At 48.4% G+C, this 136619-nt stretch overlaps 11 protein-coding genes and 1 pseudogene across 16 annotated transcripts in view; 4 read left to right on the top strand and 8 right to left on the bottom strand.

Moving 5' to 3' along the window:
- Positions 1-1502, bottom strand: part of KRTCAP2 (keratinocyte associated protein 2) — a 5440-nt gene extending 3938 nt beyond the window's left edge. The window contains 3 exon segments of the mRNA XM_036755582.1: positions 1-146; positions 1107-1280; positions 1496-1502. The exon segment at positions 1-146 is cut by the window's left edge and continues 9 nt beyond it. Of these exon segments, the coding sequence (XP_036611477.1) occupies positions 1-146; positions 1107-1280; positions 1496-1502 (327 nt within the window).
- A 651-nt stretch (positions 1503-2153) lies between these two features.
- TRIM46 (tripartite motif containing 46) lies at positions 2154-11740 on the top strand. Its single transcript, XM_036756395.1, has 10 exons — positions 2154-2216; positions 3894-4155; positions 4465-4808; positions 5363-5506; positions 5674-5769; positions 6383-6636; positions 7016-7137; positions 8313-8615; positions 10118-10415; positions 10858-11740. Exons 1-10 carry the CDS (start codon positions 2154-2156, stop codon positions 11249-11251), a joined length of 2280 nt encoding a protein of 759 aa, XP_036612290.1. The 3' UTR covers positions 11252-11740.
- Positions 11741-14361: 2621 nt separating this feature from the next.
- Positions 14362-18714, bottom strand: MUC1 (mucin 1, cell surface associated). The gene is made up of 8 exons (XM_036757313.1): positions 18660-18714; positions 17381-18134; positions 16876-17212; positions 16708-16763; positions 16416-16555; positions 16014-16132; positions 15763-15912; positions 14362-14622 (listed from the first exon to the last, which is right to left on the bottom strand). Exons 1-8 carry the CDS (start codon positions 18712-18714, stop codon positions 14554-14556), a joined length of 1680 nt encoding a protein of 559 aa, XP_036613208.1. The 3' UTR covers positions 14362-14553.
- A 10946-nt stretch (positions 18715-29660) lies between these two features.
- On the bottom strand, positions 29661-41667 carry THBS3 (thrombospondin 3). Its single transcript, XM_036755242.1, has 23 exons — positions 41568-41667; positions 40360-40566; positions 39584-39840; positions 39392-39497; positions 38541-38567; positions 38206-38288; positions 38068-38119; positions 37705-37853; positions 37080-37220; positions 36790-36867; positions 35823-35975; positions 35316-35426; positions 34976-35083; positions 34254-34413; positions 33643-33761; positions 33433-33485; positions 32915-33108; positions 32510-32688; positions 32359-32407; positions 31871-32067; positions 31410-31582; positions 30297-30436; positions 29661-29977 (listed from the first exon to the last, which is right to left on the bottom strand). The coding sequence occupies exons 1-23, from the start codon at positions 41644-41646 to the stop codon at positions 29919-29921; spliced, it is 2874 nt and encodes a 957-aa protein (XP_036611137.1). The 5' UTR covers positions 41647-41667; the 3' UTR covers positions 29661-29918.
- Positions 41668-43345: 1678 nt separating this feature from the next.
- MTX1 (metaxin 1) lies at positions 43346-47970 on the top strand. 2 transcript variants are annotated; one of them, XM_036755961.1, is made up of 8 exons: positions 43346-43463; positions 44606-44675; positions 44914-44993; positions 45989-46081; positions 46275-46457; positions 46641-46717; positions 47368-47522; positions 47626-47970. In XM_036755961.1, exons 1-8 carry the CDS (start codon positions 43383-43385, stop codon positions 47838-47840), a joined length of 954 nt encoding a protein of 317 aa, XP_036611856.1. In that variant the 5' UTR covers positions 43346-43382; the 3' UTR covers positions 47841-47970. The 2 variants fall into 2 exon arrangements, with proteins under 2 accessions (XP_036611856.1, XP_036611857.1); XM_036755962.1 differs by lacking the exon at positions 43346-43463 and adding an exon at positions 43623-43701.
- A 467-nt stretch (positions 47971-48437) lies between these two features.
- GBA (glucosylceramidase beta) lies at positions 48438-53189 on the bottom strand. 2 transcript variants are annotated; one of them, XM_036757778.1, is made up of 11 exons: positions 53031-53189; positions 52440-52527; positions 52028-52219; positions 51729-51875; positions 51293-51426; positions 50900-51072; positions 50435-50672; positions 49915-50139; positions 49379-49542; positions 48708-48824; positions 48438-48604 (listed from the first exon to the last, which is right to left on the bottom strand). In XM_036757778.1, the coding sequence occupies exons 1-11, from the start codon at positions 53055-53057 to the stop codon at positions 48499-48501; spliced, it is 1611 nt and encodes a 536-aa protein (XP_036613673.1). In that variant the 5' UTR covers positions 53058-53189; the 3' UTR covers positions 48438-48498. The 2 variants fall into 2 exon arrangements, with proteins under 2 accessions (XP_036613673.1, XP_036613674.1); XM_036757779.1 differs by lacking the exon at positions 52028-52219.
- Positions 53190-68381: 15192 nt separating this feature from the next.
- Positions 68382-74332, bottom strand: FAM189B (family with sequence similarity 189 member B). 2 transcript variants are annotated; one of them, XM_036753532.1, is made up of 12 exons: positions 74028-74332; positions 73663-73719; positions 73294-73404; positions 73075-73194; positions 72698-72805; positions 72017-72186; positions 71794-71893; positions 71372-71441; positions 70201-70734; positions 69730-69798; positions 69373-69626; positions 68382-68924 (listed from the first exon to the last, which is right to left on the bottom strand). In XM_036753532.1, the coding sequence occupies exons 1-12, from the start codon at positions 74247-74249 to the stop codon at positions 68757-68759; spliced, it is 1983 nt and encodes a 660-aa protein (XP_036609427.1). In that variant the 5' UTR covers positions 74250-74332; the 3' UTR covers positions 68382-68756. The 2 variants fall into 2 exon arrangements, with proteins under 2 accessions (XP_036609427.1, XP_036609428.1); XM_036753533.1 differs by having other exon boundaries at positions 73294-73332.
- Positions 74333-75462: 1130 nt separating this feature from the next.
- Positions 75463-81021, bottom strand: SCAMP3 (secretory carrier membrane protein 3). Its single transcript, XM_036754468.1, has 9 exons — positions 80761-81021; positions 80308-80385; positions 79276-79395; positions 79047-79167; positions 78647-78775; positions 77706-77868; positions 77497-77598; positions 76703-76820; positions 75463-75958 (listed from the first exon to the last, which is right to left on the bottom strand). The coding sequence occupies exons 1-9, from the start codon at positions 80824-80826 to the stop codon at positions 75812-75814; spliced, it is 1044 nt and encodes a 347-aa protein (XP_036610363.1). The 5' UTR covers positions 80827-81021; the 3' UTR covers positions 75463-75811.
- Positions 81022-81632: 611 nt separating this feature from the next.
- On the bottom strand, positions 81633-91728 carry CLK2 (CDC like kinase 2). 3 transcript variants are annotated; one of them, XM_036754465.1, is made up of 13 exons: positions 91658-91728; positions 89341-89510; positions 88394-88613; positions 87589-87676; positions 87178-87244; positions 86887-87003; positions 85541-85707; positions 84585-84679; positions 83692-83821; positions 83500-83582; positions 83228-83307; positions 82652-82742; positions 81633-82180 (listed from the first exon to the last, which is right to left on the bottom strand). In XM_036754465.1, exons 2-13 carry the CDS (start codon positions 89508-89510, stop codon positions 81995-81997), a joined length of 1494 nt encoding a protein of 497 aa, XP_036610360.1. In that variant the 5' UTR covers positions 91658-91728; the 3' UTR covers positions 81633-81994. The 3 variants fall into 3 exon arrangements, with proteins under 3 accessions (XP_036610360.1, XP_036610361.1, XP_036610362.1); XM_036754466.1 differs by having other exon boundaries at positions 87589-87673; XM_036754467.1 differs by lacking the exons at positions 87589-87676; positions 89341-89510; positions 91658-91728 and having other exon boundaries at positions 88394-88412.
- Positions 91729-97327: 5599 nt separating this feature from the next.
- On the top strand, positions 97328-105959 carry HCN3 (hyperpolarization activated cyclic nucleotide gated potassium channel 3). The gene is made up of 8 exons (XM_036756245.1): positions 97328-97626; positions 99918-100347; positions 101064-101225; positions 101744-101962; positions 102675-102821; positions 103157-103397; positions 104225-104389; positions 104808-105959. Exons 1-8 carry the CDS (start codon positions 97328-97330, stop codon positions 105509-105511), a joined length of 2367 nt encoding a protein of 788 aa, XP_036612140.1. The 3' UTR covers positions 105512-105959.
- A 1494-nt stretch (positions 105960-107453) lies between these two features.
- PKLR (pyruvate kinase L/R) lies at positions 107454-120610 on the bottom strand. The gene is made up of 11 exons (XM_036756246.1): positions 120539-120610; positions 119949-120131; positions 111842-111933; positions 111546-111677; positions 110940-111126; positions 110429-110699; positions 110087-110237; positions 109673-109825; positions 109403-109569; positions 108817-108998; positions 107454-107846 (listed from the first exon to the last, which is right to left on the bottom strand). The coding sequence occupies exons 1-11, from the start codon at positions 120555-120557 to the stop codon at positions 107740-107742; spliced, it is 1644 nt and encodes a 547-aa protein (XP_036612141.1). The 5' UTR covers positions 120558-120610; the 3' UTR covers positions 107454-107739.
- A 14218-nt stretch (positions 120611-134828) lies between these two features.
- LOC118848780 lies at positions 134829-135275 on the top strand (annotated as a pseudogene).
- Positions 135276-136619: the final 1344 nt, after the last annotated feature.

Raw genomic sequence — 136619 nt, 5'->3', positions numbered from 1 at the left:
GAAGACAAAGAGTGCTGAGCCCAGCAATCCTCCCTGGATAGTAAGCCACTCTGTGGAGGCGAGCTGCCGGCTGTACATCTGCATCCCTGCAAAAAGCAGCAGGGACAGGAGAGAGGAGAGGGCCAAAGAAGTGCCCGTGCCCACCACTGAAAGGAGAAAGTGGGAAAGGAAGAAAGAATCGATTTATAATTTGCTCCCCCCAAACACTCCTGCCTCCCCACCACACCCATTATCTCCTAATATATCTGATCCCATGGCTGCCCCACCATCCCATGATTCACCAGCTCTCTCCCTGTAATTCACCAGTAACACCTCAAAATTGTGCCTTGTCATCTCAATAATATTCCAGGCCCCCTAGCGATTTCCCATAATGCCTGGTCTCCCACCAATGCCATGATGATGATGATGATGATGACAGCCTCCACTGACACAATCCTTTAAGGCAAAGAGCTCTTAACCTTTCCTGTGGTTATGAATCTCTTGGCAGGAGGGTGAAGCCTAGGGACCGCCCCTCTTCAGAATAACGAACATGCAGGATTACCAAGAAAGCTAAAGACGGTGAAGCGCGGTTATCCAAAATGCTTGTGAAACAAGGGACCCCGGGTGAAAAACAGGAACCCCGCTTTCAGGGATCTCACAACAACCCTGGGAGGTAGGTGCCATTGAGGAAACCAAAGCGCCCAACCAGTGCTCTCCAGTGCACATAAGTTGCGTCTAGCTCCTCAAATGACGGCCCATGCCCCTCAATAACGTGCCAGCGATGGCCAGGTGTCCCACGAACACCTACACTTCCTAGATCATGCCCCATTCAATCAATCAATCTATGAGAAGGCAGCGCTGAACTGTGGGTTCGAATCCTAAAACGCTCCGTGTGGCCTCGGGAGGGTCACGTCCGCTCTCTGAACCTCAGTTTCCCCGTCTGTAAAATGGGGGTGAATGTTCCCGGCCCCTCCCAGAGCTCAGTTTCCACTGAAGCCCTGCCCATGGAGGCTGGCCGGCCACGTCAGCGCCACCGAGGCCCCGGCCCAGCAGCGGTCCCACTCCCACCCCACCCCCGAGCCAGCCCTCTTGGGGGTCCCCAGACAGCTCCCGCTCGGTCCCGTTACCCATGATGCTCCACGTGCGGGTCGGCTCAGCACCTCCGGCCGGGAGAAAGGAAGAAGCCGAACCGGACTCGGAGAGATGTGCGCATGCGTCAAGACTCGGCCCTTTTCTCTTCCCTCCCACCCCACCGCCTCCTTCCTTCTACTCCTCCTCCTTGAGCCTGAGGGCATTGCCATCTGCCGGAGAGGAGGAGGAAGTGCAGGGAAGACGAGCCCCAGCCACCGCCCCTGCCCCGCCACTCCACTTGTCACAGAACACTCTGCCCTGTTCTAGTCCATCCCAGTCCGCGCTGCTACAGCCTCAGTGCCCGTTGTACTCATCTCTTCTCCACTGCTAGATCCAATGCCTCTAGTCCCCTCCACATTCCCCTGGCTGTGTGTGTCCAATTTACCCCACATCCTCCCCGTGCCCATATGTCCACCCCTACCCGTAATGCCCCCTCCCCGATGCTTGTTGCACAGCTAACTCCAAGTTCCAGGTCTCCCCTCCCTCCAGACCCCCATGTCCCCGACCTTCCCCCCCTTCCTGAATGGTGTCCACCTGCCTCTAGTCCGGTAATCCTGGATGGTGGGGGTTGGGGGATGGGGGCTATGTCCAGCTGCACACACACACCACGCAACGATTTGACAAGAGCAAAGGTGCTCCAAGGAGCAGGTGACAGCATAGGAAGAACAGTCTCCACAAATCTACGCCTCCCCTCTTTCTAGGTTACCCTCCCCCTCCCAGGGCACAACATTGGGGGAGAGTCCCATCCTTCCACTCCCTTTCCTCCACCCCCCACACCACCTTCCGCACCTTCTCTGCTCTCTGCGCCCCCCCGCCCCCGCTCAACCACAGGCGCCGTTCGAAGCAGGTCCCTGGAGCATGCGCAGTGGTGCCCCACCCCAAGCCCCCCCCCCCGTCAATACTCCCTCCCCCACCCCCCTACCCCACCCCGACTCCTGCATTAAGCTAGGGGGGCTCATAGGCGAAGCCGGGATCGGACACATCAGGCACTGGTGGAGGGGGGAAAAATTGGGGGTGGGTGGGCAGTGAGCACCCAGAGAGCCATGGCTGAGGGTGAGGATATGCAGACCTTCACTTCCATCATGGATGCGCTGGTCCGCATCAGCGTGAGTTGGGGATGGATGGGGGAAAGTGGGGAGCTGGCGGGGAGCGGGGGTGAAGTGGTCATGGGCTAGGGGCCAAGGGGCAAGAGTCAGGGGCCTCGAGTTGGCGATAGCCACCGAACAGGTGGAGGGGAGGATCTTTTGGAGGTGCGGATGCCGGACTGCAGCCCCGAGGCTAAGAGGAGAGAGGTGCTGGGGTGGGAAGCTGGGGGCAGGTGTGAAGGAGGATAGGGAAAAGAAGGTACGAGGAGGCACGCGGGGAGGGAAGCTGTTAACAGGGGGCTTTAGGTTGCAATGGGATAAAGCATCTAAGCGATGGGACTTGGGGAAGCTGTGAACAGCTGGTGGGGAGGCTCGCCAGATGTCGAGGTGGGGGAAAGGGGCGGCTTAAGGCATAAGTCTTATGGGGACTTGTCTAGGTCTTTCGGGTTTGGGGTAGCTATGGAGAGGGGCTTGGCAAGAGGGATGGAGGGATGTCAGAGGGGACTAGTGATGCTCTCAGGGGACTGTGTGCTTGGAGAACCGGAGAGGCTACTAGAAGTGATTCCCCTCGAGGTGTAAAGCTCCATTTCTACCTCTCCCCTGAGCCCACCGCATGTCACCCCCGCTGCCCCTCACCCCTACTCTCACCCCCACCCCCGTGTGCCTCCGAGCCCTGGGTTGTCATGGCAACCCCGTGCCCGGCGCTCCCAGGGGCGGTGCCAACCCGGCTCCCCCCCCCACCTCCTTCCCTCCCTCCTTTGTGTCAGCTGCGCCCCTGGCCGGGATGGCTGCTAGGAGAGGGAACAAGGTGAGGTTGGGGAGGGGAACGTGAGGGAGGGGACAGCTGGGGGGCCCCCACCACTACTGAAAAAGGGAGAGGCTACTTCCGGTGGGGAGGGGGAGGGGGCGGGGCACTCGTTACCCCCAGTTCCCTTGGGGGGCAGCTAGGGATGCTGTGCTGGAGAGGATGGGAGGCGGGGCAGAAAGCGGTATAGTGGGATGGCGACGATGGGAGGTGAATCGCATAGAGGGGCGATCGAAGCTAGCGGGCGGATTGGTTCGGAGGTCTGAAAACGCTGCAGGGTCAGGGAGGATGAAGACAGGAGATGGAGCCTTTTGAAGGGACGGGGACAGAGAGAGGGAGCAGCTGCTGGCGGAACGCTAGAGAGAAATGGGCCTGGAATCCGTGCAGTCTAAGGGACTGTGTCCTTGAACTAAATGTCCGTGCTTTGGCGAGGGGAGTGGGGGCGGCGGGCCAGGTGAGTGGGGGGTGGGGGGTAGAAATGCGGCTGGGTTGCAGCAGAACTAGGGAAGGGGAGGGCATGTGAATAGGGGAAAACCCTAGCACCGCCCACATGTCTCCCAATGCTGATCCATTGCTGGAGGGAAACTGAGGCAGGGGGAGACAGTATGTCAGGATGGGGAAGGAATGTCAGATCAGTTACTAGCTTGGGAGCCCAGAGGTAGGTGGTTGGATAAGAAGAGAGGGCTCTTTCCTTTCTTGCCTTTTTCTCTGGGAGACCCTGACCCAGCCATTCCAACCTCATCCAAAATTCCAATTATCTACGCCTTCATTTTTATCCAAAGGGTCCAAAATGAGGCAAAAAAAACCCCAATAAAAAAACCATAATAACATGTATCTGACAGCCCCTGACAGCCCTTCTTCCCTTTCTTCCCCCTCCTCCCTCATCCCTGCAGACAAGCATGAAGAACATGGAGAGGGAACTGCTGTGCCCTGTCTGCCAGGAGATGTACAAGCAGCCACTGGTGCTGCCCTGTGCCCACAATGTATGCCAGGCCTGTGCCAGGGAAGTGCTCGGTCAGCAGGGTTATGGGAGCCACACTGGGGATCCCAGCTCTGAGCCCACCTCACCTGCCTCCACCCCTTCCACCCGAAGTCCCCGCCTTGGCCGTAGGACCCTCCCCAAAGCAGACCGCCTGGACAGGCTGCTCAAGTCAGGTGGGGATACTGAATCCAGGTGGGAAAGGTTGGGGGCAGTGGTAATCACAGAAGACCATAGACCAAGAATTATGGGGGAGTGAAGGGGTTGTCTGCCTAGGAAATGGGGGGGTGGGAAAGGGAGGTAAGAGGAAGGTGCCTTTTCTGAGTCTCCTTGTCTAGTGAGATTTCTGTTTCTGCTGATGACATGGCACCTGTTTAGGGAATAAATCTGTGTCCCAGCTGTGGCACCAGCTGTGGTATGAGGACTGGAATTGACACACACCACCTTTCCCTTCTTTCTATCTCCCTCCTCATGCTCTCCTTCAGGTTTTGGAACATACCCTGGCCGGAAACGGGGAGCCTTGCACCCCCAGATTGTGATGTTCCCATGCCCAGCATGCCAGGGTGATGTGGAGCTGGGTGAGCGGGGCCTGAATGGCCTCTTCCGTAACTTGACCCTAGAGCGGGTTGTGGAGCGGTACCGTCAGAGTGTGAGTGTGGGTGGTGCCATCTTGTGCCAGCTTTGTAAACCCCCACCTCTGGAGGCCACCAAAGGCTGTACCGAGTGTCGTGCCACCTTCTGCAACGAGTGCTTCAAGCTCTACCACCCCTGGGGCACTCAGAAGGCCCAGCATGAACCCACTCTGCCCACCCTCACTTTCCGCCCCAAGGTGAGCAGGCCCTGCCAGCCAGACCTCTGGGTACCTCTGCAGAGGCTTAAGGAGCTGGGGGAGAGGGAAGTTCTGTATAGCATTATGTTAGCTCCAGTACAGTGCTTCCATGCTACCAGGGACCCTGAATATGTGGGCAGCCAGATCTTTTAGAACGCAGAGAATCATCACACAATCTGCAAGATGCTAGATATTTACCTTAAAATACATGCATGCGCACACAGAGACACACAGAATTGAATCTTTGCCACTGACAAAGTATTGGTGACATACTCATGCAAGAGACTGGACAAGCAATTTAGTAGTGCCCAGAATAATGTCCCTTACTTTAAGGGCACCAATTACTACCCAGAATAATGCTCCTTATTTTAGATGCCCCCTTGCACCTAAAAAAAACTGTCTCACTGTAGTGCTACCTAAGGCTGTTGTAATCTAGCAGTGTGGTGCAGCCCCACCCTTCCCCCCAGGACAAGATGTTACCTCTGCACCTAAATACCAGCATCCAGAAGATTAAGAAGGATTTCTTAATATCTTTGCCTTGATTTTCTCTGCAGGGTCTGATGTGCCCGGACCACAAAGAAGAAGTCTCTCACTACTGCAAGACATGCCAGCGGCTAGTGTGCCAGCTCTGCCGGGTTCGGCGCACCCACAGTGGGCATAAGATTACACCCGTGCTCAGTGCCTATCAAGCTCTAAAGGTGAGGAGCCTTTTTGTCCTGTCTTTATTCCTTGGCCTCCTCCTCTTCCCCTCTCTCTGCCCCACCCCATAATCACTCTGTGCCACACCAATCTGATCTTTCTTACCACCAGGGCAAAATCTCCTCCTGTGCCTGGGCATAATGCCCACTTCTCTCTTCCTTCTCAGGAGAAACTGACAAAGAGCCTGACATATATTTTGGGAAATCAGGACACTGTACAAACCCAGATCTGTGAGCTGGAGGAGACAGTGAGGCACACAGAGGTGAGGGAGGGCACGGAGCAGGCATGGTGCCAGGGCAGGGTGGGTAGGGCTGCCTGAAACGTTAGAGAGTTCTGATAGTTCTGAAAGAAGGTAACTTTGGGGTGCCTTGGAGATGTCTGAGGGGATAAGTAAGTGAAGGTTGTTGGGTACTTTGGTGCTTCTGGCAAGGTTGACATGAACTCTAGTGAGTGGAAAAGTGCAAATAGGGACAGTCATTGTAGGGAGAGCCCCAAAGGGAAGTAGCATAAATACCCCAAGGCTTAACATTCAGCCCCAAAAGGTTGGCGCAGATGCCCAGGAAGTTGGCATAACTACCAAGTAGCTGTAGCATTAATGCTTTCTGCCAAATTGTTTGTTTGGATGCCCAGGGGAATGGGCAGTGATGTGGGCATCCAGCAAGGTTGACACAAATACAAAGTGTTCAGCATGACTGAACAAGGGTCTACCACTAGGGTCATGAGTCTTGTCCCTTTACTTCTGAAGGTGGAGAGAGTATTAGTGGAGATACTTCAGGGATTAGCAGTGATGCTAGGCATCCAGAAAGTTGGTAAAGGGACCAGTGGAAGAAAAATGGAGAATCATGTTCCCTGTGCCCTTTTCTTCCCTTGGGCAGGTGAGTGGTCAGCAAGCAAAGGAGGAAGTGGCTCAGCTGGTGCGGGGGCTGGGTGCAGTGCTGGAGGAGAAGCGGGCAACACTGCTGCAGGCCATCGATGATTGCCAGCAGGAACGGCTAGCACGACTTGGGGCCCAGCTCCAGGAGCACCGGAGCCTGTTGGATGGCTCAGGACTAGTGGGCTATGCTCAAGAGGTCCTCAAAGAGACCGACCAGCCTTGCTTTGTACAGGCTGCCAAGCAGCTACACCACAGGTACCCACTGGGCACCATACTAGGAAACCCTTCCCCAGAAAAGGGCAGGGCTAAGAACAAGGTAGTAGTGTGGAGGCAATGGGAAAGGAGAAAGAAGGAAGAAATGCTCTAAATAGGTGAAGCTCTCGCGTAGACAAGTGGCAGAGCTGATGGCCATGTTCATGCCAAAGGGTGGAGCTGGTGATTTGAGCATCCAGGGATTATTTGGATGCTCCGAGGAATGTTATAAAGCAGGACCGAGGCTTGAGGGGGGGGATGGGCTCCCAAATACAGTGCTAGAACCAGAGTCAAATATGAGATCCCAGGGAGCCAGTTCCAGCACCAGGGTGCAGGATGAGTAATGTCTCTGCTGACCACCATCACCTACCCACTTCTCTAGGATCGCCCGGGCAACAGAGGCCCTTCAGAACTTCCGTCCAGCTACCAGCTCCTCCTTCCGCCATTGTCAGCTGGATGTGGGGCGCGAGATGAAGCTGCTGACTGAGCTCAGCTTCCTAAGAGGTAATGAGGTGGCCAGACCCTGTCCCCTCTCCCATCTCCCTCACCTTCTCCTCCCTCTTCCTGGCAGCGGGCCCGGGGGGCAGTGTCCACCTCAGAGAGCTCCCTCCCTGCCCTGCCCTCAGCCTCCCCAGCGCCCAGCCCCTGCTCAGCCCCCGACCCTGGCTCCATTGAGCTCCGCTCAGCGCTGCTTCTCCCTCTCTTTGTTTATAGGCTGTGGCCACGGCGGAGTCTGCTCCGGAGCACCCCAGGCAAGTCACTGGCCCCTGCCCCGGGGGCCCTGCCCCCCGCTGGGCCCTCTGTCCTACCCTGCCCCTTCACAGAGCTCTCCTCATTTCCCCACCTCTCTGGTTTTCCTAACATGACCTTTGGGTCGTCCCTCTTGTGTTCTGACCATTTGACTTTCCTACACTCTCTCCTCTGCCCTTGCCGTTGTATTTCCTTGTTCCTTGTCCTTTCCCTTTCACTCACCTCAGCTTTGTCCTCCTGACCTTCCCCCTGATTTTCACTCTCCTGTCTCTAGGCCTCTTTCCTTTCTCTACTTCTGCTCCCTACCTCCTCCCTTCTGGCATCTTTTTGTTTCCCATCCTTATTCCCCTATTGATTTGTGTTCTAGGGATCTGTGTCCTTCTTCCTCCTTTCTTCCTCTATTTCTTGTCTTCTTCCTTTCTCCCCGCCCCCACACCCAACTCATCACTTAGACTTGAGAGAGACCTTAGAGGTCAGTTATAGGCTTATAGGACCCCCTTCATTTTACCGATGAGGGATCCAAAGCCCATTGAGGTCACAGTGACTTGCCCAAGGTTATCCAGCTGGTTAGCAGCAAATCTGGAAAGAGCACCCAGGCTGCCCCTGACTCCCAGGCTAGTTAGCATCCTCCCTGCTATAATGTGCTTCCTCTATCCCCTTTTACCTTCCACTTATCTATCTCTCCCTGACCTCTTGCTCTTCCTGCCTATATTTTGTACCCCTCTCTACTCTAGTCTCCCAGATGCTTGCTCCCTGCTTGTCCCAGCCTGGGTACCAGTGTGTTTCCATTTCCCAGCTTCCTTCTTCAGGCATCCCCAACCCCTCACTTCCACTCACCCTCCGGGCTCCCGCTGCCCGCCCTCTCCTTCCCCTTTACCCCATCCCATCACAGGCCCTTGTGTGTCCTGACCTGCTATTTCTTCTCGCAGTGCCTGAGGCTCCTGTCATCGACACCCAGCGCACCTTTGCCTACGACCAGATTTTCCTTTGCTGGCGGCTGCCCCCACACTCCCCACCTGCTTGGCACTACACTGTGGAATTCCGACGCACAGATGTCCCTAATCCCCCAGGCCCCACCCGCTGGCAGAGGCGAGAAGAGGTGAGAGGGACCAGCGCGCTGCTGGAGAACCCTGACCCCGGTTCGGTCTATGTGCTTCGGGTCAGAGGCTGCAATAAGGCGGGCTATGGAGAGTACAGTGAGGACGTCCACCTACACACACCTCCTGCGCCAGGTGAGCTGCTGGGTAAGGGCTGGGACTGGGACAGATATAGGCACTAAGAGAACAAGTGCTTAGGGAGTAAAGTAAATCCTAGTGGAGAAGAATGCCAAGTAGTAATCAGGTACCTAAGTAACAACACTAGATGGCTTGGTCTGACACAAAGAGCTTTGAACTTAGAGACAGAAGAAAACTAGGTTTCAAGCCTTCCTCTGACACTTACTAGCTGTGTAATCTTGAGCAAATCACTTAACTTCTCTGTGCCTCAGTTTCCTCATCTGTTAAATGCCCTATCCAGCCTATCTCACATTGTCATGAGGAAACTATTTTGCAAACCTTAAAGCATTCTGTAAGTGTGAGTTACTTTTACAGGAAGCAATGAAGAGCCAGTCCGTGGGTGGGCATCCTAGACTACTCAGGTTCTAGTCCTAAATCTTACATTTCAATTGGATGGCCATGGGCAAGCCACTGAAACTATCTGAATCTCAGTTTTACCTTCTGCAAATTGGGGGCAATAACAGTGAGGTTGTGGTGGAGAAAGAGCCAAACTCAGGCCCAGGAAGAGGTGGGTCCCAGTTTTACCCCTGACACCTGCTGGCCGTGTGATCCTGGGTAATTTGTCACTTCCTGAAGAAGCTCTCAGACCATACGGCAGTCTGAGTCAGAACAATTGGCAACCTGGGTTGATAGGAGTGAAATTACAGATCTGAACACCTCACCCCATGTGACCACCAATAAACCCAACAAATTCCCGTCTTACCATATGCCACCTAATCTATCCTGCCACATTAAGGGCCCTAAAAGGACTCTGTAAATCTCAGAGGGTTCTTTAAAGGTAAGGCATTAGGGAGTGGACTTGTGGGTGTTGGCATAAGGAAAGAAATGGAGGTGGAAATGAATGAGAAACTAAGGGATGGACACAGGGACTCTAGCCATGGAGGAATATATGCAGAGAGAGAGAGGATACCAGTTATTGGGCTCAGAGAGCATATCCATTATGAAGGACAGCAGAGGTGGGGGTGGAGTCTGGGGCTCAGGGGTGGGGTAATGATTTTTGTACTCTTCCATAAAATTATTCCTGGGGTCCCATACCCATCCTTTGCCTTCTACCTTCATACCCACTCCCCATTCCTATTTCCCCTCATGGCCCACTGTCTGTCCTAGGAATTCATTCAACTGCCCCTTAAACCTCCAGGTTTCCTCTCCCTTCCTACCCTGCTTGAGCATCCCACCCAAATCATCCAGCTCAGGCATTGTGCCCGGTAGAACCTTGCCTACCACTCCATTATGGTCCCTTCCCTCCTCCACTTCCAGCAGTCTGGCTTGAAATGAGGAGACATCCAGGGGACATTCTCCCAGAGGAAACTCCTCTTCCTTCTGCTCCCCCTGAATTTGGACTGATGCCTTGCTAAAAGCCTGTACCCCTGGGCACTGACGATGCCCTGAGTCCCCTCCTTGTGCTTTCCTCCTGCTTTCCCCATCCTCCTGTTCTTCCGATCTTGCCCACTCTCCCCCAGTTCTGCACTTCTTCCTGGATGGTCGCTGGGGTTCTAGCAGAGAGCGGCTGGCCATCAGCAAGGACCAACGGGCAGTGCGCAGCATACCGGGGGTGCCTCTGCTCCTGGCAGCTGAGAGGCTGTTGACAGGCTGCCATCTGAGTGTGGACATCGTGCTGGGTGATGTGGCCGTGACCCAGGGCCGAAGCTACTGGGCCTGTGCTGTGGATCCAGCCTCCTACCTGGTCAAAGTGGGTGTTGGGCTAGAAAGCAAACTGCAGGAGAATTTCCAGGGTGCCCCGGATGTGGTCAGCCCCAGGTCAGGCCACAAAAGGGGATATGGGTGGTTGTGAGGTGGGAGAGAGCACAGGGGCCCAGAAGGGCTAGAGAGGAGCAAACAAGGGGACGAAGCAGTTTGGCACCATAGGAATGTAGAAACCCAGACCTTGGGGGTGGGGAGAGGGTACAAGGCAGAGGCAACAGGCTAAGGAATGTCTGGAATGGGACAAGTATAAAGGGAAGGGGCCCTGGGCTTAAATCTTGGCTCCCCTGAGGGAAGTTTCTTAAACTATAAAACAAGGGACTTGGGCTAGATGCTTTCTAAGGCCTCTTCCAATTATAAATCGTATGATCCTTTGGGAAGAGGGGGAGAGGGGACTTGAAGGAGGGGAACGTAGGAGGAGATAATGGGGGTGAAAAGGGGAGGAAGGATACTCCATCCCTGATACTGTCCTGAGCTTTTGCTTCGGATCCTCCTCTAGGTACGATCCAGACAGTGGGCATGACAGTGGAGCAGAAGATGCCACTGTAGAGGCATCTCCACCTTTCGCCTTTCTGACCATTGGCATGGGCAAGATCCTGCTGGGAGCTGGTGGTAGTGGTGGGGCAGGGCTGACAGGGCGAGATGGGCCTGGGGCTGGCTGCACGGTTCCCCTGCCTCCCCGCCTGGGCATCTGCCTGGACTATGAACGGGGTCGGGTCTCCTTCCTCGATGCGGTGTCTTTCCGTGGGCTGCTCGAGTGCCCACTGGACTGTTCAGGGCCTGTATGTCCAGCCTTTTGCTTTATTGGGGGTGGTGCGGTCCAACTTCAAGAGCCAGTGGGTATCAAGCCCGAGAGGAAAGTCACAATTGGGGGTTTCTCCAAGCTGGATTGAGCCCCACAGACATGGTGGATGCTGTGGGTCCTAGTCTTCTGGATTCCTGATCTAAGCCACACCATGAGCCCTAAGCCCTGACCAAGGCTCCCACAGAGCTGGGCATCTCCCCTGGCTCCCTTTCCATAGGATCTTTTCTTCCACGTCTTCTCTTAGTTTACCCTTGTCCCTTGACCAATTTCTGCCAGTTCCTCCCTGGTACCACCTCCTGTAACCCTTCCATCTAGGGCTTCATGTTGGTCCCTTCACTCTCCCTGGGTTGGGTATGTCCTCTCTCATTCCTAACTGGGGCTGCCCTCTACTTTTTTCTAGTTATCTCCTGGCCTAGGCATAGGATCTATCAAGTTTACACATTCCCAGAAAAACTCACGTTTTCTTGCCCATCCTGCCTGGGCGTCTTACTCAAATTACCCAGAATGGGCGCTGTGCCTACTATATCTCCTTCTCACTGCTGTACCCTGATTTTCTTAGTCTGGCTTAGAGTGAGGGGTATAGGTCTAGGGGAAACTTCCCAGTGAAGACTACCCACCCACCCACCTGCCCCCAATTTCTCACTGATGCCCTGATAACTTCCCTGCCCCTTGGACACTGTCCTCCCCACCATAAACTTGAGGTTGGTAAAACCTTCTCTAGCCTGGCAGGGCCCAGGTACTCTATCCCAGGGGGCCACAGGTAGGTGCCCACTGGGAAGGAGGAGCTGGGGGCCCTTCCTGTCATGCTTGTTTAATTGGGGCTCCCCAGCTGCATGTCTTCTCTCCTTTCCCTCTGCATGTTTTGCCCTCCCCATTCCCCAATGCCAGTGTACCAAGTCTTCCCAGGGGCCCTGATGGGCAGGGCCCAATATCCCATGGCAGGCTAGGCTGGGCAACATCTCTCATGCCTGTCCTTTGCTCCCTGTGGGTGGGCAATGTTCTGTTCTATGCCAACGGCTGTTATTTTCACAGTTTCTAACAATAAAGGGTGATGCCAGACACAACCCAGGTCTAGCCATTCCTTTCAAAACTCCATTTCCATAGTTCATAGTGATGGAAAAATGACTTTCACGTCAGAGTCATGGGAAGCTGGATAACCACTGGGCTTAGTGCCCAAGGGAAGGGTTTCACTCTACTAGAGTTCCCCAAGGTGGAGAAGGGAGACATATCTACAATATCTTGATACTTAGAAGCTAAGGGTGTAACAAATACACACAGCATCTATACTCATATAATCATCACTTATATACATGCACAGGTACACACAGCATGCACAGTGAGGACATGTAGCGGGTACTTGTGCTCATGCACACTCAATACATATATACACAATGCAAGCCCATCCTAACACACAGAGCGTTGAAATGCAAACCCATCCAACCCCTACATACAGTCTATATTTACCCACACATATAGAGCCATGCAACAGATGGGCCACCAGAGGGCGCCATCACTCCAAATGGAGACATCTCAGATGGGATGCCAGCAGAGGCCCTTACCCCAGCTACAGGACATCCGAGACTGGCCAGGGAATGGCACCCAGGCCTTATCCACCTATCAATTGGGGAATATAATCAAAGAGGCAGGGGCAGGGGGTAGTCCATCAACCAAGATGATATTAATGCACTGGAACCACTTCTCCATTCCTAGAAGAGTTGGGAGAAAGAGGGAGCGGGGAAAAGGATGGACCCCAAACCCCCACAAATGGGGGGAGGGGAGGGAAGAAGACCATGACAAGGCAAGGAGGGACTAATTAGGGGACTGGCCTTGAAAGAGGGAACTGGGACTGCGCCAGTGCCCGGATCTAACACAGCCCCTCTTATCGAAGGTCTGTTGACTCTGCTACTGTTATCAATGCTCTGGGATTTACTTAACACCAAGCCAGCTAAGAATAGAGCTGTCCCACTGGCACCGTGCCGGGGAGAAGGAGGGAACCAAGGGCTCCACCTGCCTCGGTGTGAGAAGAAACCCCTATCTGGGCTGAGCCAGCACGACCAAGCACGTCTGGTGCTGGGGGGAGGAGGGAAGAGGTGGAGGGAAGGGGTTAGGCAAGATTGGGCCTTCTGACACAGAGCTTTGGCTCTCAGTTTCGTTTCCTCCTTCCTTCTGGGAATCATCAAAAATGGGGTGAGAGGCAAGATTTCTGACAAACTGAGGCCTTTCACACCAGCAGGTAGTCTTAGGTGTTATTGCCAATCTTAAAAAGCATCCCGCTCGACCAACTCTTGACATCCCCCCACCCCCTGCCAGGGCTATCAGTGCCCTTGGAATAGAAAACACAGAAGGTCAGAACTGAAATGGACCTCAAGAGACTGTCTGGCCCAACTTGCTTATTTTATAGACGAGGTAATTAAGACACAAGGGAGGAGGTCAGTGACGCAGGTCAAGCAGCTAACCTAAGGCAGACCATGGAGCCACCCACCTTGACTCATGTCCTTTGCCAAACACTCACCCACACGAACATCTCTTTTCCCCCATTCCAAAGCCCCTGACTTCCTCCCCACAACACACCCTCCACATTCATCCCCTCTCTTTGGTCTCTTTAGCTTTATCTCTAAGTTCCTTATTGACCTTCAGGTAAGCCACTTCTGTCTTGTATTGTGCCCCTCCCCCTGCCAAGACATTTGTTTCCCTCCTAATACTGCCCCCAAATTCCCCAGCAGGCTCCTGCTCCCTCCCCTCAAACACTTCTACTCACTGTCAATGGTCCCAGTGTTACAACTGTGACCTAGCACAAATCATTCAAACATTTGTACCTTCACTTCCTTCGTCTGTAAAATGGAGGGGGATGGATGGAGCTAGCTGATCTAGTCTCCAGATTGCCCCTTCTCCACAGACATCAGCATGCTTACCTTGGTGCCCAACCTCCCACCATCAAGCCTTCTCCCTTCCCTTGCTAACTCTCCCTACCTCCCCAAAGCCCACTGGAGACTTTGAGGCTTAAGGATAGTTAGTGGGTGGGCTAGGTCAGAGGAAGGAAGGACAGATAAGAGGTTTGTGGGGGTCATCAGTTTTATTGAATCACATACAGATTCCTCTTCTCTCACCCCCAATCCACCGTGGTTTTCCATCTGCCAGAAGGCATCACTGTCCCTCAGGACAGGGCATGAGGGTGGGTTAGCAGCACGTAGTCTCAGCTTTATCTGGAGACGGATTGGGGGGCTGGGAGGCTCGAGGCTGTGTCTAAGGAGCCTTCAGAGGAGGAACCCTTGGGTCACCCCTCTCCAGCTCCTTGTTTTCCCTTCCAGGAGGGGAATGGGTGGAGGCCAAGAAATGGGCGAAGTGCCCTCAGCAGTGCTTGGCCCCCGGCACAAAGCTGGCACCATCCCTCTACAGGTTTGCAGAAGTGGCCACTGGGTTCACGTAAGAGAGGCTGTTGTTACCATTTCCTGGAGAGATCTGGACGGGGGAGGGAATATGGGTGTGTTAAATTTTTAGGGAGTGCAGGGAAGAGGTGTTGGGGAAGGGCATAATGCCCCCTGGATCCCCCTTGGTGGCAAAGTTCTGGAATGAGGGCTCTAGGGTCCCCTGCTGACTCCCCTACAGGGTTAACACAGAAGAAGCACCTGCCCGGGGCCCCACCAACAACCCCATGCGACTGTAAACAGCGTCTTTCCCTCCCCCTTCCCTCTGCTCAGCCCCCTCCTTAGCTCCTAGCCTTAGTCTTCCCACCCCCACCCTCATCTCTAGATCCCTTAATTCTCTCCACCCCAAAGAAAGGGACAGGACAATGAGCTGGAAGGCGAGGAGTGGGGCACATAACCAGAAGGGGATAGGGAAAGATTCTCCCTTCCCCCACCAAAAGTTTTAGCCCAAGGTAGAGAGTGGTAATTATTTACCCAGTGACTGGAGCCCAGAGTTGAAGAAGAAAAGGAAAAGGGGAGGGAGTGGGGAAAATCTGCCTCTGGGCTTTCTGGGAATTGCCCTCTCCCCCTCCATCTAACCCCTCTCTGGTTTTACTGCCTTCCCACCAAAAACAAACCAAAAATAAAAACAAAATGTTTGCCCCTCTCCCCTAAGAATTTGCCAATTCACTATTCACAGTACCATCCCTGTAGCCCTAGAGGGACTCGTACCCCACTCCAGGCACCAGGCACCACCCACTCTACCCTATGGGCACCCAGGCAGTTGCCTATATAGGTGCCAACTCTACTGAGCCGTGAAAGTGCTGGTGCAGGCACCATGGGCACCCACTGTCCCTGGCACCCTCCTGAGGGAATGAAGGGGAAGGGGGGTAGTCACTGGCTCCCTGAACTTCCTTCTTCCATGCTTCCCATCCCATCCACCCCCAAGGCTTCCCAAACCCCTTTTCTCAGCACTACCCTTCTGGCCCTCTACATCCAGCAGTGTCTGTGCTCCTGTGTCCTACAGTGCTCACTCCTCTGTGTCTCTTTGAAACCCTTCAGATCCTCTCAGTACACTATGATGTCTGTGCTCTGTCATGCCCACTCCACAGTGAATATTTTCCCATGTCCCATTTATCCTTTCTTAGGTCCCAGCCGCACTTGCCTTCCCAGTGCTCACTAGGCATAGCCTCACCTCTTCATAGGGGCTGCGTTTGGTGTTGCCTGGGGGCATATATCTTCCATGGGTATGATAAGGGGGGTATTCATTCATGGGATGGTAAGAATCCTGGGATGGGAAGATGTCCAGCTGTCCACAATGTTTCCGGCGGAACTGAGATAGCCCCTGGGAATGGTGGAGATGAAGGCAAAGGGGCACAGTAGGTAATGGTTAGAGAACCAAGATGGGGGGAGGACCTAAACATCTGGGCTGGACAAAGTACTTACCAGGAAAACAAGATAGAAAATTGCCAAAGCGAGCAGGATGGAGACTATCACGAGCAAAGCAATGGCATAGCCAGGCACAGCAGAATCAGTAGATGAGACTTCAGAATTCCACTGACGGACTAGAAGAGACAATTGGCATGTAAAAGAATCTCCCAAGATACCTTGTCCCAATCTTCTTTAAGACCCCTGCTCGCCTCCCACAAAAGGGGAATGTGTGCCTGGGAGACTGTGTACTTAGGTCCTAGGAGACCCATGTTGTGAGGCTATAGAACCTGGAAAAATGGATTCCTGGCTCTGGGGCAGACTATCTGGGGGAATGCTCCAAGTTCCCAGAGAGTGCCTGGGTAGTGACTCTGGCAGAGGTGTGTGTGTGTGTGTGTGTGTGTGGAGGGGGGACCTTACCAGTTATATCTGATGCTGAAATAGTCAGGTTGTATAAGTTACTGTTCTTCACATTTTCAACAAATAGAGTCTGTACTTCACTGGTTGTGATGCTGTCCTCTTGAAAGACCAAGATACAGTCTGTAATCACAGAGCCCATTCTGGGCACAGGGAGATTGGCACCTAAGTCCTGTAGGTTCCAGCTTCTGGTTCAGAATATTTTTCCCGCCTCCTCCTGGAATTGCTACTCTTTCCCATATCCAAGCTGGTGACCCACCCACCCCCACTAGCACCCATATCTGCAGACTGGTACCTGAATTGGAGCAGGTAAAAGGTCACTAATGCCTCATTTTTGTAGGTCTGCCACAACTGGGGAAAAAGAAGAAGGGAGAAATACAGCCAGAATGCCAGAGATAAAAATGGCCATTTGGGTATTAGGGGAACAGTCTTCCCAACCTATAGGGGAGAGGATGGTACCTACCAGATCATTAACAGAATTCTTCAAGTTTTGATAGTAGGAAGAGCTGGGATTTTCCAGGGAAGAGTTAAACTCCTTGTAGAGGATGCGGAATGAGAGGAAAAACACGGCTCTCTCATAAATGACAACTGGGAGGTGAGAGGTGCTTTGGCTGATAGTAACAGGTTGTGATATGGAGCTATGGTTATTGTTGGGGGTTGGGGTGGCTTTTTGGTAAAGGGTTGAAGAAATATTCGTGGGGTTACCAGTTGCTGCTATAGTGTTTGGAGTGCTTTTTGTAGCTATGGTGCTATGGTGACTAGTGGGTGTAGTGGAGGTGTGATGGTCAGTGGATGCAGATGTGGTGTGGTGACTAAGAGGTGTAGTGGAGCTGTGATGGTCAGTAGATGCAGATGTGGTGTTGTGGTGACTAAGAGGTGTAGTGGAGGTGTGATAGTTAGTGGATGCAGATGTGGGGCTGTGGTGACTAAGGGGTGTAGTGGAGGTATAATGATCCATGGGTTCAGATGTGGTGCTGTGGTGACTAAGGGGTGTAGTGGAGGTGTGATGGTCAGTAGGTTCAGATGTGGTGCTGTGGTGACTAAGGGGTGTAGTGGAGGTGTGATGGTCAGTGGGTGCAGATGTTGGGCTGTGGTAACTAAGGGGTGTAGTGGAGGTGTGATGGTCAGTAGGTTCAGATGTGGTGCTGTGGTGACTAAGGGGTGTAGTGGAGGTGTGATGGTCAGTAGGTTCAGATGTGGTGCTATGGCGACTAAGGGGTGTAGTGGAGGTGTGATGGTCAGTGGGTGCAGATGTTGGGCTGTGGTAACTAAGCGGTGTAGTGGAGGTGTAATGGTCAGTAGGTGTAGATGTGGTGCTGGAGTGACTAAGGGGTATGGTGGAGGTGTGATGGTCAGTGGGTGCAGATGTTGGGCTGTGGTAACTAAGGGGTATGGTGGAGGTGTGATGGTCAGTGGGTGCAGATGTTGGGCTGTGGTAACTAAGGAATGTAGTGGAGGTGTGATGGTCACTGGGTGTGGATGTGGTAGATATGCTGTTGTATGTTTGAGCTATGGTCATGGTACTGTGATGGTCATTGACTTCTGTTTCATCAACAACACTTGTGGGTCTGTGTGTGCTAGATGAAGCTGTGGCACTGAGGGCAATGGTTGTTATCCTGTCACTTTCTGTATCTCTGTTGCTGCTGTTTGTCTCTGGAGCTGTTGTTGTAGCTGCCTCACGGTCAGGGTGGGTAGTTGTGCCAAGGGTGCTGTTGCTGACAGCTATAAGAAGTTAGAGACACTAAGTTAGTCTGGAGCCCAGCCTAATCAGGGAGAAGCAACAGAGAGATTTAGGCAGAGAGTAAAGGAAAGAAATTTTAGGAACGGGATGGGTGGAGAAAGCCCAGAGACACCAGATACTCCACCTTCCTCGAATCCATTGTTGGCCCATAACTCCCTCCATGTTTCTGTTTCTAGTTTTCTTCCTTTGTTGCTCTGCTCCCCGCCCCACCCCCCACTTCCATATTTGACACACCTCTCCTTCCCCCTCACCCCAGGAAACATTCTAGGTAAACTAAGCAGGACTCCTCACTGCTCACTGCCTTATTCTTCCAGCAGGGCCTCCTTTCAGTCCCAGGTCCCTATGATCCCTTCTTCTCCTTCCTTCACTTTGGCCCCAGCTTTGAGTCCCCCCACCAGCTCTCCCTCTAACCAGGATTCCCTCCCCCTTTTAGCTCACTCTGCCAGAGGCCATAAAAAATATTAATCAAGCCACCCCTTCCCAATCTCTTTTTTCCCTGCCCTCACCTGTAGGTACCAGGAACAATACAAGGACCAGGGTGGGTTGGATGCCCGGGGTCATGGTGGTAACCAACGGAGGAGAGCACTGAGCAGGCTGGGCCAGGTTCTGCCCAAAAGGCTGGGTCGGGTTCAGGAGCCCGCTGCTTTATACCGGTCCTCCGACAGCCAGAGCAGGTGACAGGTGACACAACCCCACCCCACCCCCAATCCCTCCTCCCTTTTACTTTTCCTCCTCCTCCCCACACATTCTTGACCCCTCGGGTACACTGGGCTCCAGATCACTCAACCCTCTGACAACCTGTTTGTTCTCTACCTGGCGTCACCCCCATCTCCTCTCCCTCCCCTCCACATAGTGGGGAGCCAGGCTACCTGGAAACCCAGACCTTCTTTCTGGACCCTGGGAGCAGTGCCTGGGGTGGGAAAATGGAACGGAGGTGAAATGTGTTAGGTTAGTACCTCTGGGACCACAAGGGTCCAGGGCTGCAGACGCTACATCATCTTCTAGCTCCTATATACCCCGACTCCCGGGGATAGAGACTCATTTAGGACCCCTCTCTGGACCCCCACCCCAGCAGAAAAGAAAACTGAATCTGGAATAGTTACCCCCATCTCCCGCAACAGCCCCACCCAATGCCAGCCTCTCCCTGTTCGTTCTGCACTGTGAATCTGGCCTGAAACCCGACAGTCCCCGCCCCGGGGTGAGTTTTTCTGTATGCCTGGGTGCCTTCTGCGTTTTCTCACGGGTGCATGTGAGTGTTGGAGGGGGGTGGGGGAGATAAAAGAGTGGAAGGAAGGAGGAAGTAAAAAGAAGAAAGGAGGGTAAGATCTTTGGGGTCCTTCCACCCCCATCCTCCTACTCTGCACGCATCACAGGTAATAGGACTATTCTGCCCCCTGGTGGTCATCTGGAGCCCTTCAAGGATTAAAGAGGGAGGTTGACGCTAGCCAGGTGCAGGCAGGGAGGGTGGACACCTGATGAGTGAGGAGGGAAGAGCAACCCGGGGCATGGGAGAAGTACCTAAAGGAACACAAACCAACACTGGATTTAGAGGCTGGAGAGCCCTGAGTGTAGATCCGTGTATAGTCACCAACCATATGATCCTGAATAAATCACTTCATCTCTGAGATTCAATTTCCTTTTTTATAAAGTAGGGCATAACAATCCTTGTGGTACCTAATTTGTGAATTTGTTTTGAAAAGCAAATAAGATAATGTGTATGTAAGGGAGGTTTATCAGGGAAACCCTATAAATTGTGATATCAGGGTCAGCTATTGCTAGACAACACTCCTCTTCCTCCCTTGTAAAGGAAGAAGGAAAAAACACTGAATTTAGAGCAGGAAAGGATCTCAGAAGCTATCTAGGGGAGGAAATAAGCATTTCTATAGTACCTACAATATGCCAGGCACTGTGCTAAGTATTTTTTAAAAACAAATTTCTCATTTGATACAATCCTGCTAGATAAGTGCTATTATTATGTATTTCCACCCCTCATTTTACAGGAACTGAGACCCAGAAGAGAGAAATGAATTGTTCACACAGATAGAAATGTTGAGGGTGAAATTCAGGGATGGGAATCAAGAGACTAAAGTTCCCAGATTAAGGGTCAGGCCATCTGGAATGAATTCATGATCTCAAGCATTCTTTAAGTCAAGACAACAAAGATTTATTACACTTTTCAGCAGGCAAGAGCTCTTAGGGAACCTGCAACCTTGGAGGGGTACAAGTAAAGTTTGTATAGGCTATTCTACAGTAAAACATTGCCAAATATGTTAATTAAGTGATTCAGGATGGGATTAAGGAGTGGTTAAGGAGTGGTCAGTTCTTAAAGGAATATGGATTTTTTTGTATCTACTATGCAGGCATTTTACTCAGAGTTCACTGGGAAATAGCCCAAAGGTGGGGGTGGGGGCTACATGGAGGTGTGGTTTTAGGCCTGAAACATCACTAACTGTCAGGGCTGACTGGGAAATACCCAGGCTGTTCCCACCAGTGTCTTATTAGACAAGAGAAATGTAAAGGAGTATACATATATCTAAGTCTAAGATGCACATGATAGGTTTACGACCTATCTCTATGACCCAGTACACAGCCAGTTCAGCCAGTATACAGCTGGTTAAAACTAATAAATTCTATAGGTGCAGCTGGCCACTGTATCAGGAAGAGAGATAAATGTTTTGCTAGGGCATGCTGTCCTGTTTTGCTGGAGGTAAACTGCTACAGACAGTGTTTTGAGGCTAGGGAGAGATGTGATTTTGGAACTGGATGTGATTTTGGAGCTGGGGTCCAAGCACAAGCACCCAAGGGAGAAATGTGCTGTTAGAATTAGGATCCAAGCACAGGCACCCAAGCACCCCATCAGTAAGGAGCAGAACCAGGGCCGGTATGATGCTTCCACCCTTGTCTTATTCCCCTTGAGAGCATGTATGTTAAGACTTAATCAAACAGCGAGCAATTATTAAGGACCAACTCTGGGTTGGGTACTGTGCTAGATATTGGAGATATAGTGACAAAAGCAGACCTGACCTTGGAGAGCTTCCATTCTTATTCAGAAATTGACATATCACAGAATCACAGAATTTGAGAACTGGGAAAGCTTTTGGCAGCTATAAGTCCAACCAGTGTTCAAAAGGAATCTTAGCTGTCCAAGCCTCCACTTCCAGATGTCCTGGTGGAAGTGGGGGGAGCAACCCATCATCTCTTTAAGCTATTCATTCCCCTTTTGGACAGTTCTAATTGTTCAGAAGATTTTCCTGACCTCTAGCCTAAATTGTCTCTTTTACACATTGTATTCATTGGAATGACTGCCAATTCATCCCCTGGAGTCAATAATTTACAAGTCTAATCTTTATGGCATGAGACAGCCCTTTAAATATTTACATATATCCCAGTAAATGAATGGCCAAAGTATGTAAACAGACAGTTCTCAAGGAGAGAAACTATAACTATCGACCATCATATGGAAAAATCAGCCAAATCATAAGAGAAATGCAAATTAAAACACCTCAGAGATTTCACTTCACACCCATCAGATTGAAAAAGACAGAAAAATGAGGAAAATGATTGTTTATGGGAATGTAAGAAGACAGGCATACTAAATGGTGGAGCTGTAAATTGGTCCAGCCATTCTGGAAAACAACTTGGAACTATAACCCCTGAAGTCACTAAACTACGTTTACTCTTTGACCCACAATACCACTTCTGGGAATATACCCTAAAGACATCAAAGAAAGGAAATGAATCATATATACAAAAATATTTATAGCAATATTTTTTGTTACAGCCAAGAACTGGAAAGAAAGGGGGGTGTCTATCAACTGGGGAGTGACTAAACAAATTGTGGTATGTGAATGTAATTGAATATTACTATGCTATAAGAAATGACAAAAAGAATAGATCCAAAGAAACGCAGGAAAGAGTTTTATGGACTAATGGAGTAGCATGGAACAGTGGATGGATTATTGCTGGACATGTTGTTAGCAAGATCTGAGTTCAAAACCCACCTCAGACACTTCTAGCTATATGACTGTGGGCATGTAACTGAACTGATTTGTGCCTTGGTTTCCCCATATGTTAAAATGAGGGCATTGCACTGGATGACCTTATTTAAAGCCCCTTCCAGCTCTAAATCTATGATTCTATGAAGTGAGCAGAATCAAGAGAACTATTTATACAGTGACCAAAGCATTGTAAAGGAAAATAACCTTGAAAGACTTGCAGTCCTGACAGCTAGATGGTTCAGTGGATAGAGTGTCAGACCCGGAGTCAGGAAGACCTGAGTTCAAATCCCACCTCAGACACTTACTAGCTGTGTGACCCTGGGTGAGTCCCTCAACCTCTGCCTCAATTTCCTGAACTGTAAAATGGGGATAATAACTGATGTGAATGCAAACAGTGCCCTAAGAGTTAAAAATTAATAGCTAACTTTGTGAAGCCCCTAGTTTACTCTCTAACCTGAAGGCACCCTGGAATCTCTTCCGCTTATCTTGAGTTACCATAAAACTTCTCCTTACCTTGGATCATAAAATTCTTCATCTCCCCCCCATCCTGGGTCATAAAATTTCCTTTCTCCCTTACCTTGTGTCATCTATCTTCCTCATGCCTAAATCTCCAACCCCCATTAGAAACCCTAAAATTTACATCAACATTCCACAGGCTGTATAGCTTTTTGTCTATATAAGTTTGGTTCTTTTCTCATATCAGAGTCTTTTATTTAGCTCCTTGCTAAATCTCAGGTCCGTGTGCTTTTGTGTCAATAAAGCTCCCAATGGCTACAGGGAAGGTCTAAGTGAATTCTTTCACATTTGAACCAGCTCTCACAACTCTGACCTTGTCAATAACATTACCTATCTCCCAGTGTAATAACAGCACCCACCTCCCAGTGTTGGTTGTCAGGATTAAATAAGATATTTGTAAAGTGCTTAGCATTGTAGCGACATTACAACTACAATGAGGGATAGGCCAATGAGGGCCCAGTCCTGGGAGCATGCACAGGATACCTACAGGAAAGAGAGGAAAGAAAAGAGCTCCAGTGAATTTTTTTTTTAAATGCACCGAGGGACCAGAGGAGGACTCAAAAGCGGACATAGAGTAGCAGAGCAATGTTGGCGCTCCAACCTTAAGTTCAATATACAAGGTATTCTAAAAGTCTTTGTGTAGTTTTAAACTAGTAAAGCTAGCTTTGGGGGACACCCTGTATATTAGAAGGAATAAGCTGTATACAATGAATTGAGTTTCATTTACAATCTCCATTTTCTGTTCTCCTTTGTGTATGGAAATATATATGTTGATAATTTTTTTAGTTCATAATAAAATTTAAATAAAAAAAGAAAATCGAACAGGGGAGGGATTTTAAGACAGTGCACATCCCCCTCACCCCCACCCCCATCCCCACCCAAATCTTGTCTTGTTAGAACCACTGGTGTGCAGTAGATAAGAGTACTGTTCTACGGTCAAGAAAACCCGAGTTCAAATCTAGCCTTAGATACTTACTAGCTGTGTAACCCTAGGTGAGTGGCTTACCCTCTGCCTCAATTTCTTCAACTTTAAAATGGGGCTCATAATAGCACCTGCCTCTCAGAGTTTCTGTAAGGAGCAGATGAGATACTGTGTTTAGCACAGTGCCTGGCACATAGGAGGTACTATGTATATTCTCATCCGCTTCTTGCCCTCCCCTCTTTTCTCCAAGAACATGACCAGTTCCTTCAACCAGTCCTCATATGATAGGCACTCAAGGCCTTCCCCATTCCAGCTGGCCTCATCTGGACACTTTCCAGCTTGTCAGGGTCCTTCAGTGAGGTCTGATGCGGCAAAATACAGTGGGATTATCACTTTTTAACTTCGGGAAGCTATGTCCCTCTTAACGTAGTCCCAAGTCACATTAGCTTTTTAAATTACTTCATCACAATATTGGTATATATTGAGCTCAGAATAACTGAACCCTCCGTGTCTTTTTCAGAACCCCTGCTGCCTAACTACATCTCCCACTTCTTGCACTTGTGGAGGTGATTTTTTGTATCCAAGTATAATACTAGATTTATCCCTACTGAACAGCGTCTTGTTAGATTCGGCTCAATGCTCTAGCCTGTTGGGATCTGTCTGTTATTCAGTGTGTTAGTTATACCTCTCAATCTTGTATCATCTACAGATATGACAGGCATGTCATCTAAATTATTGTCCGAGTTATTGATAAAAATGTTAAACATCATAGGGCCAAGCATAGATCCCTGTGGTACTCCATTAGAGATCTTCTGTCAGGTTGACATGGCACCATTGAGAATTCCTCTTTTAGGCTGATCATTCGACTGGTCATTCATCTGATGGTGTTATGGTCTAGTCTACATCTCTCCACCTTCTTCACAAGTATACAATGAAACACGTTGTGGAGGGTTTTGCCAAAACCTAGGTAAATTCTATTTGTGACATGGCCCAGTTTAGTAACTGTCAAAAACGAAATGGCCCAGGGGCAGCTAGGTAGTGCATTGGATAGAGCACTGGCCCTGAGGTCAGGAAGACCTGAGTTCAAATCCAGCCTCGGACACTTACTAGCTGTGTGACCCTGGGCAAGTCACTTAAACCTGATTGCCTGAAAAGAGAGTAAGTACAAAATACATAGAAAGGGGTTGGGAGTGTTTGGCATGTTTCATTTTATTTTGGGGTCAGGAGGAAGGCACTAGCTCCTGGAGGCGGGAATCAGAAAAGACTTCCTACGCTGAATCTTTTATGGAAACTAGGAATTTGTAAGGAGGATGTCTAGTGCAAAGGCACAGTGATGGGAAATAGAGTGTCATATGAGGGAAAGTAAAGGAGCCAGATTGGATTGTAAAGTGCAAGAAAGGCAACCACGTGTGTGGAATAAGGTTGTTTATCTTAGAGGTAACAGGGAACCATTGGCATTTACCGAGTGTGCTGTCAGAACTGCATCTAAAGAAAATCTCCTTGAGAGGAATGTGTAGGAGGGATTAGAATAGGTTTAGGCTTGACACAGAATATTGCAATAATTCAGGTAACAGGTGATGAAGGACTGATGCTTATGTGGGTGGAGAGAAGAGCATGGTTTGAGATGTTAGGGAGGCAGTAACAGTAAGATGTGGCAATTGAATGGATATGTCAGGTGAGGAAGACGATGAAGTTGAAGATGACACTGAGATTGTGAACCTGGGTCCCTGGGCAGCGGAACACTTGACGGTAATAATACAGAAGCTCGGAAGAGAAGTGGAGCAGTTTTAGGGGTGGGGGGGGACAGAAATAATGAGCTCTGTTTGGGACATATTGTGCTTGAGAGGAGTATGAGACATTCAGTTCAAAATGTCCAGTGAAGAGTTTGTGATGCAGGAATGGAGTTCAGGAGAGAGACTGAGATCTGGATGTATTAGAACTGGAAACCATCTGCACAGAGAACACAATGAAACCCGTGGGCATTGATGAGATCACCAAGTGAAGAGAGTATAGAGAGAGAAGAAAAGGGTGTCCAGGAACAGAGTACTTGGGTACATCCAACAGTTAGGAGGAATGATATGGATGATAGTCCAGGAAAGGAAACTGTGAAGGAGCAGTTAGATAGGTAGAGTCTTCCCACCACCCCCACCCCCCACAGAAAAAGAGGAAAGTTATAGAAATCCAAAGAGGAGAGATTATCCAGGAGTACAGGGTGGTCACAAGTGTCAGTTGATACAGAGAGCTCAGGAAGGATGAAAACCAAGAAAGAGCAACTGAGAAAACCTTGGTAATTTTGGAATGATCAGTTATAGTACTCAGCACAGCGCCTGGTAGTGTGCTTAATAAACGTTTGTGGGCTTGACTTAAGAAGGGAGTCAAAGAAGAGGAAGCAAAGTGTAGATGATTTTGCTTTGTCTCCCCTCCCTTGTCACCCCACCCCCTAGTTTGGCTCAGAAAGGGAGAAGAGATATAGAGGATAGAGGACCTAGAGGATAGTAAAATCTAGTTGGACTTTTGTTTTTTGGTCTTTTTTTAAGGCTGGGGAAACTTCAAAGTGTTTGTAGGCAACAGGAAGGGAATCATGGTGGAGGGAGAAACCGAAGACTAGAATGAGAGAGGCGATGATGGTGGGGCAATCTATTAGAGAAAAAAAGTTTGCGTCCATGAAGAAGAATTGGCCATGCTGAGTTTGGGTTTTTTTTTAATTTCATTTTGGGGCAAGGGAGAAGACACCACCTCATTGTCAGAGACTAGAGTAAAACACAGAATGAAGGATGTTACTAATCGGTTGTGAGATACAGAAAAGGGCAGACAAGGGAGCTCATAGGAAATAACCTCTCTGCAGTGGAGAATGAGGTGAAATTCTACACTGAAAGGACAAGAGGAAGGTTGGTGTGGGAGATCTGAGAGAAAAGGTTTGGAACAATCACTGGGAGCAGTAAAAGAACTGACTGCCTTGCAGCAGCAAGGGCCCAGCTGAAATTGGATAACACAGATTTGTAGGGGATCCATTCAACACGATTGCATGTCTTCCTCCCACTATGTTAAGAGGCATGTGAACAGGAGAAGAGGTTGATTTTTGGAGTGATTCCATTGTCTGTATTTGGCAAGGCATGAACAGCAACAGGATGAGAGACCAAAATATTCAAGAATAGAGAATAATAAATTGTTGGACTGAATAATTAAAGGTTCAAGATTGGGAAGGGAGGAAAGTAAAGCTAGGGCAGGAAAGTCCTCAAGGATAGAGGGATTAGAGGTCACTATGGAAAGGAAGAGTTGGGTTCAGGAGGAGTAAAGCATAGAGATGAAATGATCAGATAACAGAAATTGGGTTCTTGAACACAATAGTGAAACACATGTTCATGAGAGCAAGGTCAATCATATACCTGAAATGGAGTCGAGGAATAATGGGAGTTCAACAGACTGAGGAGTTGGAGGGGTTAGAGTGTTTGAAGGACCATCCACACATACATTGGTCTACTAATATTAAGGGCATGAAAGGAAGACTGTGAGACAAGCACTGAATTCATTAAGAATGACTTGGGAAAAGAGAAAGGGGGGCAGTTACTAACAGTAGATAATAGACACTAGAATGTGCATTGGGAGATGTTTGGATTTTGTCAAAGTAGGAGAGTGTCCTCTTTGAAGAGAAACTGGGACCCATGTGTTCATGATGGCAAGGTCAATCGTATGGTAATCGTTGAAACAGAGTGGAAAAATAAGATTGTGGGAGTTAAGCACACTGAGGAATTGGGGGGTTAGGGTGTTTGAAGGACTGTCAACGAGAGGGTTAAATTCTACTCATGTATAAGGGCAGGAAAGAAAGATTGTGAGCCGGGTGCTGAACTCTTAAGAATGACTTGGGGGAAGAGGGAGGGGAGCAGCGGATGACAACAATAGGTAAGACACTAGAATGTGGGTGGGGTGACAAGCTCGTATTTTGTGAAGCTCAAGAGCTGAACAGAAGGCAGGACCAAGTTATTTGGGTCAAATAACTTGTCCAAGGTCACACAGGTTGTTAAGTGGTAGTGCCAGGGATCTCAAGAAATTCAGAGTTCTTTAAAAAAAAATTTTCAATCAGCAAAAAATGTATCTTTTATTCCCTCCCACTCTACTCCCTCTCCCTGAATTGGGAACAAAAGGAAAAATAAAACATCACAAACATGTATAGTCAAGGAAAACATTATTTTCCATCAGGATTCCTCAGAATTGTGGTTAGTTATTACACGGATCTGAGTTCCTAACTCTATCAAAGTCGCTTTTCTTTGCCATATTGCCATCATATAAATTGTTCTGCCGATTCTGGTCACTTTATTGCACAATAGTTCATGTGGGTTTTGTCACGTTTCTGGAGACCATCCTCCCGCGTTCCATCATCTCCTCATCAAGGGGAGCTAGGAGGCTGCAGTGGATGGAGTGCAGACCCACCTGAGTATGACCTCAGACACTTACTAGCTGTGTGACCCTGGGCAAGTCATTTAACCCGTTTGCCTCAGTTTCCTTCTGTGTAAAATGAGCACAACCTCCCAGGAGGAGCAAATGAATTACTAACTGTAAATCTCTGTTTAGCACACTGCCTGACGTGTAGTAAGCACTGCATAAAGACGAGCTACGATCATTTCTTACAGCACAATAGCATTCCGTCTTATTCGCGTACCGTAACTTCAGCCATGCCTCGGCTGATGGGCACCCTCTCGATTCCTTACCCCCCCGCACCCCCTAAAGAGCTACGCAAAGTTCTGTACAGCCTTGATTGAGTTTGTTTCATATAGGACTAACCCCTCTCGTACTCTGCCCCCGCCTCTACTTCCCCTGGCCGAGGGGCTCTTTCCAGGGCAGGGAGCGGCGAGGAAGGGCCGGACACCCCACCTCGGGCAGCGGGAGGGAGACTGGAGGCAAAGCCGGAGAGGGAAGAGAAAGGAGACTGGGGGGAAAGGCTGTGTAGGGCCGGGGACTGGAGGCTGTGGCCGGGGCAGATGGGGAATGGCGGGGGGCTGGAAGAGCTGTCCTACAAGGGGCCCCAAGGCGGGGAGGATCGTCTCCCAATAAGAAGGAGAGCGCAGAAAGGTTAGACAGCCATCCAGAGCGCGGTGACATCGCGAGACTTGGCGGGGGTGGGGGTGGGGGGGGACACCGACGAGATTTTGTGTGTGTGTGTGTGTGTGTGTGTGTGTGTGTGTGTGTGTGTGTGTGTGTGTGTGTGTGTGTGTGTGTGTGTGTGTGAGTGTGTGTGTGTGTTTGGGGGGGAGAGGCGATGTCAAACGTCGGAGGCTACAGGAAGCAGGAGATGCCCTTCCCCTCTCACGCTCCGTTCTTCCCCGCCCCCAATCGGGGGAGCTAGAACGCTGGGTGGGCGGCCCCGACCTAGGCCCCAACCTCCGACGTCTCCAAGCGACAGCCATTCAGCCCGGTTGCTGGGACACGCGTCACCATAGCTACGGCTCCGCGCCGCGCAGTCCGCGTATTTAAAGGGGAGGCGCGCAGAACGCCCGGGCGTCGGAGAGCCGCCGCCCTCGGTGCAGGGTGGCCCGGCTCCGGCTATTCCTCCCGGCCTCTGCGCGCACATAGTTGTCCTTCGACCTGGTCTAGGCAAGTCCAAGCTGGACATCTCTTCACCGCTGCGCCTCCCAGCCCGGCCCAGCTCCGGGGGAGCGGGGACCCCGGGCCCCGGGCGGGCGGGAGGGACGGGACGCGGTGCAGTGTTGTTCTTTCCCCGCCAATATTGCACTCGTCCCGGCCTCCGGCCCCCCCGGCCCCCCGGCCTCCCCCTCACCCCGAGCAGGGCAGCCTGGCCCCTGACCGCTGAACCGAGGAGACCTCGCCCGGACGGGCGCCGCCCGCAGTGAGTCCCACCGGCCTCCGTCCTCCCCGCTGCACCCCACGATCCAGCCTGTTCCCGTCCTGCCCCTTCCTCGTCCTCTGCCCAAGTTACGGTCTTTGTAGCCTTACCTCCATCCGACTCCCCACGTACCCCAGCTTACCAATTTCTTTTCCTCCCTCCTTCCCACTGGACTATCCACCCTTTCTTCTCCGGGGCCCGATTCCCTCCCAAAGAAGCAAATGCACTGGACTGGGTAGAAAACAAGAACTTTATAGAAATATTTTTCCTGGAAAGGGGTATGGGGGGTAGGGGGGAGGGATGGAACCCAAGAAACATCTCCAAACTTCTCACACACTGAGCAGTTGGATCCCCAACCCATCTGGAGTGGAAGGAAAGGGGTGGAAGAGATTCTCATGCTCAGCTGAGAGTTTGGAAAGACTCGTCCCCTGCACCTCCAATCCAGAACCAGGAGGTCTTGACTAGATCCTGGATCTTCCTGGAGCAACCCTCACACCCTTCCCTGAAGCAACTGCCTCCTGAATGGCTCAAAATCCTCAGGCACTGTGTCTGGAAGGGTTGAAAACAGGGGAGATAGCAGAAGTCAGAGAGACCACTGACCCATCTCTACTCAGGGATAGCCCTAAGACTGAGAGGTACCCCACAAAGAACCACCATTCCCTTCTCCAAAGGAAACACTGAAAGAAGCTGAGAATTGCATCCCCACCCTTTTCCAATTCCAGGGCCCCACTCTTGTTCTCTGCTCCCTTTTTGCTTTGGATCTGGGTAACAAGATTGAGAAGTACTAGGGGTATGGGTTGAAAGGCACCAGGGGCAGGGGGGGAAATCTTGAATCCCATTCCCCCTTTCCCAGCTCCAGGAACCTCACCATTGCACCGATACTGGAGATTAGACCAGATGATGTTTTCCTGGGAGAAGCAGAAGACACCCAGGCGACCCCCCCGCATAGATGTATCAATGATCACCCCGGAATCTGCCACCAGCTGGGGACCCTCATAGAGCTTCACCCTGCCCAGGGGAAGGAAATTCATGAGTTCTGGGGTGTCCTCTGAACATTGAATTGTTACCAAGCCAAACTTCTCACTCAGTCCCCTGCCAGTCCCTCATGATCTCATCAGGCTTGAGAGAGGAGTGGAGGGAGGGGGAAAAGAGGAAAGGGGGAGTTGTTCTCAGGCTTGGGGCCCCCAGCTCATTGTCCATCCCCCTTTGCATCTCAAAGCCTCAGCCGCATTCCAAGCAGGGATTGAGTTGCCATGGCGATGGGCACAATGGGCAGGGGGGTGAAGTCACCCGCTTCCCAGGCTCCAGTTAACCCCCCCCCACCCACACACAGCTCCCCTGCTCTGGCCCCCCACAGGCCCAGGCACCTTAAAGGAGAAAGGACCTGGGGTGGGGGTGGGAGAGAAGTACACACACAGCTAGCTACTTGGCTATGGTGAGTAATGTTTGTGTTCGGGCAAGTCTCATCTGCTTACTTTTCTGACTTCCAGGGTTTCCTAAGGTCAGCAGTTTCATCTCTCCTTCTTTTCCCTCCCTACCTCACTGAATCTAGGTATTTGTAATGGTAACAAATGCTGTCTGAACTGAACCTTGTGTGGAAGTTGTGTTATGTGGACGTGGCCACTGACTGAGTTTCCTAATAGGCTAGGGTTTACTGACTTTTAAGTGTGTGCTAAGGAAGTGTAAGTTAGAGAAGCCTTAGTCCTGGTATTAACATTTAGCATTGGATCGGAAATTAGTAAAACTGGAGTCTAGGCTCTGGCTCTGATTTCCTTATCTTTGAAAGGAGTATGATGAACTTAGATAACTAAAATCCCTTTCCTGTCTAAATTTCTAATTCCAGTTTGCCAAGGGCAGGCAGGGCCAACTGGCTAAGGAGGCATGACAAGTTGCCAGCTTGTGCCTAGCCTAGAAGAGGGGCTGTATGGTAGATGATAATGTAGGGTTCTCGGAGGAAGGACTCGGTCTCTTCTTCTCTCACCGGATATATCCAACTTGAGGTCTGTGAAGCAGCTGCCATCTGTAGGAAGTCTTGTCCCGCCAGCCCACATTTCGTGGATCCGTCCACAATAGGCGAACTTGCTCTGGTGTGTGGCCTGTATGCCACAGGGCATTTCGGAGGTGCTCACCTGGCCCAGACACCGACTTCACTGCCTGAGAGAGGGAGTAGAGTGAAGAACGATGGGTTCCATAAATTTGAAGGGCAAAGGAAGATGTGTCAGAAGAATCACTTGGGGAATAGAGTATTGATCATGGAAAGAAAATGGACTAGGAAGAATTGAGAAAACAGGACTAGCAGTTTCTGAGATTGATTCCCAATCCTATAGGGTGGGGCTGGAGAGGGAGGGGGGTAGGGAAGGGCAGGGAAGGGAAAGGTCATGGGTCAACTACAGGAAGGCCTAGACTGCCTGAGCCTGGGTTTGAAAGGACAGGTTGGAGGACCTTGAGCTGCAGGCCAGGTTGGGCTACAGCGCGGAAGGGTGTAGCCTGCCAGTAAGTTTGCTCTGTCTGCTTCCACATCACTACATAGAAGCGGCCACTATCTTGGTAGCTGAAGAGAAAACCAGCATAGTCATCATCTGTCACTGTGTTCACGTGGAAGGTGCCCTCGAAGTCCACTCCATTGAAGGCGGTGTACCCTGGGGTGGGGGGGGAGGAGAAGAGATACTTCCTCACTGTTGGTCACTTGCACCACTTGGTGGTGGCAGAAAGAGGTCACTAGGGACCATCGTGGAGTTGGGCCCAGAGATAGGCCACTTACTGCATTACCCTGACATTATCAGCCTAACTCCTCTGACTTTTTCCTTTGCCCTCTAATTCCCCTTCTTTCTCTTATCCATACCTCCCTTGTTTCTTTCCTGCCCCGCCCCACCTGCCCAACTTCATGACCACCCACTCCTAGGTTATTGAAAAGGATGGCCAGTACCTACCAACAGCCAGGCCAGGGTCACTGTTCATAGTCTGAACAATTTCCATACCCTGTGGAGAAGAAACAAGGTACTTAATCCTGGCGTTCCCCTTCTCTTCCCTTCCAGGCTTATGAGGCCTGAGGAACTCAGAAACCCCACCAGGGATGTGTACCTGGTTGAGTACAACCCAATTTGGGTCAATCTGGGCATCCCCCTCAGGATCCAGGACTACAGTCTGATAAGCCCGGAAGTCAGTGAGTGTCACTTCAGCACTCTCAGGACACACGTCAAGGGGATCAGCCACCGCATCATTGTCGAAGTCATCTTCACACACGTCCCCCACGCCATTGCCTAAGCACATATGATTCAGGGCATAATACTTCCTACTCTGAGCCATAGCACTGTGCCCTCCCCAAACCCTGCCTCTGGATCAGACCCAGGTTGGGCATGCGTTCCCCCAACTTCCCTCCATTTTCCCCCTCCCCATTCTCAAGCATAGGAGGGCTTGTATTTATCCATTCCTAATTTCCCAGGAAAGCTAACTTGTAATAGGATCTATACTGAACCAAGCCCTCACCATCTGAGTCCTTCTGGTTGGGGTTAGGCACCAGCCTACAGTTGTCAGGACCAGGGGGCACATAATCTGGGACCCCATCATTGTCATCGTCTCCATCACACTCATCACCCTGTCCATCATTGTCTGAATCAAGCTGGGAGCTGTTGGGTATCTGGGGGCAGTTGTCCTTGGTATCCTGGTGCCCATCACCATCACTGCCCGTTAGAGAGACGACACACAGTAGTACATCTTACATGCTTTCTACTCCTTTGGTTTGGATTTCTCTGAGCCCAGACCTTCCCTGGTTCATTTTCCATCCCTCCCACTGCAGTTAGAAATGAAGATGATGAAGTCCTATGGGAAGCAGCTGGTTTTAAGGGCAGCAACCGAAGCAGAAAGGATGAAGAACAGATTCCAGGAATTATCCTCAGCTCAGCAGTGTTAAGAAAGGATTAAAACTGCAGAATGAGAAAATTTGAAAGGATCCTGAAGAAGAGAGGAGAATCCCCAGGAGACCTATCTGTTGGCCAAGACCCTACCTGTCTTCGTTCGTGTCACAGACGTCCCCTACCAGGTCACTGTCTGCATCTGTCTGAGAGATAGGGGCCTGTTTTCACTTCTTGCCCTGGATAACCCCACTGAGTACTGGCTCCCTTCCTTGTTCCAGGCAAGAGGTTGACTCTGTTCTAGCTCCAGCCTCTGCTCTGCCCACATGCCCACATCCCTCTCCCTCTCCCTTTCTCCTGTACCTGGGTGGGATTACTCATTTCTGGGCAGCTGTCACAAGCATCCCCCACCCCATCCTCGTCCCGATCTGTCTGCAGGGGGTTAGGGACTTTTGGGCAATTGTCCAGCCCATTAGGGATTCCTAGAGGAGAGAGTCAAGAGAAATAAAAGTCACCTCAAGACTAAACACACTCCCTCCCCTGACAAAAGCCAATGCCTCCATGCTGTCTGTCACTCCAGAAGAACCATGTACCTGTCTCTGGCTAGTGAGGGAAGGGCTTTCCAAGGCTAGTTTCCACCCTGGCTCCAATCTCCTGTATCCTAGATACCCTCCCTCTACTCCCTTCTGTCCCCCTCCCCCAAATCCATCACTACCCCCTATTCAAGATCAATTATAAGACCAACCCAAACACACTCTCTCTCCACTCTACCAGTCCACAGCATTCCTATCACTATCATTCTCAGATATACCAGACCAGGCCTCTCCAAATTATCCCCATTGGAGCTGTCATCACAGGCCTCCTTCCCTCCCTCCAAGTTCTTCCCTTCTTCCTTCTCTTCCCCTCTCCCTTCCTGTCATTCCTGAACAAAGTGACACTTTCCACCCCCTTTTATTTCTGAACCTCCTCCGCACCATCCCCATCCACATCGTTGTCACAAGCGTCCCCTTCCCCGTTGCTGTCTGTGTCCTTCTGGTCATTGTTAGGTACATTGGGACAGTTGTCACAGGCATCACCAAATGAATCCGTGTCTGAGTTCTGCTGGTCTTTGTTGGGAAACAGCCGACAGTTATCCTGGGGGGGACAGGAGGAAGGGTTGAACCTTTGTTAGTCCAGGCAGTTACACCCATACACCCAACCAGGGCTTTGAGCACTATCACAGGAGAGATACCCTGGGGCTTGCTAGGCCTATTGCCTCTTGCTCCAGGGCCACTGCCCACAAACCCAACCCTCAGCACCCTCTTCTGACCCAGTCTTCTCAGTCCCTTCCTCACCAAGTTTGATGATGCCCCTTTTCTAGTTGGTCACAGCAAATCACAAGATCATAAAATTGAGAGCAAGAAGGAACCTGAGAGACCATTATATTCAACTTCTTTATCACCCAGATGAGAAACTCAGGCCCAGAGAAAGTTTGCTCATGGCCACAGAAGTATAATTGGAGGAACTGAGGTTTTTCAGCTTAAAGAAGAGAGAGGTCAAGAACAGTATTAGTGGAACAGAATGAGGAAATAGGATGTGTTTGGAGGAACAGAACATAAAGAGGGGGACAGAGGTGACAAAGGATAGGGCTATGAAAAGCCTGGAGGGACTAGAGGCTCAGGAAGTAGGGATCAAGAGATAAAGAGCCCAGAGGAACCTCCACATTCTTGATTCCGTCACCATCAGCATCATCATCACACTGGTCACCCACTCCATCATTGTCGGCATCCTCCTGCCCGGAATTGGGTGTCAAGAGGCAATTGTCCTGAACAGGAAGTAGAATTATGACTTTAGAGTTCACAAAGTGTTTTTACATCCATTGTCTCATGTGATTCAGGCAGGGCAGCCATTATGATCTCTATCTTAACCAATAAGAAAACTAGCCTAGAGAGGTACTGTGATTTGTCCAAGGGCACACAGCAGGTAATAGGGATGGTACCGGAACTCAGACCCCAGCCCCAACCCCGACTTCACTGTCCCATGCTCACCATACCCACCTGCTTACAGTGTTTGTTGTTATCCATGCAGGGCAGGGCCTGGTCTGGGTAGCCATCGATGTCAGTGTCTGGACCACAGACATTCCCATTCCCTGCCCACCCTATGTTGCACTAGGATGGGATGCAGAAAAATAGGGTTTCAGATGGAGATTTCCAGAAACAATAATTTGTATTTGAAATTTATAAAGAACAATAACAATATTTGTGATCGTGATCCTCATTTTACAAAATAGAAAGCGGGCTCAGAGAAGTGACTTTCCCAGGATCTCGCAGCTAGAGCTTGTCAGAACCGGATGTTGGAATCCAGAGCCCTCCTGGGTCACCGGGATCCTAAAACTCCCTCTTGCCCTCCAGACCCACCCCTCTCTCCATCTCGTGTCCAGGTCTTTCCCTCTCCCAGGCCTATCCTTACCACATGTCCTACCCCCTTTCCAGCTCCCACTCCTCAGTCCCCTCCATGTCCCCCAGAGTCTCACTCTCCTTTCTTTCTCCCTCTCTCTGGCTTACCGAACAAGACACAGCGCCATTGCGCTCGAACAGACAGTGAGCATGGACATGGCAGGGGTTGCGTGCTGGACTTTGACAGGCCCGGGCCGGGAGACAGCCCTGGCTCTGGTTACCCAGGAAACCTGAACGGCATGGACCACACTGGAAGGAACCCTGAGAGTAAAGGAGCGACGGGGGAGCGTCAGTCGGTAAGGAAGCGAACATTCACTGCCAGGCATTTTTGTGGCAGGGGAACATGGTGTTGCTTCATTAAGGAGGGATAAAAGGATATTATGCCATTCTGGCAGGAGCAGGAAATTGGAAAGATGGCCCTTCCCGTTGCCTCTATCAGTCCTAAAGTTCAGAAACAGAGAGAGCACCTTGGAAGCTCTCCTGAAGGGGCGGACGGGAACGATGGAAAATTAGTATTCTTTTCTTCTCTGCCCCCAGTAACGGTGACATTGCCTCTCCTTCTCTGCCCCTTTCTCTCCACCTGCCATTTGAAGGCTTACTACAGAGCACTTTTACATATCCCTAATAGCAATAATAACAACCAACATTTGTATACTATGTGCCTACTATGCGCCAGGGACTTTACAATATTATCTCGTCTTACAACAGCCCAGGGAAATTGGTGCTATTATTATCCCCATTTTACAGATGAGGCAAACAAAGGTTCAGTGACTTGCCCAGGGTCACATGGCTAGTTAAGTATTTGAAGGTGGATTTGAACTCAGATCCTGATTCCAGGCCCAGTGCTCTATTGACTGGCCGCCTAGCTGACCGTCATAAGAACCACATTACATAGGTACCACATGTGGTCTTATTCCCATTTTGCATATAGAGAAACTGAGGCTTAGAGAGGTTAGGTGCCTTGCCCCTGGTTACACAAGTAATATGCATCAGGAACAGGATTTGAAGCCAGGTCTCTCCCAACTACAAATCTGTCACCCTCTCTGTTACGTGGGGCTGCGTCTCACCAACTTACCACAGTATTTGTGCAGACAGAATTGGGGTCGCAGCCACCATTGTTGCCATCATTACATTCATCCACATCATTGCAGACCTGGAGGAACCAAGGGGGTTAGATTTAGTGAGACCCAACCAGCAGGGCTAAGGCACTGGGAGGCAAAGGCTGAGGAGCAGTCAAGAGAGATAGTTTCCCAATCATGCAAATAAGCCTATAAGTCACATCTAGGTGACTTCAGGAGGTCAGTGCTGTAACCCCTGGACAAGCCCCCCACCTTAGAGCTGAGCCACACGGCCCACCTTCCTAACCTGTTTGCTGGCACGAGCATAGTCAATGCCCACACCAGACACCTGGGTCCCTTTATACCCTTGAGGACAGGCCTCACAGTGAAATCCTGGCATGGTGTTGATACATTTGGAGCCTGGAAAGCAGGGATCTGCATGGGCACACTGAAGGAAAGGACAGGAGGAGGTGTCACCTTAGATAAGTTGCCCAAAGCCTCTAGACCTCTCCCAGCTCAATGCTCCGTATCCTCCCCTATTCCTCTGCCTCTTCATGCATCTGGCCTTTTTCCTGTATTCTTTTAATCCTGTCCTTTTAGCGCCTGCACCCTATAATCAGCCCCCTCCCAATTCTTCCAGTTTTCTGCTTATTGCACCCAAACCTTTTTCCTATTTCTCTGGTCTTTCTCACCCTATTCTTTCATTCTCTCCCCTGTGTCATTCAAGCGCCTGCCCTTTCCTGGTTTTCTTTATTGTTCCAGCTCCCTTTGTATCCCTTCAACATCTACCCCATCCCCTTCAGTCCCCCTTCTTTATCCCTTAACTCTTTAGCCCTCTTACCACCTAGTATTTGCCTTCCCTTTTTTCTTATGCCCTTCATCATTTATTTCCCTGCTTGTCCCTTTGCCATCCTTAACCTTCTCCCCCTCACCTCATTTATATCAGTACAGTGGGTGCCATTGCCCTGAAGACCAGGGGGGCAAGGCCCACACCGGTAGCCTGGGTACTCGTAGACCTCCATGCAGTCCACACCACGGAAGCAGGGACTTGGGCTACAGTGGGAACGTTGCTCGTGGAAGCCTGGGGGATGGGCATCATCAGGAGCCACCAAGAAGGGCACCATGGGGTAGGGGGAAGTTGAGAGGATTAGGGGTAACAAAGGGGACTAATGGGCAGAAAGCTGTGTGAGATAAATAGCAGGACTGGGACCACAGGAGTATGGAGGACAGGGGCAAATTTGCTGGAGGAGACAGAGCAGCCATACCTAAGTCCCTCCCCAGGCCCTCCCACTCACCGCACACCTGACACTCCATGATGGTGTTTCTGATCAAGGACATCTCCTTAACCTGGAAAAAAAAAAGGAGGACAGGAGGAGTGGTCAACACTGGCACATCCCCACTTCCTAACCCTCTGCCTGGCTCTGGCCTCTAACCTGGTCCCGGATGTCCTCTCGAAGCTCAACCAAGATCTGGTTGAAGAGGGTAAGCTGGGTGACTAGTGCCTTGGTCTGTTCACCTGTGGAGAAATGGGATGGTATCAAGTCTCAAAACTGTGTGCACTAGGCATATGGCTTGTTAGTCACTGAATCACCCAAGATACACCCAAGGATATAACTTGGACATTAATTTATCCATTATTTCTTAATCCATCATTTTTTAATCCATCATTAATCCATGGGCCCAACCACTGATTACACACACACACACACACACAATGATCTTGCCTCAGGCATCCCCAGTGCCCACATTGTCACCCTTCCTTGCTCACCTAGGATAGAGTGAAGTACTCCAGTCACTAGAGGAGAGAAGACAACATAGTAAGAAGAGAGAACCATCATGGGATAGCACATCTAGAAAGGGGATAGAGGAAGCAATAGAGAATGGATTGGGAAGATGGGCATGTGGACATAAAAGATACTGGGAAAGCTTGGGAAGATGGGCATGTGGACATAAAACAAACACTGGGAAAGCTTTGAGTTTGGATCATGACTTATGAGGGTCAGAAAGGACAGAACTGGGCCTAGGATACAGCATCTTACTTGGGATAACTGCCTAAGTCCCTATACTTTGGGGGGCTCCACCCATTGCAGGGTTTAGGCAGCTGGAAAGTTACTAAGGGAAGCAGATGTCTAGAGGAGGAGGAGGAGGAGGAGGAGGACGCAATAGCAGTATCTAACCAGCTGATGGTTTTTAAAAAGAGAGAGATGAATTTATGGTTACATACACTCATACTATCACCAAAATATCTCTTTTCCCATCTCCCTATTGGCTTTCACATTTCCCATATCAAGTTGGATGTTGCCCTTTCTTTTAAAATTCTTTTGTCCTTCTAAGCTTCCTTTGGTATTCATTATAACCTGATGCTGCTTGAATAAAAATATTGGAGAATAAGAACCACAGAGGATAATTTACCTTGGGCCCCACACCACTTAGATGTAGCCCTTTTGAGGTTATAAAGTCAGAAGTAACGAGATTACAGAGTCAGAAACCAAGAGAAAAGGAAAGCAGGAGAGGCTAAATATTAGGGGAGATGTGTGTCAAGGAAACTGGCAATCAAGAGATCCAGAATCCATGAGAGTCAAGGATCATGGGATCAAAGATCCAAAGGCAGTGTATCACCTGCATTATGAATCGACTCCTCATCCCCTTGGAATGGACATTCACTCAGTGCCCCGACTCGGGCCATTGATCCCCCCAGAATCATTTTCATGGACTCTATGAAGCCCTGGTGGGGCAGGAAGAGAGCAAGACTAGCCATCAGTTCTCATTTTGTTGCTTTCCCCCCCACACCAAAGTCCTCCCTCTACTCACCTGCATTCTCAGATAAGCCTTCTGGCCAGTCCGAACCTCTAGCCCTTCAACTTCAGCAGGAGGAATAGGAGCCAATGCGGGGAGCCCAGCATGCTGGTCACCTAGCTTACAGTCCACATAGAGCTGTAGAGCAGGGCTAGGCCGGGAAGGGCCACGGAGGCGCAATAGGGCAGTGTGGGTACGTCCATCTGCCAGGCCCACTTGCTGTAGGTTCACTGCATGTACTTTTCCATCCTCCCGCTGGTACCGAACCAACACTGCCCAGGAAGGATAGGGTCAGTATGTGCTACTGTTTTCCACTCCAATGGTGAACAGTGGTTAAGTGTTACTTGGATATCATCAGATTGCCTTTTAGAGCTGCCATCATTTGAAGGTTAGAAATTCCTCTTCCCCCGCCCCATCAGATTTCTGCTTCCAATAGGAAAGTGAGAATGAGGTTCTGTACCCACTGAACCCTACCCTTCACGCGCCTTCCGGGGATCATAATATATATCCCTCTGGGACATGAAAGCTCCCCAGCAAAAGAGGTCTTTCTCCTCTCAATCCCCAGTGTTCATCTTGCTATTTGAATACTCTCTCAGGCATTTGAAATGCCCCTGGATGACCTTGGGAACTTAACAAGAAGGTACTCAAGACTGATCCCTGGCCAGTCAGCTAAGGCTTTGTTCCCCAACAGGATATAAAAGTATAGAGGTTGGGTTGAAAATACTCAATGTTGATCAAACACTTCCACCACTGGTCACCCTGCTGTGGGAAAGATGGCGCCTATGGGTTACCTCTGTTGATCTTGCCCACAATGGAGGCTTCCAGCCAACGAGTATTGTCACGGCGAGAGTAGAGGCCAAAGAGAACACCACCCTGTTTGGGAGGCAGCCGGAAAGTAGACAGAAGGTAGATATCCCCAGCTGTCAGTAGGGCTGTCCGGATTTTCTCTGCCATGGCCACCATCTGCCGAGACTCACCCATAGTCAGCAGGTCAATCACTGCCAAGGTAGAACGCAGCAGAATCAGAGTCTGGCTCCAAGTGCAGAGGTACAGGTTCCATCTTTAGAGATCCTCAGCCTCCCCCTGGGCTCCTCTGAGTGCTGCTGGCAGTGGATCCAGAGGTTGGTGTCCTCTTAAAACACATTGCCCTCCTCTGTTAAGGGTTCTAATTGCAAATTGGAATACCAAACGCAGAGGTGAGGCAATCTAGAGATGTTCCCAGTAGGTGGCACCAAGGAGCCACTATCCCTAGACCAGGGAAAAGTGGGCACCTGGTGCCCACTGTGCCAAGTTATATTTTCTCCCCAAAGCACGCTTTCGGTTCATTTTGATCCTGTCCTACTCTCTGGAGTTCAATACAAGTATTTAGGATAAAGAATAGTTGCTCCATGATATCTCCTCCACCAAGCTATCTGGTCAGCTTCCCCCTCCCACTGGAGAGATCCAGGACCACAGCTCTTCCAGCTGCTATGTCCTGTGGCTAATCTGTGGTTTCTACTCAAACTGAGGAAAGAATCTGTATCTGTGTCGTCCTCCCCACCCCCCACCTCTCCCACACCCATGGGCACTCAGCCCATCCTACCACCAGACCTCCCGGAGAGTAGGGACCTCCACCCTCCCCTTTCTCAGGAGCAACCAGGACCACAGGGACAGAGTGGTGCAGTAGATGGACACCAGGACCAATCTCTGTCTGCACCAGAGTCTGCTTCCAAAATGCTCTCCTATCTCCTTGAGGGTATTCATAAATTAAAATGTCACCCTACAGGCAATCAATTCCTGGCATCCCCTGAGCTTCCTGCCCTGGCATCATACCTGGCCTTAGCTGATGCCCCTCTCCTACCCATCATTCTCTCAACTCTAGATAGTTTGTTCTCTCCTGTCCATCTCTGCCCCTGCTTCATGTCTCCGCCACTCACGCGTTCCCAGCTCCTCGAGTCAGGAGCATGAAGGGTGGGGAGACTGGCTGGGAAGGGGCAAAGGGATGTAGAGGCAGGCTTACCCTGAAGGTCCTGACTAGCAGAGGCAAAGGAGCAGAGGAGGAGAAGAGCCAGGGGCCCCCGAAGTTCCTGCGTCTCCATGCCGATGAGCCGGCTCACAACCCCAGGAGCTGGGAGGGGAAAGGCAAGGCGGAGGGAGGGGAGGGGAGGGGGGGCGGAGGAACGGAGCAGGGGGAGCCAGCAGGGCGAGGGAGGGGGGGCAGGAACAAAGAACTGCCAATCAACCTTGAAGCATCCCTAGCTCTATAACTCCAGGGGCTCGTAGGAAGAAAACCAGAGGCCTCTCAGCTACAAAGTTTTTGCTCACCTCTCCCGCCAACCCCTTGGCACTTTCTCCCAGAGTTTTCACTTTCTCCTTCACATATGTTCCTGGGGAATCCCACTCTCCCTAGTGTTCCTATCACTCGGGGGATGTTGATCTGTCTCTTAGACAGCCAGACTTTTTAGAAGGTTGTAGTAGCTAGCAGGGAGCAATGCTAAAGAAACTGTGGACATTATTCCACTCCTGGCATGAGAATATGCCAGGGCAATGGCAGTGACTAGCCAGTCTTAGGGATGCTCACAAACTGGAGGTTGTTAACTCACCATGTTAAGATGGGGAGACAGGGAGACAAGTTGGAGCCTGGAAGGGTCATAGGGGTGGTACAGAAGAAGAGGACTGGGGGGTGGGGTGGGGTGGGGTGGGGGACTTGTAAGCCAAAAGTCGAGAAGAGAGGGGAACTTCAAGGAAGGGGAAGACATCAGAGCCCGATGGAGGGGAACTGGAAATCTTTTGAATTTGGAAGGTGAGGGACATGGGGACCGGGAAACAAGGTGGAGGGTTGGGACTGGTGTGGGGGGAACCGGGGAGAAGCTTCTGTTTCCAAGGCAACAGTCCACGAGCCCTCCCCCTCTCCTACCCCCTCATCACGCCCAGCCTCCGGGCCAGGCCACCGCCCCTGTTTTGTTTCCATGGAGACAAGGAGCGCGGGCTGCTCCAAACATAACGCGCCACGGAAAGCATGCAGCTCGGGGGACCCCCCCGCGCCCCGCCTCGGGGGCAGCCTCCTCCGGGGGCCCGGGGCACCCGAGGCCACAGAAGCCCCTCCTTCCAACAGAAGAAGAGCTGGGGCTTATTCCTAGTGAAAGACGGCGAGCAACAACGCAGCCCCGGGGCCAAGGGAGGCCCCCCTCCAACTCAGACCAGGATCTCGGCCCGGAGCCCGGGCCATTCCTCACAGCGGACTCCCAGTCTCCATTTCCAAGGCCTTTCCCCCTCTCCTTCCCTCAGCTCCTCCCCGGACCGAGCCCCCCACTTCCTTGGACACCGAAGCCCCTCCCCCGCCCCATTTCGTAGCCCCTCCCCAAAGCGAGCCCACCACCACCAAGAACACAAGGGCCGCTCCCCGGCCCCTCCCCGTAGCCCCTCCCCGAAGCGAACCCCCCACCACCATGAACATCGAAGCCGCTCCCCCGCTCCGCCCTGTAGCCCCTCCCCGAAGCGAACCCCCCACCACCATGAACATCGAAGCCGCTCCCCCGCCCTGCCCCGTAGCCCCTCCCCGAAGCGAGCCCCCCACCACCATAAACATCGAAGCCGCTCCCCCGCCCCGCCCCGTAGCCCCTCCCCGAAGCGAGCCCCCCACCATCAGGGACACCGCAGCCCCTCCCCCGGGCGGCTTCTCTTCGCCTCGGCTCGTAGCCACGCCCCCCCCAAGGTTTCGGCCCAGCCTCCTGGGTGCCCCGCCCCCTTCTTCCACCGGGCCCCTGAGAAGGCCTACCCCGCCCACTGTAGCTCGGCGAGCTCGCAGCTGCTTCCGGGACAGAGGGCAGAAAAGATGGCGGCGCCCATGGAACTGTACTGCTGGGCTGGGGGCTGGGGCTTGCCGTCCGTGGACCTGGAGAGCCTCGTGGTGCTGGTGAGGGCGGGAACCCCGCTGGGCCGAAGAGCCGGGGCCGCTCTGGGGCTGGGGAGGTGAGCCTGAGGTCGGAAGCGAGAGACCCGGCGCGGGTGGCATGGGGGAAACTGAGGCAGGAGGTAAGCGTGCGGAGGCCGAGGTGGGCATCCGTGACTCCCGCCCCGCCGCGCGGTCCAGTGGAAGGGGAACCGGAGCAGTGAAATCCCGCCTCTGCCTTCTTACTCACTGCATGACCTTGGTAAAGGGGATTCCCCTTCCAGGGCCCCAGTTTCCGCATCTACAAAGTATTTGAACTAGAATCTAGTGCCCAGGTGATCATCCGGCTACTACCACGCGGTCTCTGAGAACCCTTACCCCACAGCCGGGTAGACCCCAGGGCTGGGAGTCTGCAGACCCAGGTTCAGATCCCGGCACTACCATTTGCCGGCCTCATGACCTTGCCTTTGCCTCTGTCGGCCTTGGTTTCTTCTGTAAAAGGAGGGGGTTCAGCCAATAAGATTCCCCGGGTCTGATAGAGAACGAACCACGTGTCTGGAGTTAGTACTAGAAGCCTTGTGTTTTAGTGCAAATAGCCAGTCTCGACTCTGCCAGTCACTAGGCGGGTGACTGTAGGGGGATGACGGGAATGCCCAGACCTGAGTTTCATCATATGTAGAATGAAGGAGTTGAGAGGCCGTGTGATAAGTAGGTGACTTCTGGAAGTAATCCTGCCTCCAACACATACCAGCCTCTGGTGATGATAAGCTGCAGTGGAGTTGCAGAACTGCACTGGTAGAGAGAATTTCCAGAACAAGAACGTGCTGCACCTATGAAATCATAGATCCATTAAGGACCCTCAAAATGGGGTTAGAACTAAGACGATCCATGAAGTCATTTCCGTCTGTAAATCCTCTCATACTTCAGAGCCCACACATGTTCTAACCCTGGGCCCAACCTCAGATATTATCATTCTTCACCAAAAAAAAGCATTCACATGTTGTCTATGAAGAGACACAGGCCCTGGCCTAGGTCCCAGACCATTGTCTCCCTTTCCCTGTCATGGCAGTGCCTTCCTTCTACCCCTCCTGGTACATCCTAAGTTATTCTGAGCCATCCCTCTTGATGGGCACTGCTTCACTGCCTCCTCCCTTCCTTCCCTGCAGACCTATGCCAGATTCACTGGGGCCCCTCTCAAGGTACACAAGATCACCAACCCCTGGAGGAGCCCCTCAGGTACCCACCGATACCAAATGGTTGGCTGGGAGGGTTGGGGTGGGATGTACTTCAGAGGAGAAGAGATGGAAGGGAATCAGAATGTGTTTGTAAAGAGAGCTTCTAGGTTGGGCTTCACTTCCCCCACCCCATCCAATCTCCTACAGGCCTTGGAATTTTGCAGACTTCACTTTAGTTTGCACTTATATTCTTTGTGCACAAATACTTCCATAACCCTGTCTTTCTCTTTCTATACCAGGAACCCTGCCTGCCCTCCGCACGAGTGACGCTGGGGTCATCTCACAGCCACATAAGATCATCACTCATCTAAGGAAACAGGTCGGGTGCAGGCGTTCTGAGCCAAAGGGATATTGGTGGTGGGTTGGACAGAATACTTGTCCTCCATTTTCAGTTTTGCTTTTTCTAAGAGTGGAGGGATTGAGGGAATAACAGAGGGTTTGTGAACTAAGGATGAAAGCAAATGAGAAGGAAATTGGGTCTTAAGATCTTTGGGAGCCAAAGATAAGACTTGGGTCCAGAACCAAAAGGATTGGAAAAGGGATCGTACAGGGTGAGTAGGAAAGGTTCAGACTTAGAGTAGATAAAGCCCTAGGGGAAGGTATGAAGAGGAAAGAGTCTTTGGCTTGGTGTGAGGTGGCTAAATTTTAGCAAAGAGTCAAGCATGATAGTCAGGGAAATCTAAAGCCACTCACTTGTTCTCTGGTATTAGGATGACTATGCAGATTTGTTACAAGGATTTTATTTTTTTCAGTGGGGGTAGGGGGAGGTTGAAGGGAGAAAAAATATATGTGTGGTAGTGGGGAAAAAATTAAAAACAAAGAAGATTGTGGCTTAAAGGGTGAAAGTATGGGTGGCGCTCCTTCCATTCTGCCACATTAGGGTCCCCTGGGCTCCTGAGGAGATATGGAGACAAACCTGTCCCTGGGTATTGCTCTGGCCTCTTTGTGGTATTTATATGAGTGTGAGGAGAGGCAGGCTGCTGTCAAAGAGGAGCCTCCAGTAGGCATAGTGCCAGCTTTCCGAGGAAACTCTGGGAGCCACTCCGAGTTTGTGGCTGGGCCTCCCCCCTCCAACAGGCGCAAGGCCCTGTCGGCTGGCAAGTTCTAAGGGGTGGGCACTCTGCCAACACCAACAGGCCACTGGCCAGGTCCAGACGTGGGGGCCATAGGGAAGGGGAAATGTCTTCGCTCCAAACCCAGAGCTATCCCAGGGTTTACCTTGTGGGATAACTGGGAGACGTTGTTAGGGGAAGTCTGGGGGAACTAGGCTTAGGTGCTCCCCTAATATCCACTTCATGACTGCTTCCTCCACAGAAATACAATGCAGACTATGATCTTTCAGCCCGGCAGGGGGCAGATACCTTGGCCTTCATGTCACTGCTTGAGGAGAAGTTGCTGCCTGTTTTGGTGAGAATGCCTGTACTTTTGAAGTACCCACTGGTCTGGCCCCCAATCCCATTTTCCCACTACCTCACAAAGACCTAAGGGACTAGATAGGCCAGAGAGATGCCAAGAACACAATGCAGATATCCTTGGAGATGGAACCACCTCGATGCCTGGACAATGATTGTCCCCTTCCTCCCTTCCTGTTCCTTTCTAGATCCACACTTTCTGGGCTGATGCCAAAAACTATGTGGAACTGACTCGAAAGTGGTACGCCGAAGCCATGCCCTTCCCCCTCAACCTGTTCTTACCAGGCCGAATGCAGAAGAAACACCTAGAGCGGCTCCAGCTTTTATGTGGGGAGCAGAGGCCCATGGAGGAGGAGGAAGTAGAGAAGGAGGTGCCTTTGGGGAAGGGGTTACAGGGAGGTAGGGAGGTCTCAAGTTTGGGGGGCCAGGGCTGGCTGGGTCGAGGATGCTGAGTGGAGATGTGGGGTTACATTGCCAAAGAGGTGAGACTACCTGTGCCTTTATTCCTGAGGCTGCCCCATTCTCTGTGCCGTTCCCTTCCCCCCTGCCCTTAGCTGTATCAAGAGGCCCGGGAATGCCTGACCCTGCTGTCTCAGCGCCTGGGCTCCCAGAAGTTCTTCTTTGGAGACTCGTGAGTCTGAGCCTAGAGAGGCATTTGGGGAAGGGGCAGAGGTGGGCAAGGACCTATGAGAAGGAGGTTTGGGAGGATCAAGGAGGGGGGTGGGCTAATTTGGAGACCACAAGGCTCTTTGCCTGGTCATGAGTGAGTAACAGAAGGATGCTTGTATGGGCAAAAGGAGGAAGGACTTTGGGGTGGGATGGGGCCAGAAGTGGATAAGCAGGGATTGTGGTGGGGTGTGGGAAAAGGATAAGACACCCTGTCTCCTTCCTGGGGGGCCAGGTTATTTGAGGTAAGCATAAGCTCTGGGTGACAGTGGGTCTGTATGTAGGACCAGGGAATCCGTTCTGGTGGGGAGAGGGTTGTGTAGCCAACCAGGACCATGGAGCCGTAATTTAACAGGGTTGTAGCCCTACTCAATGTGCCCTTTATGCAGTGTTGGGACAGAGCCCCATTCAGGGCTCACCCACCACCAGTACCTGGGCGACTGAACATGTATCTAAGATTTTGTGTGCATTCCTGTCTCCCTAAGTCTTGCTTCTGCCCCAGGTCTGGCCCTGACAGCTCACCCCAGGCTTACTTATGGCTTTATTCTCTCTCAACATCTCCATTTTCACCCAGTCTCTGTATTTCCCTGATTTTCTGTCTCACTTCTGCCCCAGTCCTGCCTCCCTGGATGCCTTTGTCTTTAGCTATGTGGCCCTGCTGCTTCAGGCTAAGCTGCCTAATGGAAAACTACAGGCCCATGTTCGAGGGCTGACCAACTTGTGTGCTTACTGCACCCACATCCTCAGTCTCTACTTTCCTTGGGATGGAGGTGAGATGGAAGGCCATTGGCAGAAGGGCACAGTATGCAAAACCTTTGTCTTCTGACCCCATTGTTCACTTGCCATTCTTCTCCTCCTCTTCCTCTCTCTCAGCTGAAGCACCACCGCCACGCCCAACACCTTCAGCTTCAGAGTCAGATGAAGAACCGTACCGGCGAAGAGAGCAAATTCTGTCAGTGTTGGCCGGCTTGGCAGCCATGGTGGGCTATGCCCTGCTCAGTGGCATTGTCTCTATACAGAGGGCAGCTCCTACTCGAACATCAGGCACCCGGGCCTTGGGTATTGCTGAGGAAGAGGAGGACGAATGACATCCTGATGTTCCTTGAACTGACTTTTCTACTGCTGTGCATTCCAAATGGCTGCTGTCTGTCCCCGTTTTGGGTACTTCCAGAGATGGGGTGGCCATCTCCCCGCCCTGGAATAAATTTGCTCACAGTGGCCTGGTGTCAGAGAGTCTCTCCCTTTAGTGCCCTGCATGGTCCTTGGTTATGAGCACCAGAGATTCCTCCTCCAGAGTACCCAGCTTCCTTAACCACCCTGTGTCTCTGGGAAAGCGCTCTTTTCCTCACTTCACTTGTCTGGTTTCCCTACCTTCCTGGTCTTTGCTGGTCTCAGCTCCATCTCTCATCTACCCTCTCCTCTGAATCCGCTGCTGTTTGTACAGACAGTGAGCTCACTCTGGGCACAGGGCCAGTTTCCATAGCCAGCACAGAGCACACACTCATACAGCATGCTGGAGGGGACTAGGGCTTCCCCCTCCCACTCCCCTAGAGGCCTCAAGCCCCTGGCACTGAGTAGAGGGGAGAGTGAGTCACCCAAACCACAGCTAAGCAGTTTAGAACTTCCCCTTACTTTCCTCCACCCCGCCCCCCCAACTTCAGGTCTCTCCAGTCAGAAGCAATGGGTGAGTTAGCTCCATCCTTTAATGCCCACTACCCAAGCACAGCTGCCCCTGTGCCCACTTCATTACTGGCGCTGCCAGAGGTATGTCTGAATGGAGTACGCAGGTGCCAAGGTCTGCATGAAGCCCACAGCAGGATCAGCGATGGTAAGAGGTTCGTCCTGGGAAGAGCTGGGGAAGAGAGGAACAAGTCAGAGAATGCTCCCCCTAGTGGGCACTGTTACCCTGGCTGCCCCGGAGCTCCACACAGTGCCCACCTTCTCCACCTACTCACCTATTGAGCACCACTAAGACAACAGCACCATCAGGGCGCAGTAAGGCCACTGTCTCCAGGCTGGTGTTCTGATTCGCATTCAGTCCTATCCTCTGGGAACCCTCAAGAATGAACTTGCTGGACACAAGACAGACAGCATCAGGGCTCCGACCCTCATCCATCTGGGCTGAGCTCCTAGCTGCTCTCTGAGAGGAAGTCCCCAACAGCTTCCTCCTCTGTGTCCAAGGAAACACAGCCCAGACAACAGACTGCTGGCCTTAGGGGCCAGAGGACCTGGCTTCAGATCCTGCTTCTTGATACTTATCTAGCTGTGTGGCCATGGGCAAGTCACCTAACTTCTCTGGGCCTATACAATGAGGAGGATAGACTAGAAGCTTCTCAAGTGCCTTCTAACTGTATGAACCCTTCCCTTCTGACTCTCAGAAGAACATGAATGGCCATTGGCCCAGCACCCTGAATATTCTGCTGAGACATACCCATCCATCCCAGGGCCTCTTTCCTGCATGGGCAGGCCAGGTACACAGCATGCCCACTCTTGATTGGATCCTGCTTCATAGAACCCTTCCACCACCAGCTCCTTCCTTTCCATCTCCTCCTCTCCCTCTCTCCCTCCCTCCTTCCCTCCTTCTCCCCCTCTCCCGTGCTCATCTACACACACCTTGCCAGCTCACCTGAAGTGTCCAAGATGGTAGAACATAGGCTGTTTGTAAAACTTGTCCTTGCCTATATCCACAATGATGGGGCTATCAACAAAGTTGCGCACCCAGTTGGGCCCCCCTTCAGGATTCAGGGCAAGGTTCCAGTCTGTCCATCCTACCACATGGTGGTTAAGATTCTATGCAGGGAGTGGGATGGAGACAAGGAAACAAAGACTCAGCCCTGAGACATATGAGAAGGCAATGAGGATCATGTCGGGGAGGCAAAAAGATAGCTGGTTCTGCCCTGAGTATCTGGGAAGAAGCCAGAAAATCATGGGGAAATTGAGATGAATGTAATTGCAGGGGCAAGAACAAAGATCTGGTGTTAAGATGGGGAACCTAGGTGTCCTAGAAATTACCATGGAAAATATAGTTGTGCAGAAGCAAAGAGAAAAATTTCTGTCCCAGGGCCCCCTGACTAACCAAGATTAGATATTAGGTATGAGGTTGTCAGTACTGGAGAAAAGAGAAATTGACTGTGAGATGAGCTAGACATAGGTGAGACTTACAGTGATGATGCTATGGCTGTATTGTGTCCCTCGGCTCCAGGAACCTAGCCGCACACTCTGTTCCCAAAACTTGGAACCCACGCAGGCCTCAGAAGCAAAGAGCATCACATCAGGGAACAACCGGTGTGTTTCCCCCAGTGTGACACTGGCTGGGGCCAAGAAATCCTGGTACCAGTGCACAGCTATCCCAGAGACATACTGAGCTGCCTTAGGGTCCTTCAGCACCTAGGAAAGGAAGAAGAAGGGGGCATAAAGAAGAGGGACTTTCTGAGAATAGAGATCCAGGAATATAATGAACAGAAGTGGGAAAACATGAATGTGTAGAATTGGGTGGGGGGACAAAGAGCAATCAATGATAGAACCCTAGGAAGGTCTGGCAACATCAAGATGACCAGCAAAAAGGTATCCTAAGGTTCTGGGACCTTAGGGACCAGAGAAGGGTACCCCAAAATCAAGGTATCTTGAGACGGGGGTCTTGGACTAAAAAGGACCCATATGATTTAGGTGGCTAAGGCCTTACCACCTGTGCCCAGTGGGGCAGTAGAAGGCGCTGGTCATCCAGTATTAGTAGTTTGGTGTCATGGTGAGCACTTTGAGCAAGGGCAGGGCCTAGATCAAGGGCAACAAAATCCCGCTGGAGTTCTGGAGTGAAGCCAAGGCATTGGAAGGGGTACCCACTTATCATTCCTGCTGAGGGTTCATTCTCTGCTGTCACTGCCCAAAACTTCAACTTATGTTCTGCATAGGCATCCAGGAACCTAAAGAGAGACACAGAACAAGAAAAATGGGGACCCCTACACTGGGATTTGAGAAGAAGTTCATGATGCATTGGAAAGGCTCAAAAAGTTAAATCTAGAAGATCTAGGAACTGGTAGGATAGGATAAGACATCACAGATTCAGAGATAAAAGAACCAGAGTGACAGGACAAATACGAAAGTATGCATGGGCTAACCTCTCCACTTCCCACCCCTGCCCAATACTTACTTGATAAAGTAGTTGGCCCAGGTCTGATGATACTTGTCCCCTGGTTTCCCCTTAAGTGACCCTTTCCCATTCACTGCCCCATTAGTCTTAAGCCAAGTAGGTGATGTCCAGGGGCTGGCAAAGAGCGAGGTAGGGCGTTGGGCCAGGGCCAGGGCTCGGTGAATAAGGGGAATCTGAAGGGACAGGCAGATAGTAAGGAACAGAGGTGAAGAAATTGACATAGTGACTGGCTTAACCAGTGTATCAGGCCCAGTCTTTGGTTCCTGCCCTCGTTCCTCCTTAACTACCTCGGGGTGGCGTAGGGTGGGGACCACGTAACTTCTAATAACTTCCTTAGCCTGATGCTTCTTTACCCTCAAGGAAGCAATGCCACTTTATGCCAACTATGCCCACCTTGAGCTTGGTGTCCTCCTCAGAGAGGCTGAAATTGTTCAACTGGAAGTCTTCAGGATGGTCAGCATAGGTATAGACACGGATGGAGAAGTCACAGCTGGCCATGGGCACTCGGATGATGTTATATTCAATGCCTGAGAAAGAGCAATGGCTCACATGGCCAGGTTGGGGGGAGGAGACCCCCAAAACCTGAACTGCAGCGCATGGAAGTCTAGTTTGGAAAACATGCATTTTGGATCAAGGCTTGTGGAACCCAAGTATACCTGGGAGAAAAGTAGGCCCAAGGACCCTCAGGAATTTATAGGATGAAGGAGAGGGTATGAATGTAGGGACATTGAGAAGGGAAGGAGGAATCCCCTGGGTCAAAGAAGCAGATAGATAGATAGAAGGATAGATATTTCCATAGAATCCCTTTCCCATACTCAAAATATCTCACCTTCTGAAGAAAAGTAAGACTTAAGGAGCAAGTCCTGGGCAGGAGGGGAAAGGGCTAGAATGTTGAGTGCAGTAGCATCAGTCATGGCCCCTCCAAAACCTTTTATCATCTGGAACTGTTGGTCCGGGCGAAGGGTTAGAAGCAACCCTGGAGAGTGAGAGAAAAGGTACTTGATGAAAGGATCTCATCTTAGTCCAGAACACTAGGGAGCTTGGCTGTGTCCCTGGGCGCAAAGGCCTTGAGTTTCTTGGTTCCACAAGAGGTGCTAGATCTACCTGAGCTGGAGGAAGAGTGATTACCTTTGCCTGTCCAGTTGCTCTGGATGGACCCAGTACTCAATTCTAACCTCCGGCCACTTCGGGTACTCTCATAGCGGCTAAAGGTACCAGATTCAGGAAGTGTTACAGGATCAAGTGAGTCACAGTAGGTGGCATTGCAGACACAGACGATAGAGCTATAGCCAAAGCTTTGGGGGATACAAGGATGGGCACCTAGACAGATGCACAGGAGGATGGGAAAGAGACAAGGAAAACATGGGCAAGGGCGGGGCAGAAGAGGAGTGGTTTCCTCTTGTCTGCGTCCCTCCTTCCACCCAAGTTTTCCCAAAATTAAACATTTTCTGGCACCTACTATTTACCAGTACTTCACCAAGGAAGTACTAAAAAAAGTATAAGTTGTGTGCTTTTTCACCTCCTTATTCTGACCACTCACTTGACGTGCAGGAAATCATCTGAAGCAAAAGCAATCCCAAGACACTTGCTGTAACGTTGCTCACTTTAATCAAATCCCTGGCATGTTCCTGAGATCAGAATAAAGATAACTTAAGATTGATCTAGGGGTGACAACAGTATGCATCCCTTGCCTAGGGTGTTTTTACCATCCCCAGCCCAAAGCGGAGCTCTTCCTATACATTCATCCTCTCCACCCGCTGGCTTCTCACTCCAGCTCCCCAGTAAACTATCTAGGATGGAGACGAGGATGAGGGTGGGAATGAGGACTTGAGGATAAGAGATGGGGATGAGGATGAAGACTAGGGCCCTGGAATGGCCAAGAGGCTGGACAGAGTCCACACCCATACCGGGTCTAGCAGGTACTTGGCTCCATGCCTCTTCCCTCACCCCACTCCCTGTCTCTGCGCTGTATTCTTCAACCCTCCCTCCCGGGATCAAGGGTCTCCAGGTGTCCACGTAGGGCGGACACCTCCAGTTTCCTTTCCCGGTTCCCGACCCGGAGGCTGGGGTCTCCAGCCGTGACGCTGCTAGGTAGGGAGTGTGGAGGGCTGGGCTAGGCTGGGCTCCTCACCTCTCTCCGCCGCTTCAGGGGTCCCATCTTCGGTGGGGGCTCAAGAGGACTGTCGGGCTCCCCAGCTCCGGGGAGGGACAGTACGCAAGCTGCCAGAGAGCACCCAGCGTTCGGCTAGTGCCGGAACACTGCGTCCCTGAACCCATAGGGTGGAGGTCATGTGACACTCTGTGTCTGTCACGCGACTGTCGCTGAAGCGCCCCCGGCCATCTTTGTGCGGGGCGCAGTGCTTCCTGTGGGGATTAGGAGTCATGAGCTGTTTCTGGAGCAACCCCACCCCGCATCCGGATGGGAGTAGAGGTTGGAGGGGGCAGTAGAGCAGGGCATGCACTCACTGTACGTCCAGTCTGGGATCGAAAAGGTCCCCAAACCTGCGGGGAACAGCGTCAGAAAACACGATCACGGCGTAGTTCGAGTCCTCAGGGTGTGCCCAGAGGCAGGACCCCGGGGGACTTCCCAGGCATTTATCCGCCATCTTTCGCTGCTCTTAGCCAGAAGCCGGGATTGGGCTGTTTAATAGGATCAGCTAAACGCGCTTTGGTTTATGGACAAATTTTTCGTAAGGCGAGATGAGAAGGGCGATGTGCCTCCATCAGCCTTGGAGTCTGATGTGCATCGTCGCTCCTCAGACGCCTCCAACCGAGTGTCATCTGCTGTTTGCGTTTATCTGCTTCGTCTCCTTATTTTGTTTAAGAAGTCAGTTTATAGGCCTTTAATTCGATAAACGTTTGTTAAATGTCTGCGCAGTTCACTGCTTTCGAGGCACTGAGACAGTTTTCACCCTCGTGACATTGACACATGGGAAGAGATAACTTGCAACATGAGTTACATGGAAGAGATACATAGCAACTGTAGCAGGACCGGCGTTATTAACATTTCCTCCAAAGTCTAAACAATCAACAAAACAATAAATTTGCTAATTTCCAAGGTGTAGATGCGTATAGTGAAAATGTAACTACTAGCCCAGTTTGATGTGTCTCCAATACAGCACACCCCTATCTGTAAGTCAGGGTAAGTGGGGAGCATCAGAGGCTTCCCGGATAAAGTGACGTTTAAAGTTTACCGGATGGGAAGAAGATGGGGAAATCAGGAGAAAACGCAAGGACATAGGAAAAGCACCAAGCATGTATGGGGAGCTGTGAGGAGTCCTGTTTGATGGAAGGGCAAGTATGAGCAGAAAAAAGTATTATATTAGGCCGGGGGGTGGGGCGGGGGGAAGGTGGTGCTAGATTGTGGAGGCCTTAAATACGAGGCTAAGAGTTTGAACTTTACTTGGTAGGCAGTTGGGAGCTACTGAAGATTTTTGAGAGGAGTAGCATGACCAAATCTATATATATATATGGCAGACTAGTTTTCATGCTGATGCTGTCATAAATATGAAAGATAGATGTGAGCAAGGGGAGAGAGTATTAGCAAATTAAAACTGTTAGGTTATCGAAATAAATGGTAATAAAGGTCTATGGCAGAGTGTTAGCACTGCATATAGGAAGGCACAGATAAGAAAACTATTAGATCACAAGGGAAAAAAGAGATGGGAGGAATGAAAAAAGAAGTAGGGACTAAAAAGACTTTTTCTGATTTCCCCAGTGGTTAATGCCCTGCCCCCCTCCATCACTGGGTATTCATTTAGATAGACAGATAGATACACACATATATATATACACATACACACACACACACACACACACGCGCGCGCGCGCGTGCGCGCACACACACACACACACATATTCTGTATTTATTTACCGTGAAAATGCTGTCCCTCCAGAAAAATGCAAACTTCTTGAGGGCAGGGAATATTTCACTGCTATATCTGCATGCCTAGCACCTAACCAGGTAGTAGACATGTAATAAATGTTTGTTGCTGCTGTTGGGTGATTTGATCAGTGATACTATAGACAGACATATTGAAGTCATAAGGAGGTTCAGATTTAAGCAGATAAGATCTGGAGTGATTAACAAAAGGGGCTGGCTCTCCTTGAACAATCAGGGGACCCTTGGCTCTAGTAGCCAACTCAAAAAACAGTGGAATTCTGAAGTAGGACCCTGGGCCCCCTCTGTGACAAGATTGAGGCTAAAGGGTTAAATGAGTTTCCCAGGCTCATACAAATAGTAGGGTCTGAGGCAAATTTATGCAAACAACATGGTGTAGTAAGTACAAAGCTTTCTACATTTAGAACCAGAGGACCTAGATTAGACCCAGTCTTACTACTTACTACCCGTGTGGTCTTTGCCAAATTTCTTAACCTTTTTAAGCAACTGTTTCATCATCTATGAAATTAGGGGATGAACTAGATGTTATCTAAGGCCCTTCCAACTCTAAATCCTATAATCCTATCTTGTATTTTTGTAGAAGACTGAATATCTTATTTTTGTCTGACTCGGGTTGAAATGAAAATGGATCTTCTCTTCTTGAGCTCACAGCACTGACCTCCTCACAGGATGGCAAGGGATTCAATACTTGTAGCCATATATTCATAAAACTTCAGGCCCAGAAGGATGGGTAGGGTCATAGAGGGGTGCAACTCTGTCGTCCAGTCTCTGGTGTTGGTAATTGGTAAAGGAGAAGGGGCTTGTGACTCGGTAATTTATCAGCATTAAATCAATGGCAGGTGTGGGAAGGCCCCAGAGGCCATCTAGTCTAACCCTCTAATGACCTTGTATATCATCCAACTTCTCCAACTCCATTATTTTTACAGATGAAGTAACTTGAAGAGAAGTCATAGACTCAGGATTTCAGAATGGGAAGGAACTTCAGAGGTCATCCAGTCTAACTTCATACCTAAAGTATGAATTCCTTTCATATCATCTCCAAGGGGAAGAATATAAGCTTCCTAAAGATAGGAAATATTTCATTTTGCAACTTCTATCCTTTGTTCCTATTTGTGTCAAGTAAAACTGGTTTAATCCTATGGCCAACCTCGCATGCCACTGATAATCTTAGAAATGGAAAATCAGAATGATTATTTGTTGTTAATTTATTATTAATTTAATCATTTTCAGTTGCATCTGACTCCTTGTGACCCCAAATGACTTTTCCTGGCAAGGTAGTTTGCTATTTCCTTTTCCAGCTCATTTTTACAGATGAGGAAACTGAGGCAAACAGGGTTAAGTGACTTGTTCAGGGTCACAGAGCTAGTAAGTGTCTGAGACCAGATTTGAACTCAGGAAGATGAGTCTTCTTGACTCTAGGCCCAGCACTCTATCTCCTATGCCATCTACCTAGCTATTATTATTAATAGGCAATGTAGATTGAAAGTGTTGTCTTCCACCTCAAATTTTCTTTAAGCACTTTGCCTCGATCACATTCCATGTTGGATTATATGTCTACCCTGGTATATATATCTCGGTAGACTGTGAGCTCTTTGAAGGCAGGGGCTGTGTGGCTTTCCATCTTTGTGTCTCCGGAAACTAGCTCAGTACTTTGCACATAGTAAGCACTTAATTCATGTTGTATTCAGCTGTATGCAGATATAGTGAGTTCAGTGTTTGTGTCTAGTTCCTCAGAAGCTTAAGAATGAAGGTGAATGGGGGTTGAGAAGGACCAACACTCTATCCACTGCCTAGCTTAGTAAATATTTGTTGAACATTCCCTATTTTCTCAGTTTGGTGAGAAAACATACCATGGAGGATAGAGAAAGGTAAAAGACACTGTCCCCTCAGGAGAAATGACAACCTATTTGTCAAGAAGTTATATCTTATCTTCCCATTATAAAACCACATAGAAAGTTCAACAATAATTCAAACCAGTATACCAACTTATGTGCCTTAGGAGGGTTACATTTTCTGTTTGTAACATCAGGCACTTTTCATAAACACAATGACTGTCTAGAAACACAAACACTTTCCTTGTTTTTGTTTTCACAGAGCAATACCCAGCTAAGTTGCCAAATAAAAGAAGTTATCCAGGTCTTGTACAAAATATGAAGGGGCATAATAAGAGAATCTTGGCTGAAGACACCACAACTTCAGGTTTTAACCTCGGCTGTGAAGCCAGCTAGCTGTGTGAACTTCAGCCAGGCAAGTTCCTTCTCTGGCCCCCATCTCCTTATCTGTAAATGGAGGAGGTGAGGCAAGATTAGGGGTTCTGACCCTTTTTTGTGTCATGGATGCCTTGGGCAGTCCTGTGGTTTGTTTGTTTGTTTGTTTGTTTTTGGAGGCAGTCAGGGTTAAGTGACTTGCCCAGGGTCACACAGCTAGTAAGCCTCTGAGGCCAAATTTGAACTCAGGTCCTCCTGACTTCAGGGCTGGTGCTCCATCCACTGTGTCACTTAGCTGCCCCAGAATCACGTTTTTAAATGCATAAAATAAAATACACAGTTTGACAAAGGAAACCAATTCTATTGAAATACAGCTATCAGGTTAGTGGCTGGGTGTGTTGTCAGATGTGATGTGTAGAGCTTTAATTAGCAATTATTTCCCTAGAGAAAAAAGTTGTAAAACTGGAGAAGTGTGGAAGATAGGCTGGCCATAGCTCCATTAAGGGTTGGGGGGGAAGGTGGGCCGTGAGGGAGGCATCATAGCACCCTGGAAAGTCCACGCTATATACAGAGTGTCCATAAAGTCCGTGTGCAATTTAAAATAGTTGTAACTTTGTAACTATATGTGATAGAAAGAATCTGTAAAAAGCAAAAGAAGGAAGAAACACCTAATTTTTTTTATTGTTCTTGTTAATTTTCAACATGTCCAGCATCATTACTAATACAAAGGTTAATTCAATTCTGTAGTTCGTGGAAAACATTTTCTTTTTTCTTTTTCTTTTTAGTTTGCAACATACGGTTCTACATAATTTTGAGTTCCAGATTTTCTTCCCTCCCTTCCCCCCTCCCTCCCCAAGATGGCATGGAATCCCATATAACTTCCATGTATAACTTTGCATTGAATTAATTTACACATTAGTCAAGTTGTGGAGAAGGAAAACATTTTCAAGCTGATTTTCAGTAATGCTAGCAATCACATCAGTTATCCTAGCTTGTCTGTCTTCTTTAGATTGAGATTTGGTTGAATAAACATTAGTTTTCACATGTCCCCATAAAAAGAAATCCAATGGAGTGAAATCTGGTGAACTTGGAGGCCAAGAAAATGGTAGACTTTGGACAGCAGTGGTAGATTTTAGTTCAGTCAACCAAAGAGCACAGTTTACTTTCTTTTCTAGTGAAGTCATGGGTCAACAGCAATCCTGAAAAATAAGTAATTTTTTTAACAGTTCTTTATTTTACCAGAACATAAATACAAAATAGAGAAAAGAAACAAAAACATATCATAACATATTGAAACAAATATAAAGTAAGAAAGAAAAAAAAGCATGTCGTGTGCATAGCAGAACATAGGAGAGGATTCAAAATATATAACAATAAATTTTCATTTCAAGAAAGCCTGTATGATTAATAATACACCTTGTGTTGAGAATTGTCCACCTTTTTTTTGCTTCCTTGTGTTTTCTTTTGTTCTCTGCTGTGCATTTTTTTACTTTGTTCTTTTTTCCCCTTCTCCCTCCCCCCAGAAGGTTACAAAATAATTTAGATATGTTTCTTGATATATACATAGACATACAGATATATATATACACTTATACGTATATACATGTGTATATAGGTATTTTCCCAAACATAATCTACTCCTGATCGTTGCTTTTTATGTTTGTACATATTTTTTGTTTCCTATCTTTCCTACCTCCTTCTACCTGCTATATCGCCTTCCTATTATTTGCCTAGCCCTCTCCTCCACCAACCACCCTGCCCTCCTTTTACTTGCCTTCCCCCCTCTAAGGATCCCTCTCCATCCTCCCATTCCCATTAATCTAAACTCCCTTTACCTATTCCCTCATTCTCCCCTCTAAAAATCCCTCCCTTGTCCTAATCCCTCCCTTGTCCTTTCCCCCCTCACTATACCCCTACCATTTTATTTCTTCTAAATTTAGAAGACTTTTATACCCTTCTAAATATATATGTATTATTCCCACTTAAACCCATTCCCAATGAAAGTCGGTTACCAGAACTACCAGCCCTCCTCCCCATCTAAATCCTCTGTATCCTTTCTTCTTTTTGCACCTCTTTTGTATAAAATAGTTACTGTTTTTAGTTGTTTCTAAATGGTTTTACTTTTTAAATTCATATCATAGTCAGGTTTATCCCCCTTTCTTATGAGTTTGACAACTATTAATAAGAATGTTAGACATACATTTTACATTTTATGTTATATAAAAGGTAAGCAATCTGTTCTTATGAATCCTTTATAGTCAGTCTTTAGCGTGTACCTTATGTTTCTCTTGGTTCTCGTATGTCAAATCTTCTATTAAGTTGAGGATTTTTTTTTAACAAAGTCTTGAAGTCTGAGGGTTTGTCAAACGTCCATTTTTTTCCATTCAATATAATACTGAAATTCAAAGGATATGGTATTTTCGGCCAGAGGCCCAGGTCTTTTGCTCTTCAATATATTGTGTTCCAAGACCTGCAGTCCTTTAATGTCTTTGCTGCCAGGTCTTGTGTAATTCTAATTGTGGTGCCAAAACAAGGAATTTTTAAGTTGAATTTCTAAAAATAAACATAAAATTTCTAAAGACAAAAATAAACTAGATACATCAAGCTTTCTAATCCTTGTTACAGATTCTTTCTATCACATACAGTTACAAAGTTACAACTATTTTAAATTGCACACAGACTTTGTGGATACCCTGAGTATGTGGACAGCACACTCAGTTGCCACTCGAACTGCCTTACCTGGCATATAGCCAGTACTTAATAAATACTTGTTGACTGACTGATATCCCTCATGCAGGCAGCATTTTAAACACATATTTGATATAGTCTGGCTTCTTATTTAGGTATATATCAAACAAAAGGTACCTTGGATTTATGGCTGTCTAGGTGGATACACTTTCTAGGTTGCACTCCTTACTCTCCCAGACTTTCTCTCCTATGCCCCCAGAAACCTCTCTGCCCAGGAGGTGCATTCCAGCCCTGGACTTCACACACTGGAAGTACCCTCTGACCTTGATCCTTCCATCCCTATCGGTGATTGCCTGATTCCTCTCAGAATCTCACTTTTAAGGAAGCTACCCTGGCTACCAATGTCTTTATTTCTTTCCAGGCTACAGTGACAGGTACACAGTAACCATGTAATAAATGTTTGTTAGGGCAGCTAGATGGTAGAATGAATGAAGCTCTGCCTGGGGTAAGGAGGACCTGAGTTCAAATGTGGCCCAAGACACTTACTAGTTGTGTAACCCTGGGAAGTCAAGTAACCCCACTGCTTCCCTTAAAAATAAATGTTTGCTGACTGAAGAGCCCAAGCATGAAAGATCTGGATTCCAGTTCTATGTTTGATACATACTGATTGTGTGTTTCCAGTCAAAGTACTCAGTGTTCTAGGTAACTTTCTTTCCAAAATAATGATTTATTTTTATTCTAAATTTAACATCTATCAAATAAAATAATTAATATGCACAGCAGAACAGAAAAAGAGATTTGGACACGAAAATGAATATCTTAATTATGTACAGTTTGCTTTTCTTTCAAAACAATAAATTTCAAAACTTTCAAACTTGTAGCTTTTAAAAATGTCTTCCTTGAATGTATTTTCTGGCCTTTCTTCTGTTTTCTTTTGTACACTTTAAAAAAAAAAGTTGCCTCAATTGCCTTCTTTTCTTTTTCTTTTTGCTCTCCTATTCCTATTTCGCCTCATCCTCCCATACCATCCCCAACTGGGAAAAAAATGAAACAAATCTAGGCAACTTTCTAAGACTTTAAGTTGCAGATATGCTGCAATATATATGCATTGGTAGAGGAGTTTCCTCATCCCTAAGTTCCCTATGCCAAGGACAACATAGATCCAATATTAGCTATTCTCTGATGAATCAAATATCTTTTTTATTGTAAATTAATTTTTTATTCTTGTTGTAAATTTTTATTGTAAAATATTTTTTAATTTACAGGGCTTTGTTTCACAATAAAATAATTGCTTGTTCCTGTTATTTACCTCTATATGGAGGTGACTTTGGGTTCTTGAGGATAAGCTAGCACCAAGGGAACAGGCTCTCGGGTGTTGTCCTAGGTTGGAAAGGCTTTGGTTATTGGCCTAGCGCAAGACTATGCTTTTGGAGAACCAGCTTACATTACTGTGGGGAGAAGTTTGGGCCCCAAATGATCCCATTTAATGCAACAAACATTTATTAAGCACCTGCTGCATACAAGTCACTGTGCTTAGGCTTGAGGGGGAGAGAACAACAGACAAAAAGGAAATACCATTATCCCTTCTATACCTCGACTTTCCCCATCTCAATTTCAATATATCGAGGGTTGGCATAAGTAATTAAATGGAAATTTTGGGGGAGTTTTCCAGAAGCCACAGATGACACAGAAAAAATTTAGAAACATAAGAAATGCATAAAATATATGTATAGTATTATATAATATCACCATATTTTATCTTTTTATACCATAATAATTCAAACTTGTTCTCTGGTAGGAAGGGAGGGCCAAAAAATTTTACATGTATTTTCCAGATGGGTGGGCACCAAGCCCCTAACACCCTTGCCTACCCACCCCCCACCCCCCAGATGTGGAAGGATAACAGTAGTCCCAGCTTTCAAGGAGCTAGAGGAAAGAAACATTCCAGGAACTTTATTTCTGCCTTTAGGATCACAGGCTATCAGACCTTAGATTATCTAGTCCACCTCCCTCCATTTATAGATGGGCAAAATGAGCCTTAGAAAGGTAAAATAATTTGACAAAAGTCACAAAGCTTGTTATTGGTAACTGTTGCCAAATCTACCTTGTTCTGTTGCAACATGCTTCTGTACACTTAAATGCTCAGGGCATCTGCCTGGTACGATGCTTCAGTGCCCGATACACAGTAGGTGCTTCATAAATGCTCTTTGGTGTTTGGTAATCTTTGAAGAAGAAGCTTTCTCTTCCCAAAAGCCCTCAGGGCTAATCATACTTCAAATAGCTCCTATTTCCAAATGGGTTGCTGCAGCTGTAACTCATTTCCAGGAGCTGAGTAGGAAAGAACAGTATTCTTGGAATCTAGAGACCTATGAACTCATTCCATACCAGTTACTAATTCCCTTCAAGGCTCATCTGTGTGAATTTAGACCAGTTTGCTCAATCTTCCTGGACCTCAGTATTCTCCAAGCTGTTTGACAAGATAATTTCTAAACATCCTTTCCAACTCTGATCATCTATGTGATTGTGTCATTGTGGAGCCTTCCTTCATGGACCAATTGACAGCTTTGGGATGAGGAGGAGTTGGATGAGGAGAAGGGTTGCTGAGTGGTCCATATTCGAAATTACACTGCCCTGGACCTAAGCCAATTGTTGGATTTAGGGAGGGTGGGGTTCTCTTCATGCATGCAGCTTCCTACCAGAAAGTGCATTGAGTGACATCAACATCAGGATATCAGTGTCAACCAGCCATGACCTCAAATTTCTCATCATGTGTGCTCCTTAGAGGCTGTTTTGGGAATGAGGGTAAGGATACCATTTAGCACTCAATTTTCCTCCAGAACCTGTTCATGCCTTCTTCTGGTGCTATGGTTTTAGCAGCTGAGAGAATATCAGAACTGAAAGAAGGTACCTCTATAGAATCTAGGACAGTGATCTGGACCCCTTCCTCTTCCTCTCCCTCCCTTCTGTTTGTAAGACCAACGTATATGTAGGTAGGAGGGAACTTCTTGGGGATGAGAACTCTGTTCTCCCCAATTTTTGTGATGCACCCGTCAAACCACATCTTTAATTCTTTAATTCTTTTAAGCTGGGTTATTTTGCCAATGTTTCCCATATGTGATGACAAGGTCCACTTTTAGCATTGTAACCTCTATATGTAGTTTTTTGGTTCACCTGTTCAATAAAGCTGGTGACTTGGATGGAGTGATGGCTTCATGGCAACCTTTCTAGATGTATGTTCCCCAGAAGCAGCCATTTTAGCTGGAGATGAGTTCCCTCATTCTTTTTTTTTTTTTGGAGGGGTGGAAGGCAGGGCAATTGGGGTTAAATGACTTGCCCAAGGTCACACAACTAGTAAGTGTGTCAGGTGTCTGAAGCCGGATTTGAACTCAGGTCTTCCTGACTCCATTGCCAGTGCTGTACTCACTGTGCCACTAGCTGCCCCCCTCATTCATTCTTTTTAAAAATATGTATTTCTTTTGTAAACTGTTTTTCAATTACATGTAAAAAATTTTTAAAAATATGTATTTCTTTTGTAAACTATTTTCCAATTACATGTAAAAAATTTTTAACATTCACTTTTTAAAACTTTGAGTTCCAAATTCTCTTTCTCCCTCCATCCCCTTTGAAAAGGCAAGTAATATGAAATGAATTATATGTGTGAAGTCACGCAAACCATATTTCCTATTAACTATGTTACAAAAAACCACACACAACAAGAAAAAGAAAGAAAGAAAGAAAGAAAGAAAGAAAGAAAGAAAGAAAGAAAGAAAGAAAGAAAGAAAGAAAGAAAGAAAAAAGCGTGCTTCCATCTTGACTCAAAGTTCATCAGTTTTCTCTCTGGAGGTGGAGAGTATTAGCGTTTTTCATCATCCCTTATTCATTCTCGTACTTGAGGATGACGCTCCTGGAGACAGAGAGTGTATATGGGCTCCGTCATTGTGTCTGCAAAGAGGGCATTGGTCTTGGAGTCAGAAGTGATGACTTCATCCTTCAGCTCTGATAATCACCAGCTTTGTAGCCCGGTGCATCACATCTCATCTGTGCATCTGGATTTCCTCATCTGTAAATGACAATCTACTGAAGTATATTTACTTCTATTTCTTTCTTTTTATTGCTTTTGGGGGTGGGAGGGGAAGAAGATGGCTAATACAGAAACTTGTTTTGCGTAACTATACATATTTGTAATGGGTTGTCTTTTCCTTCTCCATGGGTGGAGGAGGAGGCGGGAGGAGGGAGAGAATTTGGAACTGATAAAAAAGATAGAATTAAAAAGTAATAGTCTGCATTGTCTACCCCAAGGGTGAGGAACCAAAGCCTCAAGGCTACATGTGGCCTTCTAGGTCCTCGGGTATGGCCTTTTGACTGAGTCCAAGTTTTACAGAACAAATCCTTGTATTAAGGGGATTTATTCTGTAAAGTTTGGATTCGGTCAAAGGACTGCACTTGAAGACCTAGAGGGCCACATGTGGATTTGAGGCTTAAGGTTCCCCACCCCTGATCTGCCCTATAAATTTCTTCTCAGGATGAGTCTTTGTAAACCTTAAAGTTGTATTTGAAGGTGGTTTCTATTAGAAAGAGCACTAGGCTGGTATCAGGAGACTTCAGTTCATGACTCATTGCCATGTCAACATTTCAACACTTGGGCAAGTCATAGAATCATAGATTTAGAGTAGGAAGGTGCCTTCCAGGTCATCCAGTTCAGCCTTTCCTTACCGAGGAGGAAGCCAAGGTCTAGTGTAATGAAGTGATTTGCATAAGCCCTCATAGAGTCATATTCTGCTCTTATCTTTAGAGGAGGGCAGCCAGGATGGGGAAGAATGGAGAACGGCCTGGTGCTCATGATATAGGAGGATCGGTAGAAGGAATCGGACTTGGAGAAATATGAGAACCGTGTTTGAATCTTTAAAGTGTTGTCACATGCAAGAGAGATTAGATTTGTTCTGTTTGGTCCTAGAGGCAGACCTAGGAGCAGTGGGTGGAATTTGCAAAGAAACTAGCTTAGACTCAATAGCAGGAAAACTCGGTAACAACTAGAGTTGTCCAAAAGTGGACTTGGTTTGGTTGATTTTTTTTTTTGAGACAATTGGGGTTAAGTGACTTGCCTAGGGTCACACAGCTAGTCAGTGTCTGAGGCAGAATTTGAACTCAGGTCTTCCTGACTCAAAGTCCAGCACTCTATTCACTGTGCTACCTAGCTGGCTATTTATATCCTCCTGCCTCTTCTATTTGTATTATGTGTCATGGGGAACATCACTAAGATATGGTCCCTGGGCTCTGAAGGAGCTTATAGTCAAATTAGGGAGCTGGGATACATAAATGAAAAGAAAAATAATACAAGGAAGCTGTCAAAATGCTACTTAAATGTGTCACTGAGGCCTCCCTGGTTTATCACCTTACTCTGATCATTCAAACTTAGTTACAGCCTAATTACTTTGTATTTGTTCATGGGCAGCCTTGTTCTCTGGGTGGTGGCTTCGTGATGTCATGTATCCACCCAACTTGACTAAAAGAACAGGAACAGAGTAGTGGGTAGGGTATAAGACCTAGCCCAAATGTTTATCGTTGTTCAGTCATTTTAGTTGCGTCTGACTTCGGGATGATCTTTGGGGTTTTCTTGGCAGAGATCCTGGAGTGGTTTGCTATTTCCTTCTCCAGATCATTTTGCAGATGAGGAAGCTAAGGCATACAGGGTTAAGTGACTTGCGCAGGGTGCCACACAGCTACCAAAAGCCTGAGGCTGGATTTGAACTCAGGTCTTCCTGATTTCAGGCCCAGTGCTCTACCCACTACACCACCTAGCTGCCCTAGCTCAAATAGTAGCCTTTCTATAAAGTCTCTAACATTAGCCTCATCCCACACATATGCATATGTGATTTCCCTTCATTTGCTTCCTAGCCACCCTTACACCATGCCCCCTTCATCCTGGTCATCATTGCCATCTTCACTCCACCCCACTCCCAGCCTTGAGCTCTGTCTCTAGAACCCCTGGTTTTGAGAGATGAGTCTTTACCTTATTTTGCCTGGAACCTGGGAGCCACAATGTCCTGTCTCTACACCGGGTACTTCCCACAAACCCCACTCCCACTTTCCATGTTGTTCCCTCCCATGGGCAAGGATTGCTGGCTGGCACCCGTGTCCACAGTGCCTGGCACATAGAAAGGGCTTAATAAAAGTTCTTTTTATAGAGGATGTGCCAAGAAACTTTCTCTACCAATACAGATGCACATGGGTTCTTCATTTTATAGTCTTAGAGAGTTACCTGGCCCATTAAACTGGGAAGTAACTTGCCCACAGTCAAAACCAATGGCTCAAGACTCAAACCCAAATCTTGCTCACCCTGAGGGCAACCCTATCTATTGGGTCAGAGTGCCTCTCACCCAAGAGGCAGTTCATGGAAGTCTTCCAGTCTTTCTGACTGCATGGCCAGCCTTCTATCCAATCGCCTTGCTCTCTCTCCTCCTGGACATATCTGGTAAGTAGGTAATAAATGTTTCATAAGTAAAAGAACCATTTCTTCTCAGAGGCTGCACGGGGTAAATAACTCGGGGTAAATAAGTGATTGTTTATGGCCCCAGGTTCTAGTCCTGACTCAGGCGGTATTTGACTATATGAACTCAGTCAAGTCATTTAGTAACAACTAACATTTCTGAATTCCTGGGCATTTGGTTTTCTTATCTGAAAAATGAAAAATGTGGGAGTGGGGGTGGAGTAGATGACCTTAAACTCTCTTCGTGCGCTCTAGTTCTACTTCCTTTAAAATCCCAAGGCACCTAGTAGTTTTGGGCATTGGTCAATCACTGACCGAAACGATAAGTGTGACCGACCACACCCAGCTAACAGCACCAGCTGCAGCATCTCGGAAGCGCAGCTGTTTCTTCCCACCTGTGCTAAAACAAAACAAAACAAAACAAAAAGACCCGAAACAAAACTGTGTTCCTCTGGTCTGTGATGGCTTCAGCAACAGCTGAATGGAGAGGAAGGACGTGGCTGGCCACAGTGTGCATATGTCCAACTTTGCACCTCTGAAAGTGGTCATTAGTCAGAGAAACTCCACTTCTGAGAGCCTGGTTGCAGAACCAGGCGATCAGGGAGAGAGCAAAGGGATCCCAGCGGTATCACAAAAGAAATCTGCTCCACTCTTCCACCCCATCCCCACCCCCACTCCGGCTCAAGGCTGGATCCCAGAAGGTCAAGCCTGGAATCGACTTTAGTAACTTGGAATCTGTGCAAATCATTTACATTCCAGAGGATAGAGAGAGGGAAAGTGTATTGTCCAAGGTGAGCGGAGAGGAAAATCGTCCCCTGCCTCCCAATCCAAAGCCCTACGTCACACAGCCTCCCAAACCAAAAAATAAAATTCTGGGTTCTCAAAAGCGGAGGAAAACTTTATGAATCAAACACTCCACCGACAGCAGCTGAACCCAGACACTGCCCATAACAAAGCAGCAGCCCCACCAGGAGGGAGAAGGAAGGAAAACTCCTTTACAACACAAGAGAGTCTGACAAAGAAGGAGATGGGGTCCGCCCCGGCCTCTGACGGACAATCTACCCGAGAAACAAAGAGGCCGAAGACTGGACCAGGCGAAGTTCCCCGACTGAGAGGTGGGGGAAGGCCCCTGGGGAGGGGAAAACGGATGAAAAGGAGGGGAAGAAGGCTCTTTTACTTCCTCATTGGTCGTCTTGGATGACAGACAGATCTTGCTGGCCAGCTTCAGCCAGAGTGGCCTGTTGGGGCGCACGCGTATTCACATACCCACACCCTGGAGAGAATTCAGGAGTCCAGGGAGAGAGTTGAGCATGCTCCTGGTCTCTACTTCTCCCAGTTCCCCATGATCGCTGCAAGAACCCTGGAGAGCATTTATTAAGTTTTAGCTTTATTTTACAGGCGCGAAAACTCATATTCTCTCTCTGTCTCATCACAGCGATGCAGGTCCCCCACTAAATCCAGTTCGCTCCACTAGCCCCATTGTTTGTACCTCTGAAAGGGAAACAGGAAAACCGTATGTACCCAACTGAGAGGAGCGCTGCCTTTTCTCCTGTGAAAAAATCAATACCCTGAGCCTTTCCCGTCCATCTTTCCCATCCTGTGTTTGGAAATGTCTAATTCCTAGACTGTAGCCTGCTGAGCCTTTTTCCCACCTCCGCAGTCCTCCCTGTTCTCCTGAGACTCATAGCAACTGGGTTATTATGATCTTGAGTTATTCACGATGCCACAGAGAAGGCTGTTCCCAGCCCAAAGATGCGCCCTCCCACCGGACCCTGCCTCTGAGGACACCCTCTCAGGCACCTCGGCCAGCTTTCCAGGGTTTGGAGTTAGGAAGGCATATGTTCCAATCCAGCCTCAAGCACAACTTCCCAGCTGTAAAATGGAGATGATAATAATATTTGCACCTACCCAGGGTTGTTGTGAGGATAAAATATATTTGTAAAGAAAACGCAATAAAAATGCTATCATTATTGTGGGTATTCCACGTCCAGAAGGCAGTATCCTTAAGTCTCTTCTTCCAACCTGGGTCTGTGGCAGCCCGCTTGTTTCTCCTAAAACACTACTCCTGGACTTTGAATCAAAGAGGGGGCACCTTGCCTCTGCTCTTTATACCTAGCTCTACCAGTTACAAACTGAGTCTGTGAGAAGGAGAGACACAGTACTCAAAACCAGTCTTGGGGGAGGAGAGGAATTTATTGGTTCTTCCTCCATCCAACACACGCACATCGTGTATCAGCTGTAAGCGGGCACAGCCCCAGGCAGCCTCCCCCCAACGGCCCTGTAGCCCCATGCAATGCATGAGCAAAGCTCTCCTGGGTGGAGAGGAAGGGAAAGGATGAGCAGCAAGGAATGTTCCCCCCCACCCCACCCAGAGCCAGGAAGGAGAGGGACACTGGTCAAGGGGTATTCAGCAGATTTTTTTCTTGCCAACTGGAGCAAGGAGGTGGTGATGGAAGCTGGTCCAGTGTCAGCCAGTAGCTTGTAGCCCCAGTATTCACCTGGGCCTACATGGGTGTCAGGCTGGCACAGAACCCAGTTCAGAGCCAGGTGGTAGAGAGGGGGTGGTGTTAGGGCTCAGAGCCCGCTTTCTTGGCTGCCCCCATTGACACTGTGAGGGCGGGTAGCTCTTTCTAGCCTACGACCAGACAGAAGGCGGCGAAGGGATGAACCAGAACTGAGGTCTCCACAGCTTCGGAGGTGGAGGCTTTCACGTCCAGGCCGGCCCCAAGGGCTTCGTTGTACCTAAAAAGGGACAAGGAGGTTGGAGGATGGAATCAGACTATACAACAGTCCTGGACTGTGAAGTCAGCTCTGTGTTCTTTTAGAGGAGCAAGCTTAAGACAATGGTCTGATGGCACACAGGTTGGCATGGCTCTGTCCCTGGTATACTCAAAAGAACCAAGCCACATCTTAGTGTCTCAGAAGGCACTATGAGATCAAGTGTGAAAAGAGTAAGTACTCAGCACAGTGCCTGATACACAGGAGGTGTTTAATAAGTGCTTATTGATTGATTGATTAGAAGGTCCAAGGGGCTTGGCTTCAAAAGTTCCAGGATGCAAAGCCAGGAACAAGACATATAACAGAGCCATGGTCCCAGATAGTCAGGATGGAGTATGTGGGTAGGTGGACAGACCAGGGCCAGGTTGGCAGACGGTGATTTTTTGCTAGATGAACTCCTCCTTATTCCTACCTGCTTATGACCATGGACACCATGTCCATTGGACTCTTGTACCCTCCTGGACATCTGGAGGAAACGAGTTACTAAGCCACGACCAGGCCAGCTGCCCTTTAAATCCCCCAGAGAGTGGGCAGGTGCAGGCCCAGAAGGCAGGGGCACCTTTCGCCAGGTGGGAACTGGACGCCGCTTCTCAGCTGAGCGGGCACGCAGCAACTTGGGGGAAGGGCAAGGGGCAAGGCGGAAGAGGCAGGCTTCAGAGCAGAGCCCTGCAAAACAAGGAGGAGGATGAAGGACAGACAGTGGTCACCCCACCAGCGATGAGTACACTCTCCCTACCATGCCCACCCAGAGCCCAACTTGTGTCTTTACCTGTGTCTGCAGAGGAGAGAGAAGCAGCTTCCTCCTCAAGCACTTTGGTATAAAGGTCCCTGAAATCAGCTAGACCGGGGGAGAAGTAGAGAATTTAAGTTCTGACAGGGAATTCTCCCTATGACTGGCTACCAATGCCATTCACTCAGGTTTCCTGATCCTCTTGCCCATGTGGTATTCAGCCTCCATCATTCACAGCACTGGTACCTTCCCAGGGTCACCTTCTGCCTCCCCCTCACCTAGAAAAGACTTCCTCAATCAAAGTTCCTATGTGTACTTACATAGACACTATAACCTGGTCCTTACATGGAGAACCCTCCCCTGATGCTAATCTCACTTCTCTTAGTTATACATTCGCTCCATCCTGTATTTCCTTAAAACACCAAAACCAACCCTCTCCTGACACTTTGGCCTCAACCCTCCTCTGTTCCACTCAAGTCTGCCCCAATTTCCACCCACGAGATGCCTCACCAGTCTCGCTGGAGGTGGTGATGCCTGGGTCACTATGGGATCGAAGCAGCAGGGCAGGAGCCGACTGAGGAGGCCGGTGCCCAGGGGGGGTAAGGGAGCCTGAGCTGTCACTGAATCGGCGGGCAGGTGGCCGAGCCGGAGGCGCCTCTCCTCGACCACCTCCCCGAGGTCCCCGACGACGGATTTCTGGAAAGCATGGCCCAGCCCAGGGTGGCCAGCCTTCTAACCGGTGGCAACTTCGGGCTGCAGTGGGGGCACCCAGTGTGGGTGGGGCTTCTGGGGCAGAGCAGGAGTAGGATCGGGCAGCTCGGGGTGGTCTTGGGGGCAGGGGACTATCCTCAAAGGGGCCCCGGAGCCCACAGTCCAGGCTGAGGCAGTAGCCAGCCCGGCTACGCTGGATGGATCGGAAGAGGACGTAGTCCACAGAACGCACAGAACCTTGCAGCTCCAGCAGGCACGAGTCCTCGGATGGGCTAGAGCCGCCGGGGAGGTCTCCAATGGCCGACAGCACCAGGGACCCACTGTCCATGGACACTGTGGGCACCAGGCACCCAGGGGTGACACCGGGCACAGGAGCCACTCAGCCCTGTGGTCCCAGCCTCAGGACTTCTCCCTGCCTCCCATAATCATTAGGATCAAAGTATCCTAGCCCTGGGACCCTATTTTCACATACCCCACCCCTTCACCCTCCTGAACAATGGTGCCAAACTGAAATAGAAATGGGGGGTCGCTAAACCATATGTAAGGATCTTTATGGGCTGCATGATGACTTGATTTTTAAAATGTAATCTTATCTATATTTTACTGTATTTTTCATTGATTTTGTTAAATATCTCCCAAATGCATTTTAATCTGGTTCAGCCACATTCTGCAGTGTTATGGGCCACATTCAGGCCAAGGTATTTGACACTCTGCTCCGGAAGAAATACCCACAGATTCCTCAATCCCTGTCTTTCCTCTGGTCCCACGACTCCTAGGGTGGCTTCTTTCTCCAGCCCTGACCTCATGCCTGGCAGCTAAAATTCTGATTCTATGATTCTAACATTTTGCATCCTAAGGTCACTGACTCAAGCTTCACTCCCTAGCCTCCCACCCCTTAGGAGATAGCTTCAAAAACACCCATGTGGGGAGATGCTGCCTCTTGTGAGATACCCCAAAGCCATCCTCTCACCATCCACAATGGAAGCCACTCGATCACAGATACAGGAACTATCATGGAGCTGGGGGTCAAATAGTGTGGCCTGTGGGGAGGTAGAGGTATCAGGGGCTCGCTCCTCCTTTCATCCATCCACCAACTATTCATGGTGAAGTGGAAAGAGCTCTAGATTTGGAGGCAAAAGGTCGAGGTTCTAGTCCCAGCTTCTCTACTGACTAGATGTATGATTTTGGGCAGTGACCTTCCCGAGCTTCAGTTTGCTTAGAATGGGATGATAATAACACCCTGCCCTGCCTTCTGAGGTGGCTGTGAGGTTGAAATGGTGAACTACAAAGCACTATGGCGAATTTATTGTCACTATTACCACTCTGGCCCCAAGCCCCAGCCCTGCCCTGCCCTCCACCCTCGGCTCTGACCAAACCCCATCCATGATTCACCTGGCTATCTCCTCGGAGTCCCATGACAGCTTCATAGGATGGGGGGCAATCAGTGGGGTACAGGGGCACTGGGCTGTCCATGGATCCGTTATAGGTGATGCTGAGAGAATGTGGGATAATGTCAGCCTAGAATCACCCTCTCAAGTCCTTCCACAATTTTCTCCTCTTCCTCCCTCTCTCCCTTTCCCCTTCCAGGTGATCCTTGCCCCCAGCCCCTACCCACCTCTGGGCGTCAGTCTCTGAACTGCAGGTATACTCTGGGGGATAATACGGAGGTGGGGGCACCGGGGGCACAAATTCTTCCAGGTCCAGCATGGTGTGGAGCAGAGGAGCTGGGGGAGACACACAGCCCAAGGGCCCCAGAGTACCTGAGGCGGAGTGCTCAGGAGCCAGCTGGGAAGGGGAAAAGAACACGGTCATGCAGGGTCCCAATCCCTGCCCCCTCTTTCTCTTGGCCCTTTCCTCCTATCCATACCACCCCAACCTCTCTCCTTTTGTTCTCAACCTCTGGAACCTATTTAGATCAAACGAAATAATGTGTGTAAAGCAATTTGCAAATGTTAAAGTACTTTATAAATCTTATTTATTATTGTTGCTGTTACAATTAGCCCCACATGCTAACTCCTCTTCCCTCTTGACCCCCCAACTCTCCAGAACATGCCTCCTTTAGGTGAACACCACCCCATGCCCAAATTTCACTGTCTTAGCCATGTCTTCTATGCACATAGCCTCAATCTACCTGTTCTTCCTGACCTTCTACACCCTCCCCCGCTACCAGCACCAAACACACACTCCTGGCCTCTGACATCTCCCTCCTTGTCCTGGTCCTGCCTCCCACAAACAGCCCTCCCCACTCCACGGAATTCCCTCTGCTCTTCCTTTGCCCCGGTCCCCATCTTCTCACTGTATGCACAAGGTCGAGAGAGAAGATCTGGATGCAGCAAACGATGGCAGAGAGGGCACAGACGATGGCGGCACAGACGGTAAGGCCGCAGACACTGAAGAGAAGGTTCTGAAGAAATGGAGGAGGAAGGTGGGAGTGGGTGCCCAGGAAGGGCAGGGTGGGCGTGTGGGGGCAAGGCTGGAGTTCGATCAAACAGCACCTAGGCCCAGCTCCTACTTTGTTCTCTGAGCATGGGAGTGGTGCATCTGAGGAGAGGGGGCCGCATCCCTGTATGTGCCCATTTGAGAACAGAGAAGACAGGTGGGCACAGGGCCTGAGAGAATGGTACAGGGATGGGGCAGGGAGGGAGGCGTTCTCTCTCTGCAAGGGAAGCTCACCTTGAGAGCCCCTAGAGCATCAGCACAAGTTGTGCTGAGGGATATTTTCAGCTCCTGGCCGGAGTCCCTGCACGGTCTAGGCAAGTGAAAAGAGGGGCAGCAGACGCACACCTTTCCTTCCTGGGTTGGGGGGCAAAATTGGAGAGGGCTGAGTTAGAGGCAAAACCAGGTATCCAGCCCCCTGGACATTCCCGGTCTTTCCTTTTCTCCTCATCTTACCATTGAGCACTCTTGGAAATCCCGTGCCAACTGAGCATTCTTACAGGAAAGGACAGAGCCAGCCAGGCTGAGCATGACACACAGTACGGAGAGCAGGGAGAAAAAGGAGATCTAGGGGGCACGGAGGACACTGGGCTGAGAGCAGGGGCTAGAACCACAGGTGTTCCCAGGAGTTTACCTCCCTGTGGGTACCTCTGATCTAGATTATTCTCCACTCTTGATGGTTACCAGACAGTACATCCCACCCACCAGGCACCATGGAGGTTATTTCTTCTCTTAGAGGACACGAGTGGGCAATTCCCCCCATTGGGCATCACAGAATCCTGAGTATAAGTTGGTATGAGTGGGCACTGCTCCCCTTGTACTTACCACCAGAGTGAATGGTCTCTTCCATGATACGATGCCAACTACCCCTGAGAATGCCAGCTGGAGACAGTGGGCACAGGCTCAGGCTCAATCTGGTATGAGCGGGGCATTTCCAACCCCTTCCCCCCGCCTCCCCCTTCCTTCAATGCTGACCCAGCCAGAGACACAGACAGAAGGATCTTAGGCCTGGAGAGTTATAGGTCAACAGGGGTACCAGGGTGCCCCCTTCTCCAGTTGTCAGGCAATGCCATCAAATGGGAAAAGGTAGAACGAGGGAAGGAGGACATTAGGGATCTGGATTCTAAGCTGGGGGAGGGGACGGTGGGGAAAAAACAACAAAGGACTTCTCTTTATCCCTCAGTACTCACCGAGAAGCCAGCCCATGATGGGTAGGACCTCTTTATGTTTTCAGTGGAGGTGACTGAAGAAGCCACCATGCTGAAGGTGACCACCAGGACACCTAGTATCACCTGGGCCAGCCCCAGGGTGAGCAGAGCTTGGAGCCAAGGCCGGTGGAGTCGGAGATGGGTGAGGCCTCTGGTACTCGGCCGGCTGGTCAGTGAATGGCTTGAATCACTGGGTGAGGGCATTGTGCCCACCCCCCGTAGAGCCTGCCTCTATTGCAGTCCCCCCTGGTACCTGAGGGCATCTCAATTAAACCCAAGGGCCACTCCCTTCTTCTCTCCACTTGCCCCCACCCCCCACCCCTTAGCCACGGGAACCCCCCCCTGCCTGGGTCCCAGGGTGCATGGCCCAAATGTTCCAGCTGGAGGGAAGTCAGAGGGCACTTGAAGAGATTGGGGTGGGGTGGGGGGAATCTGCTTGTCCCCCAGGGACGGAGGTCACGTGGGGGCAGCAGGAGGCTCTCTCCCCACAGCAGGCAGGGGGTGGGCACAGTGCCCGGGGGCAGCTCGGAGGAAAGGGGGGCACCGGTTCATTTCATCGCCCTAGGGATGGGGGGTGGGGGAGGGGAGCAGGGAGGGGCCAGGTTCCCCCAGGGAGGTTGGAGGGTAGGCTCTAGGATGCTAGAAAAGTGTCAACAGGGACAGCGAACAGGGTGCAGAAAAGAGTCTGGGGGAATGGGGTGGGGATAGAGACGTGGGGAGGGTGGGGAGGGAGGGGTTGGGATAAGACTGGAGGTGCAGCTGCGTGCTGGAAGATGCCTGCAGGCGGGGGAGGGTGGTCGGACAGGTGGGGTCTCGAAGCCTTAGAGGTCCGGGGCTTCTGGCGGGGCTGGCTCCGCTGCAGTGCCGTGTTCCCGGTCGGCCAGCCCAGCTCGGCTCCCCGGGATCCTGGCTGCAGCAGGTCCAAGCGGGAGGAAATGGGGTTGGGGGGGGATGGGGGATGGAGAGGAGGGGCGGGGTGAAGAGGGCTAGCGCTGAGCAGTCTGGGAGCTGTAGTCGGGTCCTGGAACCACTAAGGTGGGGAGGAGGGGGCGGAGCTGGCTCGGCGCCCTCCCCATCCCCTCCCCCCTTCATTCTGGTTCTCTGGGGCCCATCCCAGCCAGAGCCATTCAAGCCAGACCTCCCACTTATCATGCCATTTATCTTCGGAGCCCATCCTGCCCCACCCTACTCCTGCCCTCCCCCAGGGAAAGAGCTGGTTCTGGGCAGCTGTGGCTTCTCCCAGCCGGCTAATGGAAGGTGGAGGGTGGGGAGGGCCCTCCCAGCCGCAAGGCTTTTATGCACCCATCCTGGGCCTGGCCCTAGCCTCTTGGCCTTAAACCCCATTTTTCCAGGTTCCTAGTCCTCATCCTCAGACCCCTTCCTTCCCCACGTCCCCACAAAGACACTGAGGCTTGGCTCCAAGTTCTACTTTCCTTTATTTAAATAACTGAAGCATTAGCCTTGGCACAGCAGAGGGAAGCAGGGGCTCCCAAGGTGGGGTGAGGCCTGGGACGGTGGGGCAGAGTCGGGCAGTGGCTGGGACTGGGATCGGTACCCCTGGGTTCCTCTCACCCTCTTGGGCAGGCCCATTCTCACTGCCACAAAGATTAAGGCAGAGAGACAACGAATAAAAACACTTGTCTCTCTCCACAATCAATCCTAGGGAGAGATGAAAGGGGAGTAGAGCCAGCTTTGTCCAGAGCCAAGGTTGGGGTGCACCGGCTAGGGGAGGAGATAAGTAGGTGAGGAGGAGGAGGAGGAGGACATTATGGGTTCCGAAAGGCATTGTTGGCAGCACCTGCAGCTGCATTGGCCGCAGCCGTTCGGACTGCAGGGTTAGAGAAGACACCGGCAGCAAACTCCTGCTGGGCCTTCTGGAAACTGGCACCTGTGCGGCGGTACAGGGAGTGGATCTGGGGATTGTCAAAGAGGGGAAAGGCCTTTAACATGGTGACAGTCATAGACTGGCTGCTCAGCCCACCATTACTAAGGACTAGCTTTCATTTGACTCTATCATCTCCTCTGTCATTCATCCCCACCATCCCCATCACTTGGAAGCCATAACTCTTAGGAACAAGGTAGCAAGGGGAATCCAAAGGTGAGCGGTGAGGAAGCATGTGGAAAAGGATGATGGATGAATGGCTGTTGAATTAAACTGAAATGTTCTCAGGTGCCCCAGGAGGCTGACCCTAAACTTTTACCACGTAATTCTAGCCCTCCAATGACCCAGGAACCCACTAACTACCCCCTCCAGATTGGCTCCAGGCCCTGCTCACAATGAGATTGGCCCAAATTAAACTGGTCACACTGATGGCCCTATCAGTGATGGGGTTTATGAGGAGTAGGGAAAGCATATTCACCAGCTTCTCTTCTTTTGGCTCCCTGTGGCCCCTTCTGTATCTAACAACTGGCTCTGCCTTCCCTTTCAATGTTCATCATATTCAAATCCATTCAACAAAAATTACACATCTACCACATACAAGGCATTGGGGAAGATACAAAGGTAGGTAAGACCCGGGCCCTGCTCTCCAGTCACTGTGCATCCAGCACCCCATAACCAGCCTGTACTTTAAATGCCCCAATCCCTCTTCCCTTCACAAAAGACCTCCACATTCCTCCAACTTCCCAGCCCTGCCCCAGTCCCTGACCCTCATTACCCGCTTCAGCATCACAATGCCCAGTACAGCAATGCCAGTGAAGAACAAGGCAACTAGCAGCATGAGCACGGCCACAACTGTGTTGATCTTCAGCACCATCAGGGCCGAGATCCAGCCACTGCCGTTGGATAGAGGGAGAGAAGGGAAGCATGTGTCACAGGCAGGTCCGCCACTGCTTCTCTTTGGGCCTCCTCACCTATTCTCTTTCCAGTTTCCCATCCATCTGGTTAGAAGTCCCTATGACCCAGACCCTACTAGCTCATATGGCCCCACAATTCCAAATCTGTTGTAGCTCTCTTTCTCTTCCTGCTCAGTCTCAATGTTCTTGGCGGTTTCTCCCCTACAACTCTACACGTCACAGCCCAACTTGGATTATTTACTTCAGTGCGTTCTATTCACTGTCACTGCTGGATCTCACGTAGTCCTCTCTCCATTCCTTTTCCTCTAACACTGTCCTTCCTGCTTACATTCCCTGTTCTAGACTCTCCTCTTCTGGGAACTCTTCCCAGGCTGACCAACTACAGATTTCCTCTTAATCCCGTCACTGAGGTCTAGGGCTCTTCAGTCAATTTTCTGACTTTTCTTAGGAATTCACTGTCTCCCTTCATCAAACTAGTAGCTGTCCAGACCTTAGCACAGTGCTTGGTATACAGTAGATGTTTAATAAATGTTTACTGACCAAACTAGGGAGCTCATTTTCTTTCTTTGGATCTTTTGCTACCTGAGAAGAGTTCTACCTATATGGAGCACTCATGACAAACGAGAAGGGACACAGGGAGAGTGGACAGGCTAACCTGAATCCTGATGATGGGATGCCAATAGCCGCCAGCACGTATATCACGTCCTGGACGAAGAAAATGAAGAAAAAAACGAAGAAATTGAATGAACTGTCACTCCTGCAAGGGAACAGAAAGAGATGGGAGGGAGAGATGTTAGACATGAGGGGCAGACATGGGGCACAATCAATAAGCTTCCTCTTTCCCACAGTCCCATTCTTGCTCACCTGAAAGCCTTGTACATGGGGCGGTACCAGCAGACAAAGGAGCAAGGCGTGAAGAGTAGGGCCCAGAGGATGGAGAGCCCAAAACTGGAGCCACTGGACATAGGGGTCACACAGAAAGAAGCTAGGCAGGCAAGGAAATTCAGGAGAAGGGCCAAGGTACTGCCTGAGGGAGTGGGAGGAAGGAAAGTGTCAACATGGATGAAAATAAAGTATGCTTCAGTACTAATTACCCAAATCCCCCCTCTCCACTGGAAAAAAAGTTGTTAAGGAGATATCCGTCAGCTAGCTCAGGCACTGTCTTTCCACAAGGCCTTCACAGCTCCAGCTAGCCGAAAATGTTCTTTGGCACTTCAACTTTCCCTGGAGGGTGGATTTCTTTTTTGTTCCACCCCACCCTACCTGGTATTTATGTATGTGTATGTTGTATTACTCCATTAGCTATATATTGATGAGAATGTAAGCTCTATGAGGGCAAGGGCTGTGTCATTTTTTTATATCTCCAGTGCCTAGCATATAGTAATCACTTAATAAATGTTTGTTAAATTTAAGTGAATAAATTAACAAATGTTTATCCAGCTTTCCTGTGGCAGAAATTCATAAAAAGGAAGAGTCTATCCTTCCTCCTCCAAATTAATGGCAGATACAGGTCAAGCAAGTAACAAATATGTGTGATCACCTGGGAAACTGCACTTAGAGGAAAGGAGAATGGGTTCTGGTGGTGGTAGTGGGATCAAGGAAGAAGGCTTCCTGAAGGAGATGTCCTTGAGATGTGATGGCACACTAGCAAGAGATACTATTACATGACAGGTAGAAAGAAGTTGTTTTAGATATATGAAGTGTCTCAGAAGCAAAAGAGGGAAGTATCAGGCTCTCTCTTCCTCCCTGAAAGATACTCTTTATTCTTCTACCTAAACAAAGCCCTGTGGTTCCCCACTACTTACACATCCAGAGGTAGTACATAGTAGACACTGTCTTCTGGAACTCCTGGGGAATTTCCATGGAGATGTCTTGGAAGAAGCAGGGTTGGACAGGGCAAAATGAGGGCAGTGGAGGCCAGTTGTTTTGTCGGGCTGCAAGGTATAGAGTGATCAGGTGAGGAGGATACTAGAAGTCTGTCAGAGGCCAAGAGGGTAAAACTCAACAGATGGCAACTCTCTTTTTTCCATCAGGAGATTCCTGAAGGTTCATGAAGGGCACCAGTGAGGGAATGGTAAAAATGGCATTAAATGGAAATAATCCCTCTCCCTTTCTTGCTCATTTCAGAATGTTAGAAGACTTTACTCCCTGCCTGCATCCCACAAGAGCTGGCATGGTGTTTGGTTGCCATCACCAAAGACCTACTGGCAGAACCCCCTAGGGCTGCCTGCCGCAACTCCCTCTCCCGCCGGTCCAGCTCCTCTGCCTTTCGATTGAGCTCCTCCTGCCTTTTCAGAAGTTCTGCGGTGGCTGCTGCAGCTGAAGCCTACCCAGGGAGAGAAAGGCAGAGGGTGAGTCGGTACTGGGACGGTGTACGCTAGGGATAGCTCTGAGGAGCATTGCTTAACCCTCGGTACCTCTTCACACACAATACCTGAGTGTTATAGGAGCCATAATTCTTGGGTTCCGTGGGGCTGAGTTTTCTGGAAGGTTGCTGGTGGGGCTGGGTTGTTGGTGGAGGCGGTGGGGCAGGTGGCTCATAGGAAGGTGGTGACTATTCGAAAATAGACAGAAAGAAAGAATCCTAGAGCTAACCTTAGATATGATACAGTGACTTGGACATAGCAAATTTTCAATAAATGAATGTGGAATGAAATTAAATATAGGATTCCCTTTCACAATATCCTTGACGGAGAGCCCCCCATCGCTAGCTGAACACTTCCAATAATGGGAGGGGAATGGGGGCAGTGGAAGAAAGGTCTAATTGTTACTTCTTTCATGCTTTGATGAAAAACAGGAAAATACTAAGTCACCTGCTCTAATTGATTCTCACACCCCATATGAGCCATTAGGCATGAGCCCACGGCTTCTTCTATCCAACCTTTTCTATCTTAGCCTACTCATTTCCCGAGATCTGATTTCTAGTAAGACAAACAGGCTTCCTATCACCTGTTTATTCACTGCTTTCTCCCATCTCTGAGCCTAAGTACAATTTGTTTTCCTCTTATCTTCATTCACTATTTTCCCAGTCCTCCTCTTTATCCTCCTCCATATTACCATTCTTCCAGGAAGCCTCCCTAAACTGACACCATTAGCTCTATCTGTTCATTCTCTCCAGAGCTGATTTCAGCCTCAACTCCCTTTGGTCTTTGTGTCAAGCCATGGGATGATGCTAAAATAAAATGAATAGCTGCCCCTTACTTCACTGAATATACAACCTGATAGATCGATATCTAAGGTAGGATTTTTTCTAAGGTTCCTTCCAACTCTTAATGCTACAGAGGTGCTAGTGTTTCTATATCTCTCTTGTCATTTCTTAGGTCACATGTCAGACTCGATGAGAAAAGAGACAGTGTTTCTTCCCAGGGCTTTGCCGCTGGAGGACTTAGGAAGATGAAAAGAAGTCTATATGTTTACTCCCATCCTAGGGTTAGACCATATCTACCCATCCCAGGCACAGACTCACCTCACGGTTCTCAAAGGGGTTGTAGACATCGAGTGTGGCATACTGGGGGCTGGGTCGGTGCTGGGTGACGGCTGGGTCCTGGGGACAGAGACTAGGGGCTTAAAGTGGAGTTGGGGAGGCAGAAGGGTTCCCGGGGAGCTCCCCCTCCTAACCAAAGGCACTGAGGGAAATAGGGGCAGGGAGGGGGAGGGGAAAGGAAGTGAGACCCTGGCTTTGACAGCTTTCCCGAAATCCTACACCCCACCACCCATCCTCCCTAGACATGGGGGTACCTGAGTTGAGACACTGCCCCTCCCCCCAGGCCTGTGCCGAAGGATCCCGAGGCTAGAGGGATGAGCCAGGCTGCCAGGCTATCATCCACGTGTCAGTCCTCCCCGGGGGTTAAATGTCACCAGGTGCTGAGGGTCAGAGGTCAGCCTGGCCCAGCCACAGAAGGGGGTCGGTGCCTGTCACCTGAAAGGGGTTGTCAAACTCGCTGGGTTCGGCGAACGGGTTCCCACTATTCCCGCTCTGGGCCATGTCGGAAAGTCTGGCCTCGGCCTCGGCTTCAGCCTCGGCCTCGGCCTCAGCTCAGCCTTCTCCTGCTCCTCCTCCCCTCCACCACCTCTTCCGCGGCGGCGGCGGCGGCGGCGGCGGCGGCTCGCGGGGCTCCGTCCCTCTCGGCCCGCCCCGCTTCCCGACAGTACTGATTGGCTGTGAGGACCGGAAGAATCTGGGGAATCCCTGCAGCAAGGGGCGACTGCGCATGCGTCGGGGACCAAGGCGGAAGCGAAGAATCATTATTGGTCAGTCCCACTACGGACTCTGGTTACCGCCCCCTTGCTCATGTGACCGTCTCGCTGAGGAACTACGCCTCCCGGCAGGCACTGCACCATAACGCTCTTCAAGGGTAGCCCTGCGTGGCGTGGGGAGCCGATTCCCCATCCGTCTGGCGTCTGGCACCGTTCTGCCCGGCCAGCTTGATTCGACCGTTTACCACTTGGTCTTAAGCGCCCCCAAGGCCCCGATCTCGGACTCCTAGGTAACACGGAGCACTGCAGGCTTTCCACCTCATCTCCATAAACGTAGGTATGCCCAACCGGCTGCCCTGGGGGTTCCGGCCTTTCTCCAGTGTCAGCATCTTCTTAGCTGGGTTCCCCTGGGGCGGGCAGTAGTGACTCCTTTCAGACGACTCAGAAAAGCCTGCCAGTTGTTACGGTTTATTTCCCCCCATGGGAAGCTCATTAGCAACGGCGGGAATTATGTTATTTGACCAAATCTGGAGAATGCTCAGGTGTTCTTCAAATACCCAACTTATTTTCCCGAACTCCCAAATTCCAGATGGGTCAGTTGAAGCACATCATATTTTATTTCACAAAGACTGTACAAAATTCCTTATAAAACATAGGGTAGGTGCTACCTCACCACCTCATGCCCCCTCCAGCACTGCTGGAAGGAGCAAATGAAGGCCTGAGAGGGTGTTGAAGGGACAGCTTTTATATACAGGGCTTCAAAGGGGAAAGGGAATAAAGGCCAGAGAGCTCTGCTGTATGTACACTATCTCACATATTCACAGGTTTACAAAGGAGCCAGGAGGAGGGTGAGGGAAATTATGCTCCTGCTCCATTCTTTTGTATAAAAAAGCACCAGTGTCCCAGATTAGCCACTCATTGCCATTAGAGGCAACAAGGGGCCCCAGGCCCAGTTGTCACCGGCTGATATCTCGACTGGAGTCCCACACCTTAGCGCTTGGTGGTTCAGCCCTAAGGCGGGCAAAGAAAGGATGCTGAAGGGCTTCGCCCAGGGTCAGTCGCTTGGCGGGTTCATATTCTAGCATGCTCTCAATCAGGTCAAAAAGCTGGTGGTGCTCATCTGCCTCCGATGTCAGGTATCGCTGGTGGAGGGCAGGAAAAGGGTGAGCTGGGCTGCCCAGGGAAACCAGACCCTCCATGGTGGGCTGATTTGATTCTTCCTTTAGACTTGGTTTTGAGTACTTAAGAGCATCTAACCCAGACTAATATTTCTAAGCCATCCTATGTACCTCCCAACACCACCGTTACTCCTCTCCTTCGATTTCACAGCTCAATGTACACAAGAAGCCTCATCCCTGCTACATGAAACTAAATTTTCCTTATGTCTTCTACTTGATAATGTTTCCTAAAGTTAAGAGATCACATTTGTTCCTTCCCAAATATTTAGGATGCTGCTTTGACCTCTGACTCCGTATGAAAATTTTTTTAAACCACTGTTTTCAGCCTCTGTCCCCCAATGACATAACTTTTCCTTCGATTTCTTCCAACCCCTCCACTAGTCCCCAGAATTAAAAACTAGTCTTTGAGAATCCACCATCCCCAAGCCTGCTCACCCGCAGAGGTTTGCAATTCTCTCGCACATAACGGCCAGCCGATGTGTTCTCATCCCAATCCAGTCGACCCCGGTAAAAATACTTCTGCTTCCTGTTGGAGGTGGGGGTTTAGGGGATCCAAGGGGTTCTCATTCAGATAGGAAACTCCCCCACCTCCTTGATCTCAGTATAGAGAGGCAGCATCATTAAGTAGAAAGAATGCTGGTTTCGGAGCCAGGTAAGACCTGGCTTTGAAATGTACATCTGACACATACTACTTCTGTAACCATGAGCAAGTATTTAACTTTTCTGAACCTCCATTTCCCCGTCTATAAAAGGGTATTGTAATACTCACTTCATAGGGTTATGAGGACCAAATGAGAAAATATATGTAATGCACTTTGAAAGTCTTAAAGCACTATAAAATCATCAGTTTTATTATTAGATCCCTAGGCCTTGGCTGGCCATGAAAGTACCAAGAAGATTTGGAAAAAAAAGTGGGTACGTTGGAAAAATGTACCCACTTCTCAGGAAATCCCACTCCTCAGAGGGAGAGGATGAGTATTAAGGCTTCACCCAAGTTGGGCTCTCACCTACCTGGTCTTTCTGATCATTCGAGAGGGAATGGGCCCCAGGATCCTCTCCATCATGGCTAAGTGTTCTCGGTTGTCATGAGTCTGGGGGAATGAAGAGACAAATGGTCCATGGGGGAGGGGAGATGATGGATTAAGTACTAGGTAGATGGAAAGGCTTCTGAGTGGCAGAGATGGGCAGGAATGGTGGGTGGGAAGAACAGGGAGGTAGGTTCTCAGAAGGTAAAAGGGTAGGTAGGTGCCAGGGTATGATGCAAGGCGCCCTTTCCCCCTCACCTGGAACAAGGTGAAGCCAACGTAGTACTCGAAGATGATGCAGCCGATGCTCCACACGTCACAGGGCTGTGTCCAGCCGAGCTCTGGGTGTCGGGATGGGAGGGAGGGGGGGGAGGGGGAGATGGCGCTGTGAGGCCCCAGGTGGCCCCACCCTCACCCCACCCCATCCCAGATGGTCCTATCCTCCCTTACCCAAGATGACCTCTGGAGCTCGGTAATGTCGAGTGGAAACGATGGTGCTATGATGTTCATGGTCAAAAGTGGCACTGCCAAAATCCACTACCCGTACTGCTGTATTCTTCACACTCCGTTCATCCCGTTTCTAGAAGAAAAACAAGTGGAGATTTAATCTCAACTTCTAGTATAGCTACGACTTGGCCTCTTGCTTCAAGCACTGGAGCATTCTCACAAAGAACTCTTGAGGATGTATGCCATTTTTGCCTCCCACCCATTGCTTCACCAGCCAGAGACACCTCTTGCTTCCCAGCCTCCACATCTAGTTCAGCAAAGTACTCTCAGAAGTGGAGGCCAGGGGAGAATCAAGAATGATTACCAGCCAACCTGAGTGTCTATATGTATCCAGAATATTTCTCAACGTATGGCACTTAAATATTTATCTAAATAAAGATGCGAGTATACACATTTGTGTATATGAGAGATGGCTCGAGTCAGGGGAGGGACAGTGCTATCTCCCCTTGATCCCCACTCAGCTTTTATCTTTGGTTATTTTCCTCTGGTATTCAAGCTAGCTGAACAGGAAGAGAAGAGCAGACTGGAACATGAGTTTAGCCAGAACTACAGAAATGTGGGATCAATATCATTAATGTAATATTTGACAGAATTAAAAAAAACCCTCCCTACTGGAAAATAGTTCTCAGTTTTTCCCAATTCCTCCTGCAATTTAAGCTGGTTTTCTTCCTCTCGTTCTATTCTGGTATTCTTAGTCTTAGTGGGAACTGAAGTGGAGGCAGGGGAAAAGGAGATGATGTGGGAGACATAAAAGTGAAAAGGACAGGAAGCAAGGGAACAATTGAAGTGGCACAGCTGCCCCTACCCCTTTGCCAGAGAGGCTCCAGCCCTCTCACCTTCTCCAGGTTGTAGGTGAGCTCATAGTCCGAATTCACAAACAGGATGTTTTCTGGCTTGAGGTCCGTATGTGTCAGCTTGTTGTCATGGAGGACTGCAGGGGAGAGGGCGGGGTCAAGCCAACTCCTAAGCAGGGGCAGGGCTGAAGCATTCCAGCCTAGTCCAGTGGGTGGGATCAGAGTTGTCACAGAGGTTGGATCTAGGAACCACTCAGCAGTAGTGTCTATTTTACAGCCAATTAACTGACTGCACTAAGAACCCCTTCAACTCGTGGCTGACATCATCTACAAGGTCTATAGAGAAACTGGATACATTTAATTCTCACTGCCAAAGGAGGGAAAACTGTGATATGATATAAAAACCAGAGAATGATCCTCAAACCACATATCTGGCTTTGAAACATCTTTCTATATTGACCCAAACACATGGAGGCATCTGATGCCACAGAAATTCCCCAAACTTCAAAGCAAATCATGAAGTTGTCCTATGAAGATCTGACTCAAGAAGAAGCATGAAGCTGTCCAGATTCCCTATCCTGATCCCTGGGTCAACTCAACTACTCCCTGTTCCCCAGGTTCTTGCTGGGGGTGGATATCAACCTTGTCTGATGAATGCAGTCCCTAGCCTGGGCCAAATGGCTCTATCTAAATACTGGATGTCTGGCTTGTACCTTCCCTGGGAAGAAAGGGAAAGCAGTAATTGTTTTGATTTCAAAGGCCTTCTCTTCCAGCTCCGGATGGGCTGAATGTGGAGTGAGAGTAAAGAGAGATGGTGGTAACATCAGCCAAGGAGTTAAGTCAGAAGAAGAAGATGTCAAAGTGACATTGAAAGCAAGAATCGCAGATTTTAGTCAAGAGTTGGATGCTCAAGGGCTTCACGAGATCGAAGCTGAGCCTGAAGAGGTCCCCTCGGGAGGGGGTGCTGCCCTGAGCCCGCCTCTGCCCGCCCCACTCACACTTGACGGCCTGACACAGCTGGAAGGCCATGTGGCGCACTTGGTGGATGGGGTAGGGCAGGTAGTTGTTGTCTTTGAGGAAGTCGAAAGTGCTGAGGCCCAGGAGCTCGAAGGAGATACACATGTGGCCATGGTAGTCAAACCAGTCAAACATCTGGACACACAGGCTGAGGAGAGAGGGAAGGGGAGAGCAGTGAACCCCCTCTGCCTGCTCTTCCTCCGCCTGTAGCGGTGGCAGGGTGGGCTCACATGGCAGGACAAGGCCATCAGATCCAGGGCTGGTCAGGGGCCCTGCCTAGCGGTGGCCTACACCATGACTGCACTTAGAATCTCCTTTGCATGTGACACCGGAAGATCATCAAGCTAGTTTTCTTCCATCACTAAATAACTCAGGAGACCGTGTTTCCCTTATGAAGCCTTCCTGGATTGATCAGACAAAACAGATGCAGAGCTGGGTAGGGTCTTTGATGCCATCTAAGAGGAGATTTAGATCCAGAGCGCATATCCATTCTACATCCTAGGCTGCCTCCACTTACTTGGTGGTCTTCTACCCCATGCAATACAAATAACATTCTCTAGCTTCCACTACTAGTATGTATTTTTCTTGGCTCCATTCCTAAAATGCACTCATCCTTGACCAGTATTTTCTATAATATGTATGCATACATACCTCCAGTTCATTTGCATGTCTCCCCACACATGTGCACATGCACACACAAAAAGAAGTTTATAAGAGAGCCAACTTTGGAATCAGGAAGCCCAGAGTTTAGATACTTACCAGCTTTGTGATCATGGGCAAGTCACATGTTCTGAGCCTCAGGCATCAGTGGAGGGAGTTCCCACACCAACAAAACCACATGTCCCTAACACTGACATACATAAGTGCACATGTATGTGTATGTATGTATAAAAAGCCTGGCATGTGATAAGTGCATAATAAATGCCTGTTGATATAAATATTTTTGCCTATTTAATGTATGTACATACACGCACCCTCTCTCTAGTCCATTCATATTTTGGCTTAATACTTTTCTACTGCCATGTAATATATCCATATCTACCGCATCTCTTTGAGATCATGTTCCAGATATCAAGATTAGGTTATTACAAAAAGTCCTGTACTGTTATTATGTCACTCTGTATACTTAAGACCTTATAAATTTTTAAAAAATGCAAACAAGTATGATGCTGCTGGAGATAAAGAAATGGAAAAATGACAAGATGGAGAAGACTTGTACCCTCATGGTTTCTTCCTGTTTCCCAAAGGCCCACAAAATCCTGGGAATGTCTCTGGTGTGTGAGAAGGATGGAAACTCAAGCCTTCCTTCCCGCCCTGCCCTGCTTACTTCTTATTGTCTGGGTCCTTTTCATTGATCTTCTCCAACACATTGATTTCCAGTCGTGCTGCCTCTTTGTACTTTTCCACATTCTTAATGATCTTTAGGGCAACTCGAGCTCCACCCCTGCAGGATAGCAGGAGAAACTGTTGGTGGGTACTCAAGAACACTCCAGAATCTATGAAATTGGCTAAGAGATATGGAAATCAGCAAAGTGTACCCTAGATATGCTCCATCCCTCTATTCCTGAGATTGCCTGGGGGGATAAAAAGGGGTTAACAAAGAAGGGTTAGCTCATACCTTCGATGATCCACACACTGTACAACCCGGCCAAAGGTCCCCTCTCCTAGAGTGCTCACAATCTCATCTGAAATGGTATAGAATGGGATTGGGGGAGAGGGAAGGAGAGAGAAAGTAGGGTAAGCTTAGTTGGTAGATGAGCATACTGACTTGGGGACAGGAGATGACAGAAGGGGGAGATAGATAAGTCATGGGAGGAGTCCCCTGACCGATTCCCACCACCTAAACCCAGGGTCAGAAGAGCTGGAAGTGGGCTATAGGGATCAATTTATAATAACAACTCAAACCACCCATATGACAAACATCACAGAGAAGAGACAGAAAGAGGCAGTGACTTGGGTTGGCATAGGGGAGGTTAAGATGTTTATAGGACCATTACAAGCTATAGGATTGTTACGATTTGGCTTGTACATCGCTCTTGTAGCCAGTCCCCGACGTGGTAGATGAGGTGACCCTCAGCGTCGTCCTCCACACTCTTGGCTCTCCGGCTGCTGTGCTGCTGTCAGGGGGCGGTGGGGGGTAGGAGCGAGCCAGGTGTCGGAGCGGGGGCCGAAGGGAGGCGGGGTGAATGGTAGAGGGGCCACCGGTCACAGGCGCCCAGCCAAGGGGGACAGACGATGACGGGGGACAGCGGAAGGTAATACGTCAGATGTAATAAGGCGGATTGGGGAAAGAAGAGAGAGCGACGTACAATCCCAGGTTCCCAAACCCAAAGTGGGGTTAGGAGGAGGAATGGGGCAGAGCAAAGAAGTGGTTTAGTTGCTATGGTCACCCACCGTCCCATGACAGACAACAACGTCTCCTCCATGGGGCAGAGATTTACCCTACCCCCCATCAATTCCCCCCACAGAGATAGGTACAGAGCCTGAAGGAGAGAGGCATATCCCAAAGCAAGGCCTCACTTTATTATAAATTGTTGTTATTAAATAATAAGCAGTCAAGGCATTCAGAACAGAACTGATCATCCTAAGAACAGCAGGTATAGTACGCCAAAGAGGGCACTTAGTGAGAATATACACACACAGTGTTGATATAATCCAAGTTCTAACGTCCTAGTGTCCTTCAAGAGCCAGAGAGTTTCAGAGGAAGACTGGCCTAGTGCCCACCACAGTATCCACACCCCATAGCACAGCTGAAAACAAGGTCATTTCCTACTTACCCAGAATCCTAAGAATCTTGAAGAATGGAGAGAGAAGAGATAGTGTTCAGTACTCACCGAAGATGAATGGCTGAATGTCCGGCTATGCCGTCTCCGTCGCCTGTGTTTCCTACGGCTACTTCGTTGGCTACGGTAGCTGTCATCGCGGTGGTACTCATAGGAATGTCGATACTCAGCTTCATAGTAAGGTTCTCCTCGTTCCCGGCTGTAGTCACGCCTATAGCTGCCACAGTATCGTCGGTCATAAGCCCGCCGGTCAGAAGAGTGGTCATCATAGCTGACAGGAGAGAAAGAAGTAATAAACACTAAACCAATCTGATATGGGAAGGGCAGCTTCCCCCATTCTCTCATAGCTATCTATAAGCTCTGCCATACCAGGTGACATCAAACAACATAGTAGTCAGTTTCCCTCTCTTCTCCAGTTTTCCCCATTAGTAAGGATAAAAAAGAGACATTAACAGGAAAGAGATATCAAACCTCCTCCTAGTCACCTTAGGAGCCCAAGGCCCAGGAGAGTGAGCTAAGAGAAATTATCCAAAGAGAACACCCCCACACACATACAAGCATCACCCACTCAAAAACATTCCACAAAACAACAAAACCCACTTGACTCCTTTTTATCCCCTCCTTTATAGGTACTGAAAATCGACCTCTTTTCAGGCACTTTCCCTGAAGAACTCCACTTACTATCCATACCACCAGCACGCTCACTGACCTATCTTATTAAGCCACAGTCATTTTATGTGAGTGTTCTGCTTCTTCAACTAGACTACAAGTATACCAAAGACAAGAATCTTAACTATTTTATATCTAATTTTCCCTGTCAATATTTACTCCCACCTGCCTACCCACATCCAAGAGCTCTGTTTAGATTGGGTATTCAGTAAATATTGTTGATACTATAACAGTTGCAAAGTTTACGGAGTTATAAGAATTCTGCAATCATACAATTCTTCTTTTTTTTATTCTATCTTGAGTTGTCTAAGAACCTCCTAATCCCTCACCTCCTAGAACGGACATGATAGCTGTCTTCTCGCCGACGCCGCCGAGTCCGGTCACTGCTGCTGGACCAAGAATGGCTTCTCCGTCGCTTATGTTTTCGACTACGGTAATGTTCATGGTAGCTACCCCGGCTGCCCCTTTCTGAAGAGCGGTATCTTCGGGGGTGAGGCATCTGAAAGAAGAGGAGGAGACAAGTGAGGGAGGCAGAGTTTTGTGACAAATACTGATCTTTCTGTCTCTCCTACAAAGACCTGTGGTGTTAAATAATCAACTTCCTATATGACCTCCTTTATCAACTATATTTGTTCCTGCCTTTGTGCCCCCTTTCCTTCTTCACAATCTAGCTCAAAATTTCAATAAATTTTTTCATAAATGACCCTACCTGGATTATTCTTCTACCTTGATTCCCCTTTGCATTGTAAGCTTTCACTTGTTAAAACATGTATATAATATGGCTTTTTGGGTCTACTGTCCTTGTTTTTGCTCTTACTATTCATCTACTCATCCTTTAAAGCCAAGGTTAAACATTTCCTTCTTCGTAAACTTTCCTCAATCTTTCCACACTCAACACACAAGTTTTACACACGTGTATTATCTTGTATTAAAGATGTTTGTGTCCTATTCCCTTCCTCGATTATATTCACTACAAAAGCAAAAAGGCTCTTATTTAACTTTATTCCTCTCCATGCATTTACCACAGTAATTTGCACATAGTAGGTGCTTAACATTTATTGGATAGAGGTTGAAAGACTGTTATGGGTTACAACACAGAATAGACCTGTGTTAAACTAGTTTTGCTTACAGAATATAGCAAATCTTCAAAATATATTGCCTAAGTGATGTAATTTCATTATGTATTCAGTTTTTTAAAACTAGACTGTTAAGTACATCGAGGACAAGAATCTTAACAATTTTATATCTAATTTCCTTTGCCAATTCTCTACTACCCTCTTACCTATGCAGGATCCACATAATTGTACAGAATGAATATCCAATAAATACTGTTAATTTGCTATTACAGTTCTAGGGATCTGAGTCTCAGAACTATAAGGTACAACTGGAATGGTCCCCCCATCTCTCTTAGAATCTCTCTTAGACCCTGCTGGATTCTGCTTTCCAGCAGGCCATTCCCCTCTTGTATTCAGAGGGTATGAAGAATGGCTAGTTTTTAAATTGCTATTAGCACTTCTTGGCTAAGATCTGACTACCCCCCAGCTGCCATGGAGGGGTAGGAGGAAGGAGGAGGAACAGTGATCTTCTTTCTCCCTGTTCCCCACAAGCCAATAGTGGGAAGCTTTCAGAGGCAAATAGTAGTCACAGGTGAATGAGGTTGGGGAGGAGAGGGGGGGAAGAGGGGAGAGAAGGGGAGGGAAAGAGGGGGAGGGGGGGGGAAGAGGGGGTAAGAGGGGGAGGGGGGGAGGAGAGAGAGAGAGAGAAAGAGACAGAGAGTGGGAGAGAGAAAGAGAGGGGGAGAGGGAGGGAGAGAGAGAGAGAGAGATGTGGTAAGAGTTCCATTACAGTACTCAGACATCTGGGTCATATTCTGAGTCTCTCCTCACTCCCAGCCCAACTCTGAACTGAAGAGGCTGATATTTGGCTAAGTTCCTGGTCTGGGGGTAGGGAAGAATATAAAGGAAACGATAAGACGATATTGTCTCCTTAGGACACTATAGTCACCCCTTCCTGATCTGTAAATTGGGAATATTTGTCCTACAAGTACAACTGAAACAATACACTTACACCGTACTTTAGTAATCTTAAACCTGTACAAATCTTATAACCCCCAAGCACCGAGAATCCTCCTCCATTTCAACCCAGTCCTAGACCACCTCAACTGCCCCTAGAAGTCCCCTACCGAGCACCGCCCTCCTACAAACTACTACGAAGGAAACCTCTGCCACGACCGACTTCTAAGTCTCGCCTCTTTTCTTTTTCTTTACTTGCTCAAGCAATCAAGGCCCAAGGAGCTACCGAGGTGCACCAGCACCCTGTGGTCTCGCACACCCAGCCTAAGTCCTCCTAACGCGCGCTGTCCCCGCCGCCCCTTCCCTCGCCACACCTCGGTCTCTGACCCCCGGTCACTTCTGCCCAAGTCCCCTTCCCCCATACCTTCCGGCTGCCCACTGGACAGGGCCAGCCCCTTCCCACACCGTTCCTATTCTCCTCAACAGCTAGCAACAGCCTTCGCCCTGCCGCACCGCCGCGACCCCAGCCCCACTTGGGCCCCGCACCCCCAGGCCCCGGCCCTCCCCGCGGCGCGCGCCCCCGCGGCCGCCATCTTGCCGCGCGCCCCCGCGGCCCTCCAGCCCGCGCGCTCACCGTTCTGGCTGCTAGGCCCGTGCGCTTGTCCCACAGGAAGTCCGTGATGGCGGCGGCGCTGCGGCCGGAGACCGGCCCCCACCCCCCGCGGCGACGGTCTGCGGCTCCTCCCTCCCCCCCGACCCACGCAACCAGGAGCCTCGGACCCACCGAACCCGGCCCTGGGCCCCGCTGCGCTCGGTTCTGCTTCCGCCTGGCCCTCTCCCGCCCCCCCCCCCCGGGATCTATCGCCTCCGCGCCGCCCGCAGCTCGCCTCCCACTCCGGGCCTGGCCCCGGCCACGGCTCCGGCTCCGGCCCCCGGCCCCGGCCCCGGCCCCGGCTCCGGCCGCTCCACTCCGCCGCCGCCGCCGCCGCCGCGAGCGAGCACGCACGCACGTCCTGCGTCCCTTCCCAGCTCCCTCCGACTCCTCCCGTCGGGGTCGCGCACGTCGCCGTCGTCTTCGCGTTTACTCGCGGGAACTCGCCCGTCGAGGAAGGAGGCGAGGAGGAGGAAATGGCCTATTGAGAATGATGGAGGGGAACCCATGGAGCCCGTGCGAGCGGGCGGGGCGTCAGCCACATCGCTCCTACGCCGCCTCTCCTCCTGCCCCGAAACCTTCTCGGGTCTGAGGCCTGGGTCGATCCTAGAAAGTGCTTTGAGATCGTCCTGCGTCGTAAGCGGAGTCCCTGCCTCACCCCAGTTACCATCCTGCCGCTCATACAACTAGGGACTCATCCGGAACCTTCTTCGTCCGTTGTGGTGGAAATGGGTCTCTTCCCTCCCACCCCTTACCCCAAGATCTTCAGGGAAAGAGCAACAGCCACACCATACGCCCTCTACCGCGTGTGACTTTGGGCTTTGTTAGTGTCGCTTTCCTGCGGTCCCACCGCATCCTCCTCTGGGTCGCTTAGAACATGAGGAATGGAGGACGGTGTGTCTGGACCGGTGCTAGAAGAGGGCACGATCCCAAGCTTTCTTATCACCAGATTTCATTTTACCGCCTTGTCCCAGGTTCTCAGGCTTCGGCTTAGGAATACAAATGGGGAAAGGCAATGTCAGGAGCATTCCATGGGTATCACAAACATTTCTTAGTGGGACCAAATAGAGAGGGGCGAGTGTAGCCGCTGATGTCCCTTATTTAATTCAGTTCGACATTTATTTGGCCCTTATTAGGTGCTGAGAGCACTGTTTCAGCTGACGATATGGTTACTACTTTGATGGAGCAACATAATTATATAATACTAGCTTGCATTTATGTAGTGTTACAATTTATAGAATGCTTGACATACATTATTTTATTTGATCCTCACAGCAGCCCTGTGAGGTAAGTAAGTACAAATGTTGTTTGCCCTACTTTACAGATGAAGAAACTGAACCCCAGAGAGGTTTTGAGTCAGCCAAGATCACATTTCTGCAGAGGCAGAAGTTACACTCAGATTTTCTAACTCCAAGTCCAGTGCTTTCACTACACTATCGCTCCCCTTTACGCTCTCCAGATTTTGGAGAGCAACAAGGCTTGGTAGAGGAGGTACCTCTTATCTACCCAGTAAGACTGTAAGATTCTCAGAGGCAGTCAATATGTCTTCTTTTCTATCACTGAAACGATTTTTTGACATCTTTTATTTATTTACAAATTTAAAGATGCCTTAAAAAAATAAACCAAAGAGAAGTGAGAGGTGCAGGTACCCCAGGAAAGTATACAGAAGTTAGTGGGAGGCTAGGCCCACTCACTCACTCCTCAGCCTATTAGGCCTGGGTCTATTAAAAAGGTTCAGCCGTCCTAATAGGAGGTTGTCAGAAGCCATGGTGTCAAAGCAGAATAGATTTCTTGCACCATTGTCCATCATGCTTCTTCAAGTCTAGCCCCGAAGAATGGAGGCCAGCAGGGCAGGATATGACATTAGAGTTGGATCTAATATGTTAAAAAGCCTTGTAGGTACTATTATTATGGCAATTTTAGAGATGAGAAAACAGACAAACAAGTTAAGTGACTTGCCTAGGGTCACACAGCTCATAAGGGTCTCCATCTGGATTTGAATTTAGGACTTCCTGACTCTTGGTACAATGCTCTATTCACTGTGCCAACTAGCTGAGGTATTGCAAGCCTGTGCCAGGCTACCTACAGAATCATCCTATAGGTTCAACTTCCATGTCTCTTCCCACCAGCTTATCCCCCTGTGCCTGGAATGCTCTCCCTCATGATCTCCACCTTTATATTCTCTGGCTTGCTTCAAGACTCAGCTCAAATCTCACCTTCTGCAAAGAGGCCTTTTGCTGGTGTTCCCCACCACCATGCCATTTTTTAAAGATTACCTCCAATTAACATTGTATATATCTTGTAAATACACAGTTGTCTCTATGTTGTCTCCCCCATTAGAATGTAAGCTTCCTAAGGGCAGGGTTTTATTTTTGCCTTTCCTTGTATCCTTAGCACTCAGTATAGTGCCAGGAACTGACTGAAAAAAAGGGTTTGGTGACATTGCCCCCTGCCCCTTAAACTCATCTATCTCTGTAACAGATCCAAGGCTCTCCTAGCAGAGAATCCGTGGGCTTCTCTTCTTCTGTATATCTGCCTATGGGCTTCCTCTGGTTTCCTTTAAGTCCCAATTAAAATCCCATCTTCTACTGGAAGCCATTCCCAACCCCTCTCTAATTCTAATGCCTCCCCCCTCTTATTTACTCCTTATTTATCCTGTATATAGCTGGTTGGTACATATTTGTTTGTTGCTTGTCTCCTTGGTTACATTTCAAGCTCCTCGAGAGGAAAGACTGTCTTTTGACTCTTTGTGTATCCCAATGCGTATTATAAGTGTTTATCCACTTACTGATGACCCATTGGGTAGGAAGGACTCTCACATTCTCTACCTTACGGAGCGAACACCAGACATTGGAAGCCCCCTAAAAAAGCTGGAGGCAGACGAATCTACCTCTCCAATCCCATCAATCCTGTTCCCTCTCACATTGCCATTGTGCATGTAGTATCTACTGGCCTAAGGAAGTTAAGTAGAAGACTCCACCGTTCACCACCATCTCTAGAATAGTGCTGGACATTCAATAAGTATTCTCTGTAAGTGGCTTTCAGACACAGCTGAAAATGTTGCAATCCAATCTTCTAACTACTGAAACAACTTGAGTCTCAAAACACGGGGTGGGGGGGGCGTTGGGAGGGAGGGCCAAGAGCAAGGATGAGATGGCAGATTTGGAGGCTGAAAGTATCATTGGGAAACAATGGGAGGCAATCCACCATCACTCAGAAAAGCACAGAGGAGGCTGGTTAGAGAGAGGAGGGTTGGGGGGACTGAGAAATGAAGGCTCAGATATAGAATGGGAGAACAGAAGACTGAAGAAAGCTGGAAGTGGAACTTGGGGTGGGAAGAGTCAAAGATGGAATAGAAGAAGCATGGAGATAGGAAGAGTTTGGAAAAGGATATATATTGGAAAAGGATATATATTTTTAAAAACTCATACTACATCATAGAAGCTCATAGGTTCCTATGCCATCCTTTCCTTTTTTGTATATTGTAATGTTTGTGTTTGTTGACTGTCACATTTATAATTTTTTTTAAAAGAGCATCAAGCATGGGATAGAAGGAATCGAGGAAATGTCAGAAGGGGAGCTGAGATTAACCTGAAATAGTCATAAGAAAGAGAGAGAAAGATAAAATCTGATGAGGTGGGCTGAGGATCATTCCAGTGAAAAGGTATGAGGGAAAATGGGCAGAAATTGGCCATAGAATTTAGACCAGAAAAGACCCTTGGTCCAACTCTCTTATTTTAAAGATGGAGAAACTGAGACTCACAAAGGGGAAATTATGTGCTTGTGTCACACTGTATTGGTAATTAAGGTGGGACTTTTTTACTGTTTTAGAATGTTAAATTGTCTTTGAGCCTTACTAGGTGCTAAACCCCAGGCCCACATCCTTTTGCTGATTAGGTGTGAATCCTTTGAGCCCTGAAGAGAGTATAAAAGCTAAACCATTAGCATTCTGTCTAGGGCTCTCACTCATGGAGGAGTGTTGATGTGGAGACTCTGGGCAGCTGTCATTAAGAGTCTCTGGCTTGTGAACCCAGATGTTGATGCTTTCCTGGTAACTATGAATTGTGATTTGGTCTCTTTCTAATGTATGTTTGTAATTTGTATTTGCTCTGAAGTTCGGGGTGCTGACTTTTCTTCCTGAACTAAGTGAATGATATTCGTATGTTGGATTAAAGTAAGACTGTTAACCCCTTAATGCTGCTTTCCTTAGTAAAGCAGATCAAAGAACCTGTGCTGGCAGCTCTTGTTGTTGGGCTTGTGTTGGTCTTTCACCCCCACAACAGCTGCTAGCTGAATCGTTGCTACACACACAGATATTAAGTGGGAGATTCTGGATTCAAACCCAGGACCTCTGATTTCCAGTGCAGTAGACTGAAGCAAGGTTAGATATAGAGTGGTGGAGTGGTGCCTAAAAGAAGGTTGAGTTAGGGGACTTGGGGATAGGGTGGAAGATCATTGGAAGGAGGACTAGTAATGGGCAGGAGGGCACAGGGCTGACGGGCAGGTCTAGCATCAGGGATGAGAGGAGGCAAGGCTACTTGAAGGATAATAGGAGGAGACTGGCTGGGAGTAGGATGGGAAGGTTATGGGCAAGAAAGGAGCTGGGGATAACAGCATTTACATAGTGCTTTGAGATTGGCAAAGCATTTTATATATGTTGTTTCATTCGATCCTCACAACAACACTGTGAAGTAGGTTCTATTTTTACTTCCATTTTACAGATGAGAAAATTGAGACAGAGAGGTTCAGTAATTAGCACAGGGTCAGCAGCTAATGAGTGCCTGAGTCCGAATATGAACTCAGGTCCTCCTGACTCCAAGTCCAACACTATCCACTAAATCATGTAAATTGATGGGTAGAGGACAACCAGGGGCTGAGAATGCTCAAGGGTCACTGGCAAGAGAGGTGAGCCTGAGAGCAAGAGGGAAGAGTAGTAGACAAGCAGTAGCTAGCAGGTGGCGGCAGTGACGGGAATGATGGATTATGGGCAGGAGGATGGGACCGAAGGGAAGGCTGGAAGATCAGGAGTAGGAGACAGGCCTAGGGGCAAGATGGAGGGTCGTAAATACGGCGGTAGTCCAGCTGCAGAGGGAGGACAGTCTACCTCCACTGCTCTCCCTTTTCTTCCCAGACCCAAGCCAGCGCGCGCCCTAATCTAGAACACTGGGCTTCGAGCAGCTCCCCACGCCTCCCAGGCTTTCTGGTCAGACAAGCTCTTTATTCCATTCTCTCAGGGCCTCGCAACAAGACCCAGAGTCTAGGACTCTGTGCTGGACCCCGCCCCACCCCGCCTCTGGGCGGCCGACACCCGGCCCTCCCCCTCTCCGGGACCACTGAAAGTGGCCCGCCCCACCCTCTCCCTTCAGCTCCCGCCTGGGGGCGTGCTCTCCTCTCCAGCGGCCAGCCGGGTCTCCGCCCCGCTCCCCGCCCGTCACACACACCCCCTCCGCCCCAAGCGCCGGCAGCTGGGAGCAGCCGCCCGCCTCGCCGCCTCCGCTCCTAGCCCGCGGGGCTGCACCGCCGGCTCCGGCTCCCACTCGGCTAGAGCTCCGCTCTGGCTCCGGGGGCTGCGGGGGCGGGGGCGGGGTCGCAATGGCCTGGTTGGGGGCCGGGAGGCTGAGGCTGTGAAGAAGAAAGGCGGGGACTGCTACCATGGATTCCGAGCAGCGGCCCGCGGCAGCAACGGCGGGTGCGGGAGACGGAGGAACCCCGGGGCTGGAGGCGGTCCCCCCGCCTGCCCCCGGCCCGGCTGCCGCCGTCCCAGGACCCTCGCCCGTGCCGGGGCCTGAACCGGGGCCCGGGCCGATGAGGCGGCAGCTCGGGGCCCTGCTGCAGCCAGCCGTCAACAAGTTCTCCCTCCGGGTGTTCGGCAGCCACAAGGCGGTGGAGATAGAGCAGGAGCGGGTCAAGTCAGCTGGAGCCTGGATCATCCATCCCTACAGCGACTTTAGGTATCGCGGGCCCGGGGAGGCTCCGGGGATCCAAGGGGACCCTGCCCCGTCTGACCGACGGTCATACTGCAGGTCCCAGTGATATCCGGGGGGTCCTCGGACCCTGCCCATCTCTGACGGACACGTCACTTCCGGGCCAGTGGAGGGTCACCAAGTGGGGAAGGATGGCCGTTGGGCCCAGTAGACACCCCTGACCCCCTCCCCACCACCACCACCATTGTGTAGATTTCTCGTCTTCGAGGGGGCTGGTCCCGTTTTCGTAGGGATTGCTGCAGCTGTGGGAAAGACAGCTGAGGTGGTAGTGGGGGGCAGGTATTTCCGGTCTTGGGGGTCCCGGCTCCACCCTCGACGGCATCTTCCGGTCCTAGAAAGAACAAGTAGGGTGGAGATTCCCGGGGTTGCATAGATTCCAGTCTTAGTGTTTGGGGCGAGGGAAATCAGGAGAAAGATTCCCGGGGGCCACTAGAGACGGGCAAGGCTCTCACCCTTTTGACCTCCTGCCTGCTGGAAGCCACCCCGGGGCTAGAAGGAGAAATCTTGGGGGCACTAGATGGGATTAGGTGTATGGGAGAGGCAGAAAGATCAAAGCCCTTTCTTGGGCGCTGTCCTTGGTACTGAAGGCTGGTGGAGCGAGACCTAGGAGGCGGGATGGAGAGGGAGAATTGGAACGTTGGAGCCTGGCCGAGGGGGTCAGGGGCACTGCCCAGTAGCTTCCTTGAGCCCCAGAAAGGTTAAGGGGGGTTGAGCAGTGGGAACCCTTCTAACCCATTTTTAGAGGTTGGATCTCCAACTCCACGTTGCTGTAAGAGGAAGATGTCCCCGTCCTTGGAGAAAGTGAAGGACACCTCTTGGGTGGGGAAAGAATTTGGGAGTAGCACCTAAATTTAGGGTATAAAGGTTGGAAGTGGATGCAGAGCCATTTAGGGTATAAAGGTTGGAAGTGGATCCAGAGCCATTAGACCCGATTGTAGCAATGGATGTACATTTTTTAGCTCCCCACACATGATTTACTTTAAATCTTGAAACATTCCCTTCCCGCCCCCTCCTTTGTTCTCCCTGTTCCTTTCTTCCCCTTCCCTCTTCTACCAGGGCCTTCACTAATACCACAGCTGCATTTTTCTTGTCCATTACCACTCTTACTCTCCTCCACCGGCAATTTCACTATTCATTTGTATTGCCTTTAGTTGCCTGTATGTCGTTCCCCTCACCCCTCTCCTCCACTTCACTTCTAACCATGTGGCCCCTCCTAACCCTCCCCAATGTATCACCCGCTGGGCGTGTGACTGCCTGTGAGTGACTCAGGCTGTGAAGATCCTATTTTGCTTGAAAGTGCTCTCACTCCTCTCCCAGATTCTGGTACAAACTCGAGTGTCCTTTAGGAGATAAGAGATACACAGCATGGCAGAATAGCAGAGCTGGCTCAGGTTTTTTGTTCATTTTAAAGTATAAAAGGTAATTACCATTGAGGTAGGAAGTAGAGAAGGGGGCTGAATGGCTGGAATCCAGCAAATAAAAGAGTCTAGATGTAAGAATGATAGAATGATGAAATAATTAGAGGCATTGAGGAGAGAAGCAGGAGTGAAGGGAAAGAGCTAGGGTGGGTACTATATAGAGAGGAAAACATAGTGAACTTCCAAATAAGTTGCAAACAAAATTCAAATTGGCCTCTCTTATTTTGGCTTCTAGAAACTGAGAGTCCTCTTGGTTGCCTCAAATAGAAAGAAAGTCTAGAAGTTTGATAGTGGGAAACACCTAGGACTGGATCACATCCCTGGAAAGCCCAGACAATTAAAAGAAATTTCCCTTTGGATAAGGGAGCTTACATTCCTTTTTATTCCTGATCTCTCCTCTCCCAGCCCAGCTTCATACTCAGTTGGAATATCAGTGGATGGAAGAAATTAGAAAGGATGAGAGGCCAGGGATATTTGTTGAACCTTTATGCATAATAATGCTTGTAAGTAGGTGGTATGGAAAGGTTCTCCATAAAGATGTCCTTGCCCTTAGAAACTTCCTATTGGTATGGGAGAAAGAGGACAACTCTACCACATTTCCCACCTTAAAGACACAGAGATAGAGAGACAAATGGGGACAATGCAGCTGGCATGGACAGTGATAGAATGTAGAGAGTAGACCCAGGAAAGTTAGTCCTAGAGAGGGGATTATTACACAGGACTGGGGAGATGAGAGACACGAGATACGGGGAGAAAATATTTAAAAACCTGGAGACAGGAGAGGATGATCTTGTAGAGAAGGAGTGCTTAGAGTCCTCACTCCTTTTCCTTTCCCACTAGATTTTACTGGGACCTGATCATGCTACTATTAATGGTGGGGAATCTTATTGTCCTCCCCGTGGGCATCACCTTTTTCAAGGAGGAAAACTCCCCACCCTGGATTGTCTTCAATGTCCTCTCTGACACCTTTTTCCTGCTGGATCTGGTGCTGAACTTCAGGACAGGGATTGTGGTGGAAGAAGGGGCAGAGATTCTTCTGGCTCCCCATGCCATCCGCACTCGCTACCTCCGCACCTGGTTTCTGGTGGATCTCATCTCCTCCATTCCAGTGGACTACATCTTCCTTGTGGTTGAGTTGGAACCACGATTGGATGCTGAGGTTTACAAGACAGCCCGGGCCCTTCGAATTGTGCGTTTCACCAAGATCCTTAGCCTTCTTCGGCTGCTCCGCCTCTCCCGCCTCATCCGATACATCCACCAGTGGGAGGAGGTGGGGTGGCGAGGTGGGCAGGGTGGGATTTATCTCATCCCATGGGGGACAAAAAGTTCAAGGACTAGAGAAGTGGGTGGAGTTTCAAAGGTAGGGTCTCTGAGGCATGACATCACCAGGTGTTGGAGAGAAGAGAGGTTTTTAGGGTTATTGTTCTTACCAGAGAGAGGGCTGGGAGAAAGTTTCTGAAGGTAGAACTATAGGAAGATGCTGGTATCATGGTTGGACTGATGGTTTATGGCACAAAACTATTGCTAGTAAAAGTGTTTGGAGCTAGTCAGATCTAAGGGAGAGAAGGGGGAAGACTAAGATAGGCAATAGGAGAGACAGATCAAGGGATTGTAAGAATGTGGGAGATGCCTAGTGGATTCAAAGAGTCTTCCTCTCTCCTAATAGGAATAATTGTTAACATTTATATCATGTTTTAGGGTTTGCAAAATGCTGTATATATTTCACTTGCCTCTACCCTCCTTTTAGTCATTGTAAGGCTGATGGTAATAACTCTTTCATATACATTTATTAAGGGCTATAAGGTATTTTACTACCCTCTCTAGGGTTTTGCCTGTAGTGGTAACTGTAGGATATATATGTAGGTGATAATTAGGCAGGGTAACCCAAGGACAGAAGAACTAGAAATATTTGCAAAATTGTGAAGGGGGCAGGGACCAAGAGAGAAGTGACTCTGCCCACAGCCCCTGCACACAATCCTCCCCCAGATCTTTCACATGACCTATGACCTGGCCAGTGCTGTGGTTCGGATCTTCAATCTCATTGGGATGATGCTACTGTTGTGTCACTGGGATGGCTGCCTACAATTCCTGGTCCCAATGCTCCAGGACTTTCCTCCTGACTGCTGGGTCTCCATCAACCACATGGTGGTGAGACACTTCTCTCTTCCTCATTATCTATCCCCTGGGTTGCCAAGGATCACTCTTAGGTCTCTCTTGCACCACTAGGGGTGGGTAGGAGCTGGCTTATGGTAAGGCATGATGGAGAGATAGACAAGAGTGGAAAAAGATACATAAGGGGAGGAAAAAGATGTGTGAAGGAAGAAGAGAGAAAGGATCAATTAATTGACATGTATCAAGTGCCTACTATGTGTCAGGCACAATGCTAAGCACTGGATAGGACAAGAGAGGAGAAAAAAGTGAGGGGAGTGGGAAGGAGAAGCAGAAGAACAAGATAACTACCACTACTCTCTCCCAATATGCTTGCATGGTCCTTGGGGGTTGGTCATCCTTTTGTGATTTTCCAAGCCCTTTTAGGCTAAGGTCCATAACTCTGTCTGTGGTGTTAGGGGCAAGGCAAAGAAATGACTAAGAGCAAGAGCAAGAGAAGTTTAGAGGGTAAGAGATCTGGGCCCCTAGTGGCTCAGCCCCATTCTCTTTTTCCTCAGAACCACTCGTGGGGCCGCCAATATTCTCATGCCCTCTTCAAAGCCATGAGCCACATGCTATGCATAGGCTATGGGCAACAAGCACCTCAGGGCATGCCAGATGTCTGGCTCACCATGCTTAGCATGATTGTGGGTGCCACGTGCTATGCCATGTTCATTGGTCATGCCACTGCCCTCATCCAGTCTCTTGACTCATCCCGTCGTCAGTATCAAGAGAAGGTCAGCAGGGGTAAAGAGAGGGGTGGAGGTGGAAGTGGAAGTAAATCCAACTTGTGCAGAACACTGGGAATTGGACATCCTTCTTGGATGCCCATTCTAAATTGTGCCCTTTTCAGTCACTACATCTTTGCCCCTCCCCTTCTCCCCATCTATTTGCTTATGTCTCCAAATTGTTTTCTTGTGTTTGGGGAGGTCTCTGTCCCCTTGCCTGTGGGTCATGTTCCCTCATACCTGGGTATATCTGTGTCTATGTCCCCTTGTACTTTACCCATGGCATCTTCCACTAATTCTATTCTCTACTCCTTGTGTTTCCTTCTGTTTATATCTTTGTATTCATGCCTTCTTGTGTGTGCCCTTTGACTTTTGTTTCCATATCTCTGTTCCTGTGTGATGTTGTGATTGTGTCTCTGTGTCCACATGTGCCTTTGGGTCTTGCTATATCTTCTTGCCTCTATTCTTCCTTGTGCTGTATGTCTCTGTCATACTATGTCCTCATGTCTATCTCTCCCTGTGTGTCCCTGACCCTCTCTCTATCTACATATCTTTGTCTCCATGCACCTGAGTTCATGGCTGTGTGGGTCTCTATACCCACATTTCCATATCTATGTCCTCACATCCCTTTATGTCCCTGCGTCCTCATGTTCTTGTCTTTGTCAATGTGTCCATATCCCTGTGTTGATGGCTCTTGTCTGGATGGGGCTGGTGCCTCCAGTATAAGCAGGTGGAGCAGTACATGTCCTTCCACAAACTGCCGGCTGATACCCGTCAGCGAATCCATGAGTACTATGAACATCGCTACCAGGGAAAAATGTTTGATGAAGAGAGCATCCTGGGAGAGCTGAGCGAGCCACTGCGTGAGGTAGGGGGGTAGAGGATAATACTCTTGAGATGGGGATGGGGTACTGAATGATGCTGAGTAATGTAGGGAGGACAGGAGATCCTAGTGTGGGAAGATTGGGAGCTTTGAGCAGTAGGAACTTCTGAGGGTGGGCAGCATTTGCAGGGGTTAACTTCTCTGAAGGTAGAGACTTAGAGTAACATTGCCCATGCTGACTCTATCTCTCATTCCTCTTGGGGTTGGAGTCTTTGAAGCCAATTATATTTGGGGGTGGCGGGGAGGTTCCCTGGCCATAGAATATGAAAATTTCCCAGTGGGTGATAATCTAACTGACCTCACCTTCCCCCTCTGCCCAGGAGATCATTAACTTCACTTGTAGGGGCCTGGTGGCCCACATGCCCCTGTTTGCTCATGCTGACCCCAGCTTCGTTACTGCTGTGCTCACCAAACTTCGATTTGAGGTCTTTCAACCAGGTGACCTCGTGGTACGTGAGGGCTCAGTGGGCAGAAAGATGTACTTCATCCAACATGGACTACTCAGTGTGCTGACCCGTGGTGCCCGGGACACTCGTCTCACTGATGGCTCTTACTTTGGCGGTAAGCAGGACTGGGAGAGGAAAAGTGGGGAACAGACATAATGGAAAAACAAAGGAAGTTAAAGATAAAGGCAGAACCAGTCCTAGGTTCCATGCTTTTTGTGGGGGGAGGGTGTGCTATGTCCCTGTACTGCTGACAGATAGGCAGTCTCACATAAAGAGGCAGCTTCAGTGGATGAGAACAAAAATATCTTGGGAGCAGTGCTAAAAAGAAGATCTAAGGCCCTTCGGGTTTTCCTTTCAAGCCTATCTTTGATATTCATTTGAACCTGATTTCACTTAGAAAAAAAGTTTGCTCATTAGCGGTGTTCTGGGAATGAAAGAGTATAGAGACACATAGACACATACAGCATGCCCTAGGCTCATAGGAACCGAGAAGTGTGAGGCTGGCTGTTCAGTTGGAAAACAAGACGATTATATCTGGGGCCTATGAACCTCTGCCTCATCAATAACTCTTTTTTGGGGGGCCAACTGAGATGCTATCTCCTCCAGATAGCGACAGGGGGAGAGGAGAGTAGAAAAATAAGAGAGACCAGGAACCTTTCCCATTAGTAGGAGCTGGGGGATTATCAGAGCATTTGAGAGACCCCTGAAGGAATTGAAAAGAAATTATACCATGTCCTCAGAGAATTCTAGTAAGTAATCCCTTAAGGGAAAGCAATCCTTTTTTCTTAAACCACAGATTTTCCTCCTACAGTAGAGAGCAACAGTGCCGGGGTGGGGGTGGGGATGGGCGGGGTCTGGGAACCCAGAGCTGCTAAGAAGTGGATTTGAGGGTTCAGGTGGATGATGGGATGCTGACACCCCGCCCCTCTCCTTTCCCCTCAGAAATCTGCCTACTGACTAGGGGCAGGCGAACAGCTAGCGTGAGGGCTGACACCTATTGTCGCCTCTACTCACTCAGTGTGGACCACTTTAATGCTGTGCTAGAGGAATTCCCCATGATGCGGAGAGCCTTTGAGACAGTGGCCATGGACAGGCTGCACCGAATTGGTGAGTCCCCACTTCATCCACCTTTAACAATGAGGTTCTTTTCTTTTCTTTTCTTTTCTTTTCTTTTTTTTTTGCCCCTGAGCAAACTCTAGACATTTGGCCTTTTCTTCCATCTATCTCCCCTGCTCATGGCCCACTGCCCATATTAGCATTGCTATCTTTTCCATCCCACCTCTGGCCACACTGAATCCTGCAGCTTGGAGGCCCACCCCTTGGCCCAGGTCCCATCTCTCTGCCCTACTTTTGACTTTGCTCAGGATTTCCCCCTCCCCTTTAACTTCAAATAGGATGTGCCCAATGCCACACCATAAATGCCTACTTTTCATCTCATATGTGTGAGACACATTGTCTGAAGATCTTCCCTTGCCCGCTCAGACTCTGTCATCCTTTGACACCACCTTATCTGTGATATCCTTAGGAAAGAAAAATTCCCTGCTTCAGCGGAAGCGTTCAGAACCCAGTCCAGGAAGTGGTGGTGGTGGAGTCATGGAACAGCATCTGGTACAGCATGACCGGGACATGGCCCGGGGAGTGAGGGGGCTGGCCCCGGGCACTGGTGCTCGCCTGAGTGGGAAGCCGGTGCTGTGGGAGCCCCTGGTCCATGCCCCACTGCAGGCGGCTGCAGTCACCTCAAACGTGGCCATTGCTCTAACCCACCATCGGGCCCCTCTGCCCCTCTCCCCAGACTCTCCTGCTGTTCTTCTTGCTCGCTCTGCTCGACGCTCAGCTGGCTCACCAGCCTCACCGCTGGTGCCTGCTCGGGGACCCCCTTTGTTGGCTCGAGGGCCTTGGGCATCCACGTCCCGCCTACCTGCACCAGCAGCCCGAACTCTTCATGCCAGCTTATCCCGGGCAGGACGCTCGCAGGTTTCCCTGTTAGGTCCCCCACCTGGTGGGGGTGGACGTCGGCTAGGGCCCAGGGGACGTCCACTTTCAGCATCACAACCATCACTTCCTCACCGAGCAGCTGGGGAGGGCTCCCCTGGGCGCAAGGGCTCAGGAGGTGATCGCTTGCCCCCCTCGGGGCTCTTATCTAGGATCCCAGGCACCGCCCAACCCCTCAGGCCTCCTGCCTCTGATCCAGGTACCACAAGGGGCCCCCAACTTCCTGCTAATATGTGAGAACTCCTGGGTACATCTAACCTTGATTGTGAGAGAAGGTGTGGGTGCTTTGATGTCTATGGGTACCACAAACAAAGCATCACACACTGTGGATGTCTCCCTTAACTGCTAAGTGGAAGTGTCTACATAACCCTTAGCTCAGCTATCCCCCTGCCTGACAAGCCTCCATCACTGCCAAATAGAAGTATCTCAATGCCCTTTGCTCAGAGCATTCTCCTGGCCACAGACCTTCCCACATATAGGCCCCTTTCCCTTTCCACTCAACAAGGCATGAGGATCTTCTTATCCTCATCACTGCCAAGTAGAAAAATATCTTCTCCTCTTCCAGCTCCTGCATCCCTCTGCTCATGAGCCCTTTCGGGACAGACATCCCATGACTGCCTAGTGTGGCTACCTTCCTGTTCCCCTATCACTGCCAAAATCACAGGCCTCATGCCCCTCATCTGGGCATTCACCTCTGCTCTCATCACTGCCATTTGTAGGCACCTACCCGTCTACGGCCCTCTCAGTGAATACAAACACCTCTTGCCCAAGTGGGCATCTCTTGCCAGCTTTCCTCAATCCTATCTTTGTTGTAGAAAAATCTTCTTGTGAACAAAGAGCCACATCCTCCCTGTGCTCCTAACCAGTTGTGCCCCTGGGGATGGGGAATGTCCAGCCCCTCCCTAATGAATGTGCCAGCCTAGGAGCCCTAGCAGCTGAATCCTTAGGTAATTAATGATTTATTTATGTATTGCCCTGTCTCTTAGGGGGCAGGGGAAAGACAGAGGGGGTCTTTCTCTCCTCATGCCAGCTCTGTGGCCCTTGCCTGGCTCCATCAGCAATACTAAGACTCCAGTTCCCCATCCATGTAGGGGGAGGAAAGGGCCACCTGGGGTAGGCGTGGGGGCAGTTTTTACTTTTAGGTGTCTTTTTTTCCTATGCTGTGAGAGAGTGGGGAAAGGGTGAGAATCCAAGCCATGGAGTGGGGGAAAGACGGGAACAGGGTAAGGGTGGGGCAGACCAGCCAGCACCTCTGCCTTCTCAGGGATACAGGAAGCCCCCCAACCTCCCCCTCTGTCCCTGTCTTCCCCCTCCATAACATTAGCATAGGAAGAACAAGAGCCAGAATCCTGGCATACCCCTCCCCTGCCAAGCTCTGGGCTCTGGGATTCTTAGTGTGTATATGTGTGTGTGGAGGAATTATTTTATTGTTTTTTTTAAATGTTTGTTTACAGATAGTTGAATATATATTAAAAAAGAGAAAAAATATGTCCCTTTTGGCTCCTGGTATGCATGGGGTGCAGTAGTGGGCTTTAGGATAAACACATGAACACCAGATTGGGGAAAAAGGCATCTAGGCTAATAACAGGGTGGGCACTGAAGTAGAAGAGGGATGAGCATGGTCTGGAGAACAGCAGGCAAATAGACAAGAAAGTTGGTGATGACTTTGGGAACTGAGTGCCCAGATGTCAGTGCCACCCAGTATCATTTCCTTCTCTAGCTTGGAGTGAGATATTGTGGTGTCATAAAAATAATGCTAGAGCATGGGTCAGAGGAGCTAGTTTCAAATCCTGACTCTCACACTTGCTCCTTGGGTTGTCTTGGACAAACTACTTCTTTTCTGTAAGCCTTAGAATCAGGACTAGATCAGTTTTAAGGGCCTTTCCAGCTCTATACCTTGTGATTCCAGGAGTCCACCTGTGCATTCAACATTGGCAGCAGCTAATGAGTTAACGCTACAGGGTGCAGGATCTGAACCTTCTGAGAAAGGGGCATTACTTTCTCTACTTAGGGAATTCAGGGTTCCCCTGAACACATGATGCCCTCTCCTTTCCATCATCTCTGATTCCCCTGTTAGTCAGTGGGTAGAGGGACTCTGGGAGAAGGAATTAACCAGCTGAGCTGAGATCAATGACTTAGGGGCCAGGTGGGGATGGGATGCAGTCACATTCAGGCACAATCGAGGATGATGAATATTTTATTGAACACAAGCTTCCAGGAACTATGAAAGCTGGTGACAGAAGAGGGCCCCCAGGACATAGGAACTAGAAAGGGGCTGTGGTCTCTAAGAAGGTTTACAAAGGGATGAAGTTACTGTATGTAGGTGGCAAGTGGAGGAACTATCTCCTAGAGTTGGGGGAGGGTCTATATAAAGGGGTGTAATATTGGGTGGGAGAAGTCACCTACATTGGAATATGGTCCTGAGGGTTCAGGCACAGGTGTATGGCTTATGGGAACATGGAGACTCAGGATACAGTTATCACCCTCATGATGTTTGTGTAGCCCGAGCCAGGTCGCCAGCCTGTCACCACAATCACAAGGTCCCCGACTCGGAGGAAACCTCGGAGCTTCCCTGAGTAGAGAAGAGGGAAGGGGGTGAAACTATGCCTAGGAAATCTGAGTAATAAAATTAATTCTCAGTCCCTGAGTGGATGTGGGACAGAGGCAATCATACTATGTTCCCCTACCCACTCCCCAACCTTCCCCACCCCCACTAATCCCCAGAGACCTATAGTACTATAGGGATTCACTGGATGCCAGTGTGTAAAACAAGTTTGGAGGGGAACATTTGTTGCCTCAACAGCCTCTCTCAATCCCACCTGTGTTGCCTTGGTGATAGAAGATAGGGGTGGGAGGTAGGGATTACTTGAATGAGGTAACTGACGTTAAAACTATGTGAGTTGTCATAGATGATTTTTAGGCCAGTAGTTAAAGGCTGCTTTCTCCCAACTGTTGCCTTCCTGAACAGAACCACACCTAAGGTGGAGTGAACAGGGCTTTGTCCCTGGAGAGAAACATTTAGACTATTCTAACAGCACTTGCTTGCCTCCTACAGTGTAAAAGCAAGCGTGCCTAACAATTTCATAGCATGAATAACTTCTGTTATAGCTGTACCTCTGGTATAAAACAGTTGCCTATACAGCAATAGCCTTACGTTGTCCCCTCAGTTAAATAGCCCTAGTGCAAAATTACTGATGATTGGTACCTAAGGCAGCATGCAGTTCCATCTGCCTAGTCCCTGCAGTAACACAGAATCTCTCCAACAATGCAAGGTGATGGCATTATGCACTAGCTCTTCCCCCAGATTCGAAAGAAAATAAATCAGCCCCTTTGTCACATGCTTTCACATCAACTAGGTTAGATGGCTTAGGCTATACAAAAGAGGCCTAATAAAGAATCTTGGGATGAGAGGAGTTGGGGGAGGTAGAGGGGTGGTATTGGAGAGTTGCCATGGAAACAGATGCCTAGAAGGCACTAGGGAGAGAGATCAGTTGTCTTGAGTGAAGAAAGCAGAAACTTGGGAAAAGCCATGGAAGCCTCACCACTTTCAATGCCAAACTGGACACGACGGTCAACATCATCAGTCCAGACGGGCTCTGGGGGGTCTCGGTAGAGCAAAGGAAAAACACCACGACTTAGGTGGGCCTGGCGGGCTGTCTGAGCAGAACGGGTGACAGCAATGACAGCTGCCCGGGGACGGTATCGGGACAGGAGTTGCGCTGAGCTGGGGGAGACAGAGTATGTAGCTTAGTGGAAAAGGCATGTGAATGTGAATCAGGAGATCTGGTTTACATTCCAGAATCTGCTACTGTCTTTCTCTGTATTGATCTCTTCAGGCTTCAGTTTTCTCATTGTAAAATGCTCTATCTACTTTGCAACCAGTGCTGTAAGGATCAAATAAGGTAATGGATGTGAGAATATTTTGAAAAATCTAAAGCCCTTTACAAATACTAGGCATTAGTATTAGGTGCTTGGGACCCTCCCTAAGTCCTTGGATTGCTATATCTTTTCCAAACCAATAATTCCAGTACTCTTACCCTGCTGTTCACATCCTTAGATGTTCTGCCTGCCTTTGTGTCCCTAATGGCTATTCCCCACCTCTGCCCAGGTGCCTTGCTGGTCTCTCACCGGCCAGATGTTGTCAGCACAACTATAGCAGCAGCACAGCACTTGAATGAAGCCTCCACAGCACCAATGGCAGTGACCTCAGTAGGGTCACGGCTTAGGGGAGCTGCCCGACGAAGTTCTTCAAACAGCTGCCGGTGATAAACTGCAGCCTCTGCCTCCCGAGCAATCTGAAAATGCCAGGGGAGTCAGGGTCAGGCCTTGATATCTGGCTTGGATGGCCCTGGATATCTGGATCCCAGCCATGACCCATGTTCCCCATCAGCCCCATACCGCATGCTGCATCTTCACAGCCTCCACAGGGTAATTACCCTTGGCAGTCTCCCCAGACAACATGATACAGTCAGCCCCATCCAATACAGCATTGGCCACGTCACTTGTTTCTGCTCGTGTTGGCCGGGCCTTGGTGACCATGCTTTCCAGCATCTGAAAGTACACTTTCCATAAGGGTAATGGATTAATGCTTTCCCTCCTACCCTATTCAACCCAGGCATTCCTTGCCACTCCAGGGGGGTGTTTTCTCATCTCATGACCCTGTCTTAGTGTAGTTATGATATGCTAAGGACATCTATACCCTAATCCCACATCAGAACAGGAGAGTCAAGGGATGTTAGGGGGAGATGGTGCCCACATCTCCCTAGGGAGGTGCCTACAATACCTATGACATGCCCCTGCTCTATCCCAGACCTGTGTGGCACAGACAACGGGTTTGCCAGCCAAGTTGCAGCGTCCAATCATCATCTTCTGTGCCAAGAAGACCTTCTCAGCTGGGATCTCGATGCCCAGGTCACCCCGTGCCACCATGATGCCATCGCTCACCTCCAAGATCTCATCAAACCTGGGAAGTTTGGGCCCAAGATGGGGCACCACCAGGAGATATCAAGTAAAGTCAAGGAGAGTAGAGCAGAGTCAGGAAAAGGGTAGTTGGGGACATTTCCTTTCAATTCAATTCACACTTAGGGGGGAATCAAGGACCTGGAGGTAGGGGTAAGGGGTGGGATAAAGAAAGTCCAGGGCTGAAAGGCTCACTTCTCAACACCCTCGTGGTTCTCGATTTTGCTGATGATCTTGATGCTCCCTCCCTGAGGCCCCAGAGCTTCTCGTATAGCAATCACGTCTTGGGCCTTTCGGATAAAGGATGCGAAGACGATATCCACACCTTGCTCCACTCCAAAGCGCAGGTCCAGAGCATCCTGCTCGGACAAGCTTGGCAGATCCACTTCTGCACCAGGCAAATTCACCCCCTTCCTGCTTCCCAGCTTCCCGCCGTTCTCAACCTCAGTCACCAGCCCGTCTGGGTCTGTGGAATTCCAGAGACCAACAAGAAAGAGAGGATTTGGTGCAATTTGATGGTTTTTTAAGTGGTGTGGCCTAAGGTAAACGCCTGAGACTATACAGCGGTGGTGGATAAAAGGGTTGGGGGGAGGGCCACGGAGCAAAGCTTGGGGCAGGGCTGGGGAAATCCAGAGGGCAAGTCCAAGAACAAAGAGGTGTGGCCTGAATTGGAGGTAGGGCTAGAGGCTAACTCGGGTTTACCCACCTTTATGCTTAACCACGAGGGAGATTAGACCGTCGTCGATGTAGATTCGGCCCCCCTCTGGCACTACCCGGACTATGTTGGGATAGTCCACCCACACAGTGCTTGCATTCCCCCGAGTCCGGAATGCTGGGTCTACTGTAACCCGGACCTGAGAACCTTTCACTATCTCCACTTCTGACTCTGGACCCTAGGGGAGGGAATGGCAAGAGCGAGAAGAGCTGGGATATGAGGGGTTTTGGTCTCCAGGCTTAATTTTGCTCTGGATCCTTCTTTCCTCATGGATCCTTCCAAAACTCCTGTAGTACACGTCACTAGAGAATAACTCTTTCTATACCTACCTGGTAAGGGTCTCCGCCCACACTCATTCCTGGTCGCACTTCTTCACTCGACTCTATCCCAGATTCTGCGCCCTCTGGGCCACTGCTCCAACCTCATTCAACCCTCCGCCTCATTACAGTTATTGGCCCAATCCTTTATCGGTTTGGCCCTGCCCACACCCATCCCTAATCCCTCCTTTCTAGCACTACCCACTCCTGACTCTCTACCCAGCCCTTCCTTCCTTTGTTCCAACCGCCCTCGCTCCTCCAGTTCCGCCGCGGTCCTCACCCCCTGGAGGATCCCGGTGCGGATCTCGGGCCCCTTGGTGTCCAGCGCTATGGCCACTGGCCGGTAGCTCAAGGAGGAGCCTGCGAAGCTCTCGACCGCTTCTCTCACGTTGGCTATTGATTGAGCGTGGTACTGGGGAGGGAGACAGGGAAAGAAGGGATGAAGACAGGTATCCCGGGCCAACCTCTCCTAAACCCTCAGCCTCTCCAACCTCTGGGCCTCCAAGTCCCCGGGAAGAATCCCGCCCCCCGTCCCCCACCAGGTCCTGTAGCAACGCCTCCCATCTCTCACTGCACCTCGTGCGTGCCGTGAGAAAAGTTGAGCCTGGCAATGTCCATTCCGGCTTTGATCATTTCCTTCAGCCGATCCACAGAGTGAGATGCCGGGCCTATGAACATAAACAGCAACAACAAAAACCCAACCAAACTAAAAAAAAAACCAAAAAAAAAACGCAACAGAATCACAAAATCTCCGTGTTGGAGGAGATTCAAGGAACTATCTAGTATAACGGATACCTGGGGAGAGAAGTGCCAAGTGGTCGTCCAGCAGGCTCACCCCCATCTACTCAGGCATCCTACACACTTATGCTATCCCTCCCGTTCAGTTACTGAAGTTTTCATGTTCTTCATCCCACTAAGCCTTGTCTTCTCCAGACTAACCATCCTCATTTCCTTCAACCAATCCTCACTGGGGGGGGGGGGGGGGGAAGGCTGGGGAGGGGTGGAATGTGTCAGGCAACTAGGTGGTTCAGTGAATAGAGCACCGGCTGTGGAGTTGGGAGGACCTGAGTTCAAATCCGACCTCAGACACGTCTTAGTTGTGTGACCCTGGGCAAATCACCTGTTTGCCTCAGTTTCCTCATCTGTAAAATGAGCTGGAGAGGGAAATGGCAAACCACTCCAGTATCTTTCTCAAAAAAAAAAAAAACAAACACAAATGGGGTTATGAAGAGTTGAACCCTACTGAACAACAACAATAAACCAGTTCAGAGAGACCCTGTTCAAAGAAACTTTCCTCTGATTAAAAAATTCCCCTTTCTGCTCCAGAGACACCCTCTACTTTCCCAGATAAGTAGGGTGATCATAAGAGACTTTCCAGCTGTTCTAGAGGAATTTTTATCAGCAGGCCCAGAAGAACTGATTCCCAGCAACTTGAAAGGACTTAGTGCACATGACTACAATGCCATTCACTGTCAGTGATATTTGGAAGAGATGGAGAAAGGGAGGTATGGCAGTAGTGGAGTGGGTAGAGACTTAAGGCAGGGAGATCAACCAGGATACTTCAACAGTCCATGAGTGGGGTGACAAGAACCTGTACCAAAGTGGTGGCAGTATCAGAATGCAATAGGGGCATGTAGGAGAGATGTTGCAAATGTAGAATGGCAAGCAACTTAATTTTTTTTTTTAAGTGAAGAGAATGGAACCTGAAATTTCTAGGCAAATGAGCCTGACTTCCTTTCCTGGAAAAATTTAAGGATGCTGGTTAGTGAACATTGAAACAGTGATCAACAAGAATAGAAGCACAGGGTCCAGAAGGAGGAAGGTGGTGGGCCTACTGTGCTTCATCCTGGTCAGGCCAAATCTGGAATGCTGGTTTTGGCTCTGGGCGCCACATTTTAGAAAGATCAGCAGGAGAGTATCCAGAGGAATGTGAACAGGATGGTGAAAGGTCTTAATATTATGAATACGACAACATTTAAATAGTACCTACTATGTGCCAGGTACTGGGCAAATATTATCACATTTGATCTACACCACAACTCTGTGGACCTATATGAACACAATTACAACAAAATAAAGTCGGACCTAAATACACGGAAAGACGTCAGTTGCTCGTGGTTAGGCTGAGCTAATACAATAAAAATGACAATTTTACCTAAGCTAGTTTACTTATTCAGTGCCATGCCAATCAAACTACCAAAAGTTGTTTTACAGAGCTGGATAAAATAATAACAAAATTCATCTGGAAGAACAAAAGTTCCAGAATATCAAAGGAATCAACAGGAAAACTGGAAAATAGTATGACAGAAACTGGGCATAGACCAATATCTTACACTGTATACCAAAATAAAGTCAAAATGGGTTCACAATTTAGGTATAAAGGCTGATACTATAAGCAATTTATGGAGAAGGGAAGAATTTCTAACCAAACAAGAGATAGAGAGCATTACAAAATGCAAAATGGATAATTTTGGTAATGTCAAATTGAGAAGTTTCCGTACAAACAAAGCCAATGCAACAAAGATTAGGAGGGAAGCAGAAAATCGGGAAAGAATTTTTACAACCAGTATCTCTGACAAAGACTTCATCTCTAAAATATACAGGGAACTGAGTAAAATTTATAGGAATACAAGTCATTCCCCAATTGATAAATGGTCAAGGGATATGAACAGGCAACTTTTCAGAGGAAGAAATTAAAGATATCTATAGTCATATGAAAAAATGCTCTAAATCACTATTGATTAGAGAAATGCAAATCAAAACAACTCTTAGGTACCACATCTTTCCTGTCAAATTGGCTAACATGAAAAAACAGGAAAATCATAAATGCTGGAGAGGATGTGGGAAAATTGGAACACTGTTACATTATTGGTGGAGTTCTGAACTGATCCAGCCATTCTGGAGAGCAATTAGGAACTATGCCCAAAGGGCTACAAAAATGTGCATAGCCTTTGACCCAGCAATGCTACTTCTAGGGCTGTATCTCAAAGAGATCACACAAGTGGGAAAGGGACCAGTATGTACAAAAATATTTATAGCAGCTCTTTTTGTGGTGGCAAACAATTGGAAATCAAAAGGATGTCCATCAATTGGGGAATGGCTAAACAAGTTGTGGTATATGAATGTAATGGAATACTATTGTGTTGTAAGAAATGGGAAGCAGTCCTTCGATCTCTGGAAGGGCTTGGAATACAATATTCCGGAGGAAAATGGAGCTAGGATTAAAACCTAGAATCACCTACCCAGCAAAACTGAGTATCATGCTCCAAGGCAAAATATGGATTTTCAATAAAATAGAGGACTTTCAAGCTTTCTCAGTGAAAAGACCAGAACTGAATAGAAAATTTGACTTTCAAACACAAGAATCAAGAGAAGCATGAAAAGGTAATCAAGAAACAGAAATTGCAAGGGACTTACTAAAGTTGAACTGTTTTGTTTACATTCCTACATGGAAAGATGATGTGTATGATTCATGAGACCTCAGTATTAGGGTAGCTGAAGGGAATATGCATATATATATGTTTATGTATATATATATAAGTGAATGTGTATGTATGTATATATCTATGTGTGTGTGTGTATATATATATATATATACACATAAAAGAGAGAGAGAGAGCAGACACAGGGTGAGTTGAAGATGAAGGGAAGATATCTAAAAGAAATAAAATCAAATTAAGGGATGAGAGAGGAACATACTGAGAGAGGGAGATAGGGAGAGATAGAATGGGGTGGATTATATCTCACGTAAAGGTGGCAAGAGGAAGCAGTTCTGTGGGAGGAGGGAAGAGGGCAGGTGAGGGGGGAATGAGTGAATCTTGCTCTCATCAGATTTGGCCTGAGGAGGGAATACCATACATACCCAATTGGGTATCTTACCCCACAGGAAAGAAGAGGGAAGAAGATAAAAAAAGGCGGGTATGATGGAGGGGAGGGCAGATGGGGGTGGAGGTAATCAAAAACAAACACTTTCAAAAGGGGACAGGGTCAAGGGAGAAAATTCAATAAAGGGGGATGGGGTGGGAAGGAGCAAAATATAGTTAGTCTTTCACAACATGAGTATTGTGGAAGGGTTATACATAATGATACACATGTGGCCTATGTTGAATTGCTTGACTTCTTAGGGAGGGTAGGTGGGAAGGGAAGAGGAGAGAGAATTTGGAACTCAAAGTTTTAAAAACAAATAAAAAAAGTTTTTGCATGCAACTAGAAAATAAGATACACAGGCAATGGGGCATAGAAATTTATCTTGCCCTACAAGAAAGGAAGGGAAAAGGGGATGGGAGGGGAGTGGGGTGATAGAGGGGAGGGCTGACTGGGGAACAGGGCAACCAGAATATACGTCATCTTGGAGTGGGGGGGAGGGTAGAAATGGGGAGAAAATTTGTAATTCAAACTCTTATGAAAATCAATGCTGAAAACTAAATATGTTAAATAAATAAATAAATTTAAAAAAAATTAAAAGGAAGGCAAAAAAAAGAAATGGGAAGCAGATGGACTTCATTATAATCTGGAATGACTTATATGATCTGATGCTGAATGAGGGGAGCAGAACCAGGAGATCTTTATACATGATTATAGACATACAGTATCTGTGATGACTAGCTTTGATAGACTTGGCTCTTCTCGTCAATGCAAGGTTCAAAGACAGCTCCAAAAGACTAATGATGGAAAAAGCTATGCACATCCAGAGAAAGAATTACAGAGTCTGAATGCAGATTGAGGCAAACTATTTGCTCGTTTTTTTCCTTCTTTTTTTTTTTTTTTTTTTTTGCAGTGGGGAAGGCAGGGCAATTGGGGTTAAGTGACTTGCCCAAGGTCACACAGCTAGTAAGTGTGTCAAGTGCCTGATGTCATATTTGAACTCAGGTCCTCCTGACTTCAGGACCCATGCTCTACTCGCTGCGCCACCTAGCTGCCCCTTTTCCTTCTTTTTTGGTTTTGTTTCTTCTTTCTCATGATTCATTCCATTGTACAATTCTTCTTTACAACTTGACTATTGTGTAAATAAGTTTAATGCGAAGGCATATGTAGAACCTATGTCAGAATACATGCCCGGGGAGGCTGGAGGAGAGGGCGGGAGAGAAAATTTGGAACTCAAAAACTTGTGGAACTGAGTGTTTAGTTTAGTTTAGTGTAAATTAAAAATAAAAAAGAAATTTAAAAAAAGAAAAAAAAGGAATCCAAAATAAATAAATAAATGAAAATGTATCAGCCAAAAAAAAGGTAGATGCTATTATTATCCCCATTTTAGAGATGAAGAAACCGAGGCAAACAGAAGTTAATGGATTTAACCAAGGGTCACACTGCTAGCAAGTTTCTGAGGCAGAATTTGAACTTATATTCTTGACTCTGGGCCCAGTGTTCTGTTTACTCTACCACCTAGCTATTCTCCCCTCCCCCCACATGAGGACTGGTTGAATGAAATGAAGGGTAGTGGAGTGGAGAACATGAAAGCTGTCTTTAAGCTGATGAAAAGTATCAGGTTGAAGACAGATTATATTTGTTCATCTTGTTCAGAAAGGGTAAAACTGGAAGTGAGAAGTGAAAAGCTTCCTAACATGGTTATCCAAAAGTGAAATTGCCCCTTCATTAGAAGTATTTAAGCAAAGACTGTCATATTCTAGTGGGTTTTTTTCAGGGACATATTAAACTAGATGGCCCCTGAGATCCCTTCCAGTTCTGTGATTTTCTGTCCTGGACCCTCTTTGCTTCTCTTTAGGGTTTGTGACTCTTTCCCCTGATCCTGTTTGCCTGACTACGCTTTCTCAGTCTCCCTTGCTGGATCTTCATCCAGGGTACACCTTGGGTGAAGGTCACATTAAATTGTGGGTGTCTCCCAAGGCTCTATCCTGGGCCTTTTTTTTTCTTCTCCCTTTATTCTATTTCACTTGGTGATCGATCTTATCAGCGTCCATGGAGTTATTGCTATGCTGATAATTCCCAGATTTACATTTCTAGCCTTGACTTTTCTTCCGACCTCTAGTCTTACATCTCCAGTTGCCTATTGGACATCTCAAAATCACACCCCATAGACATCTTAGACTCAATGTGTTCAAAACTGTACTATCTTTCTCCCCAAGCTTTTCTCTCTTCTTTTTTTTTTGAGGGGGGAAGGGAGAGCAGTTGGGGTTATAGCTAGTAAGTGTGTCACATGTCTGAGGTCACATTTGAACTCAGGTCCTCCTGACTCCAGGGCTGGTGCTCCACTCACTGGGTCACCTAGCTGCCCCTCCTTTCCCTCTTCTTAATATCCCTATTACTAGTCACCACCATTCTCCCAGTCACACAGGCTGCCTCCAATCTGTTGCCAAGTTGTATTGATTCTACATTTGTAACACCTCTTCTACATGCCCCTGCTCTCTACCCTGACATTACCACCATTTTCTCCCCACGCCTGGACTTTTGAAATATCCTTCTGATTGATCTTCCCGACTTAAGTCTCTGCCAACTCCACTCCATTCTCAAAAAAAAGTGTAGGTCTGACCATATCATTTCCTTATTTAATAAACTCCAGTGGCTCCCTATTATCTCCAGGATTAAATATAAAATCCTCTCTTTGGCTTTTAAAGTGCTTCATCACCTTCCCCTTACCTTTCTAGACTTCTTACACTTTCTTCCTCCTTCTTTCCCTGCCCCCCCTCCCCTCCAATCTAGTACTCTTCAATATAGTGACTCTGGCTTCCTTTCTGTTTTTTGAACAAGACACTCCATCACTCCAGGTATTTTCACTGCCTGGAATTCCCTCCCCCATTATCTCCATCCTGGCCTCCATGGCACTCTTCAATTCTCATTTAAAATCTCACCTTCTACAAGGAGTCTTCCCCATCTCCCTTAATACTAATGTCTTCCTTCTATTCATTGTCTCCAATTTAGCCTGCTTATATGTTGTTTGTATGTAGTTGTTTGCATTTTGTCTTCCCCATTAGATGAGCTCTCTGAGGGTAGAGCCTGGTTTTTTTTTTTGTTTGTTTGTTTGTTTTCACCTTTCATTGTAACCACAGTACTTAGCGCAGTGCCTGACACATAGTAAGTGATTAATAAGCACTTGTTTATTGACAGTGTGATTAGTTTCTCTACCTCGTCTTTTTTCCCACTCCAGACCACACTCACTCAGCTGTCACATTGATCTTCCTAGGGCAGCTAGGTGGCACAGTGAATGGAGCACCAGCTCTGGAGTCAGGAAGACTGGAGTTTAAATCGGACCTTAGATACTTGCAAGTCACTTAACCTCAATTGCCTCTTAAAAACTTTCGATCTTCCTGAAGTACAGCTCTGACCATGTCATTTCCTGCCCCACCCCAACTCATTAAACTTTATTTCTTCCCTATTACCTCCAAGAGCAAAAATAGTAATAAAATAATAAAAATAAAATCCTCTCTTTGGCTTTTACACTCTTGGCCCCTTTCTTCCTTTCCCCTTTTACACTTTACTCCCCACCATGTACTATACAAGCCAGTTACACTGGCTTACCTGATATTCTTCATAAATGACCCTTCATTTCCAGACTTCATGCATTTTCATTGACTGTCCCCCATGCCTACAATGTTCTCTTTCCTTGTCTCTTATCACCTGGCTTCCCGGATTTCCTTCAGTCTCAAGTAATATGCCATTTTCTGCTTTAAGCCTTTCCCCGTCCCTTATAAGTACGTCGTGGTTTGCATATTGTCTCCCCCATTAGAATAAACTCCTAGAGAGTAGAGAATGGTTTTCACCATTATTTGTATCCTGAGAACTTAGCACAGTGCCTGACAAGTAGTAGGCACTTATTAAGTAGGTTTGTTGACTGACTGATTCTCCTGCTCAAAGACTTCCTCTTCTATTATGCAAATATAATCCCTCCTTTCCTTACTCGAAGAAACCTCCACTCCTCTACATCCACCCCTCCACATCTAGATCAGGGTCTTCTCTATTGCACAGAGACACTTCCTTCCCCCATTCAGAGATACCCCTTCACAATTAAAAAGTTTCACTCTAGTCTCTCAGAAATCACACATTCTACCACATCAGTACTCCCCCAGACAGCAAAAGAAAATCTCTGGAAAGGGGGCAGAGCCAGAGGATGTGAGATTTGATTATCCCTGGAGCCAGAGAATGATGTTGGTATGCATAATGTTGGAAAATGTAGAGCAGGAGTGGATGTTCTTTGGTTTGGGGAGAGGATTCAGAGTGATACCAATGTGGAGGATGGCGGGGATGATGCTGGCAATGATGTAGGTATTGAAAGTGGTAGCCATGTGGGATTTGGGATTGGGAAGGAGAAAAATGAGAACATTAGGGTATGGTACTATGGAGTTGGAATGGGAGGTTTGGGAAAAATGGAAAGAACATTGGAGACATGGGTTCTAGGTCTGCCTCTGCTCTTAACTTACAGTGAGACTTTTAACAAGTCCATTGATTTTTCTGGGACTCAGTTTCTTAGTCAAGTGAAAATAATTGCTCCTTCCTACCACCGTGGCTGACAAAGATGCTATCATTCTCAAATGAGAATTGTGCACAAAAGTGCTTTGCTTCTCAGATTCCCTGTCACTGTAAGGGGTGAGCATTGCCATTAGGTTGAGGACTCTTAAGGGCAGAGGATGCCTTTTGCCTCTTTTTTAAAAATCCCCAGCATTTAGCACAATGCCTGGCACAGGGTCGGCACCTAATAAATGTTTATCTATTGACTGCCATTATTAGTTACCTATGGTGGCGATGATGCTGGTGCTTCGGGCAGCCACTGGTTCTGAGTCAATGTCCAGTAGACAGAGATGCTCCAGAAAGGTATCTGCCATGGCTGCTGGGAGCTGTTGCTTCTGAAAGAAGGCAGCACCTAGCTCCTGGGTCAAATGGGCCACACTAGCCCTTCGAAGGTACCCAGCTGGCCCTGGCAGGGGAGAAGCATAAGGTGATTACAATGGACACTGCCTAGATTACAACGGATGTAGCCTAGAGCTCAGCCCTCTCCCTAATTTCCCTTCTTTCATTTCCAGATTTCTCCCTGCTCAAATCCCCAGTCTCTCTACTCCTCTACCAATCTTAGCCCTTATTCCATTTTCAGCCTCCTTTTTCCCATACTTTAGAGTCTCGAACCTATATCCCTGAAGGAAGTTTGCCTGTATAAAATCCCCATCCTCTTGTCCACCACCTGCCATAGTCTCCTTGCTTCTCAGGCTATCAGGCTCCTTCTTTCTCCCAGCTCCCTCAGTCTCTAAGGTTTCCCATCCCAGGAATCAGCCCTCAGGGCCCTTTCCTCCTCTTTCCAAAGCCCCCCATTCCTCAGCCAGAGCCTACCCTCCATGCTGTTAGCCATGCTGAGTACCTGTGTGTCTGCTGCCAGTCACCCCGTTGGTGCTCTGATCTGGGTGAGGCTCTGAGTGGCTGGTTAAAGTGTCACCAGACTCTTTGTCCTCACTGCCCCACCATTCACTGAGCTTTTTGTGACAGAGGGCAGAGTCCAGCAGCCACGGGAGGTTCCCGTGCTGGTAGATTCCCCATAGGCCTTGAGAGGAAGGGAGGACATTTCAAGGGGAGTCCCTAAGAGTGGGAATAATCTACTTCTGGGCAACTAATGAATGAATGTAAACAAGCTACAGTGCATTGTGCGCCAGAAAGCCTGGGTCCAAGTCCTGAGCAAGTCATTTCAAATACTGATAAGACTATAGAATATTAGAACCAGAAGAAACCTTAGATTTCATCTAGACCAATCCTTCATTTTATAGATAAAGAAACGGGACAGAAAGATCAAGGTCACAGGGGAAATAAGCAAATTCAAACTTGGGTCTGTTTACTCAAAATACGATGTTCTTCCTAGAGTTGCTAATAGTGCCTTCCTACTTTTTAGGGTTCGTATACTCGAGTATCCACTGAAGAAATATGTATGAAGCACTTTCGAAAAGCCCAGTGCTATACAGATAAAAATTATTATGCAAACATGCACAGATCCTTTTCAAGCTCACAAGATAAACTTTACTTGTCTCACTTCTTCCTCCATGTCGGTTTCCTCCTTAATCCGATTCATTTCACTTGAACAAAGTCCAGTGGGGCTTTGTCCCCCATCCTTACCTCCTGGGGCCCCTAAGAGGAAGGAAGCCATCAGGTCCCTGTGGTGCTTAGAGGTCCGTAGCTGAAGTATTCCAGGGGCAAGCTCTCCCCTAGACAACATGGCTGCAAATGATGGGTCCCTCAAGTTGCCTGGGGCATGAGAAAAGAAAAAAATACTGGGGAGGGTGCCACCTCTTCTTATCTGAGGGAGCCAGAGAGAAGGAAAGGGACACACCCAACTGACCCTCCCCCATCCTCAGTGCCCCCCCACTCCCTTACCTCTAGCCTCTTTCTTTGGCTGGTCCCCACCCTTGTCTGTAAGGCAGTCTAGCATAACGGAAATAATACTGAGGGGCAGAGCACCGGCCTTGGGGTCAGGAGGACCTGAGTTCAAATTTGACCTCAGACACTTGACATTTACCAGCTGTGTTACCTTGGGCAAGTCACTTAACTCTGATTGCCTGGGGGGTGGGGGGCGGGGGGCAAGAAAGAATACTGGACTGGATCTGGGAGAGAACTAGTTTCAAACTCTTCCTCTGACACTTAAGGCTATATGACAATGGTCAAGTCACTTCACCTTTCTAAGCCTCAGTTTCTTCATTTGTAAAATAAGGATAATACTGTAGTACTTACCTCACGGAGCTGTTGCAATGATCAAATGATATAATGTATGTGAAAGGCTACTTGAAAGTACTTTATGTCAGCTATTATAATCGTTCAGATATTCAGTCAGTCGACAAGCATTTATTAAGTGCTTGCTATTTGCCAAACACTGTGCTTAGTGCTGGGGATACAAAGAAAGGCAAAGATTGCCCTCTCGGAGCTCACAGTCTAATGGAGGAGACAACGTACAAACAACAATGTGCAGACGAGCTACATACGGGATGAACTGGGGTGGTCTCTAAGGGAAGGTATTAAGATTAGGGAGGATTGGGAAAGGCTTTTTGCAGAAGGTAGATGGGGCCTGAAGGAAACCAGAGAAGTTAGGAGGTTGAGATGAAGAGGGAGAAAGAGAGTGGCCAGTGAAAATGGACAGTTGGGAGGTGGAGTGTCTTTGTGTTAGGAAAAGCAAGGAGGCCAATGTCACTGGATTGCAGAGTATATTGAGGGAGGGATTATAAAGTATAAGAAGACTGGAAAGGTGGGGGTGGTGGGGGGAAGCTGTCACATTGTAAAGGTCTCTAAATACCAAATAGCTAGGTGGCACAATGGATAAAGCACTGGACCTGGAGTCAGGAAGACCTGAGTTCAAATCTGGTCTCAGATACTTATTAGCTGTGTGACCTTGAGCAAGTCACATAATCCTGTTTGCCTTAGTTTTCCTCATTTGTAAAATAAGCTGGAGAAGAAGATGGCAAACCACTCCAATGTCTCTGCCAAGAAAACCCCAAATGGGGTCATGAAGAATGAGACACGACCAAAATGACTGAACAATAAATTTGATCCTGGAGGTGATAGCGAGCTTCTAGAGTTTGTCAAATGGAGGGCTGGCATGGTGTGTCAGACCTATGCTTTGGGAAGATTAGTGTGACAGCTGAGTGGAGGATGGAGTGGGATGTGGAGAGACTTGAGACAGTCGAACCAACCAGCAAGCTGATACAATAATAACAGGTTCAAGGTAATTGGGGCCAGCATCAGGGTGGTGGCAGTGGTTGTATTTGTCCTCTATTCTCAAAGAGGACCATGACCTCGGCGAAATGATGACATGACTTGCAGTTGACTTTGATTTGAGTGAAGGAGGGCTGTGCAAGGTCACCAGGCTCACTTTCTCCTCCAGAGCCATCTGGGTCCGGTGGCCTGATATTCACCAGCATGACTGGAGATGACCCTGGGAGACCCTGGCCCTTTTAGGCTAAGGTCTTTTCAGGTGCTCACTGTGAGCAAGGTAAGGCCCATTCAGTGAATAGGCCTCTTTAAGAAGTTAATTAAGGGATGGCCCTTTTAATCAAAAACTCAAAAAAAAAAATCAAACCTGGTGGGGAAGACCCTCGAGGTTGCTGGCCAAAAGAGAAACAGTTACAATTTCGTATTTCCATTCATTCTGTGCTGGGAGAGTGGGGCCCTAATGTCCAATCTATGAGCTCCAGAGTGAGGTGGGTTTAAGGCTTGGTTTTGAGAAAGAAATCTAGCCAGTAAACTTGAAGTAAAGGAGGCAGCCTTCAGCCATTGAATTGTAGGAGGGGAAGGGAAGGGAGGGGAGAGGAAGGGAGGGGAGCAGAGGAGAGGTGGTGGCAGTATCAGCGGGAAGAAGGAAGCACATACAATGAAGTTAGAATGGACGAGATTTGACAACTAGTTGGATATGGTGTGGGGGGGGGGGGCGGGGGAGTGTTGGAGAAAGAGAGAAGAATCCAGGATGACACCTATGTTTTGAGTCTGCATAACTGGAAAGTTGGTGGTCCCCTTGACAGTAATAGGGAAGTTAGGAAGAAGGAAGGATTTGGGGGAAAAGATAATGAGTTTGGTTTTAGAGTTTGTGGAGTTTAAGATGTCTATCATATATCCAGTTCTAGATGTTCAGAGATTCCAGGAGGTCAGGAGAAAGATTAGTACTAGACAAGTTGGTATGAGAATCATCAGCATGGAGATGATCATTAAATCCACGGGGGCTGATGAGATCACTAAGTGAAATAGTATAGAGCGAGAAGAGAAAAAGACCCAGGACAGAAACCTGGGGGACACTCATGATTAGTGGCATGACTTCCAACAAAGGAGACTAGGAAGGAGTGGTCATATAGATAGGAGGAGAACCTGAAGATAGTAGTGTCACAAGGACCTAGAAAGAAGAAGGTGACCAACAGTGTCAGCGGCTGTAGAGAGGTCAAGAAAGATGAGATTTGAGATTCATTCATAACTTTGGGGAGATCTGTTTTAGTTGAATAGTAAGGTTGGAAGCCAGACTGCAAAGAGTTAAGAAGAGAATGAGAGGGAAGGAAGTGAAGGCACCTATTGGAGATGGCCTTCTCAAGAAATTAATCCCAAAAAAGGGAGGAGAAATATAAGAGGATAGTTAGTGAAGATGAGTGGATCAAGTGAGGGTGTTTTGAGTGTGGGGAAGACGGGCATGTTTGTAGGCAGTAGGGAGGCAGCCAGGAGTCAAGAAGCAATTGAAAATTAGTGAAAGAGTAGGTGTGATGGAAGATGAAATCTGCTGGAGAGGATGAGATGGAATGGGGTGACTTGTTCCTGTAAAGGGGGTTGCTTTAGCAAGAGAAGATTCACTCCTTCATGTGAAACAGGGGCGAGAGAGTAGATAGTAGAAAAAGGCATCTGAGATGAGGAACAGGGGAACGAGTCTTTTTTTTGTCAGTGAAATAGGAGGCAAGGTTCTCAGTGAAGGGGGAGGGTGTGAGAGGCTTGAGGAGGGAGGAAAAGGTTTGGAAAAGAAGATGAATGGAATAGTGAATTGACTGTTGTTGTTGTCCAGTCTTGTGACCCCATGTGGGGTTTTCTTGGCATAGATACTGGAGTGGTTTGCCATTTTCTTCTTCAGTGGAAACTGAAGTTAAATGATTTGCTATTAAGCTATTCAGGGTCTGAGGCTGGAGTCCAAGTCAGGGCTTCCTGACTCCAAGACCAGTGCTCATGCATTGAGTCGCCTAACTGCCTCCAGTGAATTGATTAGAGAGGTATAAAAAGATTGCTGGTTGAGATTATGTCACATGAAGTTGTAATGGATCTAATTGGCACGGTTTCAAGATTCTCCCTTCCTCCCTTCCAGCTTCTTTCAGACAGAGCCTTGGACTAGGTGTCAGAAGATCTGGATTCAAATCTCAACTGTTCAGCCAATTCCTCTGTGTGACTTTGAGTAAGTCAGAACTATGATACTTGGTTGAAATTCCATCACAGAATGAAAGTAACTGTGGAGCATGAGGAGGGATTGGGTTGGGTGGGGCTGTAGCCCAGGAGAAAAGAGAGAACGTCCTGGATTCTGAGGATCTGATAGATACCCAGATACCCTGGGCTCCATCTCAGTGAAAGCAAAATGAGAAGAATGAATAAACAAATGAATGAAAGAATATTTATTAAGCAATTACTATGTATCGAGCACTGGGGCTACAAATACAAAAGCAAAGACAAGCCTTGTCCTCAAGAAGCTTACATTCTAAAGGGAGAGACCACACACAGAGGGGAAACGGTGACCAGGGCACTCTGGTCCACAAGTTACTGAAATGATAGGCACTATGGCTGGGCTGATTGGTTTATGGTTCATGGTTCTAGAATGGAATCGAGCAGGGCAGGGACTATGTTTTCAGTGGTGAGGAAGTTTGGAAGGAGGAGGCAGTAAAGGAGAGGCTGCTTATCTGGAGGGTAAGCTCCAGGGTGCAAATTCCTCTAGGATATGGGCTCCAGTGATAAGGGAGGGGTAGTGATGGAGGAACTTGTGGAGATGGTTGAAGAGGAGCAAATATCACAGTAAAAGAAATGGAGGTTACTTAGCAGAAAGGACTTTTTTGAAGGAATAAACCGTCTGGGTCAAGGAAAGAGAGCTCTAGGCTCCATCAACATAGAGGGTAGATGAAGAAAAATTGACTCAAGCTGTTGCAGCCAGAAATCATAGGTAAACTTTGAGGGTTTTTGATTGTTATAATGGCTAAGAGAAGATGGGGCTACCTTCCCTTGGAAACCGGTAAACATGGGAGCTATGCTAACTGAGATGAGAGAGGGCCCGGATTGATGCACTTAGTAGCTAGGTGAGCCTTAGTTTCCTCATCTGTAAGATGGGAGGGGGAATTGGATTAGATGATCTCTAGTTTCCCTTCCATCTCTGACCTTGTACAGTCTGTATCAGGCAGAAATCTGAGTACATTATGTCTGAGGTCCCTTTCAACACTACGGCACTATGGAAGGAGTGGGGGATACATCTGAATAGGGTTTTATGGTCTATGGCAGATACGGTTTAGTCAAATTGAATTGTTGAACTGGGCTTGTTGGTGCAAGTAATCCCTGTAATCCCTGCTCCTGGGGGATGCTGAGGCTGGTGGACTGCTTGAATTTGGGAATTATGAGTTTTGAAGAGGAATAAAGTAGATTGGGTGTCTGTCACCAATATGGTGAGATCCTTGGAGTGGAGGACTATCAGGCTGCTTAAGAAGGGCTGACCTGACTCAGGTCAGAAAAGTAAAGCTGGTTAAAGCTTCTATGATGATCAGCATTGGAATCAGACCCAAGAATGGCTGCTGCACTTCCAGCCTGGAAGAGTTCTATAGGGAAAGCCAGTCTAAGAAAAAAATTTTTTGAATTGTTGGAGTGTCAAATTATAATCCTAATCACAAAAATGTACACAAGATACATTTTGAAGTTTAATTTGCATTATTAACATTTCCCCATAACAAGAGAACAATAATAAATCAAGCCCTGATTTGTAGCCCTTTGCTGATTTCTGAGGTAAAAGTGCTCACACTGAAAATATAACCAATGGCTCTTGGGGGCCAGTGTAAGCTGGCTCCAGCTCACCACGGCTTCCCCCCAACTGGAGGTCTTCATGTAGAGGCTGGAGTACCACTTACTGGGTATATGTAAGAGCAAGCAAAGTGGGACTTTTTACTGTTTATTCTTTTGGAGTGCTTCTCAGCACTAAGGCAATCAAGTGCCTTTGACTGGGACTTGCCTTTGTCTGTAGGAAGGCCCATACCCTTTTGCTAATCATGTCACCAGAGGTGTGAAGCCCTTGAGAGGTGTGAAGCCCGTGGACCCTGAAGAAGTGTGTATATACCCTGAGGCTAGCATTTTGCTTTGAGGGCACGTTCATTGGAAGAGTGTTGGTGTGGAGACTCTGGGTAGCCATTAAGCAGTACACTCTCCCCCACCCCCCTTGAAAACCCCAGATGTTGGTGCTTCTCTTTCTGGTAACTATGTACGCATAGCTTTGGTCAGACAACTAGAAGCCTGTCTGTTACTGGTGGAACAGAGGAGGCATGAGTCATGTTTGAGTTATTTGCTCTGTTAATATTTTCTCTGTTTGTAATTTCTATTTGTATTTGCTCTGAAGTTCAGGGTGCTAACTTTTCTCCCTGAACTAAGTGAATGATATATGTATGTTTAATTAAAGTGAGGTTGTAAACCCTTTAAAGTTGCTTTCCTTAGAAAAGCAGACCAAAGAATCTGTGCTAGAAGCCCTCCTGTGTGCTGGTGCTATTGGCCTTATAGAGCGACAGTAGCAGCAAGTAGCATTGTTGTTACAGTATATTTCAGTAAGGATTTTTTTTTCAAGTTTACAATTCTGCGAGTCTATCATGTAGGTCGGGTTCAATATTGAAGACTTCTTGGTGATAATAATTTTTGTCTTGTGTCCCTACACTGAGTCCACCCCATAGGAATATCTGAATTTGACTAATCTCTAGCTCTCCCTTAAATGTATTCAGTTGCCCTTGGAAGCATGGGATATTGAATAGGCTTATTAAAATCCATTGAAAGAATAAAGACCATTCCCCTACCCCCTTTAGCAAAGAAAGAGTTCATGTGAATGCCATTTCTACTCTCCTTCCCTAGGATGAAGACACAGTTTCCTCTAAAAAAAAAAGTAAAACATTGATGGGTGAACTCCCAGTGTGTGAGTGGAATTGAGGACCTCACTGAAGAATAGTGTTGACATCTCACTCCTTGTCTGCTCACTCCCTCAATCTGATGAGGTTGCATTATCTCAGCTTTTGCTCTTGCAGCTCCAAACCACTCTTATGGAACTTACAGGTCACTGGAGCTTCCATCTTGGCTCGGGCTGTCCCCTCTATCTAATGTCACTCTTCCAGCTCACATTCCTCATCTCTACCATTACCTAGAAGTCCTATCCATCTCTTTGTGACTTCTCTTCCCGGAAAGACCATCTCTCCTTTGGTAGCCATGTTCTTCAGACCTATGGCATTACTGGAAAGGGCTTCTTTCCTAGCAGCTCAAGCTCAGGTGGCCTTCTGGCTGGTTCTACCAGGAAAGGAGAGTCTGGCCTGATTCTTCTTATCACAAGGACAAGTCATTTCCTCTACCTCCCTACATATATCATAGAAAATGGAAATAATTATATTCATGATACAGACCCCACAGGTTTTTAGTAAGTTTGTAAACTTTAAAACATGATGTGAATATGATTTATCATTATGCATGGAAGAGGTGGCATTTTACTAGGGTTTCAAGGAATTGGACAAGTAGAATTGAGGGCTAAGGATTTACATGCCAGTTACTAATACTCTGTACTTCTCCTTAAGTTGAAACTATTGAATTTTTGTTTCTGCAATTCCAGCATCTAATATAATGCTTGGCACATAGTAAGTCAATCATCTAGCACTTATTAAGTGCCTTCTTTGTGCTCAGCACTGTGCCAAGTGCTGGAGATACAAAAAACATTCCTACATTCAAGGAGTTCATAGTCTAAGCAGGGAGCGGACAAAAAGTACAAACAGTTATGTACAAATGAGATGTAGATAAGATAGACTGGAGGTAATCTCAGAGAGAAAGCACTAAAATTAAAGAGGAGTGAGAAAGACTTCTTGCAGAAGGTGGGACTTTGGCTGAGACTTGAAAGAATCCAGGGAAGCCAGAAGGGGGAGACAAGGAGGGAGAGTGTTGCAGGAATGGACCACGGTCAATGAAATGCTCCGAGCCAGAAGATGGAGTTTCCCGTACAAGAGGTAACAAACAAGGAGGTCTGTGTCCCTGGATTGGCCAGTATGTGGTGGCTGTGGGCCTGGTGTAGAGGTAGGAAGGGGTCAGGTTATGGGGGGGAAGGAGGGGGCTTTAAAAGTGAAATGGAGGATTTTACCTTTGATCCAGATCCCCTGGAGCTGATTGAATAGAGGAGTGAGATGGAAAGAAGATCAATTTGATAGCTGAGTAAAGACTTGAATAGAATGGGGAGAGACCTGAGGCTGAGAGGCCAACCAGTGGGCTATGGTGATGGTCCAGGTGGGAGGTGATGAGGGCCAGCATCAGAAGAGAAAAGGGGGCATATTCAAGAGATAGAAGAAGTGTAGAAATGACAAGGCAATTGACTGGATATAGAAGATTAGAGCGGGTGAAGTAGAAGATGATACCTGAGTTTAGAGCCTGGGTGACTGAGAGGACAGTAACAGTGAAGTTGGGAAAAGGGGAGCATTTGGAGGGAAAAAAAAAACCAATGGGTTTGTTTTGGATGTCAAGTTTAAGATGTCTATTAGACATCCAGTTCAAGATATCCAATGTGCTGTTGGAGATGTGAGACTGAAGGTCAGGAGAGAGGATAGGGCTGGACGAGTAAACACTTAAATATTTTGTGAATTGAATTAAGGGAACAGTATGGATGAAGGTGAGGAGACAAGAGAGTAAATGGGCGTGTTTGGGGAATGTCTAAATGCATGTTTTAGACCAGTTTGGCTGGAGAATAGGGTCTGCAAAAGGTAATAATAGTGAGGAAATGAGCTTGGAAAAAGGGGTTGGGTGACAAGTCACTGATCTTTAATGACAGACTAAGGAGTCAGGACTTTATAAGAGGCAATCAAGAGCCAAAAAAAAAAATCGAGATATTCCCAGTAGATAAGCCATCAAAGTACTCTGAGTTTCACCACATGCCCAACAAATTGGCAAAGATGATAAAATATAGAAATAATGATGTAGGGACCATGGGAAGATAGGCACACTAATATAGTATAAGTGTAGACATGAATTGGCCCAACCAACTACATTCTACCACTCCTGTACATTTACCCCAAAGAGATCAAGATAAAGGTAAAGGTCCTCGGTTAATCAGTTAGTCAGGTAATCAGTTAACATTCATTTAGCACTATGTGCTAGCACTGTGCTAGAGACTGGGGATACAGAGCCCAAAGTGAAATAATTCCTGCCCTCGAGTTGCTTACATTCTAATGAAAGAGACACCATGCACATAGATGTATACAAAACAAATTCAAGGTCATCCTGAGGCAGAAGGGCAGAGGTGAGGTACTAGCAGCTGGGGGGATGGGGAAAGTTCTTCTGTAGTTGGTGGGATTTGAGCTGATTTTTGAAGACAAGCAGGAATTCTTAGAGACTGGGGTAAGGAGAGAGTGCATTCCAGACTCGGGGAGTAGCTAGTGCAAAGACAGGAAATGAAAATGTCACCCGAGGAACAGCAAGCGGGCCAATTTTGCTAGACTGTATAGAGTGCCATTGTGGGCCAGGGTACTGGTGGAACTGAGGAGGCATGAATGAACTCCACACACTCTCACAACACCACCTGGAATTGGAGAGAACATGGAATATTTTTTTTCAATCTATCAGTCAACAAACATTTATTAAGGATTTACTATGTGCCATGAACTGTGCCAAGCATCGATGATACAAAGACAGAAGTGAAACAGTGAACAGTCCTTGCTTTCAAGGAAATAATATTCTAAGAGGTAAGAGATCATGTGTATAAATAAGTGTAACTGGGTTTTGTGTTGACCACACATGTGTTGCTTATAGATGACCATCACCCCTCTGTCTTTCTCTCTTCCCCAACTCCTATCCTCATACCTTCAACATACATTTCAATATGCCTTCAAACACCTTAACCTCCAAGTTCCTCAATTTGCTCATTTCTTATAGCTTACTCCTCAGTCAGAGGAGATGGATCACCCTCTATATTAATGATCTCTGAAACTCCCTCATTTGATCACAATCTGTTGGCATTCCAGCTGGGCAAGGACATTTTGTGGCACACCTGGGACAATTTTGGGTTAGCTTTGCCCCAGATAGATTGATTGATCTAGGACCCAGTTGTGGGTCCTTTGGATAAGAAAAGTATAAAAGAAAGGTTGTGAGAATTTGGGCTTTTATCCGTTTTTGTCTTCCTGAACTATCTTTCTTAAAAACCACCATGAGAACTGTATTTACCTGAATATATTTAAATCTATTTTTAGCAAAAAGGACTGTTTTTTTTATTTGTTTGGGCTTTTTTTTTTTTGGAGCCCCTGGAGCTCTGAGCCAGTCATTGTGCCAGGTGTACAACCCGGAGAGTGAAAAGAAGGAAACTTATGCAAGACATGAAAGCTAAAAGGAGGTAAAAATAAGATTTTGTGTGTGATTAAGATATATGGAATGAATGAAAGTGAGGAGTCAGGGATGATGCTAAAGTCAGGAACCTGGGTGACTAGAAGTGATGGGGTGCTTGGGTGCCTGTGCTTGGACCCTAACTCTAACATCACATTTCTCCTTAGTCTCTGCTTGGGTGCCTGTGCTTGGACCCCAATTCCAAAACCACATCCAGTTCTAAAATCACATCTCTCCCTAGCTTCAAAACATTGGCCCTAGCAGTTCCTCTCCAGTTCAAGAGCAGCATTCCTTAGCAAAACACTTATCTCTCCTCCTGATACTGTGGCTAGCTACACATATAGAATTTATTGGTCCGACTTCCTTTGTAGTGCTAATTGGCTGTGCACTAGGTTATAACAATATTTATTACTCACTGACCTTACTGATATGTATCCTAGACATAGTCAAATGTATACTCCCTTACATTCATCTTGTCTAACAAGACATTTGATGAAAGCCACCTGGATATTTCCAGTAAGCCCTGACCATTAGTTGACTTACTGACCTTTTCACAGTCAAAACCACACCTCCAGGTTATAAATAGCCTCCCTTGGGCTATTTTTCAGTGATACCTGAGCAGTAGATACAAAAAGTGTGTGTTCTTTTAAGAACTGACCACCCCTTAACCACTCCCTAATGCCACCCCAAAACACCTAATTGCCATGTTCCACCCCCAAATCTCGTATATAAACTTTTCCTGCATCCCTGTAAGGTTGCAGGTTCCCTAAGAACTCTTGCCCACTGTAAAGCATAATAAATCTTTGCCAACTTGACTTAAAGAATGCTTGAGATCATGAATTCATTCCAGATGGCCCCAACCCTGTCCAGTACTTGGGTCCTTGAGGGGCACTCCCCCTCAACGACCCCATCTGGGAACTCCAGTCTTGGGGTTCCTAGACCTCATCTTCCCCAACCTTCAACAGAAGGAAGGTGGTACCCTCAATGAAACTAGGGTTAGGGTTCAGAGGAGAGGTGGGTTTGATGGAGTACAGTCTCTGGGAACCCCCTTGAACTCTCCTTGAATCTTCCCACTTGATCTGGCCTTTGCCTGAGGACATAAGCCTTCCCTAGGCCCAAATCTCTGTTACTCTTAGACTATCCTAGCCCTGTATTGTCTGTTACCTCCAGGTGGCCTTCAGCTATTTCCCACCTTTAATCTCACTCCTGGAGTCTTGACCTCTAGTCACCCCAGTCCCATCATGATCCTCCTTAGACTCCTCCTCAAGACCTTCCCTAAACCCCTCCTCTAGTCACCCCAGACTACTTGACCACCCCTCAATCCCTCCCACAATCTTTCTGTATATAAGTCTCATCTTGACTCCATGAAGGCACTCAGATTCCATCTAGCTCTGCTCAGATTGTTCTGTCCCGCTGGCATTAGGCTGGCATTAGCATCATAAATGCTCGGACTCCGTAAGAGTCTACCCAATATGGCAAATCTTTAATAAACTTTGTTCTTCTTTGGCTGAGAAGGCTTGAGTCAAATTCATTCTGCAGGACTCAGAGTGTTGGTATTTTGGGGTCTCAAGCACCTCTAAAAACCTATGGTTCCCTAACCTCATCATTTTCTTTACCCTCATCAGGTTTAGGGGAAAAGAAAGCGAGTTTTGTTTTGGACATGTTGAATTTGAGATGTCCTCACAATATGCATTTTGAAATGTCCAGTGGGCATTGTAGGTCTGGAGCATAGGAGAAAGACTTGGGCTGGATATACTATGGATCTTGGAGTCATCTACATTTAATCCATAGTAGCTGGTAGAGAGACCAAATGAGAAATCATGGAGAGAAAAGAGGAGAAGGCCCAAGACAGAACCATGGAACCATGGCTCATACCCAAGTTACATGGAATGACATAGAAAATGACTCAGCTAGGGAGAATGAGAAGGAGCAGCCAGACAGATTATTAGTAGAACCAAGAGAGAGCAATCTCATGAAACTCCAGAATGGAGAGGGATGTCAACAGTCTCAAAAGTTACAGAGGGGTCAGGAAGATGAGTACTGAGAAAAGGTCATTAGATTGGACACTTAAGTGTTACCTCTGGTCCAAGGCCCATGGGGGTGGTAGTGGTGGAGTCTGGATTTAAAAAGGGCCCGGGGGTGGTTCAAGGCCAAAGAAAGGGAATCATGTTTTTCTCTGTCTCTCTGTATTGCTATGCTTCCACAAAGAATTCTGGGAAACATTGCTTAAATAAAGTCTACCAATAGCTCCAGGGGTAGGGAACCTGTGGCCTCAAGGTCCTCAATCCAAAGGCAAAGGGCCACACCCAAGGACCTAAAGGACCACATGGGGCCTCAAGACCATAGGTTCCCCACCCCTGGCTTATACCTACCTAATGTCTCCCCTAAAAAGGACTCAACAGGATTCCTGTGTCATTTTCTTATCAATCCTATTTACAATTAATTGATTTTGTCCTGTAACTGCTTTTGTCTAGTAATTCCTTAAGTCGTGGTTCTTTGTCTCTGAATTTATCTCAGAAGTCAGCTAGCCTGTTAATGTGTTTTAGAAATCCAGCTCTCCTGCCTCAAGGAATTTAACTGACCTTGGGAAGTGTGTTGAAAGCAAGAGAGTTGGGCCTGATATCTTTACACCACCAAGCTATCCTCCAGGGATGTTTGGTTTGCTGTCCAAAAGTCTGTGCTTTTAACTCACACCTGGACTCAAACAATGAGTATTTCTTAGTCTCATGAGAGAAGAAGGGAGCAAAGTTGCTAGATCCTTGCTCTTCCTGAGAAGGCTGTCGAGAAGGCTGTCACGCCAACACTGTTGCAGCCACTTCTCTAGGTTTTTTGTTTGTTTTGTTTTTGTTGTTTTTTTTTTTTTTTGGAATGGGGGAAGGCAGGGTAATTGGGGTTAAGTGACTTGCCCAAGGCTAGTAAGTGTGTCAAGTGTCTGAACTCAGGTCCTGTAGCAGCAATTTAGATTTGAAGATCTTTTCCACCCATTAATAGACCATTGTGACTTACTTACCTCACAGGAAACCTAAGTCACTGTGATGGGAGGAGCTTCCTGACATGAAAAGGAAGTTATGTCACAGGAAATGCCGAGAGAGAGAGAGAGAGAGAGAGAGAGAGAGAGAGAGAGAGAGAGACAGAAAGAGACAGAGAGACAGAGACAGAGAGACTGAGAGAGCAAAGTTATGGCTGCTAATGGCCACCGTCATGATTGTTAGAACTGAACAGACTGACTTAGCTGTGCTGTGAGTTTGTTTTTGGGGAAGACCCCAGCAAGGGGTCAGAGAGGTTTTGGGATGGTGAGTTTCCATGTTGTGATATTGCGTATTGAATGTTTTAGTGTTTTGATAGATTGAATAAATGGCTTGTGGGATATGGTTCTCTGGTGTCTGAATAGATGGTTTATTTCTTCTACCTTCTATGTGGAGAGTCTCGTATACTTTGCGATGCAGAACTACATAGGCATATTGACAATTATCGTCTACGTTGTTATTATTGCCTTACTGATACAGGTCCTCCTGACTCCAGGGCTGGTGCTCTACTCACTGCACCACTAGCTGCCCCAGACATGTCTCTTGTAATCCCCGAGAAGTTCCAGCACATTTTGAGAGTGTGCAACCCCAACATTGATGGACAATGGAAAATAGCCTTTGCAATCACAGCCATCAAGGGTGTGGGTTGAAAATGTATATGTTCATGTAGTACTGAGGAAAGCAGACATTGACCTCACCAGGAGAGCTAGTGAGCTCACTGACCGTGAGGTAGAACATGTGATCACCATCATGCAGAATCCCCAGCAATAGAAGATTCCAGACTGGTTCCTTAACAGGCAGAAGAATGTAAAAGGTGGAAAATATAGCCAGGTTCTGGCTAATGGTCTGGACAATAAGCTGCGTGAAGATCTGGAATGACAAGATTTGGGCTTCAGCACTTCTGGGGTCTCCGGGTCCAAGGTTAGCACATCAAGAGTCCAGGCCACAGGGGTCAAACTGTGGGTATGTCCAAGAAGAAGTAAACAACTTCACTGGCCTTGTCTGTTAATAAATAGTTTATAACAAAAAAAAAAACTTCCAACCAATCATGATGTCTTCTGTGCCTCAGCTTTGTAACCAATCATGTTGCCTTCAATCCCATGATGTCTACTACCCTGTTCTGTTCTTTGTTTTGTATTCTCCAAACCTTATAAAAGGGGATCTGTCCTTTTGCATGGGGTATTTGGCATCAATGGAGGCAATTCAATGACCCATTTATTAACAGGCAGTATGTCCCTGCTAATAAATATTATCTTGCACAGAGATTTGCCTCAGTTTACCCTTTTATTAAATTCCAGTTGCAACATCTACAACTTACAATATTAGGGAGTTACTTTGAACACAGACATCAAGCACAGCCACATTTTAGCTCAGGGTGTAGCCCAAATTAGATTAAAATGTAATTGGGCAATGTTTAACAATGGAACATATGTAATGTTAATGTGTTTTTATACTTCAAAGGATCTTCCTTTCTATTTGAGTTTTGACACCACTGCACTAGACTGTGCTGCCTTTTAGAGGTGGAACTAGGATCTCCCTAGTTCCACGGCTAGCTCCTTCTATACTATAACAAGGTTCCCTTTCTGATGTAAGTCAGTCCAGAGTCAATGAGCATTTAAAGAGCTTCACAGCTTGGCCCCTCCTTCCCTTCTCAGCTTTCTTACACTTTACTCTCTGCTACAAACTCCAACCCAGTTACTTGCTGTTCCTACCAAAAAAGGGCCAGGGTCTCCCATTACATCCTGGGACATCTCCAGTCATCCTGATGAATATCAGGCCACTGGACCCAGATGGCTCTGGAGGACAAAGTGAGGCTGGTGACCTTGCACAACCCTCCTTCACTCAAATCAAGGTCAACTGCAAGTTATGTCATCATCTCCCTGATGTCATGATCCTCTTCAAGACCAAAGGACAAACATAACAACCATATAGCTACTCTTTTCTTTTTTCATTGCCTGTCTCCCATGCCTGAATGGTCTCCATTCTCACCTCTTCCTCCAGGCTTCTCTGACTTCCTTCAAGATTCTGCTCAAATCTCACCTTCTGAGATTATCTTCCATTTCCACTGTATATATCTTGTATGTTGCATGCTGTCTTTCCCATTAAAATGGGAGCGCCTTGAGAGCAGAGACTGTGTTTTTGTTTTTTCTTTTCTTTGTATCTGCAGTGCTTGGCATACAGTATTTAACATGTGCTCAGTTAGGCCTTATATCCTCTTACTCTGTGAACTCCTTTATTACAGGGACTATCTTTTGCTTTTTTTTTTTGTATCCCCAGAGTAATATCCTGGCACATAGTACCGTATTTCACTGCATAATCGGCACCAC

The sequence above is a fragment of the Trichosurus vulpecula genome, chromosome 4, assembly GCF_011100635.1.
Source record: "Trichosurus vulpecula isolate mTriVul1 chromosome 4, mTriVul1.pri, whole genome shotgun sequence".
In the NCBI taxonomy this organism is placed as follows: domain Eukaryota; kingdom Metazoa; phylum Chordata; class Mammalia; order Diprotodontia; family Phalangeridae; genus Trichosurus; species Trichosurus vulpecula.
The sequence above is the reverse complement of the archived record's forward strand: the minus strand, read 5'-3'. Positions and strand labels throughout refer to the sequence as shown.

Excerpts from the sequence above, each read along its gene's own strand:
- CLK2 (XM_036754465.1), bottom strand. The coding sequence starts at position 89,510 with ATGCCTCACCCCCGAAGATACCGCTCTTCAGAAAGGGGCAGCCGGGGT. Across the intron at positions 87,245-87,588 it reads GGACTGGCTACAAGAGCGAT|ATGAGATTGTGAGCACTCTA; the intron begins GTACAAGCCAAA and ends ATACCATTTCAG. Across the intron at positions 82,743-83,227 it reads CGAATGATCAGAAAGACCAG|GAAGCAGAAGTATTTTTACC; the intron begins GTAGGTGAGAGC and ends CACCTCCAACAG.
- SCAMP3 (XM_036754468.1), bottom strand. The coding sequence starts at position 80,826 with ATGGCCCAGAGCGGGAATAGTGGGAACCCGTTCGCCGAACCCAGCGAG. Across the intron at positions 79,168-79,275 it reads ATGGCTCCTATAACACTCAG|GCTTCAGCTGCAGCAGCCAC; the intron begins GTATTGTGTGTG and ends CTCCCTGGGTAG. Across the intron at positions 76,821-77,496 it reads ATCCCATCATCAGGATTCAG|TGGCTGGATCTCGGCCCTGA; the intron begins GTTAGCCTGTCC and ends ATCCAACGGCAG.
- THBS3 (XM_036755242.1), bottom strand. The coding sequence starts at position 41,646 with ATGGAGACGCAGGAACTTCGGGGGCCCCTGGCTCTTCTCCTCCTCTGC. Across the intron at positions 38,120-38,205 it reads GAGAGGACATCCGGGACCAG|GTTAAGGAGATGTCCTTGAT; the intron begins GTTAGAGGCCAG and ends TTTTTTTTCCAG. Across the intron at positions 35,427-35,822 it reads ATGGCGCTGTGTCTTGTTCG|TGCAACATAGGGTGGGCAGG; the intron begins GTAAGCCAGAGA and ends ATCCCATCCTAG.
- MUC1 (XM_036757313.1), bottom strand. The coding sequence starts at position 18,714 with ATGACCCCGGGCATCCAACCCACCCTGGTCCTTGTATTGTTCCTGGTA. Across the intron at positions 18,135-18,659 it reads ATTGTTCCTGGTACCTACAG|CTGTCAGCAACAGCACCCTT; the intron begins GTGAGGGCAGGG and ends AACTTCTTATAG. Across the intron at positions 16,133-16,415 it reads TTCAGCATCAGATATAACTG|TCCGTCAGTGGAATTCTGAA; the intron begins GTAAGGTCCCCC and ends TGTCTCTTCTAG.
- GBA (XM_036757778.1), bottom strand. The coding sequence starts at position 53,057 with ATGGGACCCCTGAAGCGGCGGAGAGAG. Across the intron at positions 52,220-52,439 it reads GATGATTTCCTGCACGTCAA|GTGCCCATCCTTGTATCCCC; the intron begins GTGAGTGGTCAG and ends GCATCTGTCTAG. Across the intron at positions 51,876-52,027 it reads GAGCAACTGGACAGGCAAAG|GGTTGCTTCTAACCCTTCGC; the intron begins GTAATCACTCTT and ends CTCACTCTCCAG.
- TRIM46 (XM_036756395.1), top strand. The coding sequence starts at position 2,154 with ATGGCTGAGGGTGAGGATATGCAGACCTTCACTTCCATCATGGATGCG. Across the intron at positions 2,217-3,893 it reads ATGCGCTGGTCCGCATCAGC|ACAAGCATGAAGAACATGGA; the intron begins GTGAGTTGGGGA and ends TCATCCCTGCAG. Across the intron at positions 7,138-8,312 it reads TGAGCTCAGCTTCCTAAGAG|TGCCTGAGGCTCCTGTCATC; the intron begins GTAATGAGGTGG and ends TTCTTCTCGCAG.
- MTX1 (XM_036755961.1), top strand. The coding sequence starts at position 43,383 with ATGGCGGCGCCCATGGAACTGTACTGCTGGGCTGGGGGCTGGGGCTTG. Across the intron at positions 46,082-46,274 it reads AGAAGTTGCTGCCTGTTTTG|ATCCACACTTTCTGGGCTGA; the intron begins GTGAGAATGCCT and ends GTTCCTTTCTAG. Across the intron at positions 46,718-47,367 it reads AAGTTCTTCTTTGGAGACTC|TCCTGCCTCCCTGGATGCCT; the intron begins GTGAGTCTGAGC and ends CTTCTGCCCCAG.
- HCN3 (XM_036756245.1), top strand. The coding sequence starts at position 97,328 with ATGGATTCCGAGCAGCGGCCCGCGGCAGCAACGGCGGGTGCGGGAGAC. Across the intron at positions 97,627-99,917 it reads CATCCCTACAGCGACTTTAG|ATTTTACTGGGACCTGATCA; the intron begins GTATCGCGGGCC and ends CTTTCCCACTAG. Across the intron at positions 103,398-104,224 it reads TGATGGCTCTTACTTTGGCG|AAATCTGCCTACTGACTAGG; the intron begins GTAAGCAGGACT and ends CTTTCCCCTCAG.
- PKLR (XM_036756246.1), bottom strand. Across the intron at positions 109,570-109,672 it reads CTGTGAAGATGCAGCATGCG|ATTGCTCGGGAGGCAGAGGC; the intron begins GTATGGGGCTGA and ends TGGCATTTTCAG. Across the intron at positions 108,999-109,402 it reads GTGCTGACAACATCTGGCCG|CTCAGCGCAACTCCTGTCCC; the intron begins GTGAGAGACCAG and ends TGTCTCCCCCAG.
- FAM189B (XM_036753532.1), bottom strand. The coding sequence starts at position 74,249 with ATGCCCTCACCCAGTGATTCAAGCCATTCACTGACCAGCCGGCCGAGT. Across the intron at positions 73,405-73,662 it reads AGAGACCATTCACTCTGGTG|ATCTCCTTTTTCTCCCTGCT; the intron begins GTAAGTACAAGG and ends CGTGCCCCCTAG. Across the intron at positions 71,894-72,016 it reads TCAGAGACTGACGCCCAGAG|CATCACCTATAACGGATCCA; the intron begins GTGGGTAGGGGC and ends ACATTCTCTCAG.